This window comes from Misgurnus anguillicaudatus, chromosome 17 (genome assembly GCF_027580225.2).
Source record: "Misgurnus anguillicaudatus chromosome 17, ASM2758022v2, whole genome shotgun sequence".
Lineage (NCBI taxonomy): Eukaryota > Metazoa > Chordata > Actinopteri > Cypriniformes > Cobitidae > Misgurnus > Misgurnus anguillicaudatus.
In genome coordinates, this window is record NC_073353.2 from 29,798,599 (window position 1) to 29,942,777 (window position 144,179).

Genomic DNA, 144,179 nt, shown 5'->3' on the forward strand with positions numbered 1-144,179 from the left:
AATAATTTTAGGACACTTAAAAATAATTGGTTATTTCCAACAAAAATATTCAAACACTGACATCCACCAAACCACAGGTGAATCTGACCATATGCTCCGAATTCACTTCAACACAAGCATTGCAATTGAAGTAAACCTCTGAGAGCAAGCACACGCAAGATGAGAGCTGGATTAAGATGCTGGAGACATCAAAGTCTACATGAAAGGCTGCCTAATTTTATATCATCACGTATCATACAGCATGGGGAAGACCGAGTGTGTGTACAGTATCAGACAGGTGATACAATTCCTTATGGAAAATGCACCATATAGCGCTCTCATACTGTCATGCACTGGAAAACCCACCACATGTGTATTTTTATACTTCAGCCTCCACAATGAAACAGGCCACATCGCAGTCAAAATCAGTTTGATTTTTACATGATGACAATGAAACTAAATTCAATTTTTGTAACTGAAACAGCAATATTTGTTGCCAGACTTTGCACTGCATCTTTAATCCAATAAAAATGAAAAAGTGATGAAATGGCAAAATCAATGTACATAAATTTCTGCATACAAGAGTTATTGGGGAATGTAAAATGTATCTGGAAATATTTGTGGCTCTGTGTTTTGTTAAAGGATAGACTGCAAAAAGTGACAGGGTGTCAGTTTCCACATTGTTAAAGGACTGTAGCAGTCAGAGACAGCATTTGTATTCAGACAAAGTTTAAGCTACATAATTGGTTGGCTGTGAAGTCAACGTCTGTATCCCATGAGACATTCCTCTTCCAGACTTACAAACTATCACTGTACCGCAGTGGACATGAAGGAATACAAAAAATCTTGGCTAGTAATCCTTTACATATAGTATGACTTAAAGGCCGCTCAAAGAGCATATACTTGAAATAGTTATTTCTATTGTTTCAGATAAGTAAATACAGCAAGGTTTTCAAGTCATGCACTTTCATTTTCATTTAAGCATTTAATATTATTCAAAGCAAATTGAAGGACATTCAGTCTAAACATTTACATTTCATTATGTACATTCGCTGCATGGCAAATGCATTAACTTTATTCAAAGCTTAGACAAAGAGTGCACCTATAAATTTACATTTGTGTAAACCCATGACCTTGAGTTGCAAATGCAATGCTATTTTTTAATTGAAATACTGGAACACTTTCTTTCAAGGTTATTCAATAGTTTTATTGAATTCTAAGATCCACTGTTATGGATAAAAATTCATTTCCTATCAACCATACAAACGCAAACGGCCAATCTCCAAATGTCAGCCAACCCCAACACATAAAAGCAAGAGATTGGCTATGATTGGTCAGCTTTTTGTGATTGGTGAAATTGTGGGTTTCATTTTTTTGCTGTTTGCAAAGCCTAGGGCTGTCTGAGTGATTTATTTCCTATTTCAGTGATGTCAACACAAAAAATTCACTTTTAAGTGCCATAGTGTCATATCTGAATGTTCATTGGTATTATACAACAAATCATTTTGCATAAGCCCGTATCCATTGAATAACCCATTCACATGTCACCTTTTCTAACATCAACAGGTTTAACTTCTGAAGACATTTCGTGTGCAAGCCACAGTGGTTGAAATGTTGAAGAAAGTGATGTGCACAGACTGGGAAAGAGGTGAATTATGTTGCAAGGCTCTTCAAGTCTCACAATATTCAACAGCGGTCTGTCAAATCTCACCATTAGTTGCCGTCACATTAGAATGCCTAAAGGTCTGGGCTGTTCTGTCTCCTGGATTTATTGCATTTCAAACCCGTCCAGATATATCACCCGACAGCCCTCCAGGAAATTTTACATCACCATAATCCATTATTTTTGTGCTCGATCTACATCATTCCGGTTTTTCTTCCCACTCTGCAACCGCCGTACATGAAACTTTCCACCACGTTGTAAGACCGGCTCAGCTGTCGCGTAATGACCTCCTCTGGGACCGGGGCATCTATCGGTGATGCCGGCTGTTTGCCCTAATAGGAGTTTGTAACTCTGTGTGTTAACCCTAACAGCTCTGACACCCTATAATACGCTGTCCACCTCTTCTTTAAACCCTGTGACTGGAAAACACAGACTACAGAATTCAGATGAAGAGATGTCATTATATGCAATCTTGCTCCATCAATATCACTCCTCATCATGCAGATAAGAGCGCCAGTCTCCGAATTGCAAGGTGGATGGAAATCAAGCCAGCATTATGTTGTTGTTCATAGAAAACATGAAAAGATTCAGTATTTCAATTTTATACAACATCCAAAGCCTTCTACCCCATAAAAGAGTACCAATTAATTTAATCCACTGTTTTGGAAAACAGTCATTGAATAGACTAATGACTAAAACTTTGACACCACGGTCAAGTGCATCTCAGCTGATTAAAGGCAAATCCAAAAAAGGGAAAAGCATCATTAGTCACAAGAGTCTTTTATAAGTTTCTTATAAAGACAAATTTCCTTTAAAAGTTTCAGTCTGTCTGAGAAGAGTAAAATAAACTAAGATCCATTATGACCATCTAATGAGCTTATGCTGACCCGTGATTGGAGGTCTTCACGGGTCCCCCCCTTTTAAAGAGCGCTTGCAACATTGTGTGGCTGGCGATAGGTTAATTTTCATTTAGCCAGACCTGTCAATTAAATTTGAATGCACACTGTAGCATTTATCTTGGTGTCGTCGTCAGATAACAAATGAAATAAATAAACGGAGCAGCAGGCCAAATTAGTTTGTCTTATTCCACCGGGGTTTCTATCTGTCCGACTGGTGCATGCCATGCGGGACTGCAGACTGCACACGTCGGTGCAGTTTACATTGGGGTTCAAAAAAATTGCCACTGGGTCAGGTCGGACTCTGGTCTAAGTTTGTCTCGGACTTTGCAAAAAAATCCGGGACTACAGATGAAAACTAGCCTTCGGCTAAATCCGGTACAATACATGAAATGGAAATTTTATGTTAAAAATTGTGCATGGTCCCATTATAAATAATTATTACATGGCTCTCTGGAATGCTTCATTCTGATTGGTCAGTTGAGACATTTGCAGGTTCGTTCTTTTCAAATAATAACCGCTCCAAAGTAATAACGCATAGCCGGACTACTTGTATGTTTAAAATCCCTCCGCGCCAACAAAGATTACTGTTTGGCGCCATATTGTGACAAACACTGGACAACCACAATTAAGAATGGAACATTTTGACATTAATTTTAACATGTACGGAAAAAACAAAACATTTAAACAGTGGATAGAAGAACGAACAACGACAAGACACAGAGAGCTTACTGAGACTGAACTTGACAAAATAGAGCATGACAGCTACGAAGCCAACACCAAAAAAAAAACAGAATGGGCATTAAAACTTCTCAAAGAAGTGAAAAAATGAAGTGAAAAAATGAAGCCAGACAAGTATGAAGCAGAGGATCTTAATAAGGTATTACGATCATTTTATGCATCTGTGCAAAGTTTCGCGGAAGGATAAAAATGTTAATTTAAAACAAATATGGCAATAAAATGTTTCAAATTCATATTCATGTCCAGTTTTTTTCTTATGTGGCAAGAAGCCGTGTAATAAGCGGGATAATGTAGAGGCAGCCGGTAGTTATTGGGAAATAAGCCCCTTCAGTGTGATACAATATCACAATATACAATATCTGATCACACTCTCGGAGCTTATTTCCCAATAACTACCGGCTGCCTCTACATTATCCCTAACATAAAAAATTATGTACATCGGGTTTGGGTTAAAAGCAAGGCTTTAAACCGGTTCACGGAACGAAAACCAAAAACTTTTGATGTCTTGCAAGGAACAGAAACAAAACCAGAAACTTTCAAAAAATATATATGTTCCGGAACAGAATCGTTTATTTAAAATAATGGTAACCAGTATACCGTTATTTTTTCGTTCTTTGACAAGATTTCTGTGCAATACTCGACGAAGTTCACTTCCGGTCGTCTTTGACTCATCTGAGAAATGAGAAGCTTGCCACCAGCAAGTAGCCTACTAAAGTCTCTAATGCTCAATCATAAGAGATAAATATTGTAGGCTAACAAGTATCTCAAGATGTTTGTTTTTTAATACTAATTAGTGATGTAACGGATCGCAGTTGATCCACACAAATCACGACCCACAGTTCGGCTCGCTTGCAATTCGCGTATTAATACGCAAATTTAAATAGGGTAAAAGTTGATTATTTGTACGTGATTTAAAGACTTGCAAATGTTAACACTTAAGTGATTTTAAACAATTTAACCACAAAAGGGCGCTAAAGTGAACAATTTTCTGCACAGACGCACATTGAATGTGTCCGGTCCAACTCCAAACAAACGTGATTATCCCTATGCCCTTCAAAGATCAGAACTCTTGATGTATAAACTTGCGAGAGAGTTGCGCTACTGCGTCTCATACTGTAGTCCATTAAAATACATTTGGCGAATAAAGCACTGAAAAACAATGTAATTTTCACTTTATGTGGAGCGACAGTTTAGGCTGCATCTTCTTCCCGAAGCACCATTCGGAATTCGTCCTCCGTCTGTGTGTGTGCGCATGTTTAAGTGCAATTACAGAATTACAGTTATGCTGCTTACATAATGTAGCCTTTTTTAATGTTCGATAACAAGAGACTTAAGGAAAATTATGTAGACTAATAATTTAAGTTTAATGTCCTAATGATCAGCCTACTTATTTGTATGTCCCACAGCTGGAACGTTATTAACCAGTTCAGGAACATAAATTTTAGGATTGAACCGAAAACCGGAAACATTAAAAAAATGTTTCTGCTTGGAACGAACAAATTGGGGGAAAAATCAGATTTAAAGCCCTGGTTAAAAGTGATTCAGATCATTTCGGGTCAGGTATATTTCAGGTCGGATACATAGAGGAGACCTCTACCTCTGATAGAATATCAGCAACGCATCACATTCAAATGATTTCCATACTTTTCTCATCAAAAAGCTATACTCATCTTTAATTATATGGTATCATATGAGGTTTCGGTTTTGAAGACTTGAACCTTCTAACCAGCCTTTGACCTGATTCTGTGCGTAATTAGCAGTTTCTCTAAACGCTGTTTTATAAGGCTGTTAAACAGGGCTTTATTCCCAGATCTCCGTGCTATAGCTCATCCCTTAAATCCCCACAACAATGGACAACAGCATTATGAATATGCAAAGGAGTAGATCCCCTCCAGGCCTAATAAAAGGAAACAGTAAGCTCCCATGATTAGATTTCCTTCTCTCTAATATGGAGTCGTTGTCGCGGGCATGACGTGCATCTTAAGAACAATTAAATGAATAGATGAAATAGTCCATTTGAACTGAAGGACAATATTCGGACCATTTTAATCTTGAGATAATGTTCAGACGGAATTATCTAGAGACGCTTTTAAATTGTGTTGGGCGTATTTGTTGAGGCAACGTTGTTTTATGCAGGCCATTCGCTATTTGCCTGATATGCAATTTAAGAGAAAAATGAAATGCTCTCTTATCCTATTTATTTAAGTGCTGGAATCCTTTTTTTTAGCATCATTTTGGAGTATTTTATTATTTAATTGATTGTTTTTGTGGCATGTTTTGGTATGTTATATGTTGTATGTTGAGTTGTGTGTTACTGATAGCCATATCAAATTCCTGCGTATCTGCGGATACATTTGGCGAATAAAGTGATTCTGATTCTGAATATTAAAAGAGACCTAAAAGACGGATGTTTACGAGCCAGAGGAGAAGCTTCGGCTAGCCCTGCATCTGACCTTGAACCAGAAATCTTATCTAGGAGAAAGTGTTGAAGTTTCGTGAAACTTTAAACTGTCTACGTCTTATCGTCTTCACTGTCCTTTCTGTATTTCGTCCTCCAGAGAGAAAAAGCAGTCAGGAACAGGAACCCACACTGTGTCCCAGCACGACCATCCACAAGACCCAAGCCCATTTGTGACAGTCTAAGCACTGATTCACTTTTTCCCTGCTGATATTTTCATCTTGACCGCTATCAGTTAATGACGCTCAGGCCTGGAGCACTACAGAATCAATCTGAAAGACTGATTCAACCCTCAGGCTAAAGCTTCATCATGGCGGAGAGTGAATCAACTCCAGCGACAGGCTAGGATTCATTCACACAGTTTTTTTAATTACACTTTGCATTAATTTAATTGTAAACTATAAAAAAACACATTTTAAGACATTTAAGACATTTTAATTATGGCTTAACTAAGTTAAATATTTTTTAACATATTTTTAGAAAAACCTTGCTATTACTTTGTAAAAATTGTAAAATGTTTTGACAGATCTTGTTGCTTTTACACAATTTTGACAATTTTGAGTCGCCAGCATGTGTGGTGTTTGGAATGCTTCAAAAAACTGAATTAATTTGAATCAATTTGTTAAATTGATTGTGTCTCCCATCACTAAACCATTCTAATCTTATAATTTCTGTATACACAGTATGTACAGTTTGCAAATGTTCTGGAAAATAGAGCGCCGCAGCGATGATGTGTTTTTGTAGGCAAATCCAGAAATGAGTTTGCATTTAGGCACTTATGAGTTTTTTGGTGGTTGTTGCTAGAAGGGATACAGCTATGGCCAAAATATCGTGAAATGTCGCCAGATGGGTGATGTTTTCATTCTAATAATCCTACCCTCAAACCTAAACCTAAACCCAACATCTCGCAAGATTTGGCCGTAGCTGTATCCCATCTAGCCAGAACCGGTTTTGATAAAAGTTCTTTTTGCTTGTAGCTTTTAAGTTAGCTCTTAATTTAACGCATTTAGACTTTAATTCATCTGTGATGATGATCTTGCTAGACAAAACCTGTAAATCTCATAAGATTTTGTTAAACAAAAAACTTATTTTTTGGATAATACAAAATTTTATGAGAAAATGATTGTGCTTTTTGGAAACTGTTGGCGACCCGCCTTTCAGTTTAAAGGACCAATCATCACTCGACAAAGACTGACGATTCTCTGGGGGAGGGGCTGTAAACATCCTTTGTGCATGCTAAGTTTTGAATTGACCTCAAAAAAGGTGCTTTTAGTGCAGTTTGATCTTAAGAAACAACACTTATGGTCCATTTCATGTGAGTTTTAATTGTTGTTCAAAAATATGTTTAATTGTGATTTTTGAGATATTTCTATTTCTCCTTTCAAGTAGATAGGACTTTAGTCTTGCATGACTGAAATAACTGCCCGGAGGCGTTGCAAAACATGACCGCCTACTTTCCTAAACTTTAAAATGAATCAATATACAATATATGGAGCAACATTTAATAAGAGCACTGGCATTGTTTCATTCTGAACACCAAAGAATCGCACTTGTATTATAATTTTTTTTGCTATGCAGCATATGAAGCAACAGTTTGTTGCATTTAAAGCACTTTTCGGATAAGAAACCAGAGATGGATTACACAGTCTAGAAATATTAGGCAGACAGGATCAAATAATTACTGGCTGCAGTAAAATAAAATGCTGGATGTTTTTAAATATTATGCGCCTAATCCAGTGCTTCTCAATTATTTTCTGTCACGCCCCCCCTAGGAAGAAGTAAACATTTCGCGCCCCCCCCCCCCCAAACTCTCTGCCGCGACTGTAAATAGTATAATTTGTCTATAAAATTACACATCTGCAAAACATTGTATCCTTATTAACATTAAAGGAACAGTATGTAGGATTGTGGCCAAAACTGGTATTGCAATCACAAAACGTGTGGCTAAAACTGGTACTGCAATCACACAGCTGGTGGCCAATATACCAAACGACAACATAAACATCAGTTGAGGGCTGCAACTCCACTCTTTAAATGACAACATCCTGGCCGGACTGCTGTTGTCAGTGATATATGTATTTTAAGTGAAAATGATTTCTTAATGTCTAGTGACATTTCAGGGCCATTTAATGATTAATTGATATAAATTTCTTACATACTGTTCCTTTAAAGAAAACACAAGAAAAGAAATATCAATCAACTTACAACAAAGAATAACTTTATTAACATTGTTTTTTAGTCTATAACAGAAAAGACTTGAAATGCATCAATTTGCCTGAAATAAAAAAATCAATCCTTATTTACAGTATATTTTTTCACCATTTGATACTGAAAAATTAAATTAAATATAATCAATAAATCATAATAAAAAACTCAAGCGGCTTATCAGGGTTTTTGGGGTGTAATGTCTTTAAGTGACGGTGCAAAAAAAAAAAACACTTCCTGAAAAAGTTTTCCCCGGGTCTCGTGCGCCCCCCCTGGGGGTCCCGCCCCACGATTTGAGAAGCACTGGCCTAATCCAAACACGCAGAGTGAATATTAAAAGCAGGACTAGAGATCAACACAGTTGACTTTCAGCAGCTCAGAAATCATAAGTCAAAAGCAGAATGATCAAAAATAAAAACACATTTGCGAAAACAAAAAAACAACTATGGATAAAAGCAGAATACCTTCCTAGAAAAAGACTGAATTCAGCTACAGTAAGTGGGAGGAGCAAAATATCCTTTAATTACCTTGTTTTTAAAAGTTCACCAGCCTTGGGAATCATAATGGAGATTTGGGTGCGTAAACTCACAGAAAACTATAAAACACGCCTTGAGGGAGATGTCTGCAGACATTCTTGCCTTTGAACTGCAACCGCAAGTACAAATATTTCCCAAGACTGTTTTAAAATCAGACTAATATCTGTGCATGGTGTTTTCATCACTTATCTTTGCTGTTATGGTTATTTTAATACAGAAATAGGTAGTAATAAAAAGCATTCACGGTCAAAGACATCTCATGTTGATTAAGGAAGGTAAAAAATGACTGTAATGAACAAATGCAAAGTTTATGAACATACATTCTGCAAAGGTCAGATGCAAATGACATTTGTCTAGGATGGAAACCGTTTTACTGATTCAGTACGGCGTATTAACCAGGGTGTTATTTCTAATGCACAGATATAATTTAAAAGATATAAAATCCTTTCTGCGCTTTTCGTTCAGACACTTAAAAATAGTTCACGCTGTGAGGTTCTGTCAGAACTCAAGATCTCAAATCCTGTGATATAAAACTTGGCCTTATTAATTAACCTGTGTCTTAAGCTTTCTTCCAGACAAAGGAAATGCATAAGACATAACGAACAAGATACAGAAAGTGTGATATATTATATCAGGTTCATGGACAGCAGAAGGAAAAAAATGTATATGCAATGAAATGCAACTAACCCCATAACACTTAAAAAGGGGTGCATTATTTTTGAAAAAGAAAAAAGGAAAAGGGAGTCAGGCCGAGTACCAAAACACACTTGCAGCCAATCAGCAGTAAGGGGCGTGTCTACTAACCGACATCATTGCCTGGGTTGTGTCTGTGTGGGGCGGGTCTATCAAAAGAAGGCCCAGATTTGGGGTAGGGAAGTGTTTGTTGAGGTGATTTCAAACGTCAACACTGGCTTTCAGAGATCATGCACCCCGCCTTTAATAAATGTGTTAAACTGTAAATACAGAGCATTACTAAAACTAAAAGGGGTGCAAAACTATTTTGTCATTAGATACAAGCCAAATTAGGTATATGCCAACAGGTGTGACATGCCCTTCCCAGTAAAAAGCATGAATTAGGTAAAAGAAAATGCAATATAAGATTGAGCATAAGGTATAAATCTGGTACTGACCACACTGTATTCTGAGTTCAATTATAAACTGCAGAGCATGCCACCGTCAAAATTCTACAAACAGACATTACAAAACCAAACATGCCATGCAAACAAATTTGCATATTGTTTGGCGTTCGTAATAATAGACTCGGGTTTGTAGAAAAAACAAAAAAATGTTTATGCATGTACCACAGACAAACAAGCAAACAAAAACCCTATGGTACCTCCTTGGGGCAAACATGCTATATGACATGCACATACAACAACTGGAATGTGGATTATAAAACTGTCCATGAGAACCACTGATGAATATATTCACAAAACAATTTGATCTGTTCATGTGGAAACATCGTGACTGCCATCTAGTGGTAATATTTATGGTATGTTAATAATATTTATACTTTAATCCTCACACAAATACACTTAAATTGACTAAAAATGTGTTGTATTAAGCATACTAAATAATCATTTTTATAAATAAAAAAGGGAAAAGTTTTCTATGAGGGTTAGGGATTGGGTGGTTCTCACCCCTTTTCATTTCAAGGCCCCACAACAATATTTGAAGGCCCCCTACTCAAATTTTTCCAAATAAAATGAACTAAAGCTTAAAATTTTTAATAATTTTAAAGGGGACATAAGGTCATGAAAATCTGACTTTTCTATTATTGGGTCCCCAGTGCTTCTATCAACATAGAAAATCTGACAACAAACAACCCAGTTACTTAGTTTTGGTAAACCATTTTCTGCAAGCATGTGAAAAAATGAGTTATTGAAATTTGGCTCCCCTTGTGATGTCAGAAGGGGATAACACCGCCCCTTAATCTGCACTATCCAACCATTGCACTGCCATTTAGTGCAAAGATCAGATCATTTTAAAGGACACACCCAAAACGGCACATTTTCCTCACCCCACAAAGTGGCAATTTTGACATGCTATAAAAATGATCTATATGATATTTTAAGCTAAAACTTCACATACGTACTCTGGGGACACCAAAGATTTATTTGACATCTTAAAAACGTCTTGGAAATGTCCCGTTTAAGCCCCCTTGGAAATCTGCTGAGGCCATCCTGTGGGCCCCAGCCCCCTGTTTAAAAACAATGGTCTATATAGGGAGACCACATACAAGTATGTTTACAAGATATCCGTCTCCATTACTTTTCCAGGCTTGAAATGGAAAGGAACCCTGCTATAAGACCAAAGGCAATAAAAAATTCCTCCCCTTCACCTGTTTTATCACATAATGATGTATGGCACAGCTTTTATTAAAAACCCTTACATTTCCAAAAGTGAAGATGTAGTAATACAAAGAAAGAAATGTTTATTTGGCAACATACTTTAGAGTCACTCATCTAAAAGCCAGTGGGAACTACAATGCAAATTGCAGTCTAGGTCAGGTGACATTCATATAAAATAGCAGTTTTAAAGTAGCTCCAGATCAGAGTGCTAAAAAAACAGAAAATAAAATTCATCTCGCTTTCCCAATTTCAGTTGCAGAATGCTACAAAGTCGAGCGATGCTTCGTTGGCACGTTTTTGTTGAATACATTCATTTTATAAGACAGTGATGGAAATGTAAAGTCCTACAAAAATATTTCAATATAACACGAAAGCATAATGGCAAACAGTTCCCAAAGATTATTAACTTGCAGGCACAAAATGTCATCCCACATGGTGTCTTATTTTAAACCAGGAGGTGGCACTATTAGCTCTCTGTAAGCAATAGCATATGTGCTTTTAAACAAGGAATTAATAGACAATTGAATGTCACAATATTATTTTACAGTACATACATATTAATCTAAAAAGCTTTCTTGATGCCACATTGAATTAAAATGATTATTAAAAAATACTTAATGGGTGTGCAATAAAAATAACTGTTTACTATTGATGTTTTTTACACAACACTGAAAGAAAATATAAATTATGGAATAATACAGTTAGTGTTGGGAGCATCTTGACCACTGTTTAATGAAAGTACTAAAGTGCCACAGTCTTCTTTAACCAGTAGCCAGCATACATAGTGGTCATCATATACCTTTTGATCTCGATTTAGGTATAAAAAACGAGGGAGTGAAAGACTATGATTGTGATAAAGGCTTTACCTCGAACAAAGTACAAAACCCCATCATTCACGTTTTGATTTTAAGAAAGAAAAGGCTCCGACTCAAGAGTTTTAAGCGGATTTGGCGTGAAAGTCCGAGTTTAGTTCAAAGTAAACAGCATCGCTCTTTGAAACTCTTCTTGCTCTTCTTGTTTTTTCCCTTCCCATTTTTGTCCTTATTTTCTGACATCTTTTTAGCTCGAACCTCCCTCATTAGATCAAAGAACACCTTAGAGAAGCACAAAATGATTTGTATTATTCCTCAAAATTAGCATTTATTTTATTAAATAAAACGCTTGCAAAAGACCTTGAAATTTAATTAATGATTTTTCAATGTACATTTTGCTCCATACTCGCTTAATAGCTCTATGCATGTGCTCTTTATTGACAGCATGCTTACTTCAGAATGCACTACAAGCATGCATTACACAAACCATATACTTTTACATCATTAAAATGCTGAATTTGGGACATTTATCTGAAATATTGTCTGGATTGACTTGAAAAAAGCATATGTGTATTGTAACTGTTCATATATATATATATTAAGCATCTGTATCCATATATCACACAACGTACCTTATCCACATTGGCACGTGTCTTGGCTGAAGTCTCTACATACTGTACGCCCCACTCTTCAGATTTACCTCTGGCCTCATCCACCGAAACCTGTCTGCGATCCTCAAGGTCCGACTTATTTCCAACCACGAGCAACGGAATTTTATCTTCTTCTGCTTTAACCCGCAGGATCTGTTCCCTGTAAACACACACAGGCTGACACTTCTACTTATAATACTGGTTGATCCAATTTTCCGACTTTACTAGGTCACAATGGAAGACGACGGGAAGGGAATTTTGCTGACCTGAATTCCGCAGTGGCTGTGAAGGACTCGTGCTCTGTTATGGAGAACACTAACAGGAAACCCTCTCCGCTACGGAAATAATTGTCTCGGATAGCCGCGTAGTCTTCCTGCCCGGCCGTGTCCAAAATGTCAATCTGCACCTCCTCTCCGTCCAACACCACTTTTTTCCTGTAGCTGTCAGCCTTTGTGGGCTCATAATCTTCAACAAACTAAAGGGGTCAAAGTAAGAGCTTAATTTTTTTTACTTTAGCATATATGTAGCAGAGAGAAGAAGGAAAATGATGATGAGCGGAGAAACAGGACATGGTGGGAAATGGTGACATCAAGACTGAAAGCGTCCCTTAACATTGCATTAAATGGTATTTTGTTAAGTATATGATGAGTTGGCTTACCTCATCATACATAAACTGAAGTGTGAGTGCTGACTTTCCTACACCTCCACTGCCCACCATAATGACCTTGTGTAGGGCCAGCGAGCTCTGATTCTTATTCTTATTGGCTGCCATATCTGAATCCTTTCCTTAAGTACACAACACGAACTGGTACCACCTGCAGAGAAAAATATTATTATTATTATGCTCCAGTAATACAGTAATTTGTATTTTTGTCAAAAAAGACCAGTACTTACAAGACTGTAAAGATTAAGTGTTATAAAAAGAAATAGTAGTGATTCATAAAAATCTTCAAATAATAAATCCCTATCATATGGATCACAGAGGAAGGTTATAATCCGGAAAAGAAAACATGACCAAATGCTTCCAGCTATTGTTCCTGCAGACTTCCAGTTTGGGGGAACCACAAAAGGAAACTGGGGCACAGCATAGGAAGACATTCAAGATTGTGCTTACCAAGGTTTTTTAAGCTTTAGGTGCTAATAGCCGTTTAAACTCAGTGGAGATGGGCGGTAAAATCAAAATCAACTTTTTTATTCAATGAAAACATGGTTTGAATCTTAATAGTATAAGGCTTATAATTTTAAACAGATGCACTGAATTTGGTGAATTAGATTTTTTACCATTGAAAGTTATGTCATATTGTTTAAGTTTCTATACAAAACAAGAAAATAATTAATGCATTTTGCAAACTTAAAGTTAACATTTATGGGAACAAATACAAGTCTTATAAAAAAATAAGCTGGTAACAGAATGCTATTTACAGGGACAAACCATTGGGTTAAATTAACCAAGAAAATGTTTGTTATATTTGTGCTGCTTTTTCTCACATATGTAGACATTTGTATCCATTTATAATTGAACCATTGTTAGAAAAGGCTTGGATGAATGAATACAGTGTGGATACCTGTCCATTATAGACAGATATATAAACAATATCCACTTCAAGTATAAAAACAAAATAGTATTGAAACACTTTTGCAAGTGTTACAACTAACCCCCTGCCTGTTACAATTAACCCCACATATGGGGTAAGTTGTAACGTTTGCACTTCTGTCACGTTTGGTGTAATTGTCAAAGAATGGTAAAACTTCAAATGTTAATTTGCAGCAGAGATGTGTGTTTTGCTTGTGTAAAAATATAATTAATCAAACTCAAATATTTTTGGAATGATTGAGCCAAAACCAAAAAGCGTTAGGTTGTCCCAAGCTCTCCCCTATGCACTAGTAACTGTTAAACTACTGCTACAAGCTGTGACACTGCTGAACATCCATAAACAAATAAATTCCACTTCATGTGTCATTGACAAACACACCTTAAATACAAGTTCCTCCTTGTCTTAACTTGTCCTGCTCTGTTTTCACATTGCACCACATCCACAAAACAGTAAGTGCCCACTGACAGCCATGTGAATGTGTATACTAGGGCTGCAGCTATCGATTCTTTTTGTAATCGATTAATCTAGCACTGAATCGATCGATTAATCGAGTAATCGGATAATTTTTTTGTGTGTTTTTAAACAACCAAAACAAATAATGCATAACGAAAATGACTTGGCTGTAAAATGTTCAAGCATTTGGCTTTTATTTCTAAAAAAAACAGAGGTATTTGGCTCCAAGAAATAAGCCTATTTATTTCAATTTTTTACCCATTTAGTGTTTATAAGTGCCAGTGCCAACAATTAAACACTTTAATTTATTAATATGCACAACAGGTTTCATGCTGTAATCTAGCCCTGACATCAAAGTAAATATCTGGTTTATGTACATTTCTACACCTGCAGCATTTACCATTAGGCTTTTAACATATAATATATCATTTCTGGGGTGAGCCTATTTGCTATGGTAACAACCTGTGTGTATGCGCGCACGTGCACTTGTGTTTGTGCGTGTGCACGCGTTCTGTGCGTGAGGAAGACCCCAGTCAGACGTTCAGTTGCTTCATTGCATTTTGGTACTGCAGAAATACATACATTACTTTTCAATAGAACGCTGCATTTGGTTTGCATCACTTGCATTGCGGTGCATTTTAGGTTAAGAATCCGTTCGAAAAATCACAACATCACCTCCCGCTGTATACAGTGAATGCATGCTGAAATTATTGTTGCGTGGCTACATAAAAGTTTAAGCATATGTCATGCATTGCGCGATCGGTCTGACTCGCGTGAGAGAGAATAACTTCCTAGGAGTTATGCTAAACTCCAATAAAACAGAGATTATTATTATTGAACAAAATATGTCAGATTACAAGTTGCCCATATATGATTGCACTGTGGTGCCGTTCTATTTCATAGCTCCAGACCGCCAGAGGCATAAACAGAGTGGAAATATCATGCGCTCGCGCATTGGTTACGAGAACTTATTGATTGGTTGTCATCCTATGACCTCATGACCCATATAAAAACCTATCACAACGTCATGAACTTTCTCTTTGTCATTCTCGCTTGGTGAGAACTTCGTTCTGTGTGGAGCTTATTGGGCTGGCGATTCGCTCCCCACTTAGCTGTTAGCAGCTGGATTGGTTTGGATTTGGATTATTGCATTACTCTACTATTGGATCGCTAACGGAGTCGCGTCTTCCAGCGAGTACCTCTTGGTTTTACAAGGTTCTCTCGCGCGGATTACATGACAGGATATTTGACACCGGACAGGTAAACCGTGTTGATCTTCTTGCGGCTGCATTGACGGCGAGTACCTATTGGTTTACCAGGGTTCCCTCGCCTAACTTTTAACCTCTCGCATCGAGTACCCGCGGTTTCCCCGGGTTCCCTCGTGCGACGTTACTACGCCCGCTTGATAGCTTTGCTCGACGCCTGTATCACGCGGTCAGCGGATCGCTCGTGGAACGGTTACCATGGAGCATGCGTCTTGCTTGCAGTGCCTCACCACGATGGACATGCTGGACGGACATGACCGCTGCCCGTCGTGCCTGGGTAAAGAACATCTGCAGGACGCGTTGTCTAACCCCTGCCCGGAATGCAGTATTATGCCTGTCGAGCTGCGCCAACAACGTCTGTTCAACGTTTGTTCGCCCTGCATCGGGAAATCGAGTCACGTGTGCTCTGACGGGCGAAAGTAAACGTAAACGCAAGCACCACGATGACGGCGGCGGACAACCGAAACTAAAAAAAAGTCGTCATCTACGCTGGCGAAACGCATGGACGAGCTGACTGCTACGGTGCAACAGATACAATCATTGTTGGCCGGATCAGCTGCTTCAGCGGTTAACGAATGCCACACGGAGGTGAGGGAATGTACCGCTCAAGCCGACGCTACTAATCGCTCACCTTTTCTTTCAACGGATGTTGATGGGTGCGACGCCGTATCTGTGGCAGCAACGAATTCGCTCTTCAGTGAGTCTTTTAGTCAGCCTATGTCCGACGCTATGTTGCCACCTGCCCAGTCTTCTCCGCTCCCCTCGGCCAGTGGCAGCGAACCGGGGACGCGAAGTGAGGCGTCCTCCGCAGCACTCTCTTTACGTGACACCTTAAAGAGTGCGTTGGCGAAACTGGAGCTGGATGTCCCAGCGGCGTCTGCAGGTCCAACCAACATGTTGTGCCGCTCGGTGCCTGGGGTAAAGGATGCACGTCTGCCACACTGCAAAGATTTTACGGAGGTAGTATCAGCTGCTTTTCAATCAGCGTTGTCGTTTCGGCCTGACCGTGTTACCCGCATGCTGGCAGACATGTCCGCACCTGACACAGTAGGCCTCGGTTCGATGCCGTCTTTGGAGCCCTGTGTGGCTTCTCTCATCGACTTGCCAGACGAAGCCCTGCGACAGGATGTACGCTGTCCTAACAAAGAGTGCAGACGTACGGACGACGTACTGGTCAAGACATACAACACAGTGGCCAGACTGGGGCGTATCGGCAACTCAATGGGGCATTTGCTTTTGGCGTTACACTCGTCCCTGGATTTCGCTAACCATGATGACACAGTGGCTAGCTTAATGGACGCCTCTCTCCAGGCTCTTGGCGCTATAGCCGGTGACTGCGGGAGAGCCCTGGGCCTCCTTGCATACATGCGACGCCAAGTTTGGTTAGCCCAATCTCCCTTACCAGAGGTCTGTCGTAATAATCTACGGCAGCTACCCTTGACACCGGGTCATTTGTTCGGACCGGCTGCTCAGGAAGCTCTAGAACGACGGGTGCGTGTGTCGGAGTCCCGTTCGCATCATGTGGAACGACGCACACAATTTAAGGATCCGCAACCGGCCATACGTCCGCCTCGTCTGGCCCCCACTTCGCAACGTGGACCTGTTGGGTCTTCCAACCGCTTCTCCCGTGGTCGACACAATCGCCCTGCCCCTCCGCTACACCGTAGCACTGCGGGGGCACGCTCAAACCCTATGCCGATGAGGCAACCACCATATCAGCGCCCCCCCAAGCCTTCAGAATTTCCGGCTAGGCGCCGCTGACGGACTCGGGTCGACGGCGACAGGTTTTTCCGCATCTCAAATGCAGTGCTGGAGAGACATAACATCCAACGCCTGGCTTCTCGAGACTCTCGAGAAGGGTTACAGACTACAGTTTCGCCGTCGGCCTCCCTCTTACACCCGAGTTTGTCACACGTCAGTTTCAGACGTACGACAACGCCTCACCCTTATCGCGGAGGTTCAAAGTTTAATGCAGAGGAATGCCATAGAGGAGGTAAACCCTCTGCTGTGTTCGGGAGGTTTCTATTCCCGCTACTTTCTAGTTCCCAAAAAGGATGGAGGGTTCAGACCCATCCTGGATTTAAGACGCCTAAACAGGTTCTTAAAACGCCTACCGTTCCGCATGTTGCGCACGGCCGATGTAATTCGAGCCGTTGTTCCAGGTGTGTGGTTCGTTACCGTGGACCTGAAAGATGCCTATTTTCATGTGCCCATTGCAGTGGAGCACAGACAGTTCCTAAGGTTCAGCTTTCTACACAAGACCTACCAGTTCAAGGTCCTTCCATTCGGGCTCTCTCTGGCCCCCCGAGTTTTCACAAAATGTGTGCAGATTGCCTTAGAGCCCCTGCAACAGGACGGTGTGTTTGTACTTCCCTACTTAAACGACTGCCTATTGTGTGCAGCCAAACCAGAGCAGACTGTGACCGACACCGACCGCCTGCTGAGACACATCGAAGCACTGGGCTTCAGTGTCAACTGGGAGAAATGCCACCTCACTCCTACACAGTCAGTACACTTCTTAGGCATGCATCTGGACTCACGGACGATGCGAGCCTCTCTTACCGATGCCAGGAGGTCGGTGATACACCACACCCTACAGGGTGTCCGCTTGGGACACCGGATACCTTACATTCGTCTGCTGAGACTGGCGGGTCTGCTCACTGCAGCATCCACAGTGATCCGCTTGGGTCTGCTTCACCTACGCCCTTTTCAGCGATGGCTGATCGCTCTCCGCCTATCAGCAGTCCGCAACCGTCGAACCCTTGTACGAATCTCGGGGTCCGGTCATCTTTCCCTTGCCCGGTTGCGGCAGGACGATTTTCTACGGTCGGGTGTCCGGATGGGTCCACCCCCGTCACGCAGAGAGGTGGTCACGACGGACGCCTCCCTTTCAGGCTGGGGCGGCGTGTGGCAACATCAAGGTGTGAACGGCCTGTGGGAGCCGCATCTACTGAGGTGTCACATCAATGTTCTAGAGCTACAGGCGGTTCTCCTGACACTCAAGCACTTCGAAACTGTTCTGATGGGAAAGCATGTTCTGGTCAGGACGGACAACACGTCGGTAGTGTTCCATATAAATCACCAGGGCGGCACGAGATCACTGCCTTCTCTGCGCCTGACACAGAAACTCCTGACTTGGGCGGAGCCGCGTCTTCTTTCCCTGCGGGCGACGCACGTCCCCGGCCGCCTCAACATTGCAGCAGATTCGCTGTCTCGGGGGGGACCGAGGCCGACGGACTGGCAACTGCACAAAGAGGTTGTGCAAAGGATTTGGAATACATACGGCAAGGCGACAGTGGATCTGTTCGCCTCCAGAGACACGACTCATTGTCCTCTGTGGTTCTCGGAACGGACGGAGCACGGATCGCTGGGCAGAGACGCCCTGGCTCACGAATGGCCGGACTCAGTGCTGTATGCTTTTCCGCCGACAGCTTTGATCTGGGCGGTACTCAGTCGGGTCCGGGAGAAAAGACACAAGGTACTTCTGATTGCTCCCAAATGGCCGAGCATGCCATGGTTTCATCTGCTTCTGGCTCTCACGACGGGACCGACCAGACCGCTGCCCCTGAGGAGGGACTTGCTGTCCCAGATGGAGGGCTCCTTGTGGCACCCCTGCCCGGAGAGGCTGAAACTCTGGGTTTGGCCGCTGGGAGGAGTCGGGAAGTCTTGGCCTGTTCAGACAGGGTCAAACACACTGTCCTGAATGCTCGTGCGTTATCCACTAGGACGATGTACGACAACAGATGGAAGCTGTTTGTCACTTGGTGTACAGAAAGAGAGCTGGACCCCTATGGCTGTTCTATCTCTGCCATTCTTGAGTTCCTACAAACGCTCTTAGACGATGGGCGTTCCCCAGCTACGCTGAGAGTTTATGTTGCTGCACTTTCAGCTTATCGGACTCCAGTGGATGGTGTTTCCTTGGGCGCGCACGCTTTAGTGGTGGCTTTTCTCAAAGGCGCACGGCGTCTACATCCCCGTGCGCGGCTAGACTTTGCCCCTTGGGATTTAAATATCGTTTTGGATGGCCTATGCTTACCGCCGTTTGAACCTTTGGAGCATGCCGAGCTTAAGTGGCTTTCGGTTAAGACCGCTTTCTTGTTGGCCATAACTTCTGCAAAAAGGGTCAGTGAACTACATGCCCTTTCTGTGAGTGCTCATTGTTTGAGATGGGGCCCTGACTTTAACCTAGTCACACTTTGGCCTAATCCTGTCTTCCTGCCTAAAGTGTTGACTCCTCAGTTCATCAACCAACCATTGTCTCTATCAGCGTTTCAACCTACGGACGCTTCTCGACGGATGCTATGCCCGGTACGTTCTTTGCGGCGCTATGTTGAAGTGACCGCTCCGTGGCGCACAACGGATCAGTTGTTTGTTCGTTTTGGTGCGTGTCGGAAGGGGGCGGCCCTGTCGAGACAAAGATTGGCACACTGGGTCACAGAGGCCATTAGTGGCGCTTACAGTGCGATGGGCAGGTCTGCTCCAAATTCTGTGAGATGTCATTCGACGCGCGGTGTTGCAACTTCTTGGGCTGCGTTGAAGGGGATCTCTATTGCTGACATTTGTTCCGCGGCAACTTGGTCGTCGCCGTGCACTTTTTCAAGGTTTTACAGACTAAATGTGGTTTCACTACCGCCTGTCTCTTCTGCCATACTGACTGGTTCAGTGTGATGTGATTTTTTGTTTGTATATTTGTTAATAAAGATGTTGAGTTTATTCTGTCTAATGTCTTTATTACATTCCTCGTGACTTGGTGGTATCAGTCTTCCACTCTGTTTATGCCTCTGGCGGTCTGGAGCTATGAAATAGAACGCTGGTTACGAATGTAACCGTGGTTCTATGAATAGTGGAAGACCGCCAGAGTCTTTGGTCACTCGGTCTAGCGAGAATGACCATTGAGAAAGTTCATGACGTTGTGATAGGTTTTTATATGGGTCATGAGGTCATAGGATGACAACCAATCAATAAGTTCTCGTAACCAATGCGCGAGCGCATGATATTTCCACTCTGTTTATGCCTCTGGCGGTCTTCCACTATTCATAGAACCACGGTTACATTCGTAACCAGCGTTTTTTGGTACACACACCTGTAGTGCATGCGTGTGTGTGTGAAGGGGTTCTTTTTTAATCTATACTGTCCTGCAATTGAACGTGAATACGTTTACTCCTTAAAAACATCAAAGCTAAACATCATATCTAGTCAAACCGCATAACGACATCGCTACAAATACAGTATGGGATTAAAATCAGCGGAAGCTATTACCTTGTTTCCTCGACGCTTGGTGAAACAGCAGTGTATGTTTTCAGTTCAGATGCTGAATGTAATGATCCCAAACTTTAGACAGTCTCTCTCTGCCGTTTATGGACATATTCGCTCCGCCATCGCGCCAACTAAATTCAAAATGAACCACGCGCTATGATGTGCTTCCTGAACATTGAACAACGGTCCGTGTGAATCAGATCTTGGCGCGTGTAGTGCGCGTCATAGGAATTTAACGAGGCTTCGAGGCAGAATTTTTGCCTCGAGGAATTTTTTGAATCGAGTAAATCGAGTAACTCGATGAATCGTTTCAGCCCTAGTGTATACCACTTTATAAAAAGTATGGAAAAGTAATACGCAAATAAAAGCAGCCACAGCAGAACGTGTCCAAACTCAAAAGTGCAACATATATAGTAGTGGGAGAATACATGCACAATATTATCTCCGTTACAGAAAATGCCAGTTAAACAGGGTTAAACAAAGGCTGGACTTACTACAATGATGGCAGATTTTACTTAAATAAACAGGCTGCTCAAGTATAGCAACCACCTTTTGCAATATTCATTATTCCATCGGCTGAAGGAATTTATTAAAATTCCCTAAACGCAGGCTACATTATAGTCCACATACAGTACATCACCAAGCCCCTTTGAGAATGGCCCGTGGAGCTGCCGTGCCACTGAAAGCGATGGACGATCTTGAGCCGTGTCGCTCGATTTAGCTCTCAGCGACATGCATAGTGATCGATGGAGAGATCCATACTGATTTAAATTCTCACACAACACCGATTCATTCATTTTCAGAGGATTCAATGAAAGCCGGGCCAGATCAGCAGAAGGGCGCTGATTTCACACATGAGAGAGGGCAATGCCCGCCGCTTGAGTGAAGTGGCATGCTGACCCATTCAGCCTCAATCTCTCTGATAGCAGGACCGCTGTGGGTAATCATGCCACACGTCAGGACAGGGCTCGAAATTGCGACCATTTTGGTCGCATATGCGACCGAAATTTAATCTGTGCGACCTTAAAATATATTTGGGAGCATTTGTGCGACTGCCCATTTTGTTGTGACGCGAGTTGATTGTGATCCTGCGTGCTGGCGCTGCCCCAGGTTCAGTGTTCTCTCCAACGATACATAACCAATCAAATTTCACCATTAAGTTCTTGCGTTTAATGAAGACCGCAGATTGGCTAATATGAGCGTCAGTCATTCCTTGTTGCAGTGAAGCGCGGAAATGTGAAAAGACGAACGCGTCGCAAGCATGACGAGAGCGAGCCTATTACAGCTAAGTTTATTACTGTATTTTTACGACGATCCGGATTCAAATGTAACTCCACCACCGGAAAATACGAGTTGACGTTAAACCTTTTAGAGAGAGTGGCTTAAAGATTTCGAGTGTCTCTGCTATGAAAATGTAACTTACTGTGTTTACTGTAAATCCTGTAAAACGGCGTTAATGGCGGAATCAAAACATTTTAAGCGCCAGACGTACCTTGCTTAAACATGGCGAAAGTGCCAAAAACATAAGACGTGTCATGACAAATGTGTTTATTATTGATGGAGACACCGAACTGTCTGTCAAAGTGTGTTTGATGGTGTATGTGCGCATGCGCTGGTGAATGGACATTCGACAAACATCCTTGTGGTCCATGTTGACGTGGAATACGACAATGCTGATGGTATGTTTTTGTTGTATTTTTTAAAACATTGCCTATTTAGTAGTAAAAGCATCCTGGTAATGCAGTTATCAATACCAATATAAATTAGCCTTCTATATTAGGGTCACTTTTTTGTAATGTCACAATTAATCAGTGTTTTACTTGTTTGCTAGATTTTCTATGTAATCTTAATCATGTTACCTGTAATTGTTAAATTATTATTGCTGCTATACTATTTCAACAGCATTTGGGTATTCATTTAGGAATTTATGCAGCAAAAAATAAAATAGAAGACCAACTTTTAAATGCTGGCCATAGGATGTGTAAAGCCCGGCGGTGGTGTTTTATTTTTAATAAAATAAATCTATTAACATTTACATTGTAGTTGTGGTGCTTTTTAATTTTTGGATGTATGCGCCTACATTTTTGCTGGTGCTCCTAACTCTTTAAAGTTGGGAGCACCAGTGCTCCCAAATAAAAAAGTTAATTTTGAGCCCTGCAGGAGCTCGAGCAAGGATAACAGAGACAGCACAGCAAAGCATAGCAGGTGAGGCTCACTGGAAGTAAGCCGGGATCAGGCAGAGTTCATACTGCATACTTCACTGATAAATCTTTCAGAAATGCCTTAGAATTTAAGAGTAATGGGGAGCAGAGTACATAGGCCACATCTTTATTATTATTATGATAAGTAGTGTTTAATGCTGAATGCAATGTAATTTGACACATAGCTTAATTTTGCATATAGATATAGAAATATTTACTCCTCAAGTCATGATATTGTTTTATTTTACACTCTATAGACAGTTTCAACGGTAACAACAAAAACAAGCGGCTTCCGTGGTCATTACTTAACTTCTGGTAAACTCCGCTAAGAATAAATAACAACAAAGTCCTTATAAAGTTATTTATATAACAAGCAAAATAAACAACACGTAGATTACCCAGGAAACCAAAACATTTGTTATTTTCGACGAGGTATTTTTTTAAGAGTTCAGTTTAGCAATTAGTCAGACCTATAAACAAACAGAAACTGAAAGTAAAGTTCTGACCAGACACGCAATCGCATGACCGCACTTGCGTCCGATAAAACCAGATGGGTCAAAAAGGGACAAACCCAACCCATTGGGATGCAATTTAACCTATGCCCGGTTGTTCCATACCAAAATGCTGGGTTGTTTCTGTAAACACATTGTTGGGTTGTTTATGCTGGGTCAAAATTCTGGGTTGTTTGGAGTACTTTAAACACACTGTTGGGTTGCTCATGCTGGGTCAAATGAAATGTAGTGGGTAATTTACAAATGAACACATGGTTGGGTAAATTTGACCCAGCAAATGGTTTATTTTCCTTTCATTGGCTGGCCGTTTCTCAAGGCAGCCTTCACAATGTTCAAAATATTATCATTTTAATATTACCAAATGTAGTTTTAAGAGTTTTTTAGGCGACAATGTATGTGTGTAAAGTTCAAAACTTCGATCGGTTTTTGAAGATAGCGTATATTTAAAAATGTGCTCCAACGATGTCGAAGCTTCGAGATTCAGGCAATCACTGGGCGCTCTGCGCTGATGTACCCGCCCAACACAGCCTCACCTCGGCACGTCATTCTGGAAATCACCGCTGGCTGTAATGTCTCTGTAGTGTTTAGAACGGCGGATTTATTTCATTTCGGGTCTCATAAATCTATTATTTGTTCCTTGCCAAGTCCGAATTAAGTTACGTTACTGTAAGGATGCAAGTTCTGCCATTTTTTGTCGAACTTTCTGGAGGACTTCATTTCCTCTGAAGCGAGGTGCACCCCACTCAAAGCGGGCAGTATTTTATGGTAAGTTCATGTCAATTTTTATATTATAAATGTTGTAGTTGTGGTAGGGGCAAGCTCATTGTTATTTTCATTCGCTTTTCCACAGATGTGGGGGTAACGTTATTGTATGTAGGCTATGTTTGATAAAGTGCGTTTCATATTTAATCCAGAACGAGGATCGTAAGTGGTTTCGGAAGCGCGTTGTCACAGTAACACAATTTCAGCGTAGTGCGCTTAGCTATGTGGTGTGAACTAAGGTAATTTATTTTTTATATAAATTGCTTGTTATCAGACATAATCTACTCTCAGTTGACTATTTTGTCAATAATTATATGCGAAGTCTACCGGAAGTTTTAAAGTAGTTCGGATCACAAAAGCCTGTTTATGGCCGTTTCTGCCTGCAGCCTTCGGAGGCCGCATTTGTTAGTGTTTGGAGTCGTATTTGTAAGCTGCATACGTCATTATGACTGTCTTATTATAAAGTTGACTATTATTAACTGTAAACTGTTGTAATATGCTTATGACTTGCGAACGTAATGCTCAGTTAACTTAAATAAACAAGGCTTGATGACGTATACAGCCTGCATATGCGACCTCCGCAGGCTGCAACCTTCGGATTGAGAAACGGCCTATGTATGTTGTTGCTGAAACGAAACCATCCCGTTAGCACACTTGTAATTCCGGTCCGGAGGTAAACATAATATTCACTACAGTTGTGTGCGGAAAGTATGTTGGCACATCTTATAGTTGTCAGAGAGCGATGGGGGCACGTTTAATGACAGTGTCTTCTGTTTCTGTCAAAGCCAGGATCATTTTGAAAAACAAACACCTGGTTGGGTTATTTTGACCCAGCAATTGGTTTATTAATTGCCGCACTTTCTGGATTCTTCGCTTCTGACTGGATCACGCTACTCGGACCAGGCGGTATTTCATGGTGAGTTAATGTGAATTTTTACTTATTTTTGTAAGAAGTTGTCGTAGGACAAAGCATATTTCATTGTTCAGAATACATGCTTTGATGTGGGGGAGTGGGGTTAATGTTTTTTATTCTGTGCCAACAGTTGTTATGAGAAACATGCCTCATCGTTAAGTCGTAGTCGAGCTATATCTGCATTCTTTTGAAATATTCAGTAAGTTATACGTTGTAAATGAATCACTAAAATCGTATTCATCTATGAATAATTTAAAATTCGAAAGGGGGATTCGTGTTTCATATTAAATCTAGACGGAGCGCTGTAAATTACCCCTTGCCGTCACACGTTAAATCCTGAGGTAAATTAACAGTCAGAAATATACACTGACGTTCATGTTCACCATAGTTTTGTTTTGTATTTAGTTACAAGGCGAAAACACGTTTCGTATTAAATCCACAAGTATAGCTACTTATTTTAAATCGGGCGGGAAACTAGACTCAATAATAGTGAGTTGTGTGTGGAAAGTATTAGGGGAGTTTGATTGACAGGTGCCTGACCAATCATAACACTGATATTATTTGCCCCCGTTGCAATTCGCCATTTTGGCCGACAATCAAACCACAAAGTAGAGTTACACCGACTGCACCATAGATATGTATAAAGGCTAGATGGCTCAAGGCGGAGTCCCTAACGGCATCACCTGGCGGCCATCTTAGGACAGGGCGCTCGCTCACTCGTAGCATTGAGTTTAATGGTGCAGGTACTTTTAAATGACCATAACTTGCTCAATTTTCTACCGATTTTCAAACGGTTTGGGTTTTTACAAACGTTATTAACGTGGCTATAATTCTGGATGCTTTAACATGTTTCATGAATTTATTTTTTATTTTTAGTAATAGGGAATGTTAATGTACGTCACCGCAGTGTTGCATTATGGGACGTGGGCGCCATGTTTAGAGGCACCGACGACCGCTATGCCATTTAATTCTGGGCATGTTAAGCTAAAACTAGGTAAATTTGAAGAAAAACGGAAGATATCGAGAAGGTGAAAGAACAAGAGAAGGGACCCTATCGGGAGAAACTAAATGCTACTGCCAAAAAACTTTATTTGGACAAATAAACAACATAGATCCATATGATTTAGCAGCCCAAGACTGGATTACGGACCTCCGCTTACATATCTGGTCAATTACCTTGTTTTTGCAGGACTTTATTTACACTTTGCAGGAGTTTAAGAGCTATAAATCCCTTCAAGCTTATAGTAAAGTGACACTTCTTCTTTTGGAGTCTTATGGTTGGCAAACCAGCTATTTACTGACAATGTGTTAATACCTACGTATCTTAATGATTCTATAAAATAATTTCTCCGTTGTATTCTGTGCTATGTATCAACACATGTTCATAAGATGGCACTTCTGTTTTGGCCAAGTTATTAAAACAAACAAAATGCTAAATATTTAGCTAACGTTGTTATTTAAAGAGTCACAAGCAGTGTTTGAGCAGTTGCATTTAATAAAAAATATGTGTTACAATCGTCAAAATTGTCTAAATATTTATTTTTATTACTCATGTGTTTAGGGTGATCAGAAATGAATGAATCAATCAATCAATAACTTACATTTGCAAGTTAGTTTGACAGTGTTAGCATAAAAACAAGACAATTTAAGTGGTTCTGCTTTTATTAATCACAAATTACTGAATGACTGAAAATGCAGCGAACACACTCTCGCTGATGCAGGGATTTTTTTTTGAAAAGTAAACGTTTTTCTCCTGATTACAGCATGCAAACCACGCGATCCGGCGTCTTTTCGTCAGCTCCTGCACCGGCTTCCTTTGTTTTTTTCCACGAATAAAAGCTGGAAAAACGTATTCCGTTGTTCAGTTTCCTCCCTGAACGATCGCGTGACTTGCTTGATCGAGCAGTACTGACCAAACATATCGAAGTTTATTAAAATCTCGACAGAAAATACAAAAACAACCTCCAATACATTAACTCAAATACAGCGGGATAGGACGCGTGCCTGCAAAGATGGCGGATTACACATAATCCAACACAGCGTGACGTCAACTCCACATTCCCTATAGGTATGCAGTGTCATAGGTACATCTTTGACGTTAATAACAAACCAAACCGTTTGAAAATCGGTAAAAAATTAAGCAAGTTATGGTCATTTAAAAGTACCTGCATCATTAAAACTCAATGCTACGAGTGAGCGAGCGCCCTGTCCTAAGATGGCCGCCAAAATGCGGACGTTGCACTCAATTGGCCAGCAGCGCGGACGAGCCATCTAGCCTTTATATCTATGGACTGCACGCTGAAGTTTGTGATTTTAAAGGGACACTCCACTTCAACCAAAAATTCAACCTAAATGGGCGTGGACGCTGTGAGAAGAAAGGTGATGAGTGGGCAGGGCAACTGATATAGTGTAACAAATATTAAGATTAACTAGGAATAGCAGTAGGCCTATTACAAAAATAATTAAACTGAATATAATATTTTATTTAAACAAAGGTCAAGTAAAACTGTTATAGTTGAAATAAGAGCGTGTTTGAAGATAAGGAAAAGTCCTCAGGACATATCAAAGTCAACCTGCCTCCCGAAGCTTTCCTGAGCAAATTCAGTTGATGGTGAGTCTAGCCCTGACAGCATTGCTGGGAAAATCATCCAACGTATTTACAGAGTGTGCGTAATGGCGCAGTCACATTTACTTTACTATACAGAACCGTATCCATGTGTGATCCTGAGCCCACTACTACAGCCTGTGACGTTTATGCAATATGGAGTTTAAACCCAGAAGACAAAAATATCACAAAAAAAGCTAAAAATTAACTAGTTTTGACCTAATGTTCAAAATTAACAGATACTAACATTGTCTTCTATGATGTGCAACACAATTAACTCTTTAAACATCTAAAAAAGTGTTGGTTAGTGTTTCATGATGCTTTAAACATTTGATTCTTACCGTTTTGAAATCGATTCAGCCGATCTCCGAGTCTGGCGCTACCACTTTTGGCGTGGCTTGGCACAATTCATTGAATCTGATTAAACCATTTAGCATCGCGCTCAAAAATAAAAATAAGCAGAGTTTCAATATTTTTCCTATTTAAATACTTGACTCTTCTCTAGTTACATCGTGTACTAAGACTGACGGAAAATTTAAAGTTGCTATTTTCTAGGCAGATGGCTAGGAACTATACTCTCATTCTGGAGTAATATTCAAAGAATTTGCTGCCGTAACATGGCTGCATGTTTGCAGTGATGTAGCGCAGTGCCCGAAAATAGTCCCCTGCTATTGAAAGATACTATAGGGACTGTTTTCGGCTGCTGTGTAGTATCGTTGCGCCTACTGCAGCCACGTTGCGGCAACAAAGTCCTTGATTATTACGCCAGTATGAGGGTATAGTTCCTATCCTATTCAATGGATTATGCTAAGCTATGCTAAAAGTGGTAGCGCCGGAGACCGGCTGCTGAATTCCAGGGCATTAAGAATCAAATGTTTAACTCCAGGGGAGCTGGGAAATTAGCATATTTTCAAAAAAAGTGGAGTGTCGCTTTAAATATTCTTTCTTGATTTTTGTTCAATCCACCAACAGAGTTCAGTAGAATCCACTGAATTGACCCCAACAGATCATATCACCATGACAGTGGAACATTTTTCAGCCTTTGTAAGTATCGACTTTATTTGTATTGGATATTAACTGAATAAAATTTCAGTTCTAATGGACCTAAAAAGACATTGATGACTGTTCTGTTTTTATAGGCAGTTGGTCAGATTTTGGAAAGCACCCCTGAGAGGAAATCCGTATTAAACCGTTAAAGTGCAAGCAATTACCAACAAGCAGAGGAGGCTACTTGTGAGACTCCTTGCATCCCATCTGCTGGAAACCAATGGTGAAACCTGAGTAAGCTACATTTAAATAAGCCTGCAAACATATAGTAGCAAGCAAATGCTTAGAAAACATAAATGACCATTCTCTTTTTTTATAGCGAGTCTTATAGGGGCGTACACACCAAACGCAAATTCAAAGATTTGCGCAAGTAAATTACATACAAAGTCAATGCAAGACACAAACTTGCGCTGGGTGATGCAAATGACGCGAATAGGGCGGTGTGATTGCCGCAAACAAGTGCTATTTGTTTCAAACTTATCTGCCACAATATATTCAACTCAAGTGGAAAATGCGCAGGACACAAAGTTAAATCTTGTAAGTAATCGTGAGTAAAGAGCTAGGAGCACAATGCTTCAAGTGTGGTGTGTACGCAACATTAGTGTTTGAACATGAAAATACCAACATTATTTTTAAGTAAATTCTAAGTAAGATCACACAGGCTTCTGCAATAGCTTACCATATTGCTTACCACATTGCATAAGTTCTTCATCAACTGCTGTTGTCTACATAACAGGCCATCATCAGACACTAAGAAGGCATGTGACAAGGCATTGGTGTATGAATTTCCTTGCCTGAAGGATATACAGGTAAAACTGGAACTTAATATTTACGCTTACACTTTTGGCACGGTTTTTGCGCTGAAATACTGCCAAAAGCATTGCAGGTCTGCAAACAGTGCCGTGCAATCAAACACAGTTTCATGAGCGGCAAATACGAATTAATCACGCATAATCTGTTTCTTTTTGTAAAATAAACCAGTTTTAAGTTTTATGTGTAAGTGACTTGTTGCGTACAGAGGGCAAAACAGTTTTCTCAAAAAACTAGGGGTAGGAATCGATTGGACCCTCATGAATCGATTCAAAATTGATTCTTAGGATCCTGTTTCGATTCAGAATCGATTCTTGACATACTAATTTGCATATCTGTGACGTCATTCCATCACATTTGCTCTCAAAGCCAGGTTAATGTTTGTGCTTTTGCTACTAGTCTCTGAACTGTCATATATGTATATAAGAATGACATTATTTATTCCTTAGTTGCATTAAAGTACAGTATATGTCCTGTTTCTTATGTAAGACATTAAAACCAGTAAAAATAGTAATTAAACGTGACATATTAATTCTATATGTTAACAGGCATTAACTTCCACGAACTGAGTAACGTTAGGCGTCTAATCATCATCATTATACACAGTGATTGGCAGTATTACTGTATTTATATAATGCAGCGCACCCAGCGACTGAATAACAAACTATGTGCATATTTTTATGTTGGCCACGCTTCAGACAAGCCTTCCCGTCAAGCTTTGACCCTTTCGCCCCGTGTGAATGCACCTTTATTGTTTCTCTTTTCTTTGTTATTTACAGCAAACCATTTAAATGTTATTGAAACACTGTATTTGCTCAAAATTATTTAGCTGCTAAAGGGGAAACAGCACTGAAGATGCCAACTCTGCTAGCTCCATCCATTTACAGGGGAGGAGGAGAAGTCTTCAGACCTACCACTGTGGAGGCCCAGAGGTCCTTTATTGACATGCAACCTGTAAGTTTTTGCTTTAGTGTTTCTACTTTGAAAAGGGTGGATGTTAGGGCTGTAACAATAAATCACGTGTCCTTTTAAAAAGACCTGTCTAAAATCGATTCTGAATCGCAAGGCTGCGATTCTGTGTTTCATGTGCAGCTTGTGCGTGTACTATGGGGTTTTGGTCAGTAGGAAGTCCTCATCAATCTAAAATCATTTTGAGTCGGAGTCGTTTATAACGTGCATTACAAAATTATTCAAAATATTCTTTATTATCATGAAAATACCTGAAACAATCTGAAGAACGGTGATATTCTTTAGACATTTCCTGGAATAGGGTTTGTAATGCTACTTCTTCTGTGGCACAATTGGAGTTTCTGCATGAGAGCGCCCTCTGGCTTTGGATGTGGCGGCATTTTACCGTAATTCATTCAAATTCATTCATTGAGAAATCACGCATTTGCACGATTTATCGTTACAGTCCGTGGATGTTTGTAGTTATTGATATGTTTCGCATAATAGCCTGTAGGGGTGGCACGGTTCACAAAACCCTCGGTTCGGTTCGTATCACGGTTTTATGGTCACGGTTCTCGGTTCTGTACGGTTCTTGTTGTTTTTTTTTTTCTTTTAATTTTTTAAAGGGATACTTCACCGATTTAGCATTCAGCTTTGTATCTGTAGAAACCCGGCAGTAGTACTGAATGACCATGTTTCCCTCCATCATTTCCCCCTGAGAGGAGAGATATCTGCATTTTGGTTCTGCAAAAAAGTCCTCCGATGATGCAAAAATCGTCATATTACACCATCGGAGGACTTTTTTGCAGAACCAAAATGCAGATATCTCTCCTCTCAGGGGGAAATGAGGGAGGGAAACATGGTCATTCAGTAATACTGCCGGGTTTCTACAGATACAAAGCTGAATGCTAAATCGGTGAAGTATCCCTTTAACACTCCAGAAATGTATTATCTTATTAATGTATTAATTATCCATAATTTAGAATGCAGTATTAAAAAAGTTATATCATGTAATCATGCACAAACTGAATTTGACTTAGCACATTATTGGGACCATCTCTGAGGAAAGCCAGGTGAGATTTTTATACAGCAAGAGGGAAGACATTGATGATTTCAACATGCTTTACATTTATTTGGCAAAAAAATAGAATGTGTATTGCCATCTACATGAACTTATGTGCCTTTTTAGCACACAAAGATAACTTGCATTTATCAAAATGCCTACTTCAGTGTAGCTCTAAGATTTATCACCGAGAGGCTGCTTAAATACCGCAGAGTATATGTGGACGAGAGAGAAACATAAGTTTTACACCTGTAATATTTAAATCCGTCTCTTTTGTCCACTTTTGACCAATTCTGTCCTGATTACTTTGAGGGGCAATTTATGAAATAAGATCGCGCAACTTTCAAAAGCTAGCAAAATGAAACGCGGAAATCAGCCGCTTTTGTTTTATCAATGAAAGACTAAAAATAGCGCGGCAGAAGTCAGAAAAGAGGTAAAACATTGTGTTCAGTACCTCAGATCAGATAAATGGTCGGAGAGAAGGTGGTCTCCTGTGGCTGTTCGAACACATTCAGCCCATAGACTGCAGTTCTATCTATTGTTTTATTTCCGCTGTCATCATAGGTAACATGAAATAAAAACTGTTTCCACACACCAAACTTATACGATGCTGGCGCATCCTCCAACCCCGGGCAGACTTCCTTAGTTCCCACTTGCCATTTCTAAACGTAACATGACATGCAGCACTCACTCTCCACACCAGTCACCTCTTCTTTCGCGCGATTCGCGAAAGGGAAACACGCTTTCTGAGGTCACATACAGGGCACGAGGCTACATACATTGCGCATGCCATGAACCATTGAACCGTGCGGCGCACACACGCTCCGAACCGAGACAAGTGAACCGAACAGTTCAGATTTTTTTCATGAACCGTGCCACCCCTAAAATGATAACAAATCCATGATTTACTCACCCTCAAGCCATCCAAGATGCATATATCTATTTATCGGATGATCACATTTTTATTTTTTATTTTTAGAAAATGTTCTAGCTTTGAGAGTGTACGCACTTTGCAGTCTTTGCTGATGCTCTGTGCCTCCGCATTTGTCTTACGTCACAAATAAAAGTGCGTAGACTACGCTAATACTCTCTCCTGAATGCAGAGGCGTGGTGTTACCAGAAGCTATTTATCTTAGTTTGTAAAGTTTTAAATATGGATATTTCTATCACAAAACCGCATGGATTACCCTCAGAAGGCCTTTGTTTATCCTCATGGAGCCGGATGGATTACTTTTGTAAAGAATGGATGCACAATCTTTATGCTTGAGGTGTTTTAACTAAAATCTTTTAATTGTCTTCTAATTATAGTTTCACTGTAATATTAAGATAATATTACATGTATTGTGATTATATTAATAATCCATAATATCATAATATGAGCAGTGGAATATACTACTTAATTACTAGAACTATTTTAATAAAAAAAGTTTGAATGAATGTTTGCAGTTATTTTATTTGAATTTTTTGATACTTTCACAAAAATGCTTGACTTAAATCATCACTAAGTTGTGGTGTGTACTCAACAGGTGGGGACCAACATGGTGGAATATCTGCAAAATCAGAGATGTTGCACGTTTTGTGACTTGGGGACGAGCCAAGAAGGACCTGCCAGACCTTTGCCATTGTTGGAGGCAATGCCTCTGAGACAAACTCTTTGGTGAAGGATGTTGATAAGTTTTTTTTTGTCTTTGATGTTAACTACACAAAGCAATAGGTGTGTTCGACTTCATGCAGCGCTGCGCAGACCGATCGGCAGGTGACTTGAAGCAGTGCATTTTGGTTAGTACTTTTGTCCGACTTCAGCTGGCGCTGCAGGCACGTGACTGTGTCATATGGTTTTTAAGTACCGCAAGAGCGTTTCGAGAGTAGCCAGCTGGCTCAGCCGGTGCAGCTTCTCCAGAGCGGCTGCCCGGAGTTGTGATGACGTAACAGCTTTACTTGATTGGTCGCTTTATTGATGACAACGATCACGTGCGTTTCAAGTTTAATCCAACCTTTAGTTTCACTAATTAACATTATAAATTCATGTTTTAAAACAGGAAAAAAAACACTTTAAAGGCAGGGTAGGCAGGAATTATCTAAAAAACTTTTTTACAAGTTTGTCTAAACTGTCTTTATATACAAATGCATAATTAAAATGTAAGTACTCTGAAAAAGAGCGTATAAAACTCGAGTGTCTGTAGACCTCTCACGACTGTGTTAAACACAGTTAATTATTTCCATCCGGGACGAAACATATGATTAGCTTGCTCAAATATCACTCTCTCTCACGACCATGGCTCCACCCGTTGCTATGGGATCTGCCCAGACATGCGCACACCCGATTGATTTGAACGTGCACAAGGCAATAGAAAGAGCAATAGTACAGCAGAGAAATAGCATTCAACTCACAGAAACTGCATTCACATCTTACAGTACCTGCATATCCAGTCAGCGAAGGCACAAAAGGAATAAACGAAGCAATAAAACGAGAGTAAATATCGCGTGGCTTTTCCTCGAGTCGATGATGCGGTAGCGGTGTTGTCTGCGGAGTGTAGTCCTTGTCAGATTCAACAATGCTTTCATCACAGAAACTCTTCCATGCAAAACACTGGCTGAGTGAGTACTAAAAGCCATCCGTTTATAAAAGCCATCTGTTTATATTCCTAGTGATAAAGTTAGGTGTATTATTACATGTGATTGTGACTTGATGTTATTACATGCACCGCGCTCCTTCCTCTCCGCTTGTCTGAGGTAATTCGCGCGTTCATGTGTTTTGGGGGCGTGGCTTAAGAAGAAACCCAGAAGGGAGGGGGTGGAGTGAATGGAAAAGTTAGCTGTGTTAAAAACAGTGCTGAGAGGTCTACGGACACTCGATTTTTGTACTCTCTTTTTCAGAGTACTTACATTTTACTTATGTATTGATATATAGGGTCAGTTTAGACAAATTTGTTAAAAAGGTTTTTTTAGATAATTCCTGCCTATTCTGCCTTTAATATCCTAAAATATGTTATATTGTGTCGTGTAATAAAATAAAAATGAAAATAACAAACTCTATTGGTATTTTAATAATACAGGCTTGTTTCCCATTATTTTCGGGTATACAGTTTAAGCAGCAATTAAAATATTCAATATAAAATGTTTCTGGTTGCAACTTTTTATCAAAAGGTTTGTTTTTATCAAATTCAGCATCTAATTCACTTAATTTGCGATTATAAACAAGGAAACACGGCGCACACGTCACTACGGCAAGCAGCAGGTGTCCGGCTTGACGGCTCCGTCTTCAGTTCCTCCCTCGACTGCAAGCGGCAAACCTCGTCGATCGGTCTGCGCAGCGCCGGATGATCTCGAACACACCTATTGTCTTCCCACCTGGGAGTTTCACCAGGATGCCATTTATCAGATTGATGGACATGAGTCCTCCTCTGTTAACATTTTGAGGACAACATTTAATCACTAATAATTAACTATTTCAGTGCTATGTTTGAAAGATTCGCCCACAATGCAATGCCAACAGGAGTTTACTTACAGGCTGTGAGGTCAAGTGGGAGGAATTATGATAATTTCGGTCTTGTCTACGTCACCAATCCCAGGAAGTAAACTGTTGCCTACAATCTGTGTTTGTTGTAGTCCAAGAAAAGAGATCACTCGCATTATCGTTTACTTTGGGGTTTGTACCTTTTGCATATCGTTAACATGAATTAATACACAATTACACACCAAAGGAAATGTAAAAATGTGAATCGGACCATAGCTGCTCTTTAAAAAAAATTTGTTTCAGGGCTTCTTGTTTTTAATAACATTTTGATGAATGAAAATGTAAAGTAAATGAAATGCTAATCATCATAGTTTAAATATTAAGAGTTATAAAGTCCGTGGGGATTGTTTGATGTCATAATGGGGTTGTAACTTTTGTATTATACAAATATACAAAAATGTAATTAAAACATTGTATTAAATGTAAAAAAAAATTAAATGCAATTTAAATCACATTAACAGGGGCCTCTCAGTTTTGTTTTACAGGGGGTATTTGTTACATTTATTTTATATCTAACAATTTGTCACATTGGAATTTTAAGGTTCAATCTGACATTTTTGTCAAAATTCAGTTATTCACATATTTTTAATCTGTAACAATTTATTTACATTATGTGAAGTTATGTACATTTTTGGGATGTTTTTTAGAAAACAAAAAGGTTCTTTCCAGTAAAACAAATGGAATGAGACAGCAAGAGTGTTAATTTTACCCACTGGTTGTGTCAAATTAAATAACCCAGCACTTGAGTAACATTTAACCCAGCAAGAGTGTTAATTGTACCCACTGGTTGGGTCAAATTAAATAACCCAGCACTTGAGTAACATTTAACCCAGCAAGAGTGTTAATTGTACCCACTGGTTGGGTCAAATTAAATAACCCAGCACTTGAGTAACATGTAACCCAGCAAGAGTGTTAATTGTACCCACTGGTTGGGTCAAATTAAATAACCCAGCACTTGAGTAACATTTAACCCAGCAAGAGTGTTAATTGTACCCAAATGGTTGGGTCAAATGAACAACCCAGAATACTGGGTTAAATGGTCTAACCCAGCAGTTGGGTCAAGCCAACCCAGCGCGTGTTCTGTCCAATAGTGACCCAGCAGTTGGGTTATGGTTGGGTTGTTTTTTAACCCAGCAGTTTTTAGAGTGTACCAAAATGCTGGGTTGTTTTAAACCATTCAGGGCTCAATGCAAATAATTTTTAATAATGGCCCAGTGGTTCAGGTTTCACTTGCCCGACCAAAATTTTCACTGGCCCCAGTGTTAAATACACCAGGAATATCAGAACAAACAGTTTTCGGCAACCCTTTAAGACAACATGCACGCTTCATGTGCTGTCGGTTTTTCTTACTTTTGTTTATGGTAGTTGCTTGTTCCAACAAAAAAGGCTCCCGACTTGTATGCTTTACTGTGCAAAACTTTTGGCCTCATACTTATCAACTTTACGTATCTTTGATCTACCAGCTGATGTAATACGCAACACATGCAACAGTGTCCACGACAACCAATAAGGTTTGCGACAACTAAAATGTGTCTCGATGGTATCATTGCATAAAAATAAAATATATTTTCTGTTTGTCTGTATGTAGTGACTGAGGGCCAAGCACACAATACTGCTTACTGGCCTGAGCGTCTCTCACGCTGGCTCCGGGCCATCGGGCATTCCTTCATTTTGAGCACTGGCCCATTGTTGGGTCAAATAGAAACCCAAATTTAACCCAACAGCTGGGTTTGTACCTTTTTGACTAGTGATGCACCGATGTATCGCCACTGATATTTATCGGCCGTTTTTTGATGAATTTGAAATCATTGGCATATCGGCAATATCACGAGAAAGGCCGACAACGATTGTTTATTAATTTACTGCATAAAGAAATCCATTATATGTAAAAAATGAGTTGATGTTGTTAATAAAATAAATGCTGAATAGCAAAAACCACCTTTGAAGGTTGTCATGCTGTCTTATTATATTTGTTTTAGCTTAATTTGTGCCTCTCTTATTATGTTGGTCAGTTGAATGTTAATTAGATCCAATCCATGTTCAGTAAAAATAATTTGATGCAGAAATAAACTAGCTAATAGACCAACTGTATAGTATTGTATACAAGTGTTTAATATCGGCATCGGTAACAGCAAGAAGTTGTCTGTTTAAATCGGTATCGGGCCAAAAAAATCTTATCGGTGGTGCATCCCTAGTTTTGACCCAACGCTGGATTGAAAATAACCCAGCATTTTTTAGTGTGTAGGCCTACAACAAATGATACATTTTGTAGACACAGCCATCTCATACAATAAAGGTGATTTTTTTTATATAAACGGTGGTTTACAGAAGAAAATAATTCAGGTGCTGGGTTATTTTCAAACCAGCGCTGGGTCAAAAAGGGACAAACCCAGCCATTGGGTAGAAAGAAAAATTGTTTATATTTGCCACAACAATGGGTTAAAACGACCCAACATTTGGGTTAAAACAATCATGCATAGTGGGTTAATTTTTAACCTTACAGGTTGGCTTCATCCCTTTTTGACTTATCGCTGGGTTGAAAATAACCCATAATTTTTAGAGTATAATTTTCAGTTTTTGGTGAACTATCCCTTTAAGCTGGGTAGCTGGAACTACCTTAAAAAAAATCTGTGCATGCCATCTGACATGCTGTGCTAGAGGAAATATCTGACCTACAGGAAACCAGATGACTTTTTCTTCGCTAAGCTAGCTTGTTTGGAACTTCCTGCCCAGATTGATGGGAAAAACAGGGGGATAACTGGGCCAAGTCCCGATAGAGCTCCGAACCCCCCTCTCTGGTTTCAAATTATGTGCTCACTACCCTGCATACTTTCCCTGTACAGTCTCATCCCCTTTGCCAGCAGGGAACAGAAAGCAAAGATAAGCTCTCTTCTATAAGAGAGATCTACCTAACTGTTACCAAGTATACCAGAGGAAGTAGTTTACAGGAAAACACAGATAAAACATGCCAGTACAGGCAGGTTATGAACACAGTTTCTGCCCCAGGGAAGCACAGATAAACTTCACTACTGAACACATACAGTGTTAAAATACGACATTATGAATCCTTAAGTATCCTAAATAATACTAGAAACTTTTAATGAAACCATATCAGTGACCCACAAAGAGTGGGTCTGCCAATATTATGCTTGATAAGAAACATGAAAATATCAAATTAATTAAAACAACAAAGTGATGACAAGCCAGGCTCTGACATCATTGTTTATTGATACAAGCCATTGCTTTCAGATGTGTTCAAGGCCATTTCCTGCCAAATTGCATCATTGGCCTATTTTGTAAAGTTACTGAAATACTTACACCCTACAACACAGTAAATGAAGTGTAAAGAGTAAATCAAGCCCAATTCATTTATTTCATCCACTATTAATTCATACAAGCATGTATGGCTAAATGTTTTGTCAAATGTTAGTAGTACATCGCTTCACATGCATATGCTGGTCATGGTGTGCAGCAATCGGCTGGCTTTATTTTGCAGCAGATAAACGCATTTAACAACACTGAACAAAAAATTCCTATCTTTGATTTAACTCTAGTGTTGGTACCAGTTAAGCTTTATATTAGAGCGCATAGTGATGTGTAAAACTAGTTTCTGCTTGGATGACCACAAATAATGCAAATTGTTACGTACGCAAAAGCCAGATTAAGCTACAAGACTCATTAGTATACAAGAGGACAGACCTTTAACTTGATGAGAGTTTCATTGGATACACGCAAATTGCTACAGTTATGTGCCTGGCTCAAAATTAACTTTCGTTCTGTGCTTGTTTATCAGTATGCATAGTTACTAAACAGACCTCTGGAAGAAATACCTTATGGAGAATAAAAAATTTTTGGTTTCCAAAAACCGAAGGGAGACAGTGAGCATGGTAAAAAGCTCCACTCGTCAATGTCAGTTTTCATGCGGTCATCCAATCACAGTGGAGGAGGGGCGTGACAAGTATCCCAGCAACCAACCTTCTCACAGCTGACGTATCAGAGCTACCAAAGCATTTAGCTGAAGAAAGTTCGAGGTTGTGCCTTAATTGCCAATGATTTTGATTTAACATCGAAATCGTGACACCCTTAGTAGCTGTCATTGTATACATTAATTTTACAAATTAATAACGTTAGCTCAGTGTAATGGTTGATACGCTTAACTCTGATTTGAATTAAGTTAATTTCTTGGTTATTTTATTTTGCTTGTTATCAGAAATAATCTGCTCTAGAGAGACTCTTTAAATTGATTGATTCTAGGGCTGGGTATCGATTCAGATGTTCCAGATCGATTCGATTCGCACGCTATCAAAACGATTCGATTTCGATTTACGATTCCGGTTCTCAGGTCGGTTTTTATACTCGATTCAACTCAATGAATATAGATTAAATACAAATACTATATCAATAAAACAGAACAGTGAACAGCAGTTTACAAGTGGGTAATTAATAAAAAGAAATTAAAAGCCACAACACTATTGAAATCCAAAATGCTTCCATACCTCTGACTTTTTATGTGAAGGTGGCACCAACGTCGATGAAGCACCTGAAACCGCCATTTTAAGCACTGATGAATGAATGACAGGCTCACCTCTCGCTCCTTGTTAACATCGCGCAAGGCAAAAAAGAGGGTGACATCTAGTGAAGACGACTAGTAATTAGATTAACGTTAATCTTAAGTTCAATGTTTGCGTAAATAAATATGAAATTAAAAAAATCGATTCTGCTCTTTGAGAATCGATTTCGAATCGACCACGAAAAAAAAGATTAAACGAAAAATCTTTTGTTTTTTTTTGCCCAGCCCAACAATATAAAAGGATCATCACCCAAAAATGAAAATTCTGTCATCACACAGACACAGTTGATGGTACCCATTGATCTACAAATACTATGGAAGTCAATGAGCACCATCAACTTATAATTATTTATTAAAATATCATATTTTGTGTTCAACAGAATACAGAAACTCATACAGGTTTACAACATAATAAGGGTGAGTAAATTATTATGGGTGAACTATACCTTTCAATTTGTTCCTCTTTAGAAAGTCCCTTTAGAAAGTTACCTATATGGGTTTTCTTTTCACATGAATGAAAAAACTACAAAATAAATATGCCCAAGTCTTCGGTCTGTGCAGATACATGCAAAAGATCCTCTATCCTCTAAATCCCCTGCTTCCTCCACAAATTCAAGGTGACCATCTCTGATGAATACTAACCAACTAAAGCTGGGACACAGAGGCCTCATTGAGATATTTAAAAGGCCATGGTGCTGAACTATAGGCATTTTGTTACCCATATCTGGCATGAAGAGGTGTTAAGCTCTCCTCCAATTGATAGCCTCTTCTTTGCACAGAGCTGCTGGATGATCTTTTCAAACAAACTCTGAATTTATAAAGCACTAATGTCCATGAACCATCAAACAAGAGCTGCCACAATAATATACTCTTGGAAACAAATAAAAACAGATGTGAACAATTATTTTACTACCTTTCCATATTAAATTATTTTTATTCACTGCTACTCATTGCTCTGTGGAAAACGTGTATTTAATTTCAGAACTCAAAAACACTCACGGATGTCTCTGCATGGGATTTTTCTTATATTGTTCCAAAATTATATTTATACATTTTTCTGAAATAACAAAACTATAAAGTTAGTTTATAGATATTTCTCGACACGTAATCCAGTGCTGCCTGTCACACATCCAATAAAAATGCACTTAAACTTGCAGCAGACCCTCTCTGTTTATCTCAAACCATTTTATCGCATCTCCAGACACAAACTCCACTCCACACTTAAGGGGTGTGCGATACAAGAGAACAATCTCATGTCAGAGTATTTAAGAGCACAAAGTCTAAACCAAAAATTAAATGACTGATTTAATTGATGGTCTTACATACTGCTGCCACAAGTTTATGACGGATGCAATTCAGAATTCAACCTCAGTGTATTGTGCTAGAATAAACAAGAGTATCCAATGATAAAAATGCTGATCCATAACATTTGCATAGCCTAATCCAACCTACCTGAATTAACCTAACCTTTGCATTAACCTAAGCTAACATGACCGAAGACCAGGAAAAGACCGCTACCATGTAGGGACATGTAGCAAAGTACATTTTTTCCTCTGGCCGAGGAAGTAAACAGTATGCACTATATGGTGGTATGAGGCAGCTGGTAATAAAAAAGGAGAACTTGCTCTTTATCCACTGGTTTCATTTCAGTAAGCAGATCACAAGGCCTGACTAAACAGATAAAAACCTGTTAACAAATGTGTTCAAAATTATGCATGCCTAAGATAATTTTTTTCATGAGGGTTCACGGTGCACCCATTCACGGTTGGCTGCTAATGGTGAGATCATCACATGACCAGCTAAGCAGTAGTCACCTCAGCTCTTTGACCCCACCCATCATTTCACTAAATATGGCAGAAGAGTGTATCTCTACAATGGCAACAAAATTTCTCTCCAATTAAAGAAGTCATCTACTTCCCAATATATAATTTAAAGAAATTCATAATTCTGTCTCCTTAATTTCCGCCAATCCAATCGTATTTTTTACACTGACATAGTCAACTTGTCATAACAGGTATTAGATGTCACATTTAGTTGTCAGAATTAGATTTATTTCTATTCTGAATTGCATTACAGGTTGTTAAGTAGAGACACAAGACACTGTTTAAACTGGTTATATTGTATGTTAGGAGCAAATGTCTGACCAGGTGATGCATGTTATTTATCAGCGATTCTAAACATCTCATCTATGTTGAAAAGCTAATAACAAATAAAGCCAGGAAGCAGACAAAGTAGCTAACAAGTTAAAGGCAAGCTAAAGCAACATCAACCTACTAACTTGTCAGGCAGGCTACAGCAAAATAATTTAATGGTAGACAGTGTTGTTGAACATGGGCAGGTTTGTTCGTTTCAGATTAAACTAGCGAATTGACATTCTTGCAACCTAAAGGGATAAGAAACTTATGTCATTTATATGTGAGGTACTGCACTGAAAACATTTACTATATAAACTATTTTTAAATTGGTGTATGTAAAATTATATAACTCTTCATAGACTGTTTTTTATCAGACGCACGCACGTTGACGTGGTTACGCGTCTGGATGGAACTAGGGCTGTCACGATTATGAAATTTGGCTGACGGTTAATTGTTTCATAAATTATGCCGATTAATTGTCTGTTTTATTGCTTTGACATTTAATTCTCTTTTTTTTGTTCATGAAATAGTTTTCACACATTGTTGTGATTTATTTAAATCCGTTTCACAGGATTTACAGTAAACACAGTAACATCAAGTCATTTTCATAGCGGAGCCACTCATAATCTTTAAGCCACTCTCTCCGAAAGTTTTCACGTAAAGCCTTATTTTCCGGTGGTTAAGTTGCATTTAAATCCGGACCGTCGTTATGAATTAATACAGTAGTAACATTGGCTGTAGTCGGCTCGTTGTCTTCATGCTCGCGGTTCGTCTTTTCACATTTTCGCGCTTTGCGTACCAACGTAGCACGGCAACAAGGAATGACGATTGACATTCATATTAGCCAATCTGCGCTCTTCACTAAACGCAAGAATGTTGAAATTTGATTGGTTATGTAACGTTGGAGAGAACACTAAACCTGGAACAGCACACAGCATACACAATCTAAATCAAGTCACGCCACAACAAAATAGGCAATCGCAAAAATGCTCCCAAATATATTAAGGTCGCACAGATTGAATTTCAGTCACAACCAAAACAGTCGCAACTTCACCTGCCTTGCCTTGTGTACTTTAGAAAGATGTGCAATCATTGGGGTGATCTGAAATCATCGCGATTAGGTCAAACAATCGCGATGAGACGATTATTTTATCATTGTGACAGCCCTAGATAGAACTTAGCTTCCGGTCTCTGTTTGTTTAATGGTCGGGCTAGTGGCTAAACTCAACTCTGGGACAAATACCCAGTTGAAAGTTACAAATAACAAATGTTTTGTTTTTTCTAAAGATCATGGATCAACGCTATTTGAAAGGACGTTTTGCACAATCTGTAGTTAACATTGTGCGGACTCTGTTGTTATTGATTCTTTGCAAAAGTTTACCGAAGTTACCTTTGTTCCACGAAAGACGTTTGTTTGTTACTGCTGAAACCACCTATATTGTATATATACTTTCATACTTCCCTTTTTGCCTCAATGCAAAAGCTCAGTAAACATTCTTCAAATAAATTTTATTTCAATTCCACCTCAATGAGATGTGGCGAGTAATGAAAAATAATTTTTATATTCTAGAAGACTTTGGGACTTTAAATTGTGAACAAAGGTTTAAAATCAAGTATTGAAGTATTTGAGAGGAATGTGTGTCATATAATTTTTGAAAAAACAACTTTGAGTTAACAGAGCCAGGACTTTACCCCTCCCATATTTATTGTGATAAGAATACTAGTGCAAATAAGCCACTAATGCTAGTGAGGTTACACCCAAACAATGCATGAATTTGAAGCAAGAACTGATACATGAAATGAAAAAACATGCTAACCATAAAAAACACTGAATGATAAAAAACAAGCTGCACAAAACAGCTGACTCTGCTCAAATCAGATTAGCCTGCTTTCAAGGTTAATGTGCATGCAGGTAGAATTCAACCTTAATTTTTCACTTAAACAGGCAAACATGAATAACAATCTATTATTATTAGTCAAAACAAAAACAAAAAAAATGAAATACTATGCTGTAAAAGCCAAAATATTTCAAAGCTGAACTGTATTGTGTAAAACATAAATAAGAGAGATGTACACAAAAGTATGAAAACAAAAACTTAACATTTCTGAAAAATAACGTTACGTTAGCTGATGAATTCAATGACTGTCAATGACTGGGTGGCTACTGGCTAATAACTGGGCGACTACAGCAAGTAACTCACATACAAATACAATCCAAAATGTCTTTGATTCACGTTTAACAGTTGCTTAAATCAGCAAATCTACATTAAGGCGTTCACGATACGCTTTAACCGAATGAGTTTAACGTTAACAAAAACGGCCGCATCTCGTGAGCATGCTGACATCACAGGAGTTGACATCCTCTGTAAATATGGAATTATTGTGTTTTGGCTGTTCGTGAAGTGACATTTTTATACACAACCAGATGCCCCATGGGAAATGTAACTGTGTATCGAGCAGTAACAAAGCTAGAGCTAAAGTAGATCATTTCTGGATCCAGAATGAAGAAAATAACAACTCAATATACATTCAGTAAATAAAGACACATTACCACTCGGTAACTTTGTCCTCCACAGTGTCTGGATGCTATCTGGTGAAACGCATTAAACGCCCGTTCCGTATCAAACACACACTCGAGTTTCTCAGGCACTGTCGGTTTTACCATAAACCTCACCCTCACGACATGCAAATGAACCGGATGTGATGTCATTACGCGTACGCCCCGCCTTCTGGACGCGCTGTAGTAAGGGAAAAAACAAGCGGGATATGATGTAATAACAGATCACAGATAATACAGTGTAATGCTTTGTCTTCTGTCCTTATCATTCTTTTAATGTTTTTTTTCTTTTCTTTTTAAAATATTGCAGTCATATTTGGTTGAGTATAATATTCTGTCCCTTTCAACATGTCACTTGTGACAATACTGCATATAAATAACCTGTTATTTAAATATTCATATTAAGCCATTTGGTACTTCCCATGGATATTAAACTGGGGCATCCTGAAGTAGATTATACAGTATATACTGTACATAATTGATAAGCCATCAAATAAATACCTCTTCATAAAACAAAACAATGCATTTTGACTGTTTAGGATTTGTTAATCAGAAATTCAAGGATCCAGATGCAGAGTGTATTCAGTCTAAATATTGAGAGTTTGCTAGTAAATGTCTGTCATGATACGAATGTTAAACTGAAGTCAATAAACAACATTGTGAAATAAATTATTTTATTGTTCAAGTGAATGATATTCTGGTGGATAGCATGTGATATGGGCTCCTCTATGGGGCCACAGGTCACTTAAGACACTTCATTTTGCACGAATGTCATGAAGTAATAGTAATTTAGGCAGGTTATTATTGTTAACTTCCTGGTGGTACCATCTCAGTGCAGCTTTGCTAATTTGGTCAGATATCTCACTCTGGACAAAGGTGTTTGCTAAATCTAAAAGTAAACACAAATGTAAATATAAAGTTTGTAAGAACATCATTTATTTACGGCATCTCAGCCAGCAGATGTAGGCCTATATTTACTCTTTTTAACACTTGCTTGTCTGAACATTTCTGTAAACTAACGTTAGTGACTGTGACTTTGAAGTTCACACCTGGATTTCGGCTCAACCACAGAACAACATACAACATTTGTGCACACATACCTTACAATATACTGCATACACTTTTTCTAGTGTTTACCTTAAAAAGCGTAACACATGACACATGTTATATATTTGTAAATATATACACTGTATTGAGTACTGTCTTTCCTGTTTTACTTATTCTTTATTTTGTACTGTGCACTGCCTGGGCCTCACACATCAAACATTTTAATATGTAACTGTCACTGATATCAACAAGGCTGAAATTGCGATCATGAGGTTATAAATAGATATAAGCAGTTAATCTGCCTTATGTTATTCGGTTAAAAGCATCTTTGAAACGTAAACAGTTGTTTCTGGTAAAGTTTTGTTTAAAAAAAAAGCCAGTGTATGCCTGTCAGGGGACCCTCTAATGCAGCGCAGCAAGTCTTCGCCCCGCCCTCTCAGAGATAGTGGAAAACATATTGTACATGTGATCGGTTCTATATCTTCGGTTATCGCTTAAAAAAAAGGATTACGGAGGAAATTCACTGACGAATCTTATCGGTAAGCGTTGTAATGCTACTAATCACTAACAAGTTAATCTAAATGTTTACATTAACGACACCAACACTTAACTTACGAAGACAAGTTTCAGTTTTTGAAACGGTTCTTCCCAGCGGTCATGTCATGTGACGTCTTTACGGCTTTCTTTAGTCTAGTCTAGTACAAGCTTTTTATTACTTAAGTTAATGTACGAAATTAATCCGCCTTCGCAAAGTCTTTGTAAAAAATTGTTTCATAGTTACACGATTATGCTCATATCACACGCTTGTGAAACGAGACATACTATGTAACGTTACTGGGTAACGGGCGAACACAGAAACTTCACGTGAACGTCGAGAATACGTTAGCTAATAAAAAAAAGGTTTTTATTTAAAATAAAAACACATAAAAAATAGGTTTAAAGCATTAATAACTTTATGTATGCATGTTTATAAACTTGTAATATCAACACGTGAAAACAGTTAGCCATGAATCAGATGCAGAGTGTATTCAGTCTAAATATTGAGAGTTTGCTAGTAAATGTCTGTCATGATACGAATGTTAAACTGAAGTCAATAAACAACATTGTGAAATAAATTATTTTATTGTTCAAGTGAATGATATTCTGGTGGATAGCATGTGATATGGGCTCCTCTATGGGGCCACAGGTCACTTAAGACACTTCATTTTGCACGAATGTCATGAAGTAATAGTAATTTAGGCAGGTTATTATTGTTAACTTCCTGGTGGTACCATCTCAGTGCAGCTTTGCTAATTTGGTCAGATATCTCACTCTGGACAAAGGTGTTTGCTAAATCTAAAAGTAAACACAAATGTAAATATAAAGTTTGTAAGAACATCATTTATTTACGGCATCTCAGCCAGCAGATGTAGGCCTATATTTACTCTTTTTAACACTTGCTTGTCTGAACATTTCTGTAAACTAACGTTAGTGACTGTGACTTTGAAGTTCACACCTGGATTTCGGCTCAACCACAGAACAACATACAACATTTGTGCACACATACCTTACAATATACTGCATACACTTTTTCTAGTGTTTACCTTAAAAAGCGTAACACATGACACATGTTATATATTTGTAAATATATACACTGTATTGAGTACTGTCTTTCCTGTTTTACTTATTCTTTATTTTGTACTGTGCACTGCCTGGGCCTCACACATCAAACATTTTAATATGTAACTGTCACTGATATCAACAAGGCTGAAATTGCGATCATGAGGTTATAAATAGATATAAGCAGTTAATCTGCCTTATGTTATTCGGTTAAAAGCATCTTTGAAACGTAAACAGTTGTTTCTGGTAAAGTTTTGTTTAAAAAAAAAAAAAGCCAGTGTATGCCTGTCAGGGGACCCTAATGCAGCGCAGCAAGTCTTCGCCCCGCCCTCTCAGAGATAGTGGAAAACATATTGTACATGTGATCGGTTCTATATCTTCGGTTATCGCTTAAAAAAGGATTACGGAGGAAATTCACTGACGAATCTTATCGGTAAGCGTTGTAATGCTACTAATCACTAACAAGTTAATCTAAATGTTTACATTAACGACACCAACACTTAACTTACGAAGACAAGTTTCAGTTTTTGAAACGGTTCTTCCCAGCGGTCATGTCATGTGACGTCTTTACGACTTTCTTTAGTCTAGTCTAGTACAAGCTTTTTATTACTTAAGTTAATGTACGAAATTAATCCGCCTTCGCAAAGTCTTTGTAAAAAATTGTTTCATAGTTACACGATTATGCTCATATCACACGCTTGTGAAACGAGACATACTATGTAACGTTACTGGGTAACGGGCGAACACAGAAACTTCACGTGAACGTCGAGAATACGTTAGCTAATAAAAAAAAGGTTTTTATTTAAAATAAAAACACATAAAAAATAGGTTTAAAGCATTAATAACTTTATGTATGCATGTTTATAAACTTGTAATATCAACACGTGAAAACAGTTAGCCATGAATCAGATGCAGAGTGTATTCAGTCTAAATATTGAGAGTTTGCTGGTAAATGTCTGTCATGATACGAATGTTAAACTGAAGTCAATAAACAACATTCTGAAATAAATAATTTTATTGTTCAAGTGAATGATAGCCTGGTGGATGGCATGTGATATGGGCTCCTTTATGGGGCCACAGGTCACTTAAGACACTTCATTTTGCATGAGTGCCATGAAATAATAGTAATTTAGGCAGGTTATTGTTGTTGACTTCCTGGTGGTACCATCTCAGTGCAGCGTTGCTAATTTGGTAAGATATCTCTTAGTATTTTCACTTGTGACTCACTCCAAAAGTGTTTGCTAAATCTAAAAGTAAACACAAATGTAAATATAAAGTTTGTAAGAACATCATTTATTTTTAGTATAGTATACGGCAAGGCATCTCAGCCAGCAAATGTAGGCCTATATTTACTCTTTTTAACACTTGCTTGTCTGAAAATTTCTGTTTTCATGTAACTAACGTTAGTGAGTGTGACTTTGAAGGTCACACCTGGATTTCGGCTCAACCACAGAACAACATACAACATTTTTGCACACATACCTTACATGATAATATTTGTACTGCATACACTTTTTCTAGTGTTTACCTTAAAAAGCGTAACACATGACACATGTTATATATTTGTAAATATATACACTGTATTGAGTACTGTCTTTCCTGTTACTTGTTCTTTATTTTGTACTGTGCACTGCCTGGGCCTCACACATCAAACATTTTAATATGTAACTGTCACTGATATCAACAAGGCTGAAATTGCGATCATGAGGTTATAAATAGATATAAGCAGTTAATCTGCCTTATGTTATTCGGTTAAAAGCATCTTTGAAACGTTAACAGTTGTTTCTGGTAAAGTTTTGTTTTAAAAAAAAAAAAAAAACAGTAAAAGCCAGTGTATGCCTGTCAGGGGACCCTAATGCAGCGCAGCAAGTCTTCGCCCCGCCCTCTCAGAGATAGTGGAAAACATATTGTACATGTGATCGGTTCTATATCTTCGGTTATCGCTTAAAAAAAGGATTACGGAGGAAATTCACTGACGAATCTTATCGGTAAGCGTTGTAATGCTACTAATCACTAACAAGTTAATCTAAATGTTTACATTAACGACACCAACACGTAACTTACGGTCTTACGAAAACAAGTTTCAGTTTTTGAAACGGTTCTTCCCAGCGGTCATGTGACGTCTTTACGACTTTCTTTAGTCTAGTCTAGTACAAGCTTTTTATTACTTCGCAAAGTCTTTGTGAAAAATTGTTTCATAGTTACACAATTATGCTCATAACACACGCTTGTGAAACGAGACATATGTAACGTTACTGGGTAACGGGCTAACACAGAAACTTCACGTGAACGTCGAGAATACGTTAGCTAATAAAAAAGGGTTTTTATTTAAAATAAAAACACATAAAAAATAGGTTTAAGGTTTAAAGCATTAATAACTTTATGTATGCATGTTTATAAACTTGTAATATCAACACGTGAAAACAGTTAGCCTCATGAATCAATGTAAACGAAATCAATGTATCAATAACAGCCATTTAATTCATAAAGGTTTTAGTTCAAAGCATGTTAACTTGCTGTTAAACATACTTTTTCATTCACTTGGTATTCTTGTTTTGAGATTATACAATATATTGTTGGTAGGTTGGCAGAAAACCATGTGACTCACTGTTCGTGTGGTTCCGTGGTCAGAGCATTTGCAATGCAAAGGTTGGTTCGGTTGTCTGGCTAAAAAATGTAAACACAGACACTATTGCATTAATGGTGAACTGTGCCTTTGCAACACTTATAGACATCTGTAACTGTGTAATATATATTAATTAATTTCTGTCTTTAAAAGTGTACATGTTTTTATTGTACTCATATTTTTTATTCAAATACTGTTATGTGCATTGCTCTAAACCAGTGGTTCTCAAACTTTTTCAGCATGCAGCCCCCTTTGTGTACGGTGCATTCCTTCGCGGTCCCCCAAACGAAAATTTATGACAAAAAAACAGTTCTAAAACTTCACATTTTAATTAAACAAAACATTAAATTATACAAAGTAGGGATGTTGGTTTATAGCCTTATTTTTTTAGGTTTAATTTCACAGAATTCATGATAAATTAATGTATTTTATAAAATGACATAAAACTGGGCCCCCCCTGGCACCAGTTTGAGAACCACTGCTCTAAACCTGCAATGTGGCTTACTATGCATCCTGGTCACATATTTGCTTAACAGTTGTCTAATGTATTACCAAACACAGTAAAAATTCCTGTTCTCCATATAAATGTTTTGCTTTTTCTGTGCTATTGTTAACCTGACTTCATTAGCAGTCCCTGTGTGTTCACAGGTTAACCCATGAGACTATCAGAGCCCAAGTATGAACCAAGGGAGCGGTGCTTGTTTGTGGACCTCAGTATCTCAGGACACCCCTGCACCACGTGATCGTTACAAGCATGCTTCTTGTGCACACAGAGGATATGTGTACGTACTAGGAGGCAGAGAAAAATGCTCACTGAGAGATTTCTGGAAATATAATGTGGGTAAGTCATTGTTAAATATCTATGGCTGCCTGGCCTGGTCTTTATGACACATGCTTTCTATAGGGCTTATTCGCAAACACCGGAAGTCGCTAGCCGCGGCCATCTTGTTGACATGACATCTGTCCTGCCCCTAGCCGCACGTAGATTTGAGTCGAGGGGAGCAGTAGCCTAATTGCTTCATCTCGTCCGTATTAAGAGAAGATGAGCTTGATTATTGTGGAACCATATCAAATAGACCCAGTAGCCTTAAGTAAAGATCCGTCCTTATTGCCAGCCGTAACTTATCCGGATATTTATAACTATATCGTTCATACAGTATCCGCATTCATCATACAAGCACTGAAGGGCCGTTCACATTATAACTATAACGATTACTATATCATCGTCCACATCACCAAACAATATGTTTTTGCTAATTCGCTCACGGCACTCGCGCAAATCACTTGCCTTTAATATTGCTTGTAATAAAAACTTTTCCAGATGTCCTCAACACGCTGCGTTTCGCGTAACTCTAAACAGTGAATCTAATAGTTTGTGTAATCTCTTACCTTTTGGCATAATAGTTAATAAAAAGCATTACGTAGTCAATTTTTACAGCAACTGGAGGTAATCTAATGTTATAGACCTCAGCAATGAGCTTCACTGTCATTTTAAGTGGCCGTGCACTTGACGTTCAAATAGATTTTAATGCTATCAATGGTTTATCCTTCATCAGGTGGGAAAAATCGCTCAGAAAGTGATCCCAATGATGTCGTTCATTGTATCTGTATCGTTATAGTTTTGGTGTGAGCTCCGCTATTCTCTTTAATATAAAACGATTTTCAAAACTATGTGAATGGCCCTTAATTCCCTTTCCCTACCTAGTATCAATGCCAGACCTATTATTATGTTCATATAGTTATTAAAGGCGGAGTCCATGATGTTTGAAAGCCAATGTTGATATTTGAAATCATCTAAAAAAACACGCCCCTACCCCAATAGAATCTGGACTCTTTGTTGATAGACCCGCCCCACACATACGCAACCCGGCATTTGATTTGATTTAAATGGCTATAAGTGTGTTTTGGTAGTCGGCCCGTCTCCTTTTCCAATGCGTTTTTCAAACATCGTGGACTCCGCCTTTAATACTAATTTAATAACTGTCTCAATTTATGAAAGAGCAGTTTCAGCCACTGCTTACAGCTAACCATATGTGATCAAATTATGGGGACAGACTTTGCTGTGAGCATATATCCCTAACATTACCTGTGGTAAAATGATGGGGACAGACTTTGCTGTTGGGAGTCTCTCCTTCACTGGTTCAACTCCTCTGTCTCCTTTCATGTTTTCTGACAGTCGGTATCGCATAAAAACTAATTCCGGGGTTCTTTTTGCTGTTGTTAGAACATCCGTGTATTACACCACACACCATTTCGCGGTTTTAAAAAAATTACACCGATAATAACATGCATAATACCCACCCTGCCTCGCTTGTCAATTGACAGACTGACAGTTTTATGTCAACAATATGTCCGCCGCGAACATTGATGACGTAGATCAAATAAGCCCTATTGCTGTTATGCAGTTTTTTCTAATACATTCAGCAGCATTCCTGCAGAACTGATGTGTGATTGTCTGGTCATTCAGTGAGATTTTGTATTATTTGTAGTATTAAACCAGTGGACTGAGCTTCCCTGTAATTGCGAGGAAGCACCTGAAGAACTGGAGGAACATACCATGGTAGCGCATCAGGTAAATACAACAAGCTCACAAATATGGAATTAAATGGTTCACCAGATACAGTCATGACTTTTGTCATGATTTTTTTTTGTAGATTTTACAGTATGTTCTCTAATTTACGCACGCTGAATATTTTGAGAAGCATTGGTTTAAAAGATGGTTAAATATACAGCGAGCAGTCAATATGCAAAACATTTGACCACAGAATACCACAATTGAGAACGTATTTGAGAACGCCATACTGTTAAGATAGCTAGCTTATAATATCTTCCATTTTAGGGATTTCTTTACGTCTTTGGAGGACTGCAAGATTCAGCATATAGTAACTCAAAAATACCTTTTTGGGTGTTTGATGCAGGTATTGTTTATTATGTAATGTAACATTTAGACACATAATAACAGCATTGCTATTTTCCAAGTTTTTTTAAATACCAAGTTGTTTTATGTCACCATGCTGTTCACCTCTTTTGTTTTATATTCTTTGCAGTTAGAGAATGCTGGATTAACTGGAAAACTGGGATTGAAACTGTACTGGTAAATATTTCATGTAAAAAATCTGTACTTCTACAGCTAAAACATTTGGAGCCCCTAAGGGGACATGGAGAAAAAATAAAATAAAGTTTAGTTTCGCATGCGCAAAAAAATTCTGCACATGAAGGTTTCACGTGAGCACATGAAACTAAACTTTTGATTTTTTTACTCCAATGTCACCTTAGGGGCTCGGTAAAAACACTTACCATATAAGGCTTTAATTATAGTAATTTGTTGTTATAGGGAGTGACACCATTAAATAGAAAGGGGCATAGTGCAATCACCTTTGGGTCATCTATGTATGTCTATGGTGGATACATCGATATAAGAGGATCAACAAAGGAATTCTGGAAATTTAATTTTGGTGAGATCGATTACATGGCATGACATTTATGCCTTCCATACTTGAAAAACATGCAGGGCTTAACATTAAGGACTGTCTGATGGCCCTGGGCCAGCATGAGAGGTGCTCGAGCCAGTAAACAGTGCTTCCCCCTCAGTGACTAAAATATTTTTTATGCCTGTGGTTGTTTGTCTGTATGTATTTTTATGCAGTGTTACTATTGAGGCATTTTAAAGGGACAATAAGTAGGATTTACCCCTATCTAGTGGTGAAATTGTATTTTGCATTCAAGCGAATATTGCTGTCTAGCGCCTCGCTTTTCCAAATGCGTGTTGCAACTACCGTAGCCGTTATGTACTCACTGATCTCCTTGTCCGTTTTGGCTGGTTCATGTGTTCTGAACGAAAACGCGTTGTGGAAACGCGTTTGTAGGCTAGTGCTTTTTGTCCCTCTCTGCTATTATAGTTTATCAATACGGCAGAACGACATGGAAGCCTCCTTGGACTTAGCCGTTCAAAGTAAAGAGAAGAAATTCTAAGCTTACAAAGAAAAGTCAGATCACTGGCAGAGGTCATTTGACACCAACAAGGACATATTTATGAATAAAGACATTGATTTTAATTAATAAAACACTTAAAACCATACTTACTGTCCCTTTAAGGGTCGCGAACGTTAACTTCTTAGGCCCTGTCCCAAATGGCACACTCTGGACTTGTGGACCTCTTCAGAGTCCACACTTTGATGACATCATGTAGTGCAGACCTTAGGGACCCTTGACGCGAGTCCACGTGGGTGCACCGGAGTCGTATTTTGGGACAGACTCGAGCGTCACTCCAGAAATAGGAAGAGAAGTTGCTTGTCAGTGTGAACTCCTCCCTTCGTCTGATTGGTCTGATTGCTCTTTCGCAAGGATTTCTGTGTTGGTAAAGCGGGCGAAGCCTGCTGCAGTGCGGGCTTCGCCGAAGACCGCATCAAGGGGGCAAATGGGGCACTGATGAGCACACTTCGGAGCGTAAAAATGACACCCTACGGACTTGTAAACTAGGCGAGCATGTGCAATTTAAGGCCACGAGACCGAAAGTCCACATGAAGTGCGCCATTTGGGACAGGACCATAGCAATGCCATAAGGTTTCTCCTACCTTATTGGTTGTTATATACCTGGAACTATTGACCCTGATGAGAGTATTGTTTCAGAATTAGACTTTACATTTAAAATTGCCAATTGTCTTAACAAATGATGAATAAAATGTCTATGTATACTGCATGATAGGTAATGAGTCCAAGCAAAGGATTATGGGAGATATAGTGAATAAAGGATGATAATGTCCAAGCAGGAGTGCCATCTGGCGGAGCACGAGGGCACTGCACCTGACAGATGTTACATTAGCAATTATGTTTGTCTTTTTGAATTATTTTAAATATGTGACCTTGAAATCTTTTTTACGGAGCCCCTAGGGTGACATTGGAGTAAAAAAAATCTAAAGTTTAGTTTAATGTGCGCACATGAAACTATTGAGTTTAGTTTTGCGTGTGCACGTGAAACTATTGCGTGCTCACGTGAAACTTTTGCGTGCACACGTGAAAGTTTGACAGGAGCACGCAAAACTAAACTCGATAGTTTCACGTGTGCACGCGAAAGTGTCACTTTATTTAATTTTTGCTCCATGTCCCCTTAGGGGCTCCGTATTTTTTGGTGGGGCCAGTGAATATTTTGGCAGGGCAAGTAAGAACCTTTACAAAATATATAAAAAAAGATTTGCGTTAAAAACAGGTATAATGATTTATCTCTTATAGCTCTTTAATAAAGTTAAATAGGGACACTATGGAATTTTGGAAAGTTTTTTGATCATGTTTTTATGTCAGATTCCGAGGTGTGGTCACTACTTAATAACATACAAGGTGGTCCCGGTCCCAGACATGGTCACTCAGCCGTAACACATCAGGAATGTATGTACATCTATGGTGGCCTTCAGGGCCTTAAGGAACAGAAAGACCTGTGGAGATGGAGTTTTACCTGTCAAAACTGGAGCTGCATCAAATTCCAGTAAGTATCTTTTATTTATGCCATATATGTGATTGTCGTACCTGCTCATTTTAAAGGTGGGTTTTTTAGGGGAGTCTAAAATTTCACTTACACACCACAACGTTGTTAAAACGATACCCATTCACACAGATTTTCAAAAACAACTAAAACACTGTATTACGCATACCAGGCCTGTAATTACTGATGTTACATTGTAAAGATTACACACCTGTGCGAAAACACACAATCAAGACGGCAAGAGCATCAAACAGTTTTGCTTGAATAACAAAGAAGAAAACGTTTTTAAACACATTCCCATAGGCCCCCTGTGTCCCATCACCGGATTGACAGATTTGTTGTTTTGCAGTTTACATGGAAATGATAACAGGGTTGTTTTAAAAAACTTGGACTTTGAAACCCATTTTCAAAAGTTTGTGTGTTCGGAACCCCCAAATAAAAAGTTTCCTGTTGAAAACATTGTTCACGTGGCCAAAATTGGCTAATGGGAGGCTATTCCTACCAAATAACATGATTCTTTTGCCCACAATGTACACGTTTACTTGCCACACAGTTTAATGCTGTTATTAGTATTCATCTGACAGGCATCTAAACCATAAATACACTATTTGAAATGTTTTTGATTCTATTATCTGATGCATATTTAAAGATTTCTTTGTACTGTGCAGTTCAGGTCCCTCAAGACTTGTTGGCCACTCTGCTGTGTTGTTTAAGGACAGCATGCTCATTTATGGTGGAGGGGAAACCCAGAGTTTACCTCAGAATACCTTGTGGAGTTTCAACCTGAGCACAATGACCTGGAAGAAGCTCCCATTGCTAACGGGATCTACCTCTCCATACCGGATTCATCACTGCAGCATTGGTCTAGGTCCCAGTTTCCAACCCACAGTACCACCCGGTGTCCATTGTAAGGAAATACCTAATTCTTACATACATAATAAGCTGAGACCTTTCAAGAACAAATGCCTACCGTCTAACTCCCCAAAGCAAGAAAACTACATTGAGCTCCAGACTTTTAAAGAGGAGAATAAGATGATTTTACCAGATTTTAGTATTGCACTTAAAGAAGCCAAGTTGAAAAGCAACTGTCTCACTTTTGAGAACCAAGAGGCTGTTAGTGAGAAACACGTTAGAAGTCACATGACAGAAGAAACCGAGGATGCTATTCTACATGTACCAGACTTGCTTTTAGTAATGGGAGGTAAACCTGTACAAGGACACCAAGGGATTTCAGTGTGGCATATGCCAATGGCATAAATGTGAAAAAAGAGGATTTTAGTGATGCATCTTATTTTCTCTATGAGAAATAAGGCTTTAGTAGCAATACCCACATCCTGTGGCAATAGGGTTGCATTAAAATGGAATTCAGTCTTGTGCAAACTCTTTACAGTGTATGTTATTATTATCCTAAAACAATTTTCGTATACAGGTACTGTAAAATACAAACTCATACAGGTTGAACGTTGATTGAAATAGAGTATTGAACAAAATTGTATGTTCTTTTTTTAACAAAATTGTATGTTTTATACGTTGGTTGGATCTATGGACGTTACTAGCATTTTAACCCTGTCTGAATTTTTGAATGGAACTATTTACGTTACTGCCTTAATACAGCTGCTCTCATACATGCATTATACTGGATGTTGGTACAATAAAAAGTACATTTAAATATGTATAACATTACATGACATCTATTCTCAACAATCATATTATATATTTGACAATTAAAGTTATAGCCAGTATCAATAATTTATAAACATTGTTTTGTACAGAAAAAAATACATATTTTGCTTTAAAGTTAGAACTAATGTATATATGAAAAAGGAAGACATTGTTAAAATTATGTAACATTTAAATAATAAAAAAATAAATAGTGAAAATAGGCTCAAGTTTCCTAATTGTTACAGACATGTACATACAATGTTATAGTGTTCTGCACCACGTGAGGGCGACACAAGCCCTTCACCAGTGCCACACAAGACAATTTTGATCATATTTAGCAATAAAAATAGCTTGTTTTGCAGTAACAAACTGTACTTTCCCAAAAAAGTTACAGAGTTGTTAAAGAAAGAAAACACATTGCGAGTATAAATATACGCCTTTTTTTATGAAAAGTCTAATAAAAATATTTAAACAATTAATTGATGTCGAATATTTGGAAACTAGTAATGAAATGATGCAGAACAAAAAAGGCTTTTGTCTATAGATGGCGCTATAGGATCGGGTGAAATTGATTGGCATTGTTATAGAACAATTTGACAAAGCAAACTGTACATTAAAAAAGACTAGTGTGGTAGTCCAACAAATCAAGTGTTAGTCAAGTATAATTTCTGAAAACCTGTCTAGGACCTTGCAAGTGCATCTATATTATATCAATAAAGATTTGAAATATTACAGTTATGGAATGGGTTACAAAACTGATCATCCAAAATAGTGCAGGTTGAACTTGATTGCACTGATAAATAATAACGCAAATAGTTAAGTTTGCAACTGCACCAACAAATACTGCTAATATATTAAAGACAATTGATGTATATGTAAATATGTTCTACTGCACTGTGTAACAAAAAACAGAAATCTGTATTGTTGATAAACATTTGTCAAATAAATATAAAACCACATTTGAAAGACAACCCTTGTTTTGCAGTAATAAACTGTAAAAGTTACAAAGTTGTTAAATAAAGGAGACCCATTACGAGAATGAAGAGTTTAAAAAATGCATATTTCTCTTTTTAATTCTGCAATAAGTAGACTATCAATTAATATGAACTTTAAATGAATTTTCACCATATTTAAACAATTAATTGATGTCGAATATTTGGAAACTAGGAATGAAATGAGGCAGAACCAAAAAGTTTTTGTCGATAGATGGCGCTATAGCATCGACTAAAAAGGATTGCCATTGTTGAAGAACAATTTGACAAAGCAAACTGTACATTAAAATAGACTAGTGTGTTAGTCCAACAAACAAATCCAGTGTTTGTCAAGTATAATTTCTTAAAACCTGTCTAGAACCTTGCAAGTGCATTTGTATTATATAAATAAAGATATAATGAAATATTGTTATGGAATGGGTTACAAACTGATCATCCAAAATAATGCAGGTTGAACTTGATTGCACTGATAAATAATAACGCAAATAGTTACGTTTACAACTGCACCAACAACTACTACTAATATATTAAAGACAATTGATGTATATGTAAATATGTTCTACTGCACTGTGTAACAAAAAACAGAAATCTGTATTGTTGATAAAAAATTTGTCAAATAAATATAAAACCACATTTGAAAGACAACCCTTGTTTTGCAGTAATAAACTGTACTTTCACCAAAAAGTTACAAAGTTGTTAAAGAAAGAAGACCCATTACGAGAATAAAGAGTTTAAAAAATGCATATTGCTCTTTTTAATACTGCAATAAGTAGACTATCAATTAATATGAACTTCAAATGAATTTTCACAATTTTTAAACAATTAATTGATGTCGAATAGTTGGAAACTAGGAATGAAATGAGGCAGAAATAAAAAGTTTTTGTCGATAGATGGCGCTATAGCATCGACTAAAAAGGATTGCCATTGTTGAAGAACAATTTGACAAAGCAAACTGTACATTAAAAAAGACTAGTGTGGTAGTCCAACAAAAAAATCAAGTGTTAGTCAAGTATAATTTCTGAAAACCTGCCTAGGACCTTGCAAGTGCATCTGTATTATATAAATAAAGATTTGAAATATTACAGTTATGGGATGGGTTACACAACTGATCATCCAAAATAATGCAGGTTGCACTTGATTGCACTGATAAATAATAACGCAAATAGTTAAGTTTGCAACTGCGTCAACAAATACTAATATATTAAAGACAATTGATGTATATGTAAAGATGTTCTACTGCTCTGTATAACAAAAAACATAACTCTGTATTGTTGATAAAAGTTTGTCAAATAAATATAAACCCACATTTAAAAAAAACATACACTTATTCAAACACATCGCTTTATTTTGCATTTTTATTTTTTTGAAAGAAAATATTAACATTGTAAGTAAACAGCTGTACCATCTAAGTTAATATAGAGTAAACGTTTTAAATGATTGTCCCGTCTAATATAACGATCCAGTGGCTTTCCTAACTGGCTTACATTAATTTTGGCTATTGCACTCATTCATTCATTCATTCATTCATTAACCTGTTTTAGCGCATAATCTCTCATGCCCGTTGGCTGAAGCCAGGTCCCACGTGGTTTGAAGTATAAAACAGTTTCAGCGCGAGGTGCCTTTAGTGTCGTGATTGCACGAGAGAGCAAACCAAAGGACAACATCTCTCCTGAGACTGAAGAAACTCAAAAACATCGGGATTTTCAACACTATCACTTAATAAGCATCAGTTTTAACGAGATACTACTGGAAAGATACGACTTTTGTGACTACACTGAACTTTAACGGAGTTATCGGTGTTTTTATTTCCGTTTCGGTGAAAGTTACGGAGCGCCAGTGACCGCTTTATTTTGTTCTTTTGTGATTCTTTGCGTACGTACACGTCGTGTATAACCTCTTACTTTTCTCGGCAAGTACGAGATGCTTTCGCGTTTTTTCGACTGAAACTGATAAAGACTTGAGTTTTGTCGTGTAACCATCAATATGTGCTCACTTTCTGCCTCGCAAAATGCTTGAAAACATTACGATGAATGGACATCTGTCACAGGAGGTCGTTGGAAGTATAGACTTGTCCTGTTTGTAGGTCACGGTAGGGATTTATGAACTGATTTGTTTGATTGTATGGACACGTTATTTAAGAAAATGAGTATTTACATCTTCCCTGTAACCTGTTTGATGGCTTGCGTGCTCTCGCTCCAGTACACTGTGGGAGCTGAGCGCGTGTCTCAGGATTCCCAGTGCGTCTCGTGTGGACTCGGGCATCGGGATGATACGGGCCAAGTGGACACGGACTTTCTGGAAGCGGTTAAACGGCACATATTGAACCGACTTCAGATGAGAGAGAGACCCAATATCACGCATCCCATTCCTAAAGCTGCCATGGTTACGGCGCTGCGCAAACTGCACGCGGGTAAAGTTAGGGAGGACGGGAGGGTTGAGATTCCCAACTTAGACGGACACGCCGCCTACAACAACGACGTGCAAGAAGAAACGTCGGAAATAATCAGTTTCGCCGAGTCAGGTGTGTAAAAGCACTCGCATGCCAACTGTGTTAAATAGCTCTATGACTTTGGTTGGTTTTAATGGGACGTGCGCCCTTTGATCTTACGTTCAGATGTAATTGATGCGATTAGAATACGTGACCCCATATAATTAGATATATGCTGGCAAATAATAATGACTAGTTTGTCGGATGGTGACCTTTATAGGTGGGTAATGAGAAAATTACGATCCGAGCATCATCGGGAACGCCAAGTGAGCATCAAACAACATGGCAATCAAAGTATTATGGATAATCTGCTAATAAGAGGGCAAGACCTGTGTCACGCCTTTATTTCTTTATTAAACGATAATATGCCTATAAAAATCTTTGTTCCTAATGACCATAAGGAATATGGGTTCCTTGAAGTCATTAGCAAAGTTGGGTTAAGAGCCCTAGATCTTATTCCATGAACTGCAAAGTTCATCAATTACAGGCCTGTGGTATAAAAGAGCTAATATGGAAATTTTGTCAATAAATCTAGAATAATTTTAATAATCTTACATTTTACGCAGACGCTTTTATCCAAAGCAACTTACAGCGCATTAAAGGGTGTATTTGTGTTTTTTGGGTATCGAACACATGACCCTTTACACCGTTAACACAATGTTCTACTAAGTTTATATATATATATGTAGGTGAATTCAGGTAGATTGGAACAAGGATTTTGACCATCATCTCAATGTCCAAAAAAGTCACAATCTACCTGAATTCACCTTGTCTATAGGAAGACTTATTATAACAATTTTAAACTACAGTTAAACAATAAGCAATACTTCTCTAGCATTTATAATCTTACTTAATGTTCATTTAAACATTTATTGTAACATTACCTATTAACATTGGTAACCTACCAAAAATAAACAATTAACAGTTGTACTTAATTAATAAACGCTGTACAAAGATATTGCTCATTATTAGTTTTTTGTTAACTAATACACTTAATATTAATGGAACCTTACTGCAAGTTGGTACCATATGTGACCCTTCCTGTAAGGTAAAGTAATTTTTAGTGATGTACTGTTTTCTACATAAAATCATACATGATGAAAAGAACATTCTGTAAAAATATAACCTTCATATCTTTAATATTGACTGAGTAAGGTCATGTCAAAGAATGAAATCAACGTGAAAGCAATAAGTGAAATCAAAGTTTGATGCTCCATACTCAAAATTAGATTCGGATTTCACAGACACAGGGTCACATATATGCCTTGTATGTTTTTTAGCCTATACGCATGTCAGGGATTGAGCCTAAATCTTGCAAAACTGGCTTCTTTATCTTCCAGTCTCGCACTGTGTAGCACAATTATCCTGGACATTATCCGAAGTCTTGCTCCAGTAAGAATGATCTGAACACGCTCATGACAGTACTGGGAGTACTGTGCGTTCTTGCTTAACCCAATATGTCAACATTGGGAACAAAAACAACAAAAGAAAACAAAAGATATCACTCAGAATAATGCATGAGACATTTGAGTCGCGGGTGACCGAGGCTGGCGTGGGGGTTGGTCTTCTTATATCCTACTCTGAACATGCATTTAAAATATCAAAGCTTCATCAGGCCTCTTTGCAGTGTCCCCTATTATTCATGACACCTTTGAACCACTGAGCAGCAATGCATCATGGAACCGGGTCTCCAAACCCCCATCTGCCTCAAGGCCAGCTGGCGCTAACCCCTTGTGTAAAGACTGCCAGTCAGGCCGTGGTATTATAGGAGAACCCCAGATGTATTCTGCTCAGAGGTACGTGCTAAGCGAAAAAGTTACATTTGTCAGGTGCAAGGCACAAATCACTGCAGCTGCGGGCGACTGTGCCGCCTCCAGTGTTGCATGCTCTTCCCTGCTTGCGCCTGTTATGTGGTATGATCGTAAACCAGAAGATGGTTCCTATCTCGCTCCATGCTTCAGGAGAGCAATAAGGAGAGGGCTGCCAAAGTACAGGAGAGGCCGGCTGCCAATTTCAGCTCTCTATTGACACTGTCCTACGGGCCATTTCAGAAGTATTTGGTGTCCCGTAGCCACAGAAGCGGAGCGATAGATGTTCGCTTCTCATTTGTCAGCGTAGCCATTCGGACTCGCTGAACTCTATAGGACCGGTTCAGCGCAGGGTATTAAGACTTCATTATTACACATTATTCAGTGTGGCACAGTGTCCGTAAGGTCAAAGAGCCAAACCGATCTCTTTAGAGTATCTTTGTGTTTTTGACATTTGATCCAAGCATAGAAATAAGAGCCCGTAGTGTTAATTGATTGATGGGCAGTCAAAATCTAATCAGGCATCATGCCATGCTCTTGATCTTATTGATCTTTGACAAACGGTTCACATTAAGCATTTAAAGCATGAGAGCGGTTTTCAGTGAACCACAAAAACTAAAAAGTGAACTTGATGAGGTCTTACTGTAAGATTATTTTTAAAGGATCTTTATACTGAAGCAAGGTATTAAAGGTTATGCAACGTCTGAGATCCTTCTAATACGTATGTGAATGACTGGTCACTGCAGAGACAGTGGGTGATGTGGCCACAAAGTGTACAATACCTTACTCTGTAAATGAATTAATGTCAAGCAGAAGCTGTTAAGACAGGCTCTGAAACATTTGTACACAACATTATGCAAGAAGATTTCTATCCAGGGGGCATATCAAGGTAGTTAAGGAGTTAAAAATAGCATAGGAATTGTCTTAACGAACATGTTCCCTTTTATCATAGTACATACTTGTTCACACCTGACATATCTCCAGGGCTCGATTCTTTGTCGCTCTGTGTCTGCACTGCGGGATATGAGAGGGTTGAGTTCCCAGCAGTTTTGAAAGTCCAAAATTACTGGTTACCTGCAATTGTTGCTTTGGATGCTGGTCAGCCAATGTGTAATGCTGGTGGTCCCCTTAGGCTTTTTAAGTAAAAGCCATGGTGGTCAACCTGTTTCACCAGCTATGCATTGTCTACCAGCTTAACCAGCACACGTGAATTTGTCTTAGTCTGCTTAACGATCACACCATAGGTGGTTTTAGCAGTAACAACATAAATAAACGGCTTTAGATTACCCTAGTTCAAATCATAGCTAAAGCGCATTAAAAACTAAATGTTTACTATATACAATGTTAACTACAAATCGGCCTCCCTTTACATAGCGGTGATCCATGCTCGCCATCTTCACTTGTCTTTAAGAAACCAAAACATTTGTTATTTTGTTATGAGGTATTTGTTCCAGAGTTCAGTTTAGCCACTAGCCAGACCATTAAACAAACAGAGACCGGAAATTACGTTCCATCCAGACGCGTAAAGGCCGTTTCACACGGTACACGGCAAGCTGCAAAATCGCCGCGCGGCCCAGCTTTTCTCTTGTATTGGAAGCGTTTTGTGCCGCATTTAAGGCAAATATGTTTATCTTCAACAGCGCCTGCCATGTCCAGAGAAGGGAGAGGATTTTGGGTGCACGAGCAAGGACCAACTTCGCTTCACCTCTGTAACCGCCACCATTTTGCAGCTTTCCGCACGTCTCCTAAGAACTAAACATTTGCGGTTGCCGCTTACCGTGTAAAACGGCCTTAACTGAGATAAGCGTGTGCGTCGGATGAAACCCTCTAACCCAAACTAGAATATTGTACAATACCTGAATAAATAATACAACTGTTATTGAATTGGTTGTCAATTTCCATGTATTGTTTTTTCGTTATTATGTTTTATTTGTTTTTATAATATTTGACTTAATTTTATTTCTAAATATTTAAAGGCAAAAAATACAAAGAAGGAAAACGCAAATAATTATCTAAACAAACATTTTTTCATACTTAATATCGATAGAAGCCATAGACTTATCAAATCCTACCACCCAGTATTTACCAAAACCCCAAATGGACAAGATAAAGGAGACATATAATAACCTACTTTATCTAAAGATTAATCCTGTATATAAAATGATTATTACAATAATTTATAGAATATTACATTCACTACTTAAAGTACCACCAATAAGAATATCAAAACAAAAAATGTATCTAATCTAATCAACCTCACTCTTCGACTAGTCAGTCAACCATTGTGACCCATTGTAAAGCCATCATATGTGACAAACTGAAGCACACTAATCCATAGGTATTACCGTTGAACCATACTAATCCATACATAAGATGGTTATTTACTCTTTAACTCCTAAACTTACATCAAGATTACAGAAAAACATTATGAATTTTCTACTTCTTTAGCTCAAGTGAATTTTTCCAGTTGTCTATGTGGTCAAAACCTTTAGAATCAAATGACAAAAAAGCTTTGCATCATGGACTTCACAAATTACTACACTGTTGGCCAGTGTCATGTAAATGGCCTTTATGTTGCCTCATCATGCCTTTCGAAGGCCACACGCTTAATGCTTGGCTGTGCCATAGCAGTCTCCTAATACCTCTCACGGGGCATTGTGTTGTCAGTCTCTGAGGCTCCAGGAGTTCTGGGTTTTTTCAGCGCTCCTTGTGCACTCAATGAACCCCCTGGGGAAAGGCCCACGTCCGACCCCTCCCACCAAACATCTTTAGCCCAAACCACAAGGCCAACTGGACTTGGGCCCAGAGCTCTACTGAGGCACCTAGTCTATCTGGACAATTTAGGTGATTTATGTTAATGAACGTTGCTAAAAGGAAGTCAGGATGTGTTGGTGCCAGTCAGAGGAAACATGCATCTTGTTATTTTGCTGCACATCGTGCATATGACAAATCGTGCATTAACAATTTTTTTGATCCCCTACAGACGAAGTGACTCCATCCAAGTCCAACCTCTACTTCCTGATCTCCAATGAGGGCAACCAAAACCTCTATGTGTTGCAGGCAAACCTGTGGCTCTACTTCAAGCTGTTGCCTGGTACTCAGGAGAAAGGAACGAGGCGGAAGGTTACGGTGAGAGTGCATTACTACGAGCCTGGTGGACAGAGCGTGCACTGGCCCATGATGGAGAAACGCGTGGAGTTGAAGCGCAGCGGCTGGCACACCTTTCCTCTGTCTGAGGCTGTAAGGGAATTGTTGGGCAAAGGGGGTCGCCGGCAAGACTTAGACATCCACTGTGAAGGTTGCGAGGCCGCCAACGTTATGCCCATCCTGGTGGACCCCAATGACCCCTCGCACCGTCCCTTCCTGGTGGTTCGTGCTCAGCAGGCAGACTCTAAGCACCGCATCCGTAAGCGTGGCCTTGAATGTGACGGCACCAATGGCGGTCTGTGCTGCAGACAGCAGTTTTACATTGACTTCCGACTCATTGGATGGAACGACTGGATCATCGCACCGGCAGGGTACTACGGAAATTACTGCGAGGGCAGCTGTCCAGCTTATATGGCAGGGGTTCCAGGCTCCGCCTCGTCTTTTCACACCGCAGTGGTAAACCAGTACCGCATGAGAGGCATGAGCCCCGGATCTGTCAACTCTTGTTGCATACCCACCAAACTCAGCACCATGTCAATGCTTTACTTTGACGATGAATACAACATCGTCAAGCGTGACGTGCCTAACATGATAGTGGAGGAGTGCGGCTGCGCTTGAGATGCCTGCTAAAGTCCATGTTAGGACATGTTACGAGAGCAGTGACAGTCATATTTATGATCATTTTGAACCACATGCATATAGATTGTGTTATTATTTGTGCGCTCACAAAGTACAATCACACACGTGTGTGTGCATCAAGCAGTCGATCATCAGATATATGACCGGTTGGTACTTTTTCATGAACAAAAAGGCTTTGGGATGATAAGGGAAGGATAACACCAAATGGGTTTTTTCTCTAGTTTGCCATTTCTAGATTTAAATAAAGTGGCTCAACACAATTCCCTCCGACAGCAAAAAGGAGACGGACATTTCACTGACATACAAGTACTTATAAACCGTTCACGCGGTTGTACGAGCACTGACATTTCAACGTCCCTCCAACTTCAGAACTCCAGCACTTCAACAGCTTCCTTAACACAAATCATTCCAGCTGAGGTGGACATTTCAAAGGCATTTTCCCAGTCATTCCCAGAGACAATCCTAAGAGCAATGACTTCAGGCGTCTGCGGCATTGTATCAGTTGTGAGGGTTTTACTCAAACTGCGAGCACCTCTGGACAAAATCGTGTTGTGTGGCAGATTGCATAACCGGTTTAAAGCAAACTCCAGTGGCTGACATGCGCCCGCAGCGCTGCACGTCCTGCGGAGCGGCTGATATTCTGTCCAGCTGGTTTACAGTGAGTAAAGCACTTGCGAAAACTCTCAAAATGCACAATTTAAAGCACTTGCATATTGCAAAGCCTTCAAAAGGGTACAAAGAGGTGGACCTACCCTTGATCATAGTCCTTTTAATATAAAGTGCCGCATGAACTATGCAATGTATAGTAATCCTGAATCTTTTTTTTTTGTATGTACTGCTTGTCTTTAACTTTTTATCAATACTTGAAATGTGATCTTTCGCTTGCTTTCCGAAGCGGATCATTGTTACGATGTTTGCACTGAAAAGTTGCGGGACTAGTTAAAAGACAAAAAACTGCCATTGAAAATGTTATTTTTGTAGTAATAAACCGAGTTTTGTGAAAATTTATTAATTGTACCAAAGAGGCCAATATTTTAGCTATTATAAAAAGATGGCAAGGCCATTCCAATATGTGTATAAAATAAATATTGATCCTTCTCAAGAGGCCTAATAATCAGGGTACAACATTATGGATTTTATTCGTAGTCTCATTTTTCTACTATGTACAGCAACCAATGGAACAGAGTCTCTTCCTGGTCTTTCATTTGTTCAGTCTACTATTTAATAAGATTTATTTCCTAGCCATTTAGATAAACTGATGTCATCTCTGTACAGATATGTAAAATATTCTTTCTTAAATATTTTGTAACTTGAAAATAAATTCTTACTTTACATTCTTCTCTGAAATGTGAAGCTTTTGCTTTTACCCGCGCCGGAATGACAACACGGATGTTGCATTGCAAATCAGTGCGTGAATGACTTTGCATAAACAAGCCCAACTTTTGCATGCGTTTCCAAAAATATACAAAAAAGTTGCAATTCTCTGCTGTGTTTCTGCCATGAGGTCTACAGGAGTGAGACATGAGCACGATAAATCTCATACTGATTTAAAGGTCACATCAATTTAAGATACATACATCTACACTGGGTTATATACCCCTCACGTGCATGTAATGAGCTCCTTGCTTTAAAAATATTTGTCATTTTTAGTACACACTTAGCTCAAGGGCAACAGGTCTCTTACTCAATAACGTGTAGCCACACAAAGACAGATTAGATCACAGTGGGTCCCCTGGAAGCCCTATTAACATGTACTGCCTTTTCTGAGCCCTAGAGGCATAGATGCAAACACACTGCACTAAAATACCATAAGCAAACAAAGCGAGCCTGCACACCTACCAACGGTCGGGGCGGTTCGCCGAATCCTAGTACAACGCTGCAAAACAACAAGCGCATTCCAAAACACACCGCAGAGCACATCGACATCAGTCACGTAATTACCTGAAGTGTTGCTGTTGTGCATCTGTCAAAAGAGGCAGACAAAGTGGCGTGAAAAATTACGTGTTTGGAGAAGTCACTTGAAAATGACAGCACGAGAATGATGTGCTATGAGTCAGTATCGACACCCACAACTAAGGGAAAATATTTTGATATGAGTGTCGTAGTTATGCACACACACACACACCTATATATATAGGTCTATACCTGTATATATTTATATATAGATATACAGATAATTATATATAACATGGGTGTGTGTGTCAGAACTCTCTCTTTCTTTCTCTCTCTCTCCCTATATATATATATATATATATATATATATATATATATATATATATATATATATATATATATATATATATATATATATATATGCATACCACATATATATGAAAAAGTCTGCGAAAGCAGGACCAACGTGTGTGTTTGCAAGTGTCAATGTGTGAGAAAACGAAAAGGTGAGGACTCTGCAAGAGAAAGTGCAGCAGGTAGAGCAGTAAAGGCAGAGCTGTCTCGTCATGTAGCGGAGTGTTAACGGTGCCGCCACGACTGCTGGAATGTTAATGATACCATAGATACGCTGCAGGCAAACTCGTGAAGCCACACACACCCACACACATAAAAACACCTCAACCATCCCACATGATCCAACAATCTGTAAACACTATCTGAGGTCAAAAGATTTATGGTGACTAAATCCAATGCGAGATGACAGGAGGTAGAACACGCTCTGCATAGCTCGTGGTTATTATGAACATTCAATTGAGAAGCGAGTCATTTCAATAACAATAAAGCGCTCCACGTGCAATAAGTGAACAGGATATTCTGCAAAAATTCACTTCTGCAGAAGAAAGCCATACAGGTTTAGAGCAACACAAAGATTTTAGGTTCATATTTAACCCTTGGCTTGCACAAGGCCTGTGCGCTCTTATAGGGGATTATAGAGTGAAAGGAAAAGGCTTGAAAACATAAAAGCATACTTAAGAGAGCCAGTGAGAATTTAGGTCTATAATCCAGTCTGTGTACCTTTGCTTTTGCAGGTGTTTAGACAAACAATGCAACAACTATGTGTGTAAAGCACAGAAAGTCTTGAGGAAAAACATTCAAGTAGACAAAGTGTTGCTGGTTGAGCATTGCGTTGGTCATGGGAGTTATTTCCAGGCACAACACATGCACTGTGCAAAAGTCTTAGGCTTTCGTGTGATTATCACGTATTGGTTACTCAACTGTTTTGTCCTATTTTCTTACCCATTGTCGCTTCAGTTTAGGGTTAGATTTACATAAAATGACATCCCTACCCAAACCCAACTCTAACCCTAACGCCAGGCGACATATAAAAAATAAATCAGAAAAAATAGTATAACTAATATATAAAGCAAGCACCAAATCTAACCCTAAACCGAAGCGACAATGATTTAAAACTAGGAAAAAGCAGTTGAGTAACCAATACGTGATAATCACACGAAAACAGGAATTCGTTATACAATCAAGAAAAAGAATCAAAAAATTACGTGACTATATCACGAAACCTCGTAAGACTGGGAAGGCAATGATCTCTTTAACCCAGTGCTTCTCAAATAGTGGGGCGGGACCCCCAGGGGGGGCTTGAAGCGACACCAGGGGGGGCGCGCGAGACCCGGGGAAAATACTTTTTCAGGAAGTGATTTTTTTGCCCCGTCAGTTAAAGACATTACCCCCCAAACACGCTGATAAGCCGCTTGAGTTTTTTATTATTATGTATTGATTATATTTAATTAAATTTTTCAGTATCAAATGGTCAAAAAATATACTGTAAATAAGGATTGATTTATTTTATTTCAGGCAAATTGATGCATTTTTAGTCTTTTCTGTTACAGACAAAAAAACAATGTTAATAAAGTTATTTTTTGTTGTAAGTTGATTGATATTTCTTTTTTTGTGTTTTCTTTAATGTTAATAAGGATACAATGTTTTGCAGATGTGTAATTTTATAGACAAATATACTATTTACAGTCGCAGAGAGTTGGGGGGGCGCGAAATGTTTATTTCTTCCTAGGGGGGGCGTGACAGAAAATAATTGAGAAGCACTGCTTTAACCTAAATGAAATTAAATCCTTATTTCGAATTCTAATCGAATGACTTCAGTATTTTCAAAAAAGCTCAAGATGTGTTTCGCAGGGGCGGCCGGTGACTTCTTTTTCGTGGGCGCTCGATGCGAAGTTTGTCACAACATGTGTGTAGCCGTCATGTGTGTGGTTCCTTATTTCAAAATATGTGTTCTGCGCATTGAGTGCGTTTATGTGCATCACGTGTCTTGTCAAAATAAGTGCCTGCTGTAGATGCGTCTAAAGGGTTAATGATAAAAGAAACGCTCACGTTTGCCAGATACTCGCATAATCTCATGCATAATCAGAGTTTAATGTTAAGGGATTGTCTTGCGTGTATTTTGTGAATGTGAGCGTCTCTTTTATCATAAACGGTTTATCATAAGCGGGCACTTATTTTGACGAAACACCTGATGCACATGGTTCACATGAAGCAACAAACACATATTTTGAAAACGCAAGCATCACACATGACACACCGAAAACGTATGTGGAATTTGCGCCCCTCGTATGAGCAGTCACGAGCCCCACTGATGTTTCGTGCCAAGAAAGGTCACACTAAATACTGACTGATGTCTATAGAATACATTTAGTTCTTGTTTTTAATTTTGTGTACATATTTCCTATATTTTTATGTTTGTAAAATATATATGGATGGACATTAAAACTTTGCTAAAACAACATGTCTGGTGGTGGTGGCCTAAGACGTTTGCACAGTACTAAAAACATCTTAATAAAAGATTGGATAAAAACATCTGGCTAATGCATACAGTACATGTTCTTATAACTTAATATGCATAAGAGTCAAATGTGCTTATTTTTATAGCAATCATATACATTATCATATATCAATACATTTACACAGAATTATCTTGCACGAAATTGCACTACACACCAAGTCCATGTCTAAAGTGTGGATTTACAAGCTTCTTATTACACAGAAAACAGCCTGGTTTGTCACACTCCTCTCCCCCTGCCCTCCTCCACGTTGACCTCATGACTCCTTCAGCACTAGAGTACATTCAAGGCCACAAAGCTTCCATTTGTGTTGTGGTTTTACCTAGCACTGACTGGGGATCAGAGATCAACAAGGATCACCTCCACAGGGAACGTTAGCAAAGAGTCACCACAGTGTAAGAGCCGATAGTAAACGAAACCAACTCACACAAACTGAAAATCGACTGTCAACACAGAAGGCAGACCTAAAAAGATGTGGAAAAAAACAAATATAGCCTCATAATTTGGCAATGTGACCATGTCTGTGAAAACCCATAACGTCGTTTTTTGTGATTTACTGTTTTGCACACAAAATCATTCTACATAGTGTAACACAACCTTGATATATTTAAAGGGACAATTCACTTTTTTTTAAATATGCTCATTTTCCAGCCCCCCTTGAGTTAAACATCAGATTTTTACCGTTTTGAAATCCAGCTGATCTCCGGGTCTGGCGGTACCACTTTTAGCATAGCTTAGCATAATCCATTGAATCGGATTAGACCATTAGCAGCACGCTAAAAGAAAACAAAGAGTTTCGATATTTTTCCTTTTTAAACTTGACTCTTCTGTAGTTACATCATGTACTAAGTTAAATTTAAAGTTGTGATTTTCTAGGCCGATATGGCTAGGAACTATACTCTCATTCCAGCGTTATAATCAATGACTTTGCTGCCATAACATGGCTGCAGGAGGCGCAATGATATTACGCAGCAGCCGAAAATAGTCCCCTGCTATTGAAAGTTACTAAGGGGACTATTTTCGGGTGCTGCATAATATCATTGCGCCTGCTACAGCCATGTTACGGCAGCAAAGTCATTGATTATTACGCCAGAATGAGAGTATAGTTCTTAGCCATATCGGTCTAGCAAATCCCAACTTTTAATTTTACGTCAGTCTTAGCACACGTTTTATCTACAGAAGAGTCAAGTTTTAAATAAGAAAACTCTTTGAGTTTTTTTGAGCATGATGCTAATGGTCTAATCAGATTCAATGGATTATGCTAAGCTATGCTAAAAGTGGTACCGCCAGACCCAGAGATCAGCTGAATGGATTACAAAACGGTAAAAATCAAGTTTAACTCTAGGGGAGCTGGAAAATGAGCATATTTTCACAAATTATGAAGGTGACTGAATAAGGTGATGTCAAAGGTTGAAATTAACGTGAAATCAATTATTGAAATCAAACTTTGATGCTCCTAATCTCATTATTAGATTATGAGACTTCATTATCCTGCATTTCACAGGCAGGGTCACACAAAATTACATGTTGGCACCATTGTTTTGTTACTTCTACAGATCAGGTAAGAAACATTTCAGTACTGACCCTAAACTTTTGACAGCTAATATATGTGTCTATATACATCAGCTTAGATGTTTAAAAATAAATAAGTTTTGCTCTGCATTAACAGAAATTCATAGGAACATTGCTTAGCTTTGTCTCTACTAATAAAACAAATTGACATAGACCTAGGTCTGCAAATTGCCTGGGCCAACTGAGGCTTCTTTGTGGCAATATTCTGAAGGATGAGATTATTTTAACCTTTGGAGAACCGGCGAAAGCAGGAGAGAAAGACGACTTGTGCCGCTGAGTAAAGCTCCTCGCACCCATCGCAGCAGAGCCAAGTGCAAACAGCTGGCCTTTTGTTCAGGCGGGCAGAGTTTCTGCTCACATTCATGTGACGTGGTGCATGCAAGGGTTGAAACCGCTGACGGTGATTGTGACAATGACACGTACAAGTGAAACTGCAACTCGGCTCTTTCTTCGAGTTCACAGACAAAGCCCTTCTTACTCTCTGATCTCACAACACAAGGAAAATATAGGGAAAAATAAGGGCATATTTGGATGTGCCGGAGCTGCGAGGGGAATTCCATTGGAGGGGATTTCAGGTGCGGTTGTACATTGTTTTCTGGCCATCATTCCTGCGTGGTTCATCACGGCTGACTGAGGGTTCATTATTTTGCAGGTGCATTATTGTGTTCCATTGTTCCGCCTTCGGGGGCTTTTTATGATCTTACCAAAACGGAGATGCTGAGTGTCTGAAGATGCAGACGTCTCCATCACGTGGAAGAAAGAAGACCTTTGTGAGGAGAGAATGATGTCGGAGGAGATGTGTAAGAGAAAACGGCAGGGGAAAGAGTAACGGAATGTCGCTCCTGGGTGACACGCCTCTCGGTTAAAAGGAAGCCAGAAACAATGACACAAAGAGAAAGGCAACCTGATCAGATGAAAGACTTGACATGCTTCATGCTTCAACTCGGATGTGGACCAATTCAATGTAAGATCTATAGGGAGGATGTTCTCAATAGTATGTAATAGTAGGAAAATAGTGCATCAACCAACTTATAAATATGTGTGTTAAACATTCAAAATTTACAAAAAAAGTTTTTAAAAGCCCTCACGTAGGAAAGGTGACCATGCATCAAGAATTCCACTGATGTTTTGCATTGCAAACCCAAAGTATCTCTTATGCAAAGAGAACAACACTAAAATCCTAAATACCTTGGCTGTTGGCGCATAGAAACCATAGAGGACAGTTGCCGTAAGTTGGAGATGTTTATATCTCATGTCGATAAAAACACAATGGGATGCTTTTTGGGCAACAGTGGAAAGCAAGGTTAGACATCTGTTAGACTTTGTGCTTTCCCTTGGGGTTGGACATGATGACTCAAAGTCTATGGTTATCATCCGACTCGAATGAATTTCACAGAGCGTCGAGTCAAAGTGATGATGAGAGCCACACACATCGTGCGGTTCTATGGTGGCTCTGATGATGATGATGCTCTGGCTCTAGATACCATCTTAAATTTTCCACTCTAAAAGGCCTCACTATGTGAGATTGGACCCGTGCCCGTAATCTACCACCGGGGAAGCGAACACAACAAAAGCCTCTGTTTTAATGTGGATCCCATTGTGTGATTTAATGTAAATACATTGCTGAATGACATTTACAGGTGCATAGCGAACATTCCAGAGAACTGTGCCAGAACCACACCACAGGTAACTATTTAAGGGGAGTAGAAACAAGAACTGAGGGAAGATCGTGTTAAAACACACGGCAGCCAAGATAAAAAATATCATCTGTAAACCTGTAAATCCTCCATACTGTATATACAGTATTGTGTAAAGTCTTAGGCCACAACCAGTTTGGTTGATTTAGCAATGTTTTATTGACCATCCATATTTATTTTTCACTTTCTTTACTAAGATACATTCAGAAAATACAGGAAATATTTACACAAAATGTAAAAGCACCACAATTTTTACAACAAAATGCCGCCTTCTGGCAAAAGTCTGTATTAAGTGTGACCTCTGTTGGTGTGATCTCAACTCTTTTGAGGCGACATCAGTAGATTAGAATTAGAAATTAGTATTTCATTTCATTTAGGTCACACTAAACACTTTATCATATAATTTTTTATTGTTTTTTAATACTGCATATAAAGTTCCTGTAATTTCTGGTTGTATTCCAATAAAGAGACCAAGAAGAGATAAGTATATGATCACCATTGCAAAACAAAATTTTAATCTTGGCATGGTGGCCTATAGTGCCCATTTACATTAATTTTTTCTACACAATCCTATTCATTTTTACTCATTCCCCAACAGCAATTTTTTTAAAGTTACCTGCCAGCATTTTTTGTGATTTTCACAAAAGTTTCACAAAATGCCTTCCAAAAATGTTTTCTTATATTTTTTCTTTTTTCAATATATGTAAAAGGAATTAACAGACCCTCTGCAAACAAACAAAACAGAAAAAAGGTTTCATCCTATCTTCATTTGTTCTCTTTTAAACCTCTCAAATATGGGTAGGGGAGAGCGGGGTATGTTGTCACACTTTTCACACTGTCTAACATTTACTGAGCACCATACATCAAAATGGTATAAATCTCATACCAAATGAAAGAAGGAAGTCTTGGGCACATATGTTGTATTCATAACATCTTTATATCTTATCTCATTACAGAGTTGTAGACTGTTGAATAGTGACTGTGCACTTGTGACAATTTGCCCCATCGGAGGGTAAGTTGTCACACTAGGGCGGGTAAGTTGTCACACTAGATTATCTAAAAATAAGAACACAACTACTTAATTGTGAATATTGATTTTAATTTTTAAACTCAAACCAAACTGGAAATATAAACATCCGTGCCTGGAGAATCTGGAAAAACAATTATTTCAATCCAAATAATGCACATTTCAATTAAGTGGCAAGACCACTTTACTTTGAACTTTGGTTCAAATGTTCTATGGCTTTCACATAAAACCAGATAACTGAATGGAACGCTGCAGATAACTTGCTTAACTTAACATGTTTAACCTCTGAACAAAACAGATGCCCTGTATGACTAATAGGACTCATCTCCAGAATCACAATTCTGACACACATAAATTGCCTGGCCTGAGGTGCAAGCATCATTGGCCCAATTGTTGCATTTTACACATTTTACCCAGGTCTCCTTTGGACGACTCTTTGAAAATGGCTCTACACAGACGAGGCAGAAGCACTCTTCATCATCTGATGATGAGTCTTGCATGATTTTTCTTCTTTTAGCTGCCTTGTTTTTCATCGGTCCAGATTTCTGCTTCCCTTTCTTTTGAAACAGCTTTTTGCTAGATTGAGGCTTATTCTTTTCTATATCATGTTTTCTGAGCATGTTCGATGTGTTTGTTTGTACAGGGGCAAGTTGTCAGATGTGACGACTTGCCCCAAAGTCATTGAGACAACTTGCCCCATACTTACTTGTGTGCTAATGTTGTCTAAATCTCAAGTTTAGCTCATCATATCACTTTAGCTAAAGTATCAAAAGACACTTTACGGTCTCCTCTATTTTGTGCAAAATAATCATTTTAAACATTCACACCTAACAAAGTTGTATTGCATAAAATGTAAAGTGATTTTTTTTTACTTTTTAAGCAGAAAAATAAGAAAATTGTGCTAACCTCAGATTACAGTGATCTTGACCACATGTGAACAGGAAGTTGACTATAGAAGAAGAAGTCACATAAAGTGGCTATTTGATTTTTGAGATAGAGCCTCTAGTGTTGGAGTTATTAACAGTGTGACAACTTACCCGTGTGACAACTTACCCCGCTCTCCCCTATAGGTTTCCTAAAAAATACAAAATTTTGAGCAAAAAGCTGAAATAATTGCATTTTTGTAAAGGACTTTTGTTAGAGATCAGATTTAAAACGAAGATCAAAACATGCAAGGAGTTTCAGCGTGCATCCCAATTCAGGGTCTGGATCCTTTAAAGGCGCAGACTTTGAAGGCAAGGCTCGATTTTGTAGGCGGCAGCCTCTAAAGGCCACGAAGTGAATTTAAATAAGACCGTCTATCTTACGGCAGGAGTTGCGTCGCTTGCCCACCACGCTTGTCATTGGGGCACAACAGCTGAGACCTATCAGACTTTTAAAAATAAATATTGAGGCAGATATTTTTTTAAATTTTATTTTAGAAAATATAACACATTGATGCACAATATTGCAGAAATATTTAATTCACATCACTAAAACATCATTTATAATAGTAAAACATTCACAAGGACCTTTAATTGGCAAAATATAATCTTTTATTTTGAAATATCCACACGTCACAGGTGCGCATTTAATCTTGGGATAGCCAAGGCTGTGAAGGAAACATCTATAGATCCTTGGTTTCAGGGGGGAAAAGGCCGCATTTGGAGGCTTGTATGTGAAGGAGCCTTTGAATTGGGACAGCCTTTGTCGCGGCCCAATGTTGTAATTTGCCTTCAAATACGGCCTTGGAAGCCCCTGAATTATGTACCCTCAATGTTAAGATAATGCTTTACAGCCATCAACCTGTCCATAAATACAATACATAAAAAACAAGGTGGTAGACAGAACAGGTCGACAGAGCATTGTGAAGAAGTACAGCATTACCTGAGGGAGGGGAGGAGAAAAAAACAAACCCACAGACTATGCTCCAAAAGGAGTACAGTTTGGGAACAGGGAAAAAAGTTGTAGAATTAGCTGATGCTTCCATTTTTTAACAATTTGGTAAGGGCGCCACCTAGTGGATAATAGATTTAAAGATTACCATAAAAACTTGTCAGGGAAGCGTCATTGGCAGGAAAATGTTTTCTCTTAATTGAAGAGATAGTGGTGAAAGAGTTAATGGAGACCTGCCCATTTTTGGCGACACAAGCAACATTGACTGTTGGCCAGCGGATGGAGCGAGTCCAGCGACGCAACAAAGTTGAAAAACCCTTAACTTCATGCAAAAGATGAGCACCACTGTAAAAAAATATTATTAGTCTATTTTAAAAAAAACTGTTCTTGTTTTAAAATACAATTTTTGAGTACAAATAACACAAAAATGTGAGTAATTTAAGTAATTCTAAATGAAAACATTATTAAATAAATTCAACTTAATTTTATCATGTAAAATCTACTTAAATTTGTAAGAATGAAATTAACTTAATAATTTTGTGTTGAAACTACTCAAATATAACTAACTACGCAGTGGACTTGTAGTTCCCAGCATGCTTTGCTGCATTTGGGGGGGGATTTGAAATTAAACACTATTTTATGTGTTTTTAACTAAAAAGAAAGAATTGTTAGTGTTTAATGTTCATTTATCTTTGAGTTTTAGAAGAGTTTCTGTTTCTTCTTTGAGTTTTGTGGTTACCATCATTTAGAAGAGTGCTGCTTGTGTATAGACAATAGGTGACAATGAAAATCATGATGTGTGTTACTTCACTCAATGAGTAATAACTCTGCTAATGCCAGCACTGAGACCAGTCTCTTCTTACTTGCTCAACATAATGTGGTATATAATAGTAACTATGTAAAGAAAAGACGACATTTTACGTGATTAAATCTGGAAGATTCCATTAAATAAGTAACCATTTATAAGTACTTAAAACTGTTTTCGTAACAATATTATACATAATATTTTTAAGTAAACATCACATATTTTACAGTATAATTTAACTTTACTTAGTAAACTTAAGTAAATTCTACTAATTGTTTTTTTATTATTTAAATCAAAAAGCTTTTCTACGTAAATTTAACTTAATTTCACAAGTCTGACATGTACTTGAAAAACTTGCAAAAGTGCAAAAACTTGCAAAAGAAAAATTAAGTATTTTTTTCAGTGAACTTTCGGGAGCGACTGGGTGATTCTCGCAAAATTAGACTTATGAGGTGCCATGAAACATTTTGATAAAAAATTAAATGCAAAGTAAGAGTATCAAAATAAGAATCATAGAGTTACAAACATCTCTTCATGTACTATTTTGCATGAGATTTCAAATGACATCATACAAACCAATTTTTTTGTTTTTCCACATTTAAGGGGAAAATTTTAATTACCATGACTGGATTTGGGTTATTTGACATGAAAATGTTTATAATTAAAAAATCTAAAAAATAAAAAGCTTCAGTGCATGTTATACTATAAACATTTACAGCAAAGAAACATTTGGTATTTGGTGATCATTGGTAAATGTATAGACAATAATAAGGAATATAAATGTGTCCAAGAAAAAATTGATCATCCTCCGCAACAATTTTCAATCATTGTTTAAAGCCCTCAATGAACTAACTTTTTCAAGATGGCTACCAGGTAAGCAGTTCTTATTTTTTCTCTGCAGATAAAAGTTGAAATTTTGTTTGTCATAGTACCTAGACAACTTTTTATTTCTCATTACCGAAACATGACTTTGTAAATGCATATATTTAATGTTATATCATGTTGCGGTAATGATAATTTTTGATAATGATAATCTAAAAAATGTAAATAGTTTTATAGGAAATATTTTTTAAATCCTCTAAAAATAATGGTTTTAGTAAGTTCAGACCTTAATCTTACATGTGCAAAAAAAGGGCTTTTAAAAAAAATCTGATGCTGGACACCTTCTAAGTCTGGTTTTTGTGAGAATCACCGACTACCAATGGGAGTGAAGCTTGAAGTTCACGTCATTACGTCGGTTACTGCAGTGGACGGTTACTCATTTGTTTTTAAGTGTTACTAGGACAACAAGAATTAGGAACCCCTCCTAACGACCTCATTATAAGAGACGGGTGACACGTAGTGTGCACGCAGCATAAGACTTTTGGGCAGAACTGTACGTCCTGTATATATGCATCTTATTTTTTCCTCATGAATAAAGAGCGCGTAAGTTTCATAAAAGATCTCAACATTGTCTCAAACTGTCTTCAGATTTGCATAGAGGCCTAAGTGTCTAAAATTCTGAAAATTATCTAATCTATAATTGCTATTCCAATTTCTCCTACGCAACAAAATGAAAACATTTAAAACAAAGATAATATTTAATAAAAATAACTGAGAATATTATATTAAATCTCACGAGTTTCTTCTGTGCAATTACATTTTCCACTGGGTGTGAACTCTCAGTCTCTAATGAGTTCCTAAGTTCACCCTTCATTAAAAGGTGATACAATACAACACTGTGATTCATATTGTTTTCTTACCACTCCACAGTAACCAAAGCCCAACAACTGCTATAGCCTAATCCCACTTCACATTTACAAAGCACATGTCAATGTGTAATGTTGTTTTTTTCCAATTCCACAATGATGATGACATGAGCCATTTGCCCAAATAAGGTGGCACTGGGTGTGTGCTGCTCAAGTGAGCCTAAAGTAATGGCCACGGATTCCACATATCTTACCTAATGCCCCGCAGCACTGAATAATCCCCCAGTTATCTCAGCCACTTCCTGATGTTGACCACAAGTCTATCAGCTGATGTGAAGGCCAGCGTTCAAGCGGCAGGGCCAAAGCAAAGATTAGATTGGGGAATTTGGGCAGCAGTTTCTATACGTGCACGCCGAGAGCCAATGAAAAGCATATCCGGCCCTGGTCCGCGTTCAGATTCGAGAGGACCAGCAGGCCTTTGTCGTGTTATCGGCGATGACACGCAGATCCTCGCAGGAAGAGGAGGCAACGCCTCCGAGCAGAAGGTTCAAGCTGCTGTAATGTGTGCAGCATGGAAAGACATGGTTGGTATCTGATGAAATATTATGTTTAGGGTGGAGCAAGCCTTTGGGATATGTGGATTGAGAGTAAGCTAACCTAGAAAGGTAGAGGCATGTCTGTTTTAAAAATAGCAACTGTAATAACTTAATACAGGCATTGGGTGCTGCTTTTAAGTTGCGGCAAACAGCTAACATATAAAACGTAGGTGATGTTGAAATTGAATTTGACTGCACACTTTTTTTTTGCTTTACAGTATGTGCAGCATTAATATTTTATGATGACTGGGCGATCAATCATGTCACGTTTTGACACGTGAAACGGTACCACACAAAAACAATAAAGCCAATGTACTAATGTTGGGAATGTTTGACTGCAGAAGAAAAAAGGGGTGGAGGGAAACGTCACAGCAGATGTTCAGCTGTCCGGTGGTAAACATGAAGTCTCTGGCAACAACAACGGAGATAAGGAAATGAATGGAGCTTTCTGCAAAGTCCCATGATGACTCACCAACAACATTTACTCATCCCTGCGCTAGTAAACCACAGCGAAGAAATCTGACCACAAACTGAGAGGCCGACGCTTCCATGCTGGACGTATGCCGTCGTGTCTGCTCATATAGAAGGTTATGTCACACTATCCCTAAAAATATACGAAAATGTGTGCTGTGTGCTGTAAATGATACATAAAGTAAACAAGCGGAACGATGTAAAGAAAAAAAAATGCATCTTGGTATGCTAGCTGTGTTCATCACACCGCTTTGTTTACTTGTAAAACGAAGGCCTGTAAGGGTAAAAGAAAGGGTGAAGGCTGGAATTTGCTCCGGCACTTGAAGATTAGCTCGGCATTCCTGACCGGCTGCTGATGCCGGAACGGAGCACAAGGCTCGGATAGGACCCATGTGCCTGCTGTTGCATGTTCACTTCAGGTATGGTGCAGGGCAAAGCGTACAGAAGTTTGCAGGTCAAGGCCCCGTGTGCGTTTGACTAATCTTATGGTATGAGTGATCCCATCAGTCAAGAGCGCAGTCATCCGGGCCCACAGCACAGTTCGTTTCATTAAGGGGCTTATACAAGCTCGTGAGGGTTGAATACTTTCACCCTCTTACGCAGATTTGCCTACTTTAAATATGTTTGTTTGATTTTTTTGGAGGTCACATACCTTTCGAAATTCCCCAGTAAATCCATTCGGTAGCCAAGAATGTTGGCTGTAAAATGGGGCCATTTATTCAACGTCAGAAAGGAGAGGGTTTTGATTGACAACTGTGGATAGTCTGTTTATCTCAATTCACTTATGTAAATAGCCTTCTTAAGCCATAAATGACAAAGCAACATAATTTATGATTGCAGTAAAGACATGCATTGTTTAGGTCTGGGTGCTATGTTAAAGGGAAAGTTCACCCAAAAATAAGAATGTTGCCATAACTTTACTCATCCTTGTGTTTCTTTGTTGAACACAATAAGAAGATATTTTGATAAATGATGGTAACCACACAGTTGACGGTACCTATTGACTTCAATAGTAGGAAAAACAAATACTATGGAAGTCAACTGTGAGCTCACCATCTAAACAAAAAGTCTTGAGAATTTAGAAACTGATATAAGAACAAAATGAGGATGAGAGTTTCAACCACACCATTGAAACCTTTTATATCCCTTAAAGTATTAGTCAATTTTCAAAAAAAAAAAAAAATCCAGATAACTTACTCACCACCATGTCATCCAAAATGGTGATGTCTTTCTTTGTTCAGTCGAGAAGAAATTATGTTTCCAGGATTTTTCTCATTTTAATGGACTTTAATGGACCCCAACACTTAATAGTTTTAATGCACTTTAAAATCGCAGTTTCAAAAGAATCAAAACAATCTCAAACGAGGCATAAGGGTCTTATCTCGTGAAACGATTGTCATTTTTGGCAATAAAAATAAAAATATGCACTTTTAAACCACAACTTCTCGTCTTCCTCCGGTCGTGTGACGCGCCAGTGTGACCTCACGTAATACGTCATTACGTCACAGTCACGGATGACGTATTGAAACTACGCCCTAGTGTTTACAAGTGTGGAGAAAGAGGACCGTTCCGACGTTGTTGTATGTGGAATGATACTAATAAATGTCTTTGTGTCAGTTTATTGTTTAAAATGGTGCGCAAATGTGCGTTTCATATATGTAACACGTGACCTTTCTGACGTGCTTACGCAATTACGTGAGGTCGCGCTGGCTTGTCACACAGCCAGAGGAGGACGAGAGGTTGTGGTTTAAAAGTGCATATTTTTTATTTTTCTTACCAAAAATGACAATCTTTTCGCTAGATGAGATCCTTATGCCACGTTTGGGACGGTTTAGAGTTCTTTGAAACTGCAATTTTGAACTGCATTGGAACTGTTGAGTGTTGGGGTCCATTAAAGTCCATTAAAATGAGAGGGGTCCTGGAGTGTTTTCCTCAAAACACGTGGTGTCTTCTCGACTGAACAGGGAGAGACATCAACATTTTGGATGACATGGTGGTGAGTAAATCATCTGCATTTTTTTTTTAAGAAAATGGACTAATCCTTTAAGGGAAAGACAAGGTTTCAATGGTATGTCAATGAAAATTTTATTAAAAGTGTAATAAAAAGGTAAAGCTTTGTCTTAGTAATGCAAAGATCATGGGTTTGATTGGTAGGAAACACATACTGATATGGATATATCAATACATACAGTACAAACGGATATACTATATCAGTATACACATACTGATATGGATCGAAGGTCAATTTGGATAACAGCGTCTGCCAAATCTGTAAATCTGTATTTGAACACTGGAGCTTCAACTCAAACAGTATGTTAGTCTCGTATAATCTGGCTGCCTTCATCACTTTCAAGTTGAATCAGCGTCAGGGACCGAATGTGTTGACACTAACCAGTGAAGGTCTAGACAGCTGAGAGAAATAAACAAACACAGAGCAGACCCTCCACAGCTGATGGTGGACACTAGAGAACTTCCACAGTCAGTGTCTCCATCCTATTCCTGCTCACTACTTTCTCCCGAGACACCTAAAACTATTTGGACATTACATGGAAAACCATGAGACTGAGACATGTTTAATGTCAGCTCTCCAAATATGCATAATGAGATTATACAGAATATTTTTGTATTATTTAAGGCGCATTTAGACTTGTGTTCAGATTTGTGTAAAGTTGTTTTCATTAAAATCTAAACAGTCTAAGACAGTGGTTCTCAAATTGGGGTCCGGGGCCCCCAGGGGGGCCGCGAGATGGTGCCAGGGGGCCCCAGTTCTATGACATTTTATAAAATACATTCATTTATCATGAATTCTGTATAATTAAACCTAAAAAAATAAGGCTACTAACCAACCGCACTACTTTGTATAACTTAATATGTTTTGTTTAATTAAAATGTTACATTTTAGAACAGTTTTTGTCATAAATTTTCTTTGGGGGGGCCGTGAAGGAATGCACCGTAAACAAGGGGGGCCGCACGCGGAAAAAGTTTGAGAACCACTGTTCTAAGATACTTTTGAGATACTCTAGAGAAATATGTGAGGTTACTATATGGCCTGTGTCCAAGGAAAAACATCATGCCAGAGACAACCATTTAAAGGTGCCAAAGAGTGCATAATATGTTAAATTGTTCTAAATGTGCAAAAATTATCCAGAGACAGTTATACATGTCTATTTACAACCCAAGGATTTGCCCTTATATGAAATGATTTATTATTTGAAAGAGTCATGAATAAAGATGTTGAGCTCTGCTCTGATTGGCTGTTTCTCAGAGCAGCTCCTTCAGTAGCTCTGTGTGTAAACAGACCTTATGTTTAAGCCTGTATCAGACAACAATACAGAATTTGAGGACTAATCAATTGTTTGGAGATTGTTAATGGACGTTTCTGAGTGGTAAGTTTGTGTTTTTTGGACCTGCAAAACGTAACTGTAACCAGTGCTTTAAGTGGCCCAAAAGAGGTGCCGGTACTCTATTTTTTTTTTTTTTTTGCTGACTCGACTCCTATATTGAAGGGGTTTTATATTTAGCAGTCAACAGACGACCTTGTAAAAAATAATTAATCCTTTTATAAAATTGTGGATTTGCTTGAGCTAGAAATAGCTACTGAATAAAATGTGCAAAAGGATTTTGAAAAAATACCATTAGAAAGCGCTACTGTAGAAAGAGTTTTTGAACATAAATAAAATGTGCAAAAGGTAGATATGCGAGTAAAATTTTCAGCATGGTTAAATGCTAAAACTAGTGGTTCAGATAGAAAAAGCTTGAAAAAAAAACTTTAAAATGACACCAAGACCATGTCTATGGGGTCAAGAATAACAAAATACTGGCCATTTGAAACTCTAAAGTCATTTATTTTGTCCCATTGTTTTCCATTTTGCGGCTGGTAAAACTACACTCTTAAAACGAATGTGTTAAATTAACACATCTTGTGTCTAGTTAAGGACAACACACCTAGTGTGTTGTCCTTAATTTAACACATCTCTGTGTTATTTTTAGAACAACACACTTTGTGTTGTTTTAACACATCTTGTGTTGTCCCTTTTATTTATATGAACTCTAAATCAGCACGAAATGACACATAATGTGTTAAAATTAACACATAATGTGTTAAATAGTTTATGTGTTATGTGTTAAACACCCTGGATGTGTTAATTTTAACACATTGCTTTGTGTTAAACTATTTAACACATTATGTGTTGTTTTTAACACATTATGTGTCATTTCGTACTGATTTAGAGTTCATATAAATAAAAGGGACAACACAAGATGTGTTAAAACAACACATTCGTTTTAAGAGTGTACTGTGCACGTCGTTCAAATACATTGAAATTTCGTTTACTTTTAGTTTAGCAATTAAACTAAATGTATATTACAATTTCAAGAATGTTTTCTGCACATCGCCTGAGGAAATCCGAAGTTGCGTCGAGGGGAATCAAACTGAAAGCCGCGACAGCGGAGATTATCACGTACCTACAAGGCTTGCGTCTGACCTGCAGCTATCATTCTGGCTTGGTGGGATGTGAGCGAGTCCTCTAATTCTGACCTTGTTCTTTTACTACTCAGAGTCTAAAACAAGGAGGGCATATTACGTGTTCATTGTATTTTCATTTTAACCGAGCAGCTATGGTTGTGCGTTTCACTTTCACACACACACACACACACAAACACACACCTCTCCAGAGCACGTTGACACTGACTGAAGGACGCATGCGCTTTTAACTTGTAAACGCAAGGGTGTATGGGTAATGTAGTCTCTGCTCTCGGTGGAACGAATTAGGAAGCGTACATTAAGGGCGCTCTGAAAAGCGGCAGCGCAGCCAAATGATTAAATTAAACCTCTGATTTTTAAGCAGATGAGCGTTCCGGTACGCTAAAAGCACGTTCTGGGCGCACGTAGAGGTGGTGGTACGCTCAAGAGCTATTTTTAGAAGTGGCGGTACTGAGTACCGGGGCGTTCCGGCCCACTTAAAGCACTGACTGTAACGTCAATACTACAACTTCAGCTTAAAGGTTAGCCTATAGCATTAACAAGCATATAGCGCTATCTCAGCAGTCACAATTTTGTTTATTATCATTGTAAAAAGATTGTACTTAATTTAATGTGTAATTTAATATTGAGGGCGTACATCTCGACAGTGGTTGTTATGGTGAGATTGTTTTGAGATTGTTTGTCCTTTGCATGCACGAGGTTTACATAAGAAGGAGGAAACAAATGCGTTTGAGGCTTACGATATCATTACAATGTACAGAGCTCTTATTATTCATCTATGCCTAAGTAAATACAGTTTTACATTCTACGGCGCCTTTAAACTCACTGCTGTCTAAGAAAAACAACTGAATGTACGTAGCTGTAGAGATCACATTATTGTAATATAATTTTATTTAATTAATCAATAAAATTTATATTTTGCAGAAATATTTCTGATTTCTGTAGATATATAGAACACAAAATTATACCCTTGTAGGACTGTTGACAGCATCTAATAACAAACACCTTCACAAGGGCACACAAAGCAGGTATACAACATGCAGGATACTCGGTGTAAGGTTTACTATGTAAATGTAGCCTGGAAGGAATTGCATTTGATTATCCAAATTACAAATAATTTTAAACAGAGCAGTTTCTGCTCTGTGGGGAGAATATTTGCATATTCTGTCATTACACAGGCATGAAAAGGTATTTGTAAACTTTCTCTTTCTCTGTGTGTGTGTGTGTGTGTGTGTGTGTGTGTTCAGTAAGTAAAGTGTTTCCTGACATGAAAAGCTGTGATGGGGCAGCAAGAGAGAATTTAAAGTCAATGTAAACTGCATCTTACAACCCTTTTTTACTTTCATAACAATATGAACTTTAAATGTTGAAGTGAATATTAAAAATGTACACTCTAAAAAAATGCTGGGTCGAGTCAAAACGGCATGAACCCAACCCACTGGCCTTAATTAACCCAGAGAATTATCGTATTTTCTGAACATTTCAAGCAACCCAGCATTTTGGGTTGAAAGAGCCCAACATAGGTTAAATTAAAACCCCTTTTTCCCTTTTTGACCCAACACTAAGTTGAAAATAACCCAGCATTTTTAGTGCATATAGTGGGGCCTGATTGTTAGGGGATTATATTGGATGGATGGTTATGCACACACTGTAAAAACTGTTACTTAGATCTAACTCAATAAAATTAAGGCAACATTTTCCAACTAATTTTTGTAAGTTTATTGAACTAACTGATATTTTGAGTAAGCACAACTTAATATGGATTAATATGGATTTCAATGAATGAAAAAATATTAAGTAGCATCTTAAGAAAAAGCAAATAAATTAAGCACAACCAATGTCCAAAATATCAGCATATTATACACAGACTTAATTAAAATGGGTAACTTTAAAATGAAAAAAAAAACTAGTTAATGTATTCTGATTTATTAATTAATTTTATTATTATATTATTTATGGTTTGTTGTTGTTCTTTTAGTCCGTGAGAAGAGGGCACGAAATGTTTATTCAATCAACGCACCCACTCAGTTTCGTTTGGACAGCTTTAAAGCGCAACATACTTACAAGCAGCAGTCTTCTAAACAATGGTAACTACAAAACTCAGAAGAAGAAACAGAAACTCTTCCATATGTCGAAGATAAATGAAAATTAAACACTAACAAGTCTTTCTTTTTAGTTAAAAACACATAAAAATGAGTTTAAATTCAAATTATACTCTCCAAATGCAGTCCCATGCAAAGCATGCTGGGAACTACGAGTCCACTGCCTAGTTATGTTTAATAATAAAATAATTAGTTTCAACACAATATTATTAAGCTAATTACCTTCTTACAAATTTAAGTGGATTTTACATGATAAAATGAAGTTGAATTTACTCAATGATGTGTTCATTTATAATTACTCAAATTATTCAAATTATTATGTTATTTTAACTCATATTTTGATAAAAAAAAATTAACGCAGTTTACTCATTTTATTTAGTTAAATCTACTAAGGCACAGAAACACTTTTTACAGTGTTAAAGTAAGTTAAAAAAGTTTTAATGTGTTTGTTTGTATAAAATAAAAAATTAAAACATATACAGCTGCAAAAAAATTAAGAGACCACTTTCTAAATTTACTATTTATAGGTATGAGTGTAAGTGAAATGATTTTCTTGTTTCATATCAACTAACGACAACAATTCTGCCAAATTCCTAATAAAAATAATGGTTTTGTTTGCATTTATTTACTGAAAATTTAAAAGGGGACAAAATTGTTAAAATAACAAAAAAGATGCCGTGTTCACAGATCTTAAATACTGTAAAAAAAAAACACATTTATTTTAACTCACATTTTGATTAAAAAAATAAGAATTCAAACATTTTAACACTCATTTTATTTTTGTTAAATCTACTAAGACAAAGAAACACTTATATGCAAATGTATTAAAACAATAGCTTAATAGTTAACATTATCGAATAATACTTACTGAAATCAGAAAAAAATGAGAAAATTTAATTGATGATTTATGAAGACATTTTGCAATAAGGCCAGAAGTGCATAAAGAAAAATAGTTTTAGTTATTATTTTATTTATTTGAATTAATTTTTTTATGTAAATGTTGATTTAAAAAACCCAAGAGAATGTATGTTTATGCTGGATGAAAAGGCCCCTGAAAGTAAATATCTGTCCATGCTTGGGGAAAACCATGAACCTTTTATTGTATCCCTGTACACATCATCAAAACATTACATCTAGCCATACTGTACTTGATACATTTTGCCAGTTTTGAGTTTTTACATTTTGAGTTGTTTTAACTCACCAATGGATAAAATAAGACAACTGTTGGGTTAAATTAACCTAGAAAATGTCCACATGAACATAGGTTGAAACAAGCAAGCATTTGTTTAGAGTGTAAAGACAAAATCTGTGCTATTATCTCATAAGATATACAGTACTGTGCAAAAGTCTTAAGCCGCATCCAGATAGCTAGCGATGTTATCGCTGTGTGTTGCCCGTCTCTTTCAATGAGGCGTTTCTAAAACTGCTTGTCATAAACAAATGAGTATCATCCACGCCAGTAACTGATGAGAGAAGGATGACGTGAACTCCACTGCTTCATTTTCATTGGTAGTCGCTCCCGAAATTCGCTCGACATTTGCATAAAGTTAAACTTTTCTTAACATTCTCGCGTCGCTGGACACGCCCATACGGCCGCCAACGGTCACTTTCGCTTGTGCCGCTGGAAGTCGTCCGGTAAATGAATGAGATCACGTCGCTCTGCTACTGCTGTTCGCTGGCTGTCTGAATGGGGCATTAGGCCACCATCACCAGCTTTGTTATTTTAGCAAAGTTTAAATGTCCTTCTATATTTATTTTCCATTCTTTTTATTAAGATACAAACAGAAAATACAGGAAATATGTACACAAGATTAAAAACAAAACATTTTCAGAACTTGATCTTGATCTTTTTTGAGGAGACTGAAGTCCTGAAGTCATTTGATGAGAATTAGAAATTAGGATTTAATTTTAATTTAGGTTTAAGAGATCCTGCAGCTGCCTGCTATTGCTCAAGTGGAAGGGAAGTTTACCCTAAATACTTGACATTTCAGCTTTTACTTTTAGACTGTTTTTAATACTACATACATTTCCTGGATTTGCTGGTTGTATTCTAATAAAGAAATAAAATAAGTATATATGATCACTATACAATTGCAAAAAGAACAAATCTAATGGTAGCATGGTGGCCTACCTTTGCATAGTACTGTATGACAAATGAAATCTCTTAATATATCAGTTATTTCCCCTAGACAGCAAAGAGGTCAAGTGAAGACTTGCTTCAATCTGCTTCTCAGAAAGGATGTCATAAACTGTGCTCGGAGTTTGTAAATCAAAAGTGATTTCAAAATTAACTTCTTGAGCTATGCTCAGATCATATCTCAATATACTTCTGACAATAAGACAATAAGTCACCTAAACTATGACTGAGCAATTCAGCGATACAACTTTTCTCAAAGGATAAAAGTTTAAAAAAATCAAGAGGAAGTTGTGTACACAAGTAAATTCGTTTATGAAGAAGAGCTTAATTTGTGTATAAAGTGTGAGTTTAGAGAAAGCCTTCAGGGTTAGAAAAGGGGTTGGGTAAAGTGAATTTAAGGGTGAAAAAAGGAGAACTTGAATTGAAGAGGTCCTAAAAGGCCATCCTTCACAGGCTGGAGCGTGCTGCGAGGGGAATACCAAGCTCTGTGAACAATATCTTCAGGCCAGGGTCAACTCAGGCAGCTTCAGTGTGGCCCACACGGAGGGGAACAGAGACCAACTGAAGAACAGCTTTGACCTGAAACAGAAGTAGTTTTGAAATAGATAACATTCATTGGTTTATTATGATATTAATTTGCATGGTACTACTATGAATGTTGCCAAGGCCAACCCATGGATGTAAGGCTGCTGTGTATTTTACAACATGTATGTATGTACATTCCATTCAGAGAAAGTGTCAGGATATTAAAAAATATATTTTGTTCTTAGAATCAAACAACTCAAAGTTTTAAGTAAGGAATCAATTATTCGAGTAGATTACATACAAAATCAATGCAAAGACGTGATCAGACGCGTCCTCGCGTGGGGCGATGCGAATGACGCAGTATGGGCGTCGCATTTGCCGCAAAAACACGTGTTATTCGCCTCTAATGCGTCTTCGCCCAAGTTCAAAATATTCAACGCGAGCGAAAAATTCACATGACACGAAGTTAAATCCCACGAGTAATCTAGAGCGAGTAACGCGATGTCCCGTGTTTGGTGTATACGTAGCATAATGCAGTTATTAATGAAGTTATTACCTTGGGTTCACACCAGCCGCGTTTGAGAAGTCAAATTCGCGTCTACCGCAGCTAGTTTGCCGCTTGAACATTTTGAGTTTGCTCGCTCCTTAAAATTCTAGTCATCAAGACATTCACACGGAAATTTGCGTCATGGCTTCTGCGACTGCGATGAGATAATAGGGCTTTCTGCTTCTGTAATCACGTAACTACTAGAGCAAGCTCCTAATTGGTTAACGCGGAGCATTTTTCCGCCAAAGTTAAACATTTTTCAACTTGCGCATTTCCCACGCTAACGCTCAATTCGCGCCATTAGAACGAACTAGACGCGCAAATGAGGCGGAATCACATCTACCGCCCTAAATGCCTCATTCGCGCCGCAATACCTCCAGAGCGCGTCAACGCGTCTTCACATTGACTTAACATTGAAATCTCTCGCGTTTGATGCCTCTACCACGGCTGGTCTGAACGCACAATTAGAAAGAGAGCGAGAGTGACAGAAACACAGAAAGAAAAAGAGAGAGAGAGAGGGAGAGAGATTGTGTGAACGAGGCTACCTCTGTGCTTCTCTAAACAGCGCTGTTATTGCCTCGGAAAATTGTCTGTCATGTTGTTTTTGTTAGTCCGTTATTATCATTAACTATGCGAAGTGATATGGAACTGTAATGTGGAACTGCCTACGTTCTACGTTCGCCGAGCGTTTCCCAGAAAATAATTGCACACCTCAGATCAGCCAATCAGATTCAAGCATTCAACAAACCGTAATATAAGCAATGTTAGGCATCTGTTGTGTCAGAAAATGAAATGAAACAGAAAACTGAGAAGCTGAAACTATTCTCATAAATGACTAAAGCAAAATGCAGGAGAAAACATGAAAGAGAATAAAGAGGTTAATACTAAATATTTTTTAGACAATAAACAATTATTCGTTTTTACGAGTATTGTGGACTAAGGACTGGAATGTTGTAATCCGTTATGCTATTTAATGTCTGTGAATTTCCCCATTATGGGTGTATTTACAAGGAAATAACATAGAAATTGTTAGTGGTTTTGTATGTTGCTTTTAAACATTTTGTTTTAGGAGTCTTACAAACAAACACTTAAAAACATTTTTTGTAAATTAAATCTTCCAGACTAAAATTTCGCTGTTAAAGAAGTGAACACAATGAAAGTATTAATCGTTAAACTAATAGCTGTCACATATCTCTGCATTGTGACAACATACTTCAATAGCGGGGCATGTTGTCACAAATAATCTGTGTGTGTTCAGTGAGCTGTATAGCTCTTTTGATTATTATTATTATTTTAGTTTATACAATCAGTAAAGAAGAACCTTTGGCACACTGGAAACTTCTTTATATTCTCTTTCTGTAGAGTCTCTCACTGTAAACACATGCTTGAACGACTCTCCCTTTAATTTGTTCAGCTCTAAACTCTTTGAACGGATGAGAGACCCTTCGGCCCGGCTTTATATTTGCTCTTCCACAAAAAGAACTTTGTATTTATATGCATCCCCTTTATTGTCAGTGTTTTTTCTTTTTTTAATGCTTGCGGTTTATTCCTCAAAGCCTCTGCAGAGATCCAAGAGTTGTAAGGCTTGTTCTTAATTACAGTAATTGCTTTGCAACATTAAAAGCTTATGGCATCTTTAGCAATAAGAAAAGCATGTATTGTAAGAAGTGTCTTTTGATCTTGACACTTTCAAAAACCAGAACCCCTTTAACGTTGACAGTAGAGTTACTTAAGGGCCTCTTTTTGAAACGACAGCTAAACCAGAGTCTTTGTAGATATCACTCTGGGTTATATGTGTTGGTTTCCTTTCCTTTTTGGACGAGGTTTGGAGGACAGATGCCAAAATAATAAGACACTAAAGAAACAAACTAATTTACCTTTGATCCTTACTTAAACTGATCATAAAATGGAAACGCTACATGGAAAACTTCACACACCAATACATTATTTTACAGTTACGTTAACAGTGTTTGTCATCAGGGAAAAAGCAAATTATGCAGATGTGTGACAGAATAAATTAAAATAAAAATACAGAGCTTGACACACAGTCATATCAATAAGGGATATTTGATCAAATATTAACTTTTGAATTGTTAGAAATGTTAAAATATTAGCATTATGTTTGTTTAAAAATGAATATAAATGTGTTTTCTTTACAGTATTTAAGATCTGTGAACACTGCATCTTTTTTGTTATTTTAACCATTTTGTCCGATTTTAAATTTTCAGTGAATAAATGCAAACAAAACCTTTATTTTTATTAGGAATTTGGCAGAATTGTTGTCGTTAGTTGATATGAAACAAGAAAATCATTTCACTTACACTAATACCTATAAATAGTAAATTTAGAAAGTGGTCTCTTAATTTTTTTGCAGCTGTATATGCTTTTATTTTTTATTTTATACAAACAAACATATTAAAACTTTTTTAACTCTCTAAAAAATGTTTCTTTGCCTTAGTAGATTTAACTCAATAAAATTAGTTAACTGTGTTACAATTTTTTTTATTTTTTTTTAAATCAAAATATGAGTTAAAATAACATAATAATTTGAATAATTTGAGTAATTCTAAATAAACACATCACTGAGTAAATTCAACTTCATTTTATCATGTATAATCCACTTAAATTTGTAAGAAGGAAATTAATTTAATAATTTTGTGTTGAAACTACGTAATTTTATTATTAAACATAACTAACTAACATCATGCTTTGCACGGGACTGCATGCATTTGGAGAGTATAATTTGAATTTAAACTTTATTTTATGTGTTTAAGCAAAAAAAAGACTTTTTTAATGTTCATTTATCTTCGAGATTTGGAAGAGTTTCTGTTTCTTCTTTTGAGTTTTTTAGTTACCATTGTTCAGAAGGCTAGTGCTTGTGCATAGACTGCATACTGAAATATGTCGCGCTTTACAGCTGCCCAAAACGAAATTGGGTGGGCGCATTGATTCAATAAACCATTCGTGCCCTCATCTCACAGAAATATGAAGTCTAAATCAATGTTTAGGGAAACAACAACAAACCATAAAAAAGTTACCCAAGAAAAGTAAATTAAACTAACAGAGTAATACTAGAACTATTAGTTAATTAAACTTAATTTTGTTGCATTTGTATTAAGTAATATTACAGTGTTTATTATACTTAAAAAAGGTTGCAAGTTGACTTAACCTAAAACTTCCCATGCAATCACTTGCCTCACTTACAAAAATAAAATGGCAAAGTACATTTCAGCTTAAAGAAAGGCTTAAAAAAAAATTCTGGACATCGGTTGCACATGATTAAATTAAATGAAATTAACATTAATTAAAATGTATTTCATTTTAAGAAAACTTGATTCAATCGTGTTGAACATAATTAAATTTTCTATTTTTTTTTAAGAAAAAGAATTTTAAGAAAACTAAATTCAATTATGTGTAACCGGAGATCTTTTCCAGTGTACATTCCTGTATGCTGTAATAATAATGACATACAGACCATAAATAATAATTATAGTACAACTAACAAATTTTGATGGTATACCCGCAGGCCATCCCTATACGTTAACCCTCTTGTCAAGATGTGACTATCAACATATGTCAGAAAAGTTTCCTGCATGTGGTTTTGAACAATTAAATATATATATAGACAAACCGTATCACTGACACATGGGAATCAAAGCTTGTGTTAGACAATCAAGAAAGAATTACCCATCAATTACATGACAACCAAACAAGTTAAGGGAGGAACTCCCCTGTAAACCCCCTGATTCATTTCCAAGTGCCCACTAGAGACCAATCCACAGGTATCGGCCCAGCCAAGTAGATATCATTGGCTAAAAATAATTCGTGCAGAATACTGTCATTCTCTTGTTTCCCCCTCGGGGTAATTTTTCAACAATAAGCTCTCCTGTGAATAACAGAACCTCTTTTGTGGTGTAGCTCCTGGGAGGGCCCAATTTCTGCCAAGTTAAACAACGGATCAGTGCTCAGGACTGGTAAAGAAGAGCCGACGCCTCATAAGACACACGGTTAAGCACCTGGTTATATGAAGACTGAACGTTCATCGGGTGACAATCAATGCAGTGCACTGACAAAAAAGACACTTAAGTTTTTCTGTGTGTTTATAATGTAACATTTGCTGTACAAATAGACTTCAAGCATGTGAAATCTTATATTATTCTGATTCATGTAAATGTTTATGGTCAATAGTGTTGAACAATAAAATCAACCATAGCGTGTCCATCATATTTATAATTTTTTTAAATAATAGGTTAATCAAATAAAATACTGGTCATCTTTAATAATGCATATACGTAATGCCCAAATTAGTCAATTTTACATTATAGAATGATTACATGAGTAAGTAGCTACACTTCTCAGAAATAAAGGTAGAAAAGCGGTCACTGGTGCGGTACCCATTTAAAAAGTACACTGTTGTACCTAAAGAGCAGGGCTGCATAAAGATTAATCACGACTAATCGTTTGCAGAATAAAGGTTTTTGTTTACATCAAATATGTATGTGTGCTGTGTATAATAATTATGTTTATATACATAGATACACATGCATGTATAATAAAAAATAAATTAAGTATTTATATTTATATAATATAAAATATATCTAAATATAAAAATGTATATACACAAGTGAATATTTCTTGTATTCGTGTGTGTGTGTGTTTGTGTGTGTGTGTATCTGGTAATTTTCACATTGTGGGGAATTGTCCCCGCAAAAATAGGATTAGCAGTATTTTTGTGACCTTGTGGGATCATTTTGAGGTCCCCATGAGGAAACAAGCTTATAAATCAAACAGGATGATGTTTCTTAAAAATGTGAAGTAGCAGAAAGTTTTCTGTGATGGTTGGGGTTAGGGTTTGGGTTAGGGGATGAGAATAGAATATACAGTTTGTACAGTATAAAAACCATTACGTCTATGGAATGTCCCCACAAAACATGGAAACCAGAATGTACGTGTGTGTGTGTGTGTGTGTGTGTGTATTTATATGTACTTATTACGCAGTACACACACATATATGATGTAAACAAAAACTTTATTCTGCAAACAATTTTTTGGGAAATTAATCATTATGCAGCCCTAAAGTGTATAATAATGCAACAATACCAATAATACTAGGAGCTTTTTAAAAGTTCCTTCCGAGTGACAGCTTTGTATCTTTTTCTGAAAGTGTAGCGATAGGGATAGCAATGGTTGGAAATGTAATATGCATTCTTTATATGCAACTTTTAGTCCTATGTTAGTCAAATTGGGTGATTCTCACAAAATCCAGCATCAACATTTTTAAAAAACCCTTGAAGCCAATTATTATTTTTTTGCACATATAAGATTAAAATCTGAATTTACTATAACCATTATTTTTAGAGGATTTAAAAAATATTTCCTATAGAATTATTTACATTTTTAAGATTATCATTATCAAAAATTATCATTACCGCAACATGATATTACATTAAATATATGCATTTACAAACTCATGTTTCGGTAATGAGAACTAAAAAGTTGTCTAGGTACTATAACAAACTAAATTTTAACTTTTATCTGGAGAGAAAAAATAAGAACTGCTAACCTGGTAGCCATCTTGAGTGTCACAGTCAATTATGTCCCTTACAACAATTTTTTTGTTAAAAATGTTCCTTGAGGGCTTAAACAATTATTGAAAATTGTTGCGGAGGATGAGAGAATTGGTCTTGGACACATTTATATTCCTTATTATTGTCTCTACATTTACCAATGATCACCAAATACCACATGTTTCTTTACTGTAAATGTTTATAGTATAACATGCACTGAAGCTTTTTATTTTTTAGATTTTTTAATTATAAATGAAGAGTTTCGTTGCAAAACGAGATAAATCCATTTTTTTTAATTTTTGTCAAAACATGTTTATTATTATGTTATCATGTTATTATTTTGTTTTACGGTGCTACCTAGCTGTATTTTTTAAGTTATGAAGGTTTAAATCAAAACAAACCAACTGCAGTTGCATTGATATTAATTGGAATACACAACCAAAAAACACGATTTCTGAACAATTAAAAAAACGGTGGTTATCTCATTTTGCAACGAAACTCTCAAATATTTCCATGTCAAAGAACCCAAATCCAGTCATGGACATGTTGCGGTAATGAAAATTTCCCCCTTAAATGTGGAAAAAACAACAAAATTGGTTTGTATGATGTCATTTGAAATCATGTGCAAAATAGTAAGAAATGTTTGTAACTCTACTGTACTGTATACTTTGCATTTACTTTTTTATCAAAATGTTTCATAAGTGTTTCACACCTCATAAGTCTAATTTCGCGAGAATCACCCAATTGTATTAAAGGGATAGTTTACACAAATATGAAAATTCTCACATCATTGTCTCACTCCCATGTTGTTACAAAGCTGTAAAAACGAAGGAAGATATTTTAAGGAATGTTTGTAACCAAATTGCTCATGAGCCCAATTCACAATTCAATATTTTTGTGAATGGGGCTCATGATCGGTTCATCAGAACAAAGAAATTCATACAGGTTTGTAACAACAAGGTTAACAAGCCATGCTTTAATGTGCATACCAAATCCATACACCTATGGACATTTTAACCTCTTTTTTTTAGGTTTCTTCCAGCTATTTTGGGGTTTGGAAGAACCAAAAAGTAGGTACTAGGAGGTTAAATCAGTTTCTGAATTTTCTTGATTGGTTTATTGATAGCAGAAAGGCCACATAACTCATTTTTAACTGACACAGCAGGTAGTGAGAAACCCAAGAACGATGCTCTCTAAACTAACACGCTTCTGCATAAGTTTGGAAAGAGTCAACACTTTCCACTCCTTTAATGTGCTGTGCTTTACAAGCTAATTTCATGCTATTTTGCACCATTTGCCTTAATAGCAAAGTCTCAGCTGGAAACAACAGCAAATCCTTTCAATTATTCCTAACATGGAGGCACAGGCCCAAAGTCAACTTTTTATTTTATTGTTTTTTTTTACATAACCGAGGCACGTTTCTTTGGTCAGAATGAGTTAAGCATCCTCTGACACTGTCTTTTTAGCCATTTCAGGTCTCACTTCTTTGGATGTGATTCACACAGTTTCATTTATGCAGCAGTGATTTTGGAAAGGTGGTGAATAGTGTCCAGCATTGCTGATTTGGTCAATGTCACAAATTTGCTTACATTAAAGGTGCAGTGTGTAATTTTTAGAAGGATCTTTTGACTGAAATGCAAAATAATATACAAAACTATATTATCAGGGGTGTATAATGACCTTTCATAATGAACCATTATGTGTTTATTACCTTAGAATGAGACGTTTTTATCTACATACACGAGAGTCCCCTTACATGGAAGTCGCCATTTTGTGCCGCCATTTTTCTACAGAACCCCTAACAGACAAATTTTTTTACTAAGTTGTCTCCGACGATGAAATGATTGTCCGGTGGCGGCTACTGTAGCTTCTCTATGTGTTTTAAAAGCGAGGGGTGAGCAGTGGACTAATGCACACACTGCACCTTTAAATACAGCAGAATCCTGAATCAATCATCGATTTACCAAATCCAGTACGAAATTACATACCTATAGTAACGTAATTTTTTGATTCTTTTTCGTGATACTGTAACAAATTTCCGCATTTTTTCGTGATCATTCAAAAATTTCTGTTTATGTGTCATTGTCACGTATTTGTTAGTCAATTGTTTTGTCCTATTTTCTTACCATTGTTGCTTCGGTTTAGGGTTAGATTTACATAAAATGACAGCCTTACCCAAACCCAACTCTAACCCTAACGCTGGGTGACAATGGTTTAAAAATCAGCAAATATATTTTTTTTAAATCAGAAAAAATTGTATAAACCAATACTTAACTCATTCACCACCAGCCTTTTTGAGAAAAGTTGCCCACCTGCATTTTTCTGATTTTAACAAAATTCCTTGCAGGAAAAATTATCTTCTATAAATATATAAACATACAAATTATATCAAATTAAATAACACACCCTCTGCTTTCAAACAAACAATAAACAAACAAACAAAATGGGGAAAAAACGTTTCATTATATATTTACTTTTTCCACTTAATTTAACCACTGAAATATGGATATTTCTCTTCAAAAATACAACATTTTGAGCAAAAAGCTTAAAAAATTTTGTTTTTGTAAAGGAATTTATGTAAGAGATCAGACTCAGAATGACTATCAAACATAAAGGCAGTTAAAATAAATCATTAAATCTTTTTAACTTCCGTTTTTGATGAATTCGTTTTGGATAAAAGCGGTATTACACTTTCACTTTGAAATTCGTCCAGAAATGCATATTTATTAGTTAAATATTAACTCACAATTGACGAGATAACTCGTCAATGGCGGTGAGTGAGTTAAAAGTGACATCCTAACACAAACACCAAATCTAACCCTAAACCGAAGCGACAATGATTTGAAAATAGTAAAAAGCAGTTGAGTAACCATTACGTGACAATGACACATAAATTCGTGATACGATCACAAATAAACGTGGAAATTCGTGCCAGTATTACGAAAAAGAATCAATTATGTGACTATAGGTACGTAATTTCGTGAGACTGGGTAGCCTCTGCAGAGTCGCGTCTATCAGTATCTTGGGCCACAGGCAGGATACACCTGGATTAAAAATTACACTTCACTATTCATTAAGCGGTGTTTTACAACCCAGAAATGTAAAACTTTGTACATTTAAAAAAAATGAAGCTTAAATCAAGCTATCTTTTGTCATGGTTTTATCAACAGCCACTTCTTAAGACCTGAAGGCTCTCCACAATGGCCTGTTTAGTTGCAAAGTCTTTTATTTCGACTTAAGCTGAAAAAACAATAATGACAGGCTCACATATGATGCCCTTTTATTAGCGCATGACAATGTCATAAATAGGATTAAAATAGGCCATGGTCTGCTGCTGAAGTCTGATATTCTGCCTTACGTAAGGCCTACTATATCATGGTTAACCACATGCAATACAATGGCCAAACCACATGTGAGGCAGCATGTCAATAAAAGACTTGTTAATCAAAAGCTACAGCGCTCTGTTGTGTTTGCTGAGGTTTTGAACTTCCCTATGAAAAAATATAAGGAATATAGGTGAGGTTGGGCTGAAAGAAGCAGACAGCATGCAGGATTCCGTAAGACACACATCAGTTCGGCTTTTCATGGCAAGGAAAGCGAGGAAATGCTTCATGGTCGATTAGAGGAAATTAGGTTGTGGTTGCTAAACCATTCGGCTTCTGTTTGACTAAGTATGACATTTTTTTCTATATTTCTTTAATGGGTGGAAAACTATTGACTTGCATGGTATACGATGTCTTGACCATGCAGACTTTGTCTCCCTTGATCTTCCCATAATGCTGTGATCTCAAAGCTGCGTCCTGGGGGTGCTGACAAGCCCAGGTGTGATTAAGAGGGACTACCTGAATAGATGCCGAAAAAGCCCTCATGGCCCACATGCAACCGCCTTTCTGAGGTAGCCAACACCTGTTCCATCTCTTCTATATGGATTTAAATGCTGTGACCCAGCTTTGAACTCGAGATCCTCCCCACCGCCATTGATCTACTAGTTGTTTATGAATTGGTCTCTTCTCATTGTCAAGCCTGCTGCCTAAGCACGCTGACTTCAAATGTAGTTTATCTACAGAAGATAGCGCCAAGGATCATTTGCTCTCGGGCAAACATTATAAAGGAGTTTTGACATTAACGTCTTTAATTACATTTACATTTATGTATTTGGCAGTTCATACATTTATGCATTCTCTGTGATCTGGGGATTTAAGCCCTGACCATGGTGTTGCTAGCATCATGCTCAAGATGCCAAAGTTCAAATATTTCTAACACAATTTTTATAGCTTTACTCTTATTCTGTCAATAACTGTTTGTATTTGTGTCTCTAAACTTTAAAAGAGCATGTACTGACCAAAACACCTTTTCTCATGGCCCACTTAAAAAATATATATATATATATAAATCAGATATCAGATAAATCAGATAAAAGTTAAATCAGCCCTTAGTATCGCAATAGTTTCTTGAAGAAAGCACGATTTTTTTATAACATACAAAGTTGGATTTTAAAAAAACAAAACAAAAAAAAAAAATACTTTAATTGGTAACACCTAAAAAAATGTGTCTTTTTCAACTTATATGTTTAAGGGAAAAAACTTTAAGTGAAAAATCTAAGTAATGTAACTTTTTTAGGTGGAACCAATTGAAGTAATTTTCTTTTTACAGTGCAGCCTTGTCATGTGTATGTGAAATAAAAAACCACACATAGCCAAATTTAACAAAGAGAATTATAGTGTGACTAAAAATTATAATATTTTAGTATCTGCAAAAAAGAAAGAGCAACTGAGCAATTCCAGCGTTATGGATGTGACATTTGCAGTCAAACTTTAAAGGTACAGTATGTAAAATGTATATCAATTAATCATAAAATCGCCTTGATATGTCACTAGACATTAAGAAATCATTTTCATTTCACATACTTATATCACTGACAACAGTGGTCTGGCCAGGATATTGTCATTTAAAAAGTGGAGTTGCAGCCCTCAACTGATGTTTATGTTGTCATGTTGTGCATTGGCCACCAGTTGTTTGACTGCAGTACCAGTTTTAGCCACAAGTTTTGTTGTTTGCAATACCAGTTTTGGCCACAATCCTACATACTGTTCCTTTAAATATAATTTCTTGAAAAAGGCATTTATTACCAAAATATTGAACCATCTGTTTATATTTTCCTTAACCTCGATGATAGAATCCAGACATTAGAAAAATATCAGCCTATAGGCTAATGATTTCTATCTTAAATGAGGGAAACATATGTGTTATGACAAAAAAGGACACACGGTTTTGGAAGACAACATACTTTGTAGAATTTCTGTGAACTAAAAAGGCACAAACCAGAAGCAAATAATATCATGCAAATGGAGAAAGGATGGTTCTTTAAAGAACATTAAATTTATTTTAATTTAATTTTTGTATGTGCATGAGGAAGAAACAATATTGTGCATGTGACAGTTCTAAAATTTGCACCTACCTAACTATCGAAAATGCACTCTTTAAAAACTTTAAGAGACTTTGCATGCACTGTAGAAACAAATGCAGCATGAAGTTAATACAACTTGGTTATAAAAGTCAATTCAACATACTAATTTAAATTTTGACTTGTGATAAGTTGACATAACTTATAAAAACAAGTTGAAATTATTTAACTTAATTTGTTAAGTTAAAGTAACATAAAATAAATTTGATGTAATTTTTACAGTGTGGGTATATAAACAACAGAAAAATTACATCTGAGTATGGTTTTAAACTTTGTGTAAAAACTTTACCTGATAATGTGAATGGAATTGCCTAAATGGAAACCTTTGCCTATAATTCCTCTGAAAAAAGCATTTAAAAGTTTCAGAAAAATCTCATAAACTACTCAGATTTGCCAAGAAACCAAAATCTACAACCAAAAGATTTCAATATACATTCCTTAGCTAGGCCAAACTATCTGAGCTATGCTAAACTTTGACTAAATTTCAGTAATTGTCTTGTTTTGTGTTTCTCGTGATATTTGATAAAAAAAAAAACATCACAGCCAAAATAACTATCTATTACTGATATTTTAACCATCTTATAAAACATAAAGAGCAACCCAATATATTTATTTTTTCTAGCCAGTAATAAATGCTTAATTCACTATTCAAGCCTGTTAATCTAAAACTTTGTGACAAATCCTTTAGGACTGCAAAGTCATTTCTAATTCTAATGCGGTGAACAAACCTACAAAAGTCTTTATAACACCCTTGAAGCGTGTCAACCAGTCAGACCCAGGACTTCAAAGATGCCACAATATAAGCATAATGCATCAATGGCCTTTAACACAACTATCTTTGTTTATGTATTTGAATATTTTCATTATCACACACTTGATCAAATTTGTGTTGCTCTACATTCAATTTGTACAGCTGCTTTTTTGTTTCAGTAAATGGAACTTTATCCCCTCTCTCTTCACTAAGACAGCATTGATTTTGTCAAACAAAACTGCTATTGTCTCATATGAGCTGAATAGACAGAGAGGCAAAAAGTAGAAAAGTAAACTGTCTGTTCAAAAGAGATGAAACACTACAAACAATGACATCTGGATCTTCTCAAGGCTTAATCGTATCAAGTAAATAGGCATTTTCAGCATTCAGGATTAGCTCTAAATTGACGGTCTGGACACTTTGTTGTTGCCTATTATTATTTTTTTGTTGTTGTTGTTGTTCTTCATGGCTAAATCTCCTGTTTTCATAGTGGAAAAATCAATATTTAGTTTGGTCTATGATATTACCAAACAGAAAGTCTCGGGTGTTAATCAAACTGCATAAAACAATGATTTATGAAGGGGTACATTATGGTTCGGCCTCTGTGGCATGTGGAAAAACCTTGCCGAAGCCCGACCTCAACCAATAAGGTGAATTTTTTTTCAAAACTTAGGGGTCACTTACATGAAAATGTTTTTAACCATAAATCAGGCTGGTATAACCAAAACAACAATGGCGGCCGGCTCGATGCTTTTGCCATCTTGATTGTTTATATTTATCGCCTTGGTAGAAGAATGCGTATGTGTGCAGGCATCTAAGGGGGCGTGCACACCAAAGCTTTTATGCCCATGGCCGGTGCATGTTTTCATTTGTTCCCAACGGAAGCGTTTTTTCAAAAAAGCCACCAGCTAGTGTGTTTTTTTCCGGGTTGATGGCTGGTGCTCTGCGTTATTTTCGCGCTCAGCTCTGAGCACAGAGAGTTGAAAGAGATTCAACTTTGGGTGAAAAGCTTCGCTTGTCAATGTCAGTTCTCACACATCCGTCAAATCACAGTGGAGGTGGGGCGGGACAAGTATCACAACAACCAACCGGCTCACAGCTCAAGTATCACAACTACCAAAGCGAAGAAAACTGGTGCTCAGCTGAAAAACAGCTTGCATTCGACATCCTCTAGATGTTTTCAGACGCGTAAAAGAGCGTTGGTGTGTCCTGCCCCTTACTGTGCGTTCACACCGCCACTGGCGAGAGCATCAATAAACGCTCTGGCTGCCCTGCCACCGACGCTATAGGAAAAGAGAAGTGAACGTTCTCACGCTCGAATGCATTATATCGAATCCTTTTCCGCCTTCTGATTGGTTGCCGCTGAACGTTTCTGCCTTTTGATTGGTTGCCGCTGAACGGCGTCATAGCTCATTACCATAAAGTTGAGTTGATTTCAACTCTCCCCGACGCTCACACCATCCAAGACGCGCCGTAAGTAAATGTTTCTTTACTAAGTAATATTGTCATCTAGCAGCTTGGCATGTACTCTGTAAAAAAATATTTTTGCACGTAAACTTTTTATACAGCATTTTTAGTCAACTTCACGGATTCATGTAAATGCTTTTTAAAATACTGTAAAAAGTAAAAGTTGGATCAACTTAAAAATTATTTTAATTAGTAACACCTAAAACAATATGTATGTTTAAGTGAAAAATGTAAGTTGAAAAAAAACTTTTTTTAGGTGTTACCAAGTAATTTTTTAAGTTGATCAAATTTTTACTTTTTACAGTGCAGCCTTGTCATGTGTGTGAAATAAAAAAAAAATACTTTTCAGTTTTTTACTTCATCATTGTTGTGTACATGTAGCCTTGGTTAAGGAAAGTTTTCAACATGATCTCATGGCAAGTTGTGTTATAGTCACAAAAATTTGTATTTATTTATTTGTGTCCATGGCACAAAATTCAGCTTTTGAGCACAAATGTCAGTACGAATTTCTATAAATAGTTTTTTGTGTCTGTGGCAAGACTTTCTTTTTCGTGTCATTTCGTATTGCTTTCTTATTTTTTCCTATTTTTAAATCACTGTTGCTTGGGTTTGGGGTTAGATCTGGGGTTTGGGTTAGGATGTCTAAAAATGTAACAGAATGTGATTCTAATCCAAACCCCAAGCTACAATGGTAAGAAGATAGGAAAAAAACTATGAGAAAACAATACATAATATGACATGAAACAGAAAGTTGTGCCACAGACACAAAAAACTATTTATAGAAATTTGTGTGAGTGACACGAAAAAGACATTTGTGCTCAAGGGACAAAAAAGCTGAATTTCGTGCTATGGACACAAATAAATAAAAAAAAAAATTGTGACTATAGCACGACTTTCCGTGAGATCAATCTGAAAGTTTCTTAACTATCAAAAGTTTAGTGCTGGGCAAAGATTAATCGTGATTAATCGCATACAAAATAAAAGTGATTTTTGACATAATATATGAGTGTGTGCTGTGTGTTATTATTATTTATAAATACACAAACATTCATGTATGTATTTAAGAAACATGTACATGTATATATTTATTTAGATTTTTTGATTATATTGATTATATATACATTTAAAAAAAATATATATATATAAAAAGCATTTCTGAAATGAATATATGTATGTGTGTGTGGTTAAATATATATAATTACACACAGTACAAACACATAGGCCTATATTAAAAAATTACTTTTATTTTGTATGCGATTAATCGTGTCCGGCACTAGTTTACACATAAAACAAATTTAACAAAGAGTTATAATGTTTTAGTATCTGCAAAAAACACTATAATGTTCTTTTAGGATTTATCAGCTTCATAAGGTCTTACCGTGGTATGCTTTTTAAACAGTATGGAAGGTGTTTACATCTATTCTGGACTCTTATTGGCTGCTCTCTTCATTATTTAGTTTAATTTATTTATTTTAACAAACCTTATTTAATGAAGTATTTGCTTTGTAATTAAATATGTGGGAATATATTTTTCCACATACTGTAACATTTGGACAAGCCCTCAGATCAAAATGGTTTTAAGCCATTAAATTGACCCTACATTTTAAATGTTTAGAGGCAAAAAAAGAGTAAACTTGTCAAGTTGTTACACAAAGTATGTTTGGAAATGGTATGTTTCCCAACTAGTGTTTTAGAAACAGAGGCTATCCAAACAACTATTATAAAATTACAATCCATAACCCAAACACAGCAAACTGCACTTTAAACAAACAGGGCGACACACAGGGGCAGGAGCGAGAGCTCAGCACAACTGCTTCTTTATGGAGATTGAAAAATAGATAAATACCATCTGACATCATAATAACAAGACGTATAGAGCAATAACTGCATAGTTTCATGCATGCTGCTCCACACGCATACCAAAACAAACAACCGTTTTGAATTGTGTCCTTCAGACTGAGCATTTGTGGCTCTGTTTAATCAGATAAAGCACAATGCCACAGGTTCACATGTTTCACAAGAGAAGAAACTCAAGCAGAACAAAAAAATCGGTCTGCTGTAACATGTTCATCCTAAATAAATCAATTAGAGTCAATTATCTGAATATAAATTAAAATACAGATGATAGATTTTGTAAATAAAATTTATGCATTATAAAGTGTAAATGTCAGAATGATTTTTGAGTTGAATTATATTGAATTGCTTTCTTGGAAATTCCTCTTACTTCTTAGAGGTCTAAGTGTAATAGGCCGATTACTTACAGTATTTGGAAACGGTTTGCATTGCAAGCTAAGAAACCTAAGCTGTAGTACTCAATGAATGGCTCAAAGCATTTAAACAACTGCCATTCAGTTTACCGAGGCTTACTAAATGGTGATTAAAAGAACAAACCCTGTAGTAAAAACTAAGTTTGACTTTATCTTTCTCTACTTGTTTTAACAGCAACAAGAGACTCATTTAACATTCTGAACACATTTAGTAATGCTGGGAAAACCATTGGGAACACCCCAACATATAGTACAATGCAAACAGACAGTAATGAACAGGATTAAGTGAAATTCTGAACCGGTTTTGGTTCAAACCCTTAACTGTGAATTGAATTAAAAATGATAGGAATAAGAAAATGTACTTTAACACGTACACAACTGGGTGATTCTCATGAAATCCAGACTTTTGCACATTTAATTAAGGTCTGAACTAACTAAAACCATTATTTTTAAAAATATATCCTATAGAATTATTTACAGTTTTTAAATTATCATTGTAAAAAAATATCATTACCGCAACATGATATTACATTAAATATATGCATTTACAAACTCGTGTTTCGGTAATGAGAACTAAAAAGTTGTCTAAATACTATGACAACCAAAATTTAAACTTTTATCTGGAGAAAACAAATAAAAACTGCTAACCTAGTAGCCATCTTGAGTGTCACAGTCAATTATGTCCCTTCCAACTAATTTTTTTTAAAATGTTAGTTACTTGAGGGCTTAAACAATGACTGAAAATTGTTGTGGAGGATGAGAAAATTGGTCTTAGACACATTTATATTCCTTATTATTGTCTGTACATTTAGCAATGATCGCCAAATAACACGTTTCTTTACTGTAAATGTTTATAGTATAACATGCACTGAACCTTTTATTTTTTAGATTTTTAAATTATAAATATTTCCATGTCAAAGAACCCAAATCCAGTCATGGACACGTTGTGGTAATGAAAATGTTCCCCTTAAATGTGGGAAAAAACTAAATTGGTTTATATGATGTCATTTGAAATCATGTGCAAAATAGTACACAAAGAGATGTTTGTAACTGTATGCTTCTTATTTTGATACTCTTACTTTGCATTTACTTTTTTTTATCAAAATGTTTCATGACATAAGTCTAATTTTGCGAGAATCACCCAACTGTGATGAAGCTGTTTTGACTTATATGCCTACTTGTTCCCCTAAATGTGCACTGTTAGGAGGTAAAAAGGGTAAGATGTCACTGAGATGGTACCCTTTAAGAAGGCCTAATATGAATCATTCAGGAACAGGTACGAAGGTGTACTTTTTGAAAGGCCCCAGTGACAGCTTGGGACCATTTTTTCCAGACAGTGCAGCAACACCAAGGTCATGGTTTCAATCCACAGAACACAACAAAATAAAAATATATAAACTACCAAATTTGAAAATGTAAATGGAATTAAAGAATTTAATGCTAATGTCAAGACATCATAATGGTTGAAAGGTCAAAACCTTTCTTTCAGAGGCTGTAGAATGCATGATAAGAAATGTACCTAGTTTAACCCTTATGTATTGTTGGGGTCATTTTTTTGTCTTAATTTGGCCACAACATTCTCTGTGTTTCAGCAAATGGAATGATTTTTGGAGACAAATCTTATATTTATAAATATTTTAAGAAAATGCTTAAACCCTTACCCAAAACTCAACAATATACTGTGGGCAAATTTACTACCCTGTGGTTACTGTCCATATAATTTGATGTATAAACCAGAAATTAAGCTCCGTTTTTTTTTTTTTTTTTTGCCCAAGCCTAATAAAGGGTTATTTGTGCCACAGGGTATAAATAGTAAAAATGACAAATTTTACCTCTTTGCAAAAAGGAAAAACCACCAACAATCAAAAATGCATGATAATAAGATGTCATGGCTCTGCAATCAAAAAATTTTGATATATTGAAAGCCAAAACGGCCACGAACCATAAAATAGGGAGAAAAAAAATTTAATCTGATGCTGCACAAAAACAAAAACAAAAAAAGCATCAAAGCCAATGTTTTTAGTAATCTTTGACATGGCCAAGACTGTGAAAAATATGGAAAAAACATCCAGTCCACAATCACTTTTTATATTTATATAAAAAAATTATCCTCAAATCAGTTATATCACTTATGAACTTGGCAATTAAAGAGTTAAAATCATGACATTTTTGTAAACATTTGGTAGTTTTGGCATCAGTATTGAGGTTGATTAACAGATTTATGCAAAAAAAGGTAGGGTAGTATATTTGAACAATGCACAAGGGTTAATATGTTAAAATCAGTGTTGGGGGTACGCATTACAAGTAACGTGCATTACATAATAATATTACTTTTCTGAAGTAAGGTAACACGTTACTTTTTAAATGTACACATTTTTTAAAAAAAAGTTTAGTTTAATTAATTAGATAAAAAATGTACTGTATTTAACTAAACGTAGTCACATTATGCACTCTATGCGTACACGCCTGTGTGGGAACAGTTTGAGTCAGAAACTGAGATGGCAGGCCAGAGCTCGACATTTTTGTGATGAAATATGCAATTTCTGAATGCAGAACTTTTCAGTCATAAAAACACCTGCAAGCCCTGAAAGAGATCAAGACTCAGCCAAGAAAAAGAAACGCAAAAGTAACTAAAAAAATAACGTCAGCATTACTTTCCATAAAAAGTAACTAAGTAACGCAATTCGTTTTTGTTTTTTTTGGAACTTAATATTGTAATGCATTACTTTTAAAAGTAACTTTCTCCAACACTGGATAAAATGATTCCATTCTATTTAATTCTACCTAATTCTTCTGACTTAACTCTAAATTTCAATTACAATTCCAGGAACTGAAATTGTTGTCAATGTCACTAAATATAAAATCAGAACAAAGCAGTGTTTTTGCTAGGATGTGAGTCATGTCAGCAGTCCAATCAGATGGACTGAAGGAAAGCAGGTCACACTACATGGCTGGTGTCCCTGCTGATTGCCATGAGTTGAACCAGCCAAGTCTCAAGAACATGACTCAAAGAACAAACCATCAAGCTCTCATTTTAGTCAAGATACGTCATTTCTTTTCTCTTTCTTTAGCTGTCACTGATCTCTGATCAGACCCTCATTTTCTTTAATCCCAGGTGATGCTCAAATACAGGGTAAATGGTGCATTTTACAACAGTGACATCACTTGACCACTCCATAAAACATGCAAGTTAAAATACTTTAATAGAGGCAAAAACTTCTGGTTGTTTAGTAATAAAGAATAAAACGCTAATTAAGTCTTTGCACTTGATCAAGTGCTTCATAAGAACTTACATGACATGGATATACTAAACATTTAATCCAAAAGTCAGTCTTAGGTGCCAATTTGAAAAGTAGTTCACACAAATATAAAAATACTCTCATCATTTACTCCCCTATACCATCCCAGATGTATTTCATTTCCTATCTTCGGATATTCATATTCATTGATACGTCACAGCTGTAAATATGGCAGCACGTTGATCATTTTGCATGTCTAATGACTAGCTGTCATATGTGCATTATCCCTATCAAATAAATAAATAAATACATAGTTTTTTTATTTTCAATTTTTTTTCAAAATATTACAAAAAGAAAATCGAAGTAAAGTGTGTCGTTTTGTCTTGTGTTATTAATCCAGCGGGTCAGTATTAGCTGCAGCACAGTTCCTCTCTCTCTCTCTCTCTCTCTCTCTCTCTCATGGATGGGCGATATGGACTTCAAAATTTATCCTGATATATTTGCGTATTCATCCCATTGACGGTATAAATGATGATATAAATACAGCACCATTACCCACAGATTTTTCGCTACAAGTAATAAGTGAATGCAGTCTTCAGAGCCTCAGAATCACAAACATTGATCTAAAAGTAAAACCATCACCAAAAAGCCTAAAATATACCGTAACATATCAGATTAAAAACAATAAAAATTCAATAAACAGATGGTCAACTTCCAAACCAACAACTAGGGCTCACATAAAACAGATTATCTAACATTAAAAAGCATATCAATTAAAATATGTAATTTATTAAATCTCTCAGAAGCATCTTTGCAACACTGTTCAAAAAACGATTACATGGTAAAAAGTGTCAGCTTGCACATAAGGATTGTGGATAGGAACACACATGTCCATGCAGCTCTTTGAAAACCACTAAATAAATTGCAGATTATAATAAACAAACAACCAATCAGAACTTTGCATATACATTGCAAATGATCACTGGATGACTGGATTACATAAAATAGCCTGCCCGACTATAAGAGTGCATTATGGGAAACATGTTGGAAGTCAAAGTATAAAAATGGCACATTTCTTAATATGTCATAATAGTCAAAAACAATCATTTCCATTTGTTGACTATGTAAAGACTACCAGTTATATCTGCTTCTATGCACACATTGAGATATTTACTTTGCAGTGCTATTTTCTGGCATGTTTAAACAAGAAATGATATTGCTGTCAGCCCTGAAAATTACTGTTTGTGTTTTGCGCTTTGTATTAACATAAGAGAGTTGTCTCTCTGACAGCAGGTATGCTTGAACCCCAGATCATGTATTTCAAAGGGGATTATAGATACGGTGATAGATATACAACATGTTCATGTTGTCTTGTATGACAGATAAACCACACTGAATGAACAATGAGCTTGAGTAATTGTTGTGGTATATAACAGGGATTACAAGTATTTACAAGTATTCCACCTTTGATATGTAAAAATACTCAGACTTCAATTACAGTCAAGTTTTGATAATAAGGTGTCACTTCGAATATGCTTTGATGTGTATATATGTGTGTTTCTTTCGGTAAGGAATTAAGCTACTGGACATCAGTAAACCGACTGTGATGCATTGATTATGTTCATTTCCAAATCAAAACAGAAATGCAAATCATTTAACAACACTGACTGGCATTTTTGCAAAGTAAAACACAAAAATAACATCACACAATGATTTAAAAATACAAATCTGTCATCATTTACTCAGTCCATGTTGTTACAAACTTGTATTAATTTCTTTGTTCTGCTGAAGACAAAAATAGAGCAATGTTTGTAAACCGTTTTTGAGCACCATTGACTTCCATAGTATTATCTTTTCCTACTATGGAAGTCAATGGTGCTTCTGTTTTCTGCTTCTTTGCAAATATCTTACTTTGTGTTCTGCAGAACAAAGACATTTCACAGGTTTGTATCAACATGAGGGTTAGTAAATGATGACAGATTTTAAATTTTTGGGTCTCTTTAAAGGGGACATACAATGAAAATCTGACTTTTTGAAGTGCTATAATTGGGTCCCCAGTGCTTCTATCAGTCTAGTAATTGTGACTAAGATCAACCCAGTAATTTAGTTTAAACCATTCCCTGCAAGCATGTTAAAAAATAGATAATTGAAATCGGGCTCCCCTTGTGATGTCAGAAGGGGATCTTATTATAATAATACCACCCCTTATTATCTCCACTATCAAACCACGACACTGCCATTTAGTGCAGAGACAGAGAGAGAGAGAATAATAGACAGCACAATTGAGTTTCAATTTCAACAAACCACCATTATGGTGATCAGTGTTTGCATTTCATCAGCTCATTTGCATATAAAAGGACACACCCCAAAACAGCACATTTTAAATTATCTATATGTATTTTGAGCTGAAACTTCACTTACAAACTCTGGGGACACCAAAGATTTGTGAAATGTCCCCTTTAAAGACCCTTTCAACCAACACAAGAGCCCAAATTACCTTTACGAATTGACTTTGGATAGATGCAAAGGTATGCAATTGAAATGGTATAACTTTTTTTTACAAAAAAAAGCATTTTTGTGATTTTACTGGAAAACAAAGCGAGCCCTGGATTTCAGAGCATTAGCCTAAAGTGCCAAAAAATAAAAAGTAACAAATTGCCTGATCACCTAAAATGTAAAAACTTCCTCATCATTGCCGCAAACTATTTTGTTGGAGATCTACGTCTCTCCGTGATCATGAACGTGACTTGTTTATTCTCCAAAGATCTAAATTGTGGACCCTAACCAATTCAAGTAAAATCTGTTCGCCTAACAACCACCGGTGTGATGCAAAAAATTTTTGGTCAATAGAACAAGTCTAAGAGATTCCAACCCTATATTGCCCCTTTTCACAGAGGTGTCCTGACCTTATTCAATGACCTAATCCTATGAGCTCATACTCAGTGTTCACTTGTGAGTTCTGCATGACTGCTGCTACCCTAAGAGATGCAGGGAGGGGTTTCGGCCGAAAGCGAGGCTCCGTTGGTTCCCTCTTCGACACTGACCTCATTGTACGATTTGCATTATCAGTATGGTGTGAGAGAGTTAAACCCTGCTGGACTAATCCCTTGACCCCCTTGCATTAAAGTGACCGTTAGTGGACATGCAAGGTCGGTCTGTCACCCCACCCCCGCCAAAACCTGACAGGGGGAATTGGTGTTGGTGGTGGTGGGGGTTGACTGTGTAAATTTGTGCAGAGGGTTAATGGAGGCTGACATAAGGCGTAGCGTAGTTGATGGCCGACGTGGGAGTCTGCAATAATGCCGGTTTGCGCTTTGAGTAACTTGTGCGCCTCTGACCCCCTGTGAAAACAAGGACCCTTCTTGTTAATTCACTGCCATTACGCTGTTGTGAGCTTTGGAGAAAGGAACCTTTGGACTTGAAGCGAAAATAAAATAATTCAAAGCACAAGTTTTATGTGAATGCTTTTCTCTCTCGATTCTGCGAAGAGGTCGAAAAGGTCCTGGGATCGAATGCCAGGTCTACAATTTGCAGAAATCTCAGATTTCTTGAACCCCAATTGCGATGCAAATTAGAGCATAGTAACCTAAACTTCATTTAAAACTTTTTACTTCTAGTAAATACATGAAATAGTTTTTCTTATAAAAGTCGGCTTATGGCTAAAGCAATTCGTAGATGTGTTTTGATGTTTGTAAAATCTTTATCTGTGCAAGCGTTTCACAAAATGTTCTTTCCTAGGACAACAATCTCCAAGCCTGCTTGGGGTTTGATCTCATCTTCTGAAACCTCTGAGTTCAGTTTATGTGGTGGTAAAGTGCTCCAATAAACTATTTTCGCAATCGGAGGCTTTCTTTGCGGTGTGCTCATTGTTAACAATAGTAAACAGTTGGAAGCCCCTTTCAAAGGGGATTATATCAGGTCAGGTGCATTTGGACCCTGATTACCCTTGACATATGTTTGACCATTCTGTTACTGCTTCAGAGACAGGTCTTATTAAGAGACAAGAAAAAAAGAGGTCATCAAGGCCAAGACCCCCCTAAAAATCGCAAGCAAACAATCCTGTTTAGTTGATTGTTGAGTTGATTGACTTCATTTTCTTAAGGACACGTGAGGAAACACATAAATGTCTGTTATCAACATCTTGATTAGGGTGACTGGCCCTTTAAAATGAAAGATACACTTACAAAAAAATTTACTGGGGTACAGTGATGTATCATTTTGTAAATCCATTTTAATTTAACATAAACCATGGTATGGAAATTATTGTATTTATAAGTAAGGAATAATTGACGACGGGCCATTGAATTATAAGAAAAAAATGCACACCCAAGGTGCAGTGCGGCACGGCGCGAAGCGGAGTTACACCGCGGGTGTGCATTATTTTCAAATAATTCAAATAATTAAATTATTCTTCTTATACCACGGTTACCACAAACATTGCTCTGGTGCCTATTTTTAAGACATTTGACAAGTTAGGTGTGCGGTTATCAGAAATTAATGCATACCCACAGAACATTTCTTAGCCAATCAGAATACAGCATTCAACAGACCCGTGCTATAAGGTATCATTAATCATCAATATGGATATAGCAATGGTTTGCAAAAACTAAATGATTAAAATAATAAAGTTATTTTTGGGTCAATTCAGATAGCAGTGGCATGTGAATGTTCTTGCATGTGAGCATATGAAAACATGTTGTTATATAAATCTCAGTTTTAATTTTTTTATGTCCATATAAATGTCATGTTGTTATCATGTTTCATGTCCAAAAAACCTTGGTAGTAACATGCTACATGTTTGAAAAACCATTGTAGTACTACTGAAAAATCTAACAAAGACCAGCATACGCTGGTAGCTGGTTTTAGCTGGTTTAAGGTGGCAGTAGCTGGTCTAAGCTTGTCTTCCCAGCCTGGCAAAGCTGGGCAAGCTGGTGGGTCAGCTGGTCTTCCAGCCTGACCAGCTAAGTCCAGCTAGACCAGTTAAAAAGTGACCAAAACACAGCTAGACCAGCTTAAAAAGTGACAAAAACATAGCTCGACCAGCAATACCAGCTAAAACCAGCTCACCAGCTTATGCTGGTCTTAGCTTGATTTTTTCAGTAGGAAGTACCATGCTTCATGTTCAAAGAAAAACATGGTAGTAACATGCTACATGTTTGAAAAATCATGGTACTGTGCTTCATGTCCAAAAAACATTGTAGTACCAAGTTACACTTAAAAAAAGAAACATAGTGTTACCATGATTCATGTAAAAAAAACAGGGTGATACCATGCTACGTGTCTGAAAACCATGGTGTTACCACGGTTTATGTCCAAAAAAATGGTACTGTAGTACCAAGTTACATGTTTGAAAAATCATGGCAGTACCATGCTTCATGTCCAAAAAACATGGTAGTACAATGTTACATGTCTGAAAAATCATTTTAGTACCATGCTTTATGTCCAAAAACATGGTAGTACCAAGTTACAATAGAAAAACATGGTGTTACCATGCTTCATGTCCAAAAAACCATGGTGATACCATGCTATGTGTCTGAAAAACCATGTTGTTGCCATGCTTTATATCCAAAAACACATGGTGTTGTAGTACCAAGTTACATGTTTAAAAAAACATAGTAGTACCATCCTTCATGTCCAAAAAACACGGTAATATTATGCTAAATTTTTTAAAATCATGGCAGTACCATGCTTTATGTCCAAAAAAACATAGTAGTAACATGTTAAATGTCTGAAAACTCATTTTAGTGCCATGCTTCATGACCAAAAAACATTGTAGTACCATGATATATGTCTGAAAACCCATTTTAGTACCATGCTTCATGTCCAAAAAACATGGTAGTAGAATAAAAAAACACAGGGTGTTACCTTCTTCATGTCCAAAAAAAACCATGGTGATACCATGCTATGTGTCTGAAAAACCATGGTGTTACCATGCTTTATGTCCAAAAACACATGGTATTGTAGTACCAAGTTACATGTTTAAAAAAACATAGTAGTACCATGCTTCATGTCAAAAAAAAAAAAAACAGTGGTATACCATGCTATATTTTTGAAAAATCATGGCGGTACCATGCTTCATGTCCAAAAAAACATTGTAGTACCGTGCATCATGTAAAAAACATGTTAATACCAAGTTACAATTAAAAAAAGAAACATGATGTTACCATGCTTCATGTCCAAAAAAAACATGGTGATGCTACGTGTTTGAAAAACCATGGTGTTACCATCCTTTATGTCAAAAAAACATGGTACTGTAGTACCAAGTTACATGATTGAAAAATCATGGCACTACCATGCTTCATGTCCAAAAAACATGGTAGTACCAAGGTACAATTAAATAACAAAAACATGGTGTTACCATCCTGCTGGAAAAAAAACAGCATAGACCAGCATCATTCCCATGCTGGTCTATGCTGGTTTACCAGCACCAAAACACAACATATGCTGGTCTTGCTGATATGACCAGCATGGGATGCTGGTCCTGGTATGCTGATGACCACCAGCTAAACCAGCACCAAACCAGCTTGGGAGTTAAGCTTTTCTGTGCTGGTGGTTACCAGCAAACCAGCACCAAAACACAACATATGCTGGTCTTGCTGGTTACTGGTTTTCCAGCATGGCATGCTTCATGTCCAAAAAACCATAGTGATACCATGCTATGTGTCTGAAAAACCATGGTGTTACCATCCTGGTACTGTAGTACCAAGTTACATTATGACAGTACCATGCTTCATGTCCAAAAAAAAACATAGTAATACAATGAAACGTGTCTAATAAAAAAAATGAGGTAATACCAAGTTACATGTTCAAAAAACCATGGTGTTACAATGCTTATGTCAAAAAAAAACATGGTGTTACCATGCTTCATGTTTAAAAAAAATCATGGTTGCACCATGTTAAATATCTGAAACTACGTTTGTACCATGCTTCATGTCTAAAATACCACGGTGGTATCAAGCAACATGTCCAAAATACAATGGCAGTACCATGTTATATCACAACAGTGCAAATTTTTTACAACAAAAACTTACTATAATCTATTAAGAAAAAAATAAGGAAAAAGCTAAAATAAATGGTGACAGACAAAGCGTTAAAGCCCAAGTGTGTGATTTGTTGGATAATGCAGACAGTAATTCAAGTGAAGGCTTTAGGAGTCTACGAGAGTTGTGAAAGGCACCAAAAAGTAAACAGTGTCGGCTCTGATTGTGAGGACATTGACATCAGCTGGACCAGGTGGACTTTTATGAAGGCTTAAAACTAAACCAATGCTACAGGTGTCCCACACATTATCTCAACATAACATGACACTCACACTCATATCATCCATCTGTGTGCCAGAATTCTGTAATCAATTAAAGACCCAGGACTGTGGAACACACAGGAAACGCTTTTATACCATTACATATAGACATCATAGCTCTTTTTGTAAGAACATGAGGCCCCCACACTTACGCTTTATCTAAACATTAAATATGATGCATGGGACCCTGGGAGTAAAGCCAAAACTGTGTATTCTCATCAACTGCCTCGTACATCGTATCTTCAAACAAGATATGCCGCCATGGATTGTTCTTGACGGATGATCTTCTTTCAACATGATTAAAAAAACAGTAATTATTTTCAGACAGCTACCAGCACAAACAAAACAATGTATCCATATGTTTTTGCTAAACTTTCATATGCAAGACTATAGTATAAATCAGTACCGAGAAATGCAAGATAAACGCTGCTCAAGGTCAATCTTTCAGCCAATTAGCATCATGGTGCCATTCATGGGCGTATGGATGACATCAAAACCTTTTAAATATTGGTGTGGTCTATTTGAATCATCCTTAATGTGTGAAAAACAAAGTAACATACTGCATAACAGTTTAAACCCAGGGCATTTATAACTAAGACATTCCCTAGCAATTACCAAAGACAGGTTGTCTCTTCTGTTAGGTACATTTTTATTTTGATATGTACTTGCCTTAAGTAATTGTACATCATTACTATACTTAAGTATTATTTTGGGAAACTTGTACTTTATTGCAGTAATAATAAAACCGAAAACTTGTACTCTTGTGCAATTACATTCACCCCCAATTACACATATGATTAAGACATTAAAAGAACAAAGTACAGATCACGACTTAACAAGTCTTCAAATCTTGTTTAGGCCGAATTTCACTTCACGTTTATTTAAAACAGCCAACTGAATCCATAAATTCAAATGTAATGAATTTAACATAAAACATAGCAGAACTCAATTTGCCCTGAACAGTCAGTTTCTGATCAGTTTCTATAACACAGGATTTCTCAGAAACCAAAAGCTGCCTTACTGCCTGCTCAATGACTTAACAGACCACATTTTTTATATGAAGGTACCTCTCTTAAGGAAACTGGTTTAGGCAGGTGTTCAAGAAACCATAAATGTAATGTTCCAAATCCAAATAAGCCTAAGAGAGATAACCCAGCATTATATCAAATAAAACATTTTTGCTTATTTGGTATCACATTAAGATCTCCTTCATTAACATTAGTTAAGGGAATAGTTTATCCCTAAATAAAAATTTCATTTTTTCAGTCAAACACAGTTGGAGTTATATTAACCTTGGAGATCCCACAAGGTCAAATGTGGCCGCTGTTAATTGCTGAAAAAGAATAGGGGTTCTTGAGGGTTAAATAATATTCTGGCTCTTTTCAGCTTTGAAAATAGCATTGGATTGCCCCACTTTATAGCTCCAAAATGTGCATCTATCCATCAAAACTCATCCATACAGTTATTAAATGCCTTCTGAAGAGAAGCATTGGGTTTTTATAAGGAAAATATTTATATTTTTTTGACTCGACTCTTGTGAACGTGCATTTAGAACGTGCGTGATCACACACTTTTAAAAATGCTGGGTTGTTTTTAACCCATGGTGATGGGTAAATATTGGACAGAAGACACCACTGGGTTAAAAAAATACCAAATGCTGGGTTGTTGTTGCCCAACCATTTGTTGTAATAACCCAGCAGTTAGGTATAACAACCCAATATTAGGGAATTTTAAACCCAGAAATGTTTTTTGTCGAATATTTTACCAGCATGGGTTAAAAACAACCCAGCATTTATTAGAGTGTAGTTTACAAATTTTGAAATAAAAATATTTCCTATACTTTTTCCAACTGCTTTGTTTCGGAAGACATTTTATAACCATACACTGTAAAAAAAATTCTGTAGAAATTACAGTAGTACTGGGTTTTACTGGCAACTGGCTGCCAGTAACTTACTGTAGATTTTACATTTATGTTATTTACTGGCAACAGTTTGTTCATCAAAGTTAAATGAACATGACATATTTTCAGTCTTTATCTTCTACAGTAAGTTACTGGCAACCAGCTGCATAATTACAGCAAATTTTTTTACAGTGTATGGTAGTACACTCTAAAAAATGTTGGGTTGTTTTAACCCATAGTTGGGTCAAATATGCACAAAATCAACAGTTAACAGGGTTAATTTCAACCCAAATGCTGCGTTGTTAATCCAAAAGTTGGGTTTGTCCCAACTATTTAGACCCAACTATGCACTGTAAAAAATTTATGTAGAAAATACAGTGTTACTGGGTATTACTGGCAACTAGCTGCCAGTAACTTACCGTAGATTTTACATTTATGTTATTTACTCGCAACATTTTGTTCAAAGTTAAATGAACATGAAACATTTTTAGACTTTATCTTCTACAGTAAGTTACTGGCAACCAGCTGCAAAAATTTTTACAGTGTGGGTTAAAACAACAAAAATTTTTTAGAGTGTGTTAGTAAGGAATAACTGATGACGGTTCGTTGAATTATTCAAAAATAATGCACACCTAAAGTGGAAATGTGTCACAACGCGAAGCCGCATTATTTTCAAATAATTTAAAGGACCGGAGTCAATTATTCTGTTTATTACACCCATCTGACAGGTCAGGTCTGCGTTTATCAAAAAATAATGCATACTCGTGAAACATTTCTCAACCAATAAGAATAAAGCATTCAACAGCCCCATAGTATAAGTATTAGTATTTGATAGATGATGCACTTTTTGGTACTTATAAAATGGGGCACTATCCAATGCTCCATTGCTAAAAACAATTTTGTGTATTTACTGTAATACAATGTGTTCGTGTGGTTTATGGTTTATTTTCCACATACCGTACATTATTGTTGCTCCTTTATGCCCTGCCTCCCTGAAACACATTGATTTTGTACAAAGCTCATTGTTCTGAAAAGCCAGCCCAGTCACATGAAATTACGTACCTATAGTCACATAATTTTTTATTCTTTTTCCTGATACTGTCACGAATTTCCACATTTTTTCGTGATCGTATCACGAATTTCTGTTTATGTGTCATTGGTTACTCAACAGTTTTGTCCTAATTTCTTACCATTTTCGCTTCGGTTTAGGATTAGATTTACATAAAATGACATCCTTACCCAAACCCAACTCTAACCTTAACGCCAGGCGACAATGGTTTAAAAATCAGAAAATATAAAAAATAAATCTGAAACAAACAGTATAAACCAATACTTAAAGTGACATCCTAATGCAAACACCAAATCTAACCCTAAACCGAAGCGAAAATGGTTTGAAAATAGGAAAAAGCAGTTGAGTAACCAATACGTGACAATGACACATAAACAGAAATTCGTGATGCGATCACGAAAAACCGTGGAAATTCGTGACAGTATCACGAAAAAGAATCAAAAATGTATGTGACTATAGGTACGTAATTTCGTAAGACTGGGTAGGAAAAGCGCAGTGTCCTCTGATTGGCCAGCTAACCTGTAAATTGTGATTTGCCTGAATCACAGCCTGAAATGTGATCCTCCTTACCAGATTTGGATACTGGAGGGAGTCTTTACTACCTTATCAATAAGAGCCGAAGTTGATCCAGAAAACGCAGATGATCAAGCTGACAGAATTTTTTTTCCAGCGCGACTTAAGCAGAATGTAACAGATTGGTAAGGTAAGGATTGTGTGATCGTAGAAACGACAAACAACAAGTGCTGCCCTGCACTGCACAAAACTTGCATTTGAGTCATGGTTTATTCTGTAGTAAATTCTTTAAATATGAAAACATAGACTACTTACAGGCTGTAAGTCGGTAGCGGGCAGAATTATGATAATGACCCTCGTGTCTAAGTCAACAGGCCCAGGAATTAAACTGTTGCCAACAATCTGTGTGTTTGTTGTAGTCCAAGAAAAGAGATTTACGTTGGAAAGGATAACTCACATCATCGTTTACTTTGGGATTTGTACCTTTGCATATAGTAAACATGTACTAATACACACCTACACACCAAAGAAAATGTAAAATCGTGAATCGGATAATAAAACTCTGACTGTGTTTGACTGACAGAAGAAAGTCGTATACAAGGATCGCTTGAGGGTGAGGAAAATATGGGCTAATTTTCATTGTTTCCTTTATTTTTAAATGTTCCTTTAATGCATTAGCTGAATTAACAATAAATATCTAACAACAGCCTTTATTTATCTTTGTTTATGCAAATACAAGTGTTCATTATTGATGTTATTTAATTGTGCTGAACTGATGCTAACAGGCAAATTGTTTGATTTTAAATATTAAAATCTAAGTTAAGTGCTAAGAATAACATGAACTAACAATGCTTCTACAGCATTTGTTAATCTTTGTACATGTTACCTACCATGTAATGTGGATAACTTAACTCCAAATTTTAAAAAAAAAGTTTCTAAAAGGTCCATTGTCAGACTGTATGGTGCCATACAGAACCTTACATTGTGCACTTTCTGTTACACAAAAGGATATTTGTATTGGGAAAAAGCTCTTTAAACTATAAAAGGGAAAAAAGTTATTTTAGGAACCTTGGAATAAAAGGGTCCTCGGGGAACCCAAAATTGTTTTTTATGGAATCGCTGCAAAGAACCCTTTCAGAACATCTATTTGCTTCATAATGTTATCAAATGTAACCTTATTTTAAAGTTTTACTCTTTATTTTAACCAACAACAATCTTAGAAAAAAAGATACAACATTTGTCACTGGGACGGTATCTTTTTAAAAGGTCCTAATATGTAGCATTTTGGTACAGATATTTACTTCTGAGGTATCAGTATGTGCCTTTAAGATACCCACGTGTACCTTTGACTTACTAATATGCACATTTTAGGTACAAAAGTGTACTTTTTGAAAAGGTACCACCATAGTATTTTCTTCTACCTTTTTTCTGAGAGTACTGGATTGTAAAAGATATTTTAGATGTGAATTAAACCTTGCACAAATACTATCTTCAGCTACTACTACATAAGATTTCTAACCAAGATACAGTTTTCGACCAAAAGCAATGCTTTTTAAAAACCAATTACAGTCGAAATCTAGTTTAATGTCGGTATTAACGGCTTATGAATTCCACTTTATGACTGTCCTGTGTTCAGGTACACCACCACAAAACAATAAACACATAATAAGGATTAACACTTGTTAATAGAGATGTTTGCCACAATTACTTTTTTTAAATCCATTATAACCATCAAAATTAAACTCAAAATTACACATAAAAAGAAATGTATTTCTCATGGCACGCACAGGACAAAATAACAAGAACTTCAAGTGTAGATTATTCAGTTTTTTTACCTGACCCAGTATTTTATTTTCACGGGTGCATGTGTGTGTTTGAAACGGCCTTAACCCCTCTCATCTGGTTGGGAATACACAGCTTGCATTGTGTGAAGCAGTAGAAGGGGAGGACTAATTCAAAGATTGCATAAGGAAACTATAAAGTCTGAAAGGTCAACAAAGAAGAGCTTTATATACACACGTACACAGTACAACAACTGAGGCATTCAAGTCTGAAGTTGATTAGAACTACATTTTATCACTGTCAATATGTAACAATCTGGTTTTAACAACCATGTTCTCTGGACTGAGCAAAACCATATCAAATGAATAAATTACAAATCAAATAAATCGATTCCTAAAAAGGACAGGGCGTTGAGGCTAAATTTTCCCCAAGCTGATAAAAATAGGGAAGCTTAAGTCAGCTTAATAAATCTATCAAGTTGTGACACATTTACAGTTTCTAAAAATAGAAAAGAATGTCCCAGTGGTTTTCCCCTTTCTATTTTTACAACGCTAACACTTTCTAAATGGTTTTTTGACAGGGAAGTTCAACTATCTGTAATGAATGTTATCCCTTTACCCCAGAGGTACATATTGGTAAAGAACACATAGTAGTAGCAAAGGCTGTAATCACATCTTGAACATTGGAAGGGATCAAAACATTCAGGGCTATGTGTATAATATATTAAAGAGCACCTATTGTCCAAATTCACGTTTGTACATTTCCTTTGGTGTGTACGTGTGTATTAGTACATGTTAATGATATGCAAAAGGTACAAACCCCAAAGTAAACGATGACGCGAGTTATCGGGCCCTATTTTAACGATCTAAGCGCATTGTCTAAAGCGCACAGCGCAACATCTAAATGGGCATGTCCGAAAACACTTCTGCTAATTTAACGACGGGAAAAATGCTGAGCGCATGGTCAAAAAGGGTTGGTCCTATTTTTTTAATGATTAATGGGAGTATGATTAAAGTGCAATAAACCAATGAGAGTCTCAGCTCGCATCCCCTTTAAAAGCCAGTTGCACTGGTGTTATGTTTAATCCCTATTTAGATGACAGACTTTGTAAACTAAAAAACTAAGCGGAGGAAGAAGATCCCCAGTTTAAGATTAATGTTTAATAATTGTGTTGTTTTACACTTGTATTGAAATTGTTATTTTTTCATTAAAACCTTTAAAACCCGTTTTCATTTAGTCATGGAAGTAAAAAAGCAGGCTTTTAATTGCTTTAAATGTATGGCTATCCAATATCATCAAAAAATAATTTACAAGTATGTATGAAAAGGTTTGTACTGTAAAAATACTTTATTTGTAACAAACAGGAGATAAAGAAATTACAAACGGCCCTCCTCACGTTTCAGCACTTGGACAGCGTCAGGTTTTTTTTAAGCATTACTTAAAAAAGTTTCTCATCTCACCATATCCACAGGTACAGAGTCATCATATACAATAAATCCGTGAGGTAGCATTTAAAAACAGATACATTTGTTTAAAGCAAAGCATTTATTTACTTACCAGGCTACAGGTGAAGCAGCTCTTTGTGCCTTATAACGTCTCATAATTAGTCCTCATTTATGTTCAAGAGACTCAATAATAATCTTTTACATTCAATCCTTTAATCTTTCATATTTAAAAGCATTTTTGTGCTGCTGCGAAAATTATAATTGCGCAGGGTGGAAACTAGCAAAAGACACTTGCGTCGCGCATTGCGCTGGGTGTAAGATAGAGCCCATCGTCTCCAACGTAAATCTCTTTTCTTGGACTACAACAAACAGACGGATTGTAGGCAACAGTTTACTTCCTGGGATTGGTGATGTAGACAAGACCGACATTATCATAATTCCACCCGCTTCGGACTCACAGCCTGTAAGTTACCTCCTGTCAGCATTGCATTGTGAGCGAATCTTTCAAACATGGTAAGGAGCGTCATATTTCCTGCTGACGTCAGAAATATTCAGGTCAATCACAACAGATTAGCTGTCCAATCAGGGAAACAGAGCTTTTCAAGAAAGCTGGAGCTACAAAAATGTAAGATATGTGGAAAATAATGTATTTTGTAACCATAAACCACAAAATAAAATAGTTTTTAGCAATGAATTAGGTGCTATTTAATAAAATATTATTTGGTGGGACTCAAAATGTCATATTGTGGTTACAGCCAGCACCTTAAAGGTAAATACTGATACCACATACATATATATTAGAACCTTTTTAAAGGGTACTGCCTCAGAGACAGCTTTGGACCTTTTTTTCAAACAGCGTTTACAGTATTTATTATTCTCACTGCCAATAAATTTATAACAAAATCACTTTATTCTCTTCAGCTCTCGCTTCCCTGACCTGACTGCCAGAACAAATTACTGAATGTACGACTGAGCTATTATACTATCAAAAACTGGGTCAATAGACTATTTGTTACTGACTCAAAGGTACATTTAAGCACACAATTACTGTAGAATAAAGAATGAAGTCTCCAACACAGCAGAGCCAGGCACATAAATGACTATTAGCAAACATAATTACCAAACATTACTTTTTTATTGCTGTTTAAGAAGCTGTTAGTCGTACTGACGCCTTTTAGCACATTTGATGTGTAACTCTAGAAGTATTTTCCAAAAAACAAATTACAAATCAAACTAATACAAAAATGATAGAGATTTTGCTTTAATGTTCCCAACAGTCTTGCATTGTATGAAATATTAAAGATGAAAATTTGTTAATTAGTCAGTTTTCTTTAGTCACAATATCCAAACTATGGGGATACGTTTTAAATGATTATCCTATTTTGTTATGAACAGACATTGTCTTTTTTTGCAATGTTCCCATGTTCTATATACTGTAATTACATAAAACAGGATAAAACATTGCTGATATCTATATGTTTAAAAAACAACAAGTTTTTTAGGAAGATTGTTTTAATTTTATACCAAATTTACTAAGACCTAAATTTTACTTGTCTTTCCAAAAGCCAGTTCCTTAAAGGGATAGTTCACCCTAAAATAATAATTCTGTCATCATTTACTCACTCTCATGTTGTTACAAACCTCTATAAATTGTTTTGTTGGGATGACCACAAAGGAAGATATTTTGAGGAATTATTGTATCCGAACTGATCATGAGGCACATTCACTCTCATAGTATTCTTTTTTCCTACTATAAGTCAATGGGTCTCATGATCAGTTCAGTTACAAACATTCCTCAAAATATTTTCCTTTGTGGTCATCAGAAGAAAATAATTGATACAGGTTTGTAACAACACGAGAGTGAGTAAATGATGACAGAATTTACATTTGTGGGTGAACTATCCCTTTAACCAATTTCTTCAGGAATTGAAATCCTTTTGGAGGCAAAAATATTAGTTGGTTTGTCTCACTTATATTTTATAATATAATCAAAATGATCACATTTAGTAAAAAAAAAATCAAAATGAGCTAGCTAATATTCTCATCTAAGTAAACTTGAAATCCCTCAAGCGCGAGTGATTTCAATGTTAAAGGGACAGTATGTAGGATTGTGGCCAAAACTGGTATTGCAATCACAAAACTTGTGGCTAAAACTGGTACTGCAATCACACAACTGGTGGCCAATACACAAAAGGACAACATAAACATCAGTTGAGGGCTGCAACTCCACTTTTTAAATGACAGTATCCTGGCCAGACCACTGTTGTGAGTGATATAAGTATTTGAAATGAAAATGATTTCTTAATGTTTATTGACATATCGGGCCATTTTATGATTAATTAATATAAATTTCTTACATACTGTTCCTTTAAGTCAATGTGAAGACGGGTTGACGTGCGTCTGGAGGTCTCGCGGCGCGAATGAGGTGTTTAGCGCGGCGCAGTAGACGCGATGCCGCCTCATTCGCGCGAATGACGGTAAACGCGCAAGTTGAAGAATTTGAACTTTGGAAAGGAGATTGCTCTAGAAGTGACGTGATTACAGGAAGCGAGCGGAGTCGCAGACTCAAACTGTTCAAGCGGCAAGCTGGGCGCAGTAGATGCGATTTTGCCGCCTCAAACGCGGCTGGTGTGAACCCACGGTCATGGATTTCTTTTGCTCTTTATTTTATCCTCTTAAAGGGATTGTTCACCCAAAAATGAACATTCTGTCATTATTTACTCATCCTTAAGTTGTTCCAAACCTGTATAAATGTCTTTGTTTTGTTAAACAAAAAGGAAGATATTTGTAATAAAACAAGAAGCAGGAGCACCATTGACTTCAATAGTAGGAAAGAAAAATACCATGGAAGTCAATGGTGCTCAAAACGGTTTGGTCAAACATTGCTCAAAATATCTTCCTTTGTGTTCAGCAGAGCAAATAAATATATATATAGGTTCGGAACAACTTGAGAATGAGTAAATGATGACAGAATTTTCATTTTTGGGTGAACTATACCTTTAATTGTTTAAAGTTACAATTAAATCAAGCTAAATAATTAGTTATAAAATAAATAACGTTAAAGTATAAAGAGTAAAGTTAATATTCCTGATCATCTGGATCTTTAAAAAACAACAAAAACTTTTCTAAATTACAACATGAACATTTTGTAAAAGTCACAGAGCTCAAAAGGTACTGCACAACAAAACATACTTTTATTTCTTCCTGTTGTAACACAAAGATCTGTTCTACCAGCAATATAAGCACCAAAGCAATGACGTAATAAATGGCAGTAAATGAACTGCCTGGTGACCTTTTCAAAATGAGATGTTCAACCCGCTGCACATGAACAGAGAGGACAGTGGAGGCAGTCGGGCCTGAACGTCCTGCTGCAGTCACGAGATTAATCTGGCAAGCATGTGGCCCGCCAATAATGACCGTATGCCATTAGCTCGGACATTTATACATGGCCATCCGAGGACAAAAATCATGCATGCTTAGCTTCTATAAACTCTGACCCGAAAGCCAATGACAGGTTTACATTAACATTTGACGAGCTTTCCAATACACAATTCACACAATTCGCTGGCACAGATCGGTCACCTCTCGGAAGGCTCAGGTGCCTTTAAAATCCCATACTTCTTTATTTACGACTCTCTTTCATCTGCTTATCTTTCCTGTGTATCCTTTTCCACAAGGTACTTCAATTCACCCCGATTAAAAAGCCAGTGTAATGTACGGTCTCAACTGACTCGATAAATGACAGCTCAAAAGTTGAGGTTCTGACCCCGACTCTTTCGGTTTCTCAGAGATGGGTCGGAACAGCGCTTCCCAAGGTGGTGAGGGTTTGCGAAGCCTTTCTTCTGTCTGGTTTCATGACGGCGTATTCAATGATAACCGCCATCAAAGTGACAGGAGCTTTTATGATAAGTGCGTCCCGCCCAATGTTGAATAGATGGACAGTGATAGCGATGCTCATTGTTAGCAGTAGTGTATCCTATAGAGTGGGCGGAGTCTCGAAGACATGGTGGTGAATAGACGTGTAGAATGTCCATGCCCTTTGGTGCCCTTCCAGGTGTGGGAAACAGGGGGCACAAAGCACCTGCAGGGCCTTCGCGTTAAATCTCATTGTATTGCGTGCCAATATGTTGGACGCTTTTGCAGCCGTCGTGTGAGATTCCGAGCCAGCGAGAGTCTTGTTTCATTCATATTATTTTCCATGAACGGACCGAGAGATTCGACCTAATACACTGACAAAGCGCACATCATTCAAAACCTGCGAGACAAAGAAAAGGCTTCTTACTGTAGATGCATGAGATACGGCCATAAAGGCAAAGCTTTTATACAAGGAGTCAAATGAGAATTAATCTTTGCCACATGTCCGGAGCTTTAAACTAATCAATCATTTTTTGTGTGTTTTACAGCACAGTCACCCATGATGTGAGTTTTGCTTTGTCATTCCATACATTCCACCAGGGACTCTAAACAGCAGCATTCGAAGCGGTATCAACATTAAATGGCAACATTCCTCAAGACAAGTTTTAACAAATAAATGTTACATAAGCATCAATAGATATCCTGTGATCCTGTAAAGAGTTCAACTCGTTTTTGTATCCATATAAAGAGTGGTAGAAGGGTAATGCTGGTCAGACCAGCAGGGTTCTTATCTGACATAAAAACATTACAGTTACAGCGATATGTTGTAGATATACCGGCATCCTGGAAAAGGGGATAAGGAAAACCGATCTGTATTACATCTGAGAAAGGGTGAAGTCTGCCAATCTAAGCATGAGCTATGGCTTTGTAAGCCCTGCGCCAACCACAATGCATTTGTTGTTCTAGTCCATCATCCATGCTATACCCTTTCTCCCTGCCACCTCTGCCCGAATTTAACCTTCGAAGCATAGAAAAGTGTCTTGCGGGGGGATTTTCCTGGGCAGGACACAGGGAATAATCGACAACGGAAGAGCAAAAACTTTCACATTTTCAGAGTTTAAGTCACGCGAAAGCTTACTTACACCATTATTAAAGATAATGGGTCTTATTCACTAAGCATGCGTACGCACAAATTTGTTTTCGTAAAATCATGATTCAACAAAAACTTTCATACTTAAATTTCTTCTAAATGTTTGCAAAAATGTAAGAACAACTTAGACCACACGTGCGCAATTATCATGAACAAGGAAAAAGAACCCTATAATATACGTATATCTGTGTTATATATTTAAAAAAAAAAACAATTCTTGTTCATGATTATTGCGTACGTGTGGTCTAAGTTGTTCTTACGTTTTTGCATACATTTAAAATGTATGCAAAATCATGATTTGTAAGTTAAAACGTCCGTGCGCACATTTTACGAACAAATTTGTGCGTACGCATGCTTAGTGGATGAGACCCAATGCTTGCATTTCTTAATAAAACATTAAATCCTTGTGGCAAATCTTTGTGTTTCTTTTTGTGTGTTTGTTTGCTAATTCTAACCGGTAACTTTAAGAGATAAATATAAATTAATATTCGTGACTCTGGACTTCAAAAGCAGTTATAAGTAGCACGGGTATATCTGTAGCAATAGCCAACAATACACTGAATGAATCAGAATTATTGATTATTAAAGGCGACATAGAATGATTGAACTGAGTATTTATCCTTGTTCTGTGATGTGACATGTAGACAAAAATTTTTTTGTTTGGGTCTGTAATGCCTTAGAAGCTTCCTAAAAACCTCTCTCAGATAGCTCTATTAGGGTGGGCGATTTTAAACAAGTGGTTTTGCACCTATTTGGCTCCCCCTACTGTCTTAACTTGCAATCTCATTACTGATTGGCTGACTTTGCTGCCACTTAAAAAATGTAGCCAATTATTTTAAAGTGGAGGGGCAGTTAGATGCCTGTGATGTCATAAGCATCAGTTTTTCAGATTGGGCGTTTTCTGGCTGACATTTCTAAAAGAGGAATTTCTATGAGACTGAGATGTTTAGCATGTTTAGCACTTTTTGTATGTTTGTGAATGTGGGTAGACTACCATTATTCAACAAAGACAAGGTAAAAATGTTTTTTCTTTCTCTGTCCCCTTTAAGTAAAGATCATGTTACATGCCGATATTTAGTAAATTTCCTACCGTATATATATGAAACATTTTTTTATCATTGGTAATGTGTTGCTAAGAACTTGGAGGAGATGCGTGTAAATAGCATGCAGTGTGAAAACTCATGCAATATGTCAAATTCCAATTTTGCGTGCATATGATACGCCAGTCCTTCCCATTCACTTAATATGGTGCATCATTTTGTGTCGTTTTATGTATTGGTTTCTCATTTTTATTTTGTTTTTTTTAACCATTGTCGCTTGGGTTTGGGGTTCGATTTGGTATTTGCCTTAGGATGTCATTTAACATTTAAGTTTCTCCATGTTTTTTGTCTATTTTTAAACCATGGTTGCTTGGAGGTGGGGTTAGAATTGAATGTCATTTTATGTGACAAAAAGTAGTTCGTTTTTTTAAAGTAAATTTTTTTTGGCCAGTTTTTGCCTTTATTCAATAGTGAGGTTAGAAGAGGACATGAAAGTACAGGGAGGAGAGAGAGGTATGGGATCGGCAAATGACCACGAGCCGGAAATCAAACTCAGGTTGCCAAAAGTGCGAAAGAACCACATGTCGGAGCGCTGCCCACTACACCATCGGCTCCGACTCAAAAAGTTCTAACCCCAAACCTATGCGAAAATGGTAAAAAACTGGGAAAACAAACACAATACATAAAGCGACATGAAAAGATGCGCCGTATTAAGTGAACGGGAAGGACTGGCATATCACATGCACGCAAAATTGGAATTTGGCATATGTATAACACAAGTTTTAAGACTGGGTGAATTTTTTGATTCCTCAAATTTTCAAATAGTTGTATCTCGACTAAATATTGTCCTATCCTTACAAACCATACATTATGAGAAAGTTTATTTATTTAGCTTTCAAATTATGTATAAAATCACCCTAATGAGTGGTTTTGTGGTCCAGGGTCACATTTGACTTTAATGGGGATCAGCGGAATATTTGGAAAACAAAACGTATTTGACCTGGTTTAGATTGGTTTACAAAATGTTACAACCAATGTTCCCTTTAAGTTGTGCACGTGCATGGCCGCAAATGCTTATTGAAGGACCCATTTGCAGTGCAATTTTAGCTTGCTGACAAATATAAAACTATCTGAAGACCAAGCGCCCACTCATGAAGCAGCAGTAGCGAGCGACAGAAATAAAATGTACCTCTGCATCATAAAAACACCTGTTGCAAACAAATGATGTATTTGAGCAATTGCTGCTGCAATATGGCAAAAAATGTCTTTGTTATCACTGTTTTATTCTGTATCAACAGTTTCATATTACATCTAAATCAGGACTCTTTTACTGTGGGTTCACACCAGACGCGTTTGAGGCGTTAAATTCGCGTCTACCGCATGTAGTTGGACGCTTGAACATTTTGAGTGTACTCCCTTCATTCGCGCGTGAAAGCGGCTTGTGAAATTCTAGTCATCGAGACATTCACGTGGAAATTCACGTCATGGGAGGGGCTTTTGCGACTCCGCTCGCTTCCTGTAATCACGTCACTACTAGAGCAAGCTCTTGATTGGTTAACGCGGCACGTTTTTCTGGCGAAGTTCAGATTTTTTAACTTGCGCGTTTCCCGCGGTAACGCTCCATTCGCGCAAACTAGATGCGCGAATGAGGCGGAATCGCGTGTAACGTGCCGCACTAAACGGCTCATTTGCACCGCGAGACCTCCAGACGTGCATCAATGCGTCTTCACATTGACTTAACTTTGAAATCACTCGCGCTTGACGCCTCTACCACGGCTGGTGTGAATGCAGCATAAGATTTAATTTTTTACGGCTTTGCTGGACTGTGAGATAACCGAAACGCTATTGATTATTAAAAAAAAAAGGGGAGCATCTACTCAATGGTCCCACTTTGAATAATGCTGTGTATTCCAAAGCACTTCAGTGGGCCTTTAAGCACAGATTAACACAAGTTAGATACTGGGATGCTGTATTTTATTACGCACAGCAACATGAAAACTGGTAGGATCATGACTAAGTGCTTTTCCAGAAACTTGTAGATTTGTTGCATTCATAGTACTACTGTACGCCGAACTTCTTTTACATAACTCTGGCCCATTTATGAATGTACAGTACAAGAAAAGATCAGCACTATATCATTACATAATTTTATTGCATTATGGGATTACAATTTTCCCATCTCCCAAATGTTTGTCCAGCAACTTTATCTCTTTTTTACAATATGGCCTTGTGATTGGTTTACCGCATACGTTTTCTATGAAAACGACAAGCAGATTGATGGATTTAAACTGTATATATGCCGGATGTTGTAGACAAATGACAATGCTCAATAACAAAAGATGGTAGGGATTTACAAAACCATCTGTTGGACAAAAGCCCTTAGAAAGCACACTAGCATAGATTTAAGACATTTTGTATCCAGAGGTTGGAATCTGCAGGGGTAAAAGATAATAATAGGGAGTTATTGTTGTATATATATATTATGATTATTGAAAAAAGACAAACATAAACCCAAAACAAAGACATATATTATGTAATGTTAATTTATACTGCATTCCCTTTAAATGATTAGTCCATTTTCTTAAAAAAAAAAAATCCAGATAATTTACTCAACATTATGTCATCCAAAATGGTGATGTCTTTCTTTGTTCAGTCGAGAAGAAATTATGTTTTTGAGGAAAACATTCCAGTATTTTTGTCATTTTAATGGACTTTAATGGACCCCAAAACTTAACAGTTTTAATGCAGTTTAAAATTGCAGTTTCAAAGGACTCAAACAAGGCATAAGGGTCTTATCTAGCGAATTGATTGTCATTTTTGGCAAGAAAAATAAAAAATATGCACAAACCACAACTTCTCTTCTTCCTCCAGTCCTGTGACGCGCCAGCGCGACCTCACGTAATTGCATAATGGCGTTAAAAGATCATGTATTACATATATGAAACGCACATTTGCTGACCATTTTAAACAATAAACTGACATAAAGACATCAATTAGTATCAGTCGACATACAACAACGTCGGAAAGGTCCTCTTTCTCCACACTTGTAAACACTGGGGCGTAGTTTCGCATTCGTCATCCGTGACCTCTTGACGTGATGACGTATTGCCTGAAGTTTGCGCTGGCGCGTCACACAACCGGAGGAAGACAAGAAGTTGTGGTTTAAAAGTGCATATTTTTTATTTTTCTTGCCAAAAATGACTATCGTTTCACTAGATAAGACCCTTATGCCTCTTTTGAGATTGTTTAGAGTTCTTTGAAACTGCAATAGTGTTGGGGTCCATTAAAGTCCATTAAAATGAGAAAAATCCTGGAATTTTTTCCTCAAAAACATAATTTCTTCTCGACTGAACAAAAAGACATCAACCTTTTGGATGACATGGTGGTAAGTAAATTATCCGGATTACTTTTTAAGAAAATAGACTAATCCTTTAATAAATGCTGGGTTATTTTCACCCCAGCATTGGGAAAAAATGGACGAACCCAACCCGTTGGGTTGTAATTTAACATATGCTGGTTTGTTTAATTGTTGGGTCAAATGTTAACATTTTCTAGGTTAATTAAAAGACAGTAGTATGTACCTTTCTTAACAGTACCTTGAATTGTTACAACTGAAACACACTGAATTATGATTTAGTATAACTGGGTGGTATGATCAAAATGTACCAAAATCAAGGTATGGGAATATGTATATCATGGTAAAGGTGTATATTGAATCACACAGTTAGAGCAAAAACTCTACCAGTTTATTCAATTTTACCATTGCGAAGCATATGTGGTCATATTGCCCAACCTACAGTTGATGTCAACGCCGTCTACCACATGGAAACATTGAGTAGAAGTGGAACACGGTTCTGTAAATGACATGTACTGCCAAAGGGTTTGTTGTAAAAGATGAAGGGGCTGCGGTGGGCCATTAAATGTAAACATTGAACCTGAAACTGTCTGAGGGTTTAGTTTCAGGAACTTGGCATGTCGTCAACACAAAAGTGGTTTCACAAATATCCCCTCCAACCACATATTCTTAGTGTCAGTATTGCACTACGCTCTTTACTACTCAAATGTGTCAATACCTTAATTAAACCATCAAGTGAATCACAACAGTATCATGGCAGCTCTATTAAACCACCACAAAATCCTACATAAAAATGTACAAAAAGTCTAGACAGTAAATCTCTCCGAAAAGCAGCACACAAATGTATTAATGGATTAATTCAGCGTGGTATATCCAATGGTACAGATCTTGATGCTTAACAGGAGGGGAGGGAAAAAAGACTCTTATGAGATTAATAGCCGCAACATTAAGCTATTAAACATTAAGCTTATCTTTAGTGAATCATTTGGAGAAGTCCTGGAATTTATTCATACTCAATAAGGGGGGGGGGGGGGGTCTAAATCCCAATTAGCAACAGCTCTGCCTCCATCAGATAGGAATCAATCTGCCATGAAGGGACCGTATGCAGAACTTAAGACTCCTGCGGTTTTCTTGATTAGCTCGTATCCTCTCCTAAATTGACGGATATCCGGCTGCCTTTCAGCAAACCGCAGTTCTCCCCGTAACCAAAGTTGACAGATACCATTTTTCTTTTTAAACCCTACGTTTTCTAAACCCAGTTTCCATAAACACAGTCAACTGTTTAGTTTCAATATACTGGCTTCACTATTTAAAATAGTTTATCTCAATTAAAAACATCAAAGTCAAATCGGAAATGTATAACTCCGGGAAATGAATGCATATGTTCGGCAGAACCGCATGTATTACTTTCAGTGATGATCTGCTCACTTTTTATCTCCAAAATGTGACATTGTTTCCTCTTTCAGAAGTACTTTGATTGGTTAATTGTTGACAGACATAGCAACAAATTCGACAAGCTACTTTGCTTGAATTTGTGGAAGTTGCTAAGTTTATAGATGGATTAGACCAAAATTATGAATCAATTCCTAATGAAAATTAATACATTACAACGAAAATATTTTAAACTGTGGCTTATCCAATCAGAATAATATTACGTTTAGCGTCTTAAAGTCACAATGAGAATTGATTGGATCGTTGGAAGTTGGATCATCTTGCTATTTGCTAATCGCTGCCATCTTTTCCCGGGCCACCCCATGACCGTAAGTAAAGAAAGATCATTTTAAGAAGGGGAGGAGATTTGTGGTTTGATTTAAGATTATGAGAGCAAATGATTTTTAAAATAATGAATCTCACAGATAAGACTTTTGTATAAAAAAAATAGCACAATATTCCAAATTTTTTTTAAGTATTTCATTTCAATTTCATTTACTTTGAAAAAGCAAAATTTAAAGATGTTTGCATTTATCCCCTTTATATTTATATGCAAATATAAAATATATTGTAACCTGAACATAGAGATCCATATGAATCCAGATATTGAAGGCATAGAGGCTGATCGTGTGGAAACATAAGTACAAATTTGAGATATTGCCAAATAGTTGTAAAAGGCACATTAAAGGTGCAGTGTGTAATTTTTAGAAGGATCTCTTGACAGAAATCCAAAATAATATATAAAACTATATTATCAGGGGTGTATAAAAACCTTTCATAATGAACCGTTATGTGTTTATTACCTTAGAATGAGACGTTTTTATCTACATACACTGAGGGTCCCCTTACATGGTGGCCCAAAATGGCTACTTCCATGTTTCTACAGAAGCCCTTAATGGACAAACTGTTTTACTAAGTTGTCTCCAATGATGACATGTTTGGCCGGTGGCAGCTACCGTAGCTTTTCTATGTGTTTCAAAAGCGATAGGTGAACAGTGGACTTAGTCGTTGGTTGCAGTTCGCAACCTCACCACTAGATGCCACTAAAATTTACACACTGCACCTTTAAGCATAACTGATTAACTTTTAAGCATAACTGAGTGTGTTATAGTACAGTGTTTCCTTACTAGTCCACAGATAGTGCCTTTCAGTATCTAATCACCTATCATGGCAAAAAAAGAGATAATTTGAGTAATAGAGATGTACTAACCTGATAATAAATAATGAAAATAAAGATATGCAAGTTATAGGTATACTTTTTTTTAGGGTTTACAAGAACTTAAAGCGGACATCCACCCTAGACATTTTAGCCTATCACGGGTAATTTATGTCCATTTTGCATTTTCCATGAGAAAAAAAAGAAATTTGCACGATTTCACTTATTAGATTGATAGTGTGTTGAAGCGGAATTTTCATAACGGTCTTTGATGGACTCAATTAACCAGAATGCACTGCACGAAACTGAGTCATTAGCTCCACCCACTAACCACTGACCGATGCAGCCTTCAGGTTTGTTCGACTACATGCGGCGCCGCAAGAACCGACAGCGGGATGACGTCAAGGTTCCGCGAGAGCGATTTAAAAGCAAACTCTGTATGATTTCGCGAATCACTCTCGCGGTACTTGACGTTATCCGGTTGTCGATTCTTGCGGCGCCACATGAAGTTGATCAAGCCTAATAACTTCTTTTACCGCTCAACCTGCTTTCAAATCAACTCCAGTCAACTTGAAGTTAGCCGGCAGATGAACCCAACCAAAGAGTAACTCCGCTTTTACCGTCTCTGAAGGGGAAATCAACTGGAACCTGTGCAGTATGTGGATGTAAGGACAACAAATTCAGGCCACCGGGAGTTTTTATTGTTTACATTAACGCGACCCTTAGTTGACACACCACTAACAGATTAGAGATTACTCGAAAATTTGAATATGCAGCCAGCACTTTCGTCAGGAAGATTTCGAGTACTGTTTTCAGTCCAGTTTTTCCGCGGACTCAGGTAATGTAAAATGGTCAAAATATCTCAAAAATAATTTGACTTCGTTGTTGCTTGTTTCGTGTAATTACGGTAAACATACTACGTAGAAAGATATTATCATGTTGTTGTTATTATGAACATGAGCAAAGCAAGCTTACGTTAGCTCATCCTGTGCAGCTGTCAATCAAAGAACGTCATCATCTACTGTCAATCATCTCGCCTCAAGACCCGCCCCCATTTAGAACGTTCAGAATTATGCAGTCGTGCATTTTTTTTAAGTTAAAAGCTTCAATTTTTTATATGGAGTTTGGTAGCACAATCAACTACATATATGTGATGAAATATAGTGTTGGTGCATAGTGTTGTTTTAGGGTGGACTTCTGATTTAAGTTTTCTAGATTTCTTAAAATCTATTTAGGGCACATTACACTGAAGTGCCCTAAATAGAACAGTGATTCTTGCAAAAAACTTGATAACCAAATGCCTTGTGTGTGAAGCTATGTAGGAAAAGTATATTTTAAGTTTTAAAATCTTTTATTTTAAAGCATTTTAATTTGATTTGGTCATGTCATGTCGAAATCCAGAACGCATATAGAAAATCTTCTCCCTAGTGTTTGGACCAAAATCCAAACAGGCTGCCAACCACTGCAATGCAGGGACTTTTTCCGAGTTGCACGTACCTGAAACTACCTTTGAAATTTTCCGTTCTAACCTCAAGCTGTAAAAGATCTACATAATGAAGTTATTTGATGGGCAAGAAAAAGGACAAGGCAAGCGAACACAAGCATGCACTCACTTGGCCTTGACTTTGTGCGAGTTGTTTTAAGGTGGTAGATAATGTTCACATTGTGTTGGAAAGACCCATCAGTCATTCTTGACACACTGACTTAATTGTTGCCACAATGAAGTAACTGAAGATGCGACAGTATCACAGAGACTGCTTTCATGGGAATTTTCTGAACTGCCGCTCAGATCTTTCTTAAGAAAGCTTTCTTGTACTTCATGGATTGCAACAATTGAGACAAGCACATCCAAAAACATATAGGATCAAACCTAGCAGAATAACACAGTCAAAATTTGTCAAGACTTTATGAAGATAAAGTAAAAATGAAAGATCCTAGCAAATTATAGCCTAGCAGATTTCCACGTGAATATTAGACTTATGGTCTTAAAGGTCGCCAAGAGATTCGCCAGGATACCCCATGGCATCTCAGGAACCCCAAATTATACAAAAATTCCAGGCCAAAGCTCCTGATCTTAAAAATCATCATTCAAGCAACTTTGTTGTTGCACTGTTGTCAAAAAGACAACTCCATCTCCCCAAAAAATGTCAGGGATGAACTCGGTCGCCACTCCCCTTTGCTCTCTACATGCCAAGCGCACACAAGGCCTGATGACACAGCACCTCGCATGCAGAAACATGTATGCAAAAACACACGTGCACACAAACAAGAGAAGGCACACATGCTTTGACACGTTCCAGATGTGTCAGCATTAAATTACATCACCGAGATGTAGCGAGTGACCTTTCAAGGGACTTAGCTGTTCTCGGTTGTTGTGCTGGTTTCATCAAAGTTATATGAGCGGAGGCATGAAACCAGATATGGACCAAAATGTGGGCTCTGAACTCTCCTGTCAACGGCTCACTCAACCAGCGCCGCTCTTTGTTGGGTCTTTTATCCTGCTTTTTCAATAATTTGCAAACAATAAGCCATCCAAGGTGTTTGTTCTTCATTTTCAAAAAGTTTATCTGCGTCCCATCAGTTGAAAACAAACTCAGATCAACGTCACACGGGTCCCGAGATCGGATTTGCCTCTTTGCCTTGCAACTACACCGATGCAGGCGTTGGCTTTTAAAGGCCAGCATTCGTGGGTCAAGCACGTGTTGACGACTGACGTCTGAAGTATTTGGCTTTTTCATGTGTAAAATCACAACAGAAATCTGCTCGGCTTTTGTTCGTGCTGTTTATACTCACTGCCTTTCACAAAGACGGCATGACTGCTCAGGTCTTCTGAAGCAAACAAGTCAAAAAGAAATGTAGTTATCTGAGGTTATCTCTTTTAAGAGGCGCAATACTGCTGTGGAACAAAAAACACTACAGGTATGCACACGCATAAACATATGGCAGCGGCGACACATGAAGCAAATGCTATAAAAATAGAGCGAGGAATTCTAGTCTTGAAATGCCTCTGGCTGAACATTTTTGTGTGACAACAATATTACCTGTGAAATTTGTAACAATTTGTTTAAGACTTTTGCTTAAATGTGCACTCTAAAAATGCAGGCTTGGGTAAAATATGAAAAAATCAACCATTGGCTGAAGTCATCTGTTGAAACAACCCAGCATTTTTTTAGTGTGTGAAGTTTGCAATTGCCGTGCCCCTTGCATTGGCAGACAGGAGTGCATAAACAATGGGTGCTTTAAAAAAGATTTCCTGAACACTTCCTCCCATTCGCTATTGGATAGACAAACGATATTTACGCTCCAAACGAGCACTCACACGAAGTACGCAAATGTTTTGGCTGATCTGGATGGTAGAGCATGTTTTGTATATTTTAGGCCTGGTCTCTGGATTCCATTATACTGCTACACAGTAAACACGTACATCTATAACCAAGCAATTACTCTCCAAAGCAGCTCGCTTCTTTGAACTGCAAATACCACAAGTTCGGTATAATCATAATGCCATCAGCTCTAGATTGGTAACTTTAAATAAAAGCCATTGGTATAAACAACTCATCATTGTTGCTTACTCCAAAATTCAGCTTTAGATTTTTCGTAACCACAGGCAGTTAATCCCAAACCCTCACATTTTCAAGCTAAATCAAATACAACCCAACAAAAAGCCTTCAATTAATTTATTTTAAATAATAATTAATAATAAAAATAATAATTATAATAATTATAATAATAATAATAATAATTATTATTATTATTATTATTATTATTATTATTATTATTATTATTATTATTATTATTATTATTATTATTATTATTAATCCACAACCAAGAACGACATTTCTTCATGACAATGAATTCGCGATGATGCATCATTTTTCTGTTTTTCTGCACAGATCCAGCTTGACATCGAACCAATGCTGGCTTTGTATTGGGTGTTTGATGGTGCTGTAGGTCCTGTTGTGGATGTCTGCTTCCAGCTAACTGTGGTAAGCTGTACGTTTGAGCTTCTGCTAGTTAGAGGCTCCGCCCACAACCAGAGCCACCACATGACCCTCATCGGCCCCTGGACGCCCCTTTGGGAAAAACACTAAGTGTGGAAGATTCTTATAACTAATTATTAAAGGCGGAGTCCATGATGTTTGAAAGCCAATGTTGATATTTGAAATCACCTAAACAAACACGCCCCTACCCCAATAGAAACTGGACCTTCTGTTGATAGACCCGCCCCACACATACGCAACCCGGCATTTGATTTGATTTGATTGGCTATAAGTGTGTTTTGGTAGTCGGCCCGTCTAATTTTCCAAAGCGTTTTTCAAACATCGTGGACTCCGCCTTTAATATAGGCCATCCTGCTTTGTAAATGTTTTCTTTTATTAGTTTGTTCTTAATGCTAGGCAATGGGCCTGCACAATATTGCAACCCATTCTCGCTCCCCAAGGCGTCAAAATCTGAAGCATGTTCAAACGCCTTCAGCGTCAGTATGAAGACGCGAAGGGTGCCCCTATGCGTCACTATGTCGACGAAATGGGAACTCAGTTGCTTTCATGCTAATCCCTCCGCGTCGGATATAGATGAAAGGGAATCCCGGAAGGTGATGCCTTCACGTTATGCGACGATCGGCGGGATCATGCCGCTTCTGGATGGTGGCTACTCAATTTTTGTTCCAAATTTTTTACCATTGTCGCTTGGGGTTGGGGTTAGAATGACTTTCTGTTACATAAAATTACATCCTAACCCAAACCCAACTCTAACCCTAACCCCAAGCGACAATGGTTTAAAAATCAGAAGACAAAAGTATAAACCAATACAGACATCCTAACCCAAACCCGAACTCTAACCCCAAGCAACAGTGGCTTAAAAATCAGAAGACAAAAAGTATAAACAAACTGACATCCAAACCCCAAGTCTAACCCCAACCCCAAGTGACAATGATTTAAAAATTGGAAAAAAATTGGGTAGTTACCGTCCAGAAGAGGCATGAACCTGCCGATCATTGCATAACGTGACGGCATCACCTTCCGGGATTCCCTTTCGTCTATTTCTGACGCTGAGGGATTAGCATGAAAGCAACGGAGTTCCCATTTCGTCGATATAGTGACGCATAGGGGCACCCTTCGCGTCTTCATACTGATGCTGAAGGCGTTCGAACATGCTTCAGATTTTGACGCCTTGGGAAGTGAGAATGTGTTGAATATTGGGGGGAAACTGGCATTGCAATGTTTTGTTTTTTGCAATGTACTTACTGTATATTGTGATGTGAGGAAAAACTGGATGAAAGCTCAGTTTAAAGGAAAACACCACAGTTTTTCAATATTTTACTATGTCCTTACCTCAACTTAGACAAATTAATACATACTTTTTTCAATGCATGCACTTAATCTTTGAACACGCTGAGGTCGAAGTGTTGCAAAATAAGTGCTCTTCTGCCATACAATATAGTGCACACTTTTTATTCACGTTTTATTTTGTGCCACCATACTTATGAAACTACTCATGTAACAGTCTTTAAATAGGGAAAACATGGAACTTCATCCCTGTTTGGATCCCAAGGAATGAATGGGGCTAGGCTAAATGCCAACACATCCACCACGCGCTGCACAAAGACCAAGTGCACGCACTGAAAAAAGATAGGTATGTATCAATTCATCTAAGTTGAGGAAAGAACATAGTAAATTATTGAAAAAGGGTGGTGTTTTCCTTTAAGAGAAAATAACTTCTGCCTTGCATTTTTTGTATAGTTCACTGAATTTTTCTGTGATTTCCTTCTGCCGTATGAAACCTCTTTTAATATAGTGTGCCACTGCCAAAGGGGTCAAAAATAGTGTTTCTTTTGAATAAGAATGCTCTGTAAGTTCTGCGATGTGACTATTACAGATATTACGCAGCAGCTGAAAATAGTCCCCTTAGTAAACTTTCAATGGCAGGGGACTATTTTCGGGCAGTGCGTAATATCACTACGCCTGCTGCAGCCATTTTACAGCAGCAAAGTCCTTGATTATTATGCGGAATGAGAGTATAGTCCTAACCATATCTGCGTAGAAAATCGCAACTTTTAATTTTCTGTCGGTCTTAGTACACGATGTTACTACAGAAGAGTCAAGGAAAAATATCCAAACTCTTTGTTTATTTTTTAGCGCGATGCTAATGGTCTAATCAGATTCAATGGATTATGCTAAGCTATGCTAAAAATGTTAGCGCCAGACCTGGAGATCAGCTGAATGGATGCCAAAAAGGTAAAAATCAAATGTTTAACTCTAGGGGAGCTGGAAAATTTGAATGTTTTCAAAAAAGTTTTAAGGCAATGTTGCAACGTCAGGTCCCATCTTTTTTAATAGATGAACGGCTAACTTAAAGGTGTCTGTAAACATTGCACATGACACAAGCAAGTATTTTACACAAAAAGAAAATCAAGTTAACAGATTTGGCCATGGGCCACTGAAAAATTGAAGAGGTAAAGCCCCAAGTCAATAGCAGATTAATCTTATAATAATTCCACATTGTTAATGGTTCAACAAGATGAGTTGAAACTTGTTTGTTCTGGCATGTGCTGTGAAACTTACATCCCGTTTACCTTTATAAACATACACATGCTACATACTTAATGTCATCAAAAACAAATTGCAAACTTTGAGTAATTAGATTTGCATTAATTTTGATTTGATTTTAATCTGGTTTCATGGGTATGAAATGCCAATTATTTTCAAATACCGATTCCTTTTTTGCCAACATCAATAATATTTTACACTACAATATTGTAAAACACATTCAAAGGATTTGAAGTTCAAAAACTCCTTTAGGTAGTACACATCAACAACAACTTTGCTGTGCAGAACCACTGCTGAAAGGTACCTTTTTACGAGGGCAATAAGATGACAACGACCATTAAAAGTCAGAGAAGATTAACAGTCTTGTTCTTCAACCCGTGTATGTAATCACTAGTTAATGTCATCGTCGGTTTTATACAGTACCATAAACTCAAAAACCCCAGAAAACTCAACTCTGCAATCCAGAAACGTGCAGAGCAATCCTCATAAAAAGCAATACATCAGCCCATGTAATTCATAAGTCTCACATTTTCCCAACATCTGCCGTGTACTGGTTCTGGTTATGTTCCAGTTGGGGAGGCGGGGGTCTAAATACGTTTACGGTGTCAATTGAGCTAGTTAAACAGGCAAGTATACTTCCCAGCATTCCAACATAAAAACCAGGCAGCAGACAAAGGAACATCGCAATTGTGGTGTCTACAAATGGTTGTGACGTATCCGAGGCTTTGAAGTTGTTTCCTGCTCTTAGGCAGTTCCCCTTCTGAAAGGCAATTTGGGTTTCAGTCCAACAGGTCCTAGTTCTTTCTAACCTCTCTCTCTCTCCCTCTCTCTCTCCCCCTTCCTCGCTTTTTTTCACGCCCCCTTTCAATTTACTGTAAAAGAACTCCACATCTCCTTAAAAATTAGCAAGAGCGCTGACCACAGAGTAACGCAAATCTGATCAGATTGTTTGATAATAGCAAATATTTATAAGGATGTGCATTTTAGGCAACTGGCAACCTTTCACAGTCCTTGGTTACTGGAAATACAACTTGAAACCATTTTAGGAGGTTTGACCCAATTACGGCACATACGGAGTAAGCCATCTGGTCTCATATTCGACTATGCTACATAAACAGCCGAAACTCGTGTCTAGCAGTGTACTCATTAAGATGTCATTATGGCATATCTAAGAGAAACTTTGCTATTTGTTTACGTCTCAATAAAAAGTGGATGAATGATTTCAGTAAAGCACGAGTTTTTGATCTGGATACAAGTGATTTAAAACATAAGCTTACTACATAAAAGGATGTAAATTTGACAAAAGGGAAACAGAATGTGCCAGAATAAAAAGTCAATGAAAGGAATAAATACCAAAAAGAGATAGTAGGGACTACCAGGAATACAAGGTAGACCTTTTGTGGTTGCCTTTAATGGTTTGAAAATAAGCAGGATGAACTGTACGATTCATTGTCATAGGGTGTAACGGAGCGTAAGGACAGAACAGCACAGGCTGTTCCTACAGATGCTATTACAATTACATTCTTACCACGCATTAAAATAGCAAGGCACATTTAATTCGCAGATAAATGACCTTTCAATTAACATACTGACGGATTGAAGCTAAATAACACGAATTACTGTGTACAAGTGATTCTCACAGAAAATGTGGATCATTATACCATACGATGACAACGAGTTTGTGATGATACTGATGTACGTTCAATGCCAGGTTATGTTCAACCCAGCGTTGGGTCAAAACCCACTTGTCGGGTTAAATCAGTGGTTCTCAAACTGAGAAGGGCGTGAGATAGTGCCGGGGGCCCCTATATGTCATTTTATAAATACATTATTAAAGGTATAGCGGAGGATTTTCTTTTTCCAGGTGGATCATCAAGACTATTGGTCATCCTAGTTAATCATTCTGGTGATATGTTTACGTAAGACCGTCGTACGTGCTCGTATCTATGTTCGATTTCTGCACATGCACACTTTCAGGTGTATATGTGTGTGGTGGGCTACGGTTTCAGCCATTCATTGAAGCTTGTGTTCTCACCGTGTTCAATATGTCTGAGGGTCGCAAGAGAAAAAGTGTCTACGAGTTGTTTGACAAGAAGAGAAAGGCCTCTGAAGAAAGAAACAAGACCAGAGTGTTTTTGGGAGAATGTTTCACACGCTGGCGTGCACTAAAAGCACAGGTTGGGCTTCCCACACAAAGTTTCTATTCGACAGGTAAAGTTGCTATTTGGAGAAATCCATTAAAAATCACTGTGCTAGTAAAAGTTGATGTAAGCTATGATTAGCGATGCTAGCCCTGGCACAAGTCACGAACCGCGCATACAAGTGCTAGTAAAAGTTGATGTAAGCTATGATTAGCGATGCTAGCCGCGCAGACATGGTAAACATCTCAATGTATGAGCCATGCAGACAACAACTTGTAAACAGGGCATGCACGAGAAGAACTAGGACTGTGCATGCTCTCTCGGTCACACGTTTAATAGGCGTTCCCTCTCGGGAGCAGGTAGAGTGTTGTGCAATTGCATTTTTTTTTAAAGTGGAGAGGGCGGTTCTTTTCAAAAATTCGGGAAAATCTTCCACTATACCTTTAATTTATCATTAATTCTGTGTA

The 144,179-nt window shown here is 37.4% G+C and overlaps 3 protein-coding genes and 1 long non-coding RNA gene across 9 annotated transcripts; 3 read left to right on the plus strand and 1 right to left on the minus strand.

Moving 5' to 3' along the window:
* Positions 1 to 10,895: 10,895 nt before the first annotated feature.
* ralba (v-ral simian leukemia viral oncogene homolog Ba (ras related)) lies at positions 10,896 to 44,653 on the minus strand. The gene is made up of 5 exons (XM_055214828.2): positions 44,495 to 44,653; positions 12,950 to 13,106; positions 12,558 to 12,766; positions 12,274 to 12,451; positions 10,896 to 11,923 (listed from the first exon to the last, which is right to left on the minus strand). Exons 2-5 carry the CDS (start codon positions 13,061 to 13,063, stop codon positions 11,801 to 11,803), a joined length of 624 nt encoding a protein of 207 aa, XP_055070803.1. The 5' UTR covers positions 13,064 to 13,106; positions 44,495 to 44,653; the 3' UTR covers positions 10,896 to 11,800.
* On the plus strand, positions 23,934 to 33,566 carry LOC129446194 (uncharacterized). Of its 5 annotated transcripts, none has more exons than XR_012358382.1 (7): positions 23,934 to 24,338; positions 25,121 to 25,251; positions 28,826 to 28,897; positions 28,993 to 29,134; positions 29,637 to 29,709; positions 30,540 to 30,664; positions 33,248 to 33,566. It is a non-coding gene; the product is annotated as an uncharacterized lncRNA (long non-coding RNA). The 5 variants fall into 5 exon arrangements; XR_012358381.1 differs by lacking the exon at positions 23,934 to 24,338 and adding an exon at positions 24,690 to 25,008; XR_012358383.1 differs by lacking the exon at positions 23,934 to 24,338 and adding an exon at positions 25,025 to 25,043.
* Positions 44,654 to 48,979: 4,326 nt separating the features above from the next.
* On the plus strand, positions 48,980 to 56,628 carry klhdc3l (kelch domain containing 3-like). Its single transcript, XM_055214823.2, has 8 exons — positions 48,980 to 49,134; positions 50,421 to 50,613; positions 52,262 to 52,344; positions 52,612 to 52,690; positions 52,820 to 52,866; positions 53,107 to 53,227; positions 55,071 to 55,251; positions 55,917 to 56,628. Exons 2-8 carry the CDS (start codon positions 50,451 to 50,453, stop codon positions 56,503 to 56,505), a joined length of 1,263 nt encoding a protein of 420 aa, XP_055070798.2. The 5' UTR covers positions 48,980 to 49,134; positions 50,421 to 50,450; the 3' UTR covers positions 56,506 to 56,628.
* Positions 56,629 to 59,462: 2,834 nt separating this feature from the next.
* Positions 59,463 to 67,331, plus strand: inhbb (inhibin subunit beta B). Of its 2 annotated transcripts, XM_055214827.2 has the most exons (3): positions 59,466 to 59,991; positions 60,102 to 60,423; positions 65,182 to 67,331. In XM_055214827.2, the coding sequence occupies exons 2-3, from the start codon at positions 60,237 to 60,239 to the stop codon at positions 65,961 to 65,963; spliced, it is 969 nt and encodes a 322-aa protein (XP_055070802.1). In that variant the 5' UTR covers positions 59,466 to 59,991; positions 60,102 to 60,236; the 3' UTR covers positions 65,964 to 67,331. The 2 variants fall into 2 exon arrangements, with proteins under 2 accessions (XP_055070801.1, XP_055070802.1); XM_055214826.2 differs by having other exon boundaries at positions 59,463 to 60,423.
* Positions 67,332 to 144,179: the final 76,848 nt, after the last annotated feature.

Coding starts and splice junctions, on each gene's coding strand:
- klhdc3l (XM_055214823.2), top strand. CDS start 50,451: ATGAACCAAGGGAGCGGTGCTTGTTTGTGGACCTCAGTATCTCAGGAC. Junction 50,614..52,261: donor TTTCTGGAAATATAATGTGG/GTAAGTCATTGT, acceptor TATTATTTGTAG/TATTAAACCAGTGGACTGAG. Junction 52,691..52,819: donor TTTTTGGGTGTTTGATGCAG/GTATTGTTTATT, acceptor TATTCTTTGCAG/TTAGAGAATGCTGGATTAAC.
- inhbb (XM_055214826.2), top strand. CDS start 60,024: ATGGACACGTTATTTAAGAAAATGAGTATTTACATCTTCCCTGTAACC. Junction 60,424..65,181: donor AATCAGTTTCGCCGAGTCAG/GTGTGTAAAAGC, acceptor GATCCCCTACAG/ACGAAGTGACTCCATCCAAG.
- ralba (XM_055214828.2), bottom strand. CDS start 13,063: ATGGCAGCCAATAAGAATAAGAATCAGAGCTCGCTGGCCCTACACAAG. Junction 12,767..12,949: donor TTCAGTTTATGTATGATGAG/GTAAGCCAACTC, acceptor TGACCCCTTTAG/TTTGTTGAAGATTATGAGCC. Junction 11,924..12,273: donor CACGTGCCAATGTGGATAAG/GTACGTTGTGTG, acceptor TGCTTCTCTAAG/GTGTTCTTTGATCTAATGAG.